The sequence below is a fragment of the Dipodomys spectabilis genome, unplaced genomic scaffold, assembly GCF_019054845.1.
Source record: "Dipodomys spectabilis isolate Male_0828 unplaced genomic scaffold, ASM1905484v1 ptg000002l, whole genome shotgun sequence".
Taxonomy (NCBI): Eukaryota; Metazoa; Chordata; class Mammalia; order Rodentia; family Heteromyidae; genus Dipodomys; species Dipodomys spectabilis.
Genome location: NW_024870679.1, coordinates 14582713 through 14707900, shown reverse-complemented (window position 1 = coordinate 14707900; position 125188 = coordinate 14582713). Strand labels below are relative to the sequence as shown.

Genomic DNA, 125188 nt, shown 5'->3' with positions numbered 1-125188 from the left:
TTCTTCTTCTTCTTCTTCTTCTTCTTCTTCTTCTTCTTCTTCTTCTTCTTCTTCTTCTTCTTCTTCTTCTTCTTCTTCTTCTTCTTCTTCTTCGACTTCTTTCTTTCTTTCTCTCTTTCTTTCTTGGCAATACTGAGATTTGAACTCAAGTCCTTGCCCTTGTCAGTCAAGACGCTCTACCACTTGAACCATGCCCCCAGCCCCTGAACCTAACTCAGTAAAAATTTTGAAATAATTCCCTGTAGGAATTACAGGGCCAAAGTTTGATTGGGCTTGAAGACATCTGCTCATGTGACTGTAGGCAGATTGTTTACCTGCCCTTGTCAAATAAGAATACTTGCCTCATGTGGTTGTATGAGATTCAAGTGATAAAATATTTCTAAGTGTGTGTTCCCAAGCTGAAATTGCACTTGTTTATTATCACTCGCCCTCAATTATTTTAACATATTTTTATTGTAAAGATACTGTACAGAGAGGTTATAGTTACAAGTAAGGTAATGAGTATATTCCCTGTGGAGCATTGCTACTCCCTCCTTCACTTTTCCCCTACCATCTCTCCCCACCCCACCTCCCCAACTCCTCTTTCGCCCTTCAAGTTGTAAAGTTTGTTTTTTAACATAGTGTCTTGTACATCTCATTGTATCTTTGTTTCAGCATTTTGTTATTTTCCTTCCCCTCTCCAAATTAGAAAAATGTATATACAAGATTCAGGGCACCGGAATCAAATACAGTGAAAACAAGGGTTATACCAAGGGGGAAGAACATACAAAAGAAAAAATAATCACATAGTACATTAAAAACAACAGCGACAAAGATAAAACCTCTTGTGTCCCTATCTTTGGGTTCATTTCACTTAGCATCATCTTATATGGTCATACGTACATAGCTTTTGCCCTTTTCTGCTTGTCTGGTAAGATTATCCTAGACATATACTAGTTATTGAAAATAAGGGAAACCATGGAACCTATGTTTCTTTGGGTCTGGCTTACTTCACTTAATATAGTTTTTTCCAACTCTTTCCATTTCCTAACAAATGGGACGGTGTTATTCTTTCTGATGGAGGCATAGAATTCCATTGTGTATATATACCACATTTTCTTGATCCATTCATCTACTGAGGGGCATCTGGGTTGGTTCCATATCGTAGCTACAGTGAATAATGCTGTGATAAACATAATTGTGCTAGTAGCTTTAGTATGGCCTTGTTTGTGATCGTTTGGGTAAATGCTCAGAAGTAGGATTGCTGGTTATAGGAGAGCTCTATGTGGAGTCTTTTTTTTTTTTTTTTTTTGCTTATGTGGTGCTGAGGAATGGAACCCAGGGCCTCATGCATGCAAGGCAAGCACTCTACCACTGAGCCAACTTCCCAGTCCCTATGTGAGTGGGTGGGGGGGTCTTTCGAGGAACCTCCATATGTTTTTCCAGAGTGTTTGAACAAGTTTACCCTCAGCAACAATGCAATAGGGTTCCCTTTTGGCCACATCCCCTCCAGCATCTGTTATTAGATTTCTTGATTATAGCCATGCTAACTGGTCACCCTCCATTGTTTGTTTATCTTGCATTCCTATTTATGCTTACCACATGGCTGAGAAGATAGACCAGTACCATTATGTCCAGCTCTTATTGGTCAAGATGGGGGTTTTGAGAACTTTTTGTCTGGGCTAGCCTTGAACTGTAATTCTTCTGATCTCTGTCTTTCATGTAGAATTGCAGGCCTGAGTACACACATCTAGATATATTACATCTTGTGTTGGGGGTGGGGAAGGGTGAGTGTGTAGTGCTAGTGCCAGGACATGAATTAGGGCCTTGCACTCTTGCTCAGCTTTTTCAACTTTCCTCCTCAGAGCTGGCAATCTACCACTTGAATCACACCTGTAGTCCAATAGTTTGCTGGTAATATTGGAGATGGAGTTTTGAAGATGTTTTTGCTTAAGCTGACTTTAAACCTGGATTCTCCAGGTCTCAGCCTTCTGAGTAGCTGAGATTAAAGGCATGAGCCACTGGATCCTATATTGCTACAAAACATCTTAACTCCATTGGACAGTAATTTGATACTTGTTCCTTGCTGGTTCCTATCTGAGTTGTGAGTATGAGCTGTGTTATGACTTGGATCTGAGATGTGTTCCATAGGCTCATGTGTTGAAGTTTGGGGTCCCTAATCCCACCCCACCCCCTGGCTAATGGGAAATGGTAAACTTCTCAGGGTCAGGCCTAGGGAGAGGAAGTCAGGTCCCTGGGGACATGCCTTGAAGGGGACATTAGGACTTTGAATCCTTCCCCTCTCAATTTTACTTCCTGACCCCCATGAAGCAAATATCTCTATTCTACCGTGCTCTGTACCACGGCTGCAATGCACTAGATCACCACAGACCCATAGACCGGCTGATGATGATGCTGATGAAGCCATGAGCCCCAAGAAAGCTTTCCTCCATCAAAGTTGATTGTCTTAGGTGCATTGTCACAGTGGCAAAAAACTGATGAACAAGCCGACTTAGGATTTCTGAGTTTGTTTCAGAATGACTGCTGTGTCATTCATGTAACCATCCACAATCTGGTTAATATATAACAAGAATTTCTTGGCTCAGAGGTAGATCAGAACTACCATTGCCATCTGCCACCAACGCAGAAAGGATGAACCAAGGTTGGCACACATTGATCTTAATAGTTTATAATTTCATCTAATTCATGTGCTCATTCAATAGCTGTTGAGTGTCTCCCGTGTCAGGTTCTGACCTGTTTCTTTAGTGAAGGCCTGATATAACAGCATGCCAAATGAGACCAAAAAAATATTTTGTTCTATCATATAAAAGTGTGACCTGGGGCTGGGAAGGTGGCTCAGTGGTAGAGCGCTTGCCTTGCATGCATGAGGTCCTGGGTTTGACTCCTCAACACCATATAAGCAGAAAAAACTGGAAGTGGCGCTGTGGTTCAAGTGGTAGTAGAAGGCTAGCCTTGCTCAAAAAGGCCCAGCAAGAGCCATGAGTTCAAAAGCCAGGACTGGTGTGTGTGGGCATGTATGTACACACGTGCGCATGCACACACACACACACAAGAGTAAAACCAGAAGTTATACTTACTGTCTCTGCCCCTATTGTGTTGGCTGCATCCTAGCAAATGCTTACAGTTCGAAGCGAGGGAAGTTTTCGAATGCATCTGTTGGTTGAGGGCCATGAGATCAACCAAAACTCTTCTCAAAGGACAGGTGACAATGACCAGTCTCAAAACCAGCACAGTGCTCAGCGCCAGTGGCTCATGCCTGTAATCTTAGCTACTCAGGAGGCTGAGATCTGAGGATCAAGGCTCAAAGCCAGCCTGGGCAGGAAAGTCCCTGAGACTCTTATCTCCAAAACTGGAAGTGGCACCGTAGCTCCAGCGGTATAGCACTTGCCTTGAGCTGAAGAGCTAAGAGATAGCGCCCAGGCCCAGAGTTCAAGCCCCACAACCGACACAAAACAAAACAAAACAAAAAACCAGCACAGCTGGACAGTGGGGAGTGAGGAAGACATAGAGGCTTGGAGAATAAAGACACAGAAACTTGAGGCTCCCAGGAGACCAGAACAGCAATTTAGACCCTTGATGGCCAGTTCTTGGGTTCAGTTCTTGGGATGCAGAAGTCTCCCCCCCCTTCCCTCCCCCTTGAATAGCTGCTGGCTATAGAAGAGGCAGCAGAGTGTCCTGCCCTTTGACACCAAAGACCATTAGACAGGCGCCCAGGTAATTCAAGGAAAACAAAGGCTATGCTTGACTGTTTTATTCCTGACCCCAGAATTCAGGCAATGCCCATGTGCAGCAGATAACTGAGATGTTTCAATGAGATGCTTCTTGTTGCAGCTGGATGCAGTTAATCATCTGTCTCCATCATTCTTGCCTGTTAAGCAATGTAGGCGTCCCAATTGGCTCCAAAAAAAAAAATTAGGATGAATAGAGTCATGAGGCAACTGGGGAATCAGAAGAGGAAAATCATAACAGTTGTGGTATAGCCCTTCTCTGGATCTGTCAGCACTGTAAGGGAGGGGCTCCAGCAGCCACAATGCAGAGACCCACCCGATCATGCAAATCAGAAGGGCTGGAGGAGCTCAGGGCGTGCCTCCCTTGTAGAGCAAAGGCTTGCAGGTCTGAAAGTTAAAGACTAGGGCAACCAAATGAAAATGCTCTAGTCCAGATGTGCAAAAAGAGGCTTACATACAAGTTTTTTTTTTTCCCCAAGCTGGAAAAAAATGATTTAGTAAAATTATTTTCACTAAACTTTTTTTTTTTTTTTTTGCTGGTCCTGGGGCTTGAACTCAGGACCTGGGCACTGTCCCTGAGCTTCTTTTCCTCAAAGCTAGTGCTCTACCACTTTAAGCCATGGCGCCACTTCTGCCAGCTTTTTCTGAGTAGTTAATTGGAGTTAAACCGTGATTCTCAGATCTCAGTCTCCTGAATGGCTAGGATTACAGGCCTGAGCCTCAGGAGTCTGGCTTCACTAAACTTTTTGAGAACTCAGAGTCTGGGCTTTCTTCCTGAGCTTTTATACTCAAGGCTAGCATGCTACCACTTGAGCCGCAGCTCCACTCCCAGCATTTGCAGTGATTCATTGGAAATAGAAGTTTCTTGGACTTTTCTGCCCCTGCTAGCTTCAAATCACGATCCTCAGATTTCAGTCTCTCTTTATTTTTTTTGGGGGGGGGTCCAGTCGTGGGGCCTGAACTCTGGGCCTGGGCACTGTCCCTCAGCTCTTCAGCTCAAGGCTAGCACTCTACCACTTGAGCCACAGCGCCACTTCTGGCTTTTTTCTTTTTTGCTTATGTGGTGCTGAGGAATCGAACCCAGGGCCTCATGCATGCAAGGCAAGTGCTCTACCACTAAGCCACCTTACAAGCCCTGATTTCAGTCTCTTGAGTATCTAGGATTATAGATATGAGCCACTGGTGCCTGGCTTCAGATTCGTTTTTTTATTGTGAAATTAAGCCTACTGTCACAAGAGGCATAAAAGTTGCATGAATACCTTAAAAGTTATTAAAGCGAAGAGTTATGTGAATCTGCCTCCTAGGTAAGAATCAGAACATCATAGTAAATATACTCATTACCTTGTTCATGTAACTGTAACCCCTCTATACACTATTTTTACAATAAAAAAACTACAGCACTGGAAAGCTGCTCCTCACAGGAGACCAAACGTTCTTGACGTGGATTCTTTGAAGATCTCTCTCTCTCTCTCTCTCTCTCTCTCTCTCTAGTTATTCTGTGTCTGACACTGAAAAAATGAATATTTCACACATGGAAAAAGTATGCAGAAACTTTTAAAAGATAATCTTATATTTCAAAATCTCTGATAGGAGGTAATTCTTTAGAGAAGTCTGAATTTGGGTCTGTTCAGCAAAAGTGTTCAGAAAAGGGAGGGTACACCATCTGAAATAAGAACTTCAAAGCTAGGTGTGGGTGGCTCAAGCCTGTAATCCTAACTACTCAAGAGGCAGAGATCTGAGGATCAAGGTTCAAAGCCAGTCCAGGCAAGAAAGCCCGTGAGACTCTTATCTCCAATAAACTACCAAAAAGCCACAAGTGGAGCTGTGGCTCAAGTGGTATAGTGCTAGCTTTAAGCCAAAGAAGCTCAACGACTGTGCCCACGCCCTGAGTTCAAGCCCCAGAATGGCACAAAAAAACAAAACAAAACTTTAGGAATGAAGTTTTCTGACCAAAAAAAAAAAAAAAAACAGATTCTGTATCCTCTTTACTAAGTTACTATTTAACAGATCAGATATAGTTGTTCTAAGTCCGTTATTGATGGCGGGTCAGATAAGAAATGTTGGCATCCAAAGACCATAAAGCAAGTGACAAGGGTGTTACTGAATGTTGTAATGTTTCTCACTGATATGGCTTGGCATAGTTCCAATTCTGCTCATTTGATGGCATTTATACTCCTGATGCGTGCTTGCTCTCTCTTTCTCTCTCTCTTTCTCCCCACAACCTCTTTTTTGAGATAGGTTCTCAAAATTTGACCCCTTAAACTCTTGATCCTCTTGACTCAGCCTCCTGAGTGTTGGGATTATCAGCATGCACCACTACACCAGGCCCCTGACTTCTCAATAAAACAAAATTTTTGAGTATAACTTCCTATGGATATGGGGTTTTTCTTTGTCCATCCCCTAGTGTGATTGAGAATGGAGCTGACCATCCATCAAGGGGGCACAGCATAAGTGAGATCTATGATGTGTTTAGAAGCAGGGGTCCATGGAATCTTGGTATATGCTAAGAGAGGGGCCTAGATGTTCCAGATTGTGTGGCAATCTGACTGGGAATGCAATGAAGATCAAGGGAAGGAGAAGAAGCTCTTGTTTCTCTATAGCCCGACCCTTCCTCATGCCATTTATACTATGTGTGTGTATCAGTTAACTATTGCTGTGTAACAAACCACCCCCAAATCTTAGTGGCTTAACCCAACAACGGACTACTTCTTGTGATTCTTTGATTTGCTGAGGAAATTCTTAGGGAGCTCCTACCCTGTCCCCCACCTCCCTGCCCATCCTCCTAGCCTCCCCTTCCCCCCCCCACCCCACTTAGTACTGTGCCTGAGGGCCACTGAGTCATTGGGCTGGAAGGAAAAAGGGCTTTACACACATAGAGCTGTGAGCCGATAGTGACTCTTGTCTGAAGGACTTCACATTTCATAGCTTCTGTGTTTGTCTCAGGGAAGCTAAATTTTCAGAATTTTTATTTAATTTCATTTATTCATTTATTTGCTGGGGCTTGAACTCAGGGCTTTCCGCTGTCACCTAGCTTTTTCACTCAAGGCTGGCACTCTGTACTTGTGTTACAGCTCCACTTCCAGTTTTTTGGTGGTTAATTGAAGGTGAGCGTCTCGTGGACTTTCCTGCCTGGGCTGGCTTTGAACCACCATCCTCAGATCTCAGTCTCCTGAGTAACTAGGGTGACAGGTGTGAGCCACTGGCACCCAGCCATTTTCAGGATTTTTAGAGCTAATTGTTAAAAACCACTGGCAACTTGAAATCAGCCAGGATGGGAATATTAACTCCACAAAAATTGTCAAATGCTGCAAAATTAAGTCTCTTTTTTCTGGAGTGCTGGTTTTACCAGCATATCACTTTATGCATCTGTGTATGCTCTGTGGATGGTCCTGCGTGGTGTGAGCACTCGACGTGCTTGTAAACTTGAATCTTCAGTTAAGCCGCAGAGCTGCAAACAGTGCTAGCAGCTTATTGTTCAAAATGTCCCAAGCATTGTAAAAAGAGAAGACTAGCTTCAAGATAGCTGAGTTTCTATGTAGAACACACTGAGATCACCACACACACACACACACACACACACACACACACACACACACACACACACACACACACACACACACACACACACACACACACACACACACACACACACACACACACACCCACATATTTTAAGCAGCATCAGCAGCTTTGTTAAGCTGTTAGGGTGTTTGGATTGGGAGTTTCTGACTCTGACATAAATATGTAATTACATACTTACATCTTGAAGTATAAAAGGAGCAATCAAGTTTCCCACAGGCAGTAAGTCGCCCATAAAGCTGCAAGTGATGTTGTGACTGGGAGAGAGAGAGAGGGAGAGAGAGGGAGAGAGGGAGGGGGGGGAGATGAGACAGTTCAGGAAATGCCTCCTGGATCTCTATTGCTGTTTTTCCTGCGTTGTCTGTGCTCAGGGTATTTTCCCATGTGCCTTACTGTGACTGTGTCTCTACACATTTCTCTCTCTTCTGGCATTGATTAGAGTGGCTCGTTTGTCTCTTTTCTGTGAATTTGTTTGGGTTTTCCTGAGACCTTTGTCTGGGGAAACAGATGTAGGAGGAGCCAGGCAGGAGAGTGACTTTTGCTGCCTGTCTGGCTCTGATTCTCAGCTAAGCCCTTCTCCAGGGCCCTGACATGCCATTGTAAGTATCTTGGCCCTGACTTGAGGTTTCCAGAGTTGTCTGCATTCAGTGAACGACTAATTAGATCCTTGGGACTTCCTTCGTTGACCTTCTGTTCCAGGTATCTTTCTCGGCTTCTTCGACAGCTTCTTTTTGCCTCCTTAATATTTGGATGAGGAAAAAAAAATCAGTGAACAATAAAAGCAAAGTAAAGAAATATATTTTATCCTCTTGGAGTTGTATTGCAAAATTCACTCTCTGCTGGCTTTCTTCCCCCTCTCCCTATGGATAAATGTCTTGAGGTCTGTCTGACCTTTGGCTCCTTGTCTTCTCTCACTGGCTGGCCCTGGGTGATTTAAAGCTCAACTACTGAAACTGATGACAGCAGCAATGCAGGATGAGGTCATGTGTTTATCTCTCCACTTGGTGCCTGTATGAGATGCCCCAAAGGCCCTGATCCTATCACTGCTTATCACTATCCATCAGTACTTACCACGTCCCTAACCTCTATTACGGGGGCAGGCATTTTAGAAGGTTCCCGCACTTTCCAACACATCCTGTCTGTCACTCAACCTGTTCCAGCCCCCCATCGAATGTCTTCCTACCACCCCCAAATCCTCTGGTTGTCTCTTAGGGCCCATCCAACTGCCCTCAGCTGGCCAGGGGGGACCCAGCATGGCCTCGCTGCTGTCTTCCAGGTGACACTGGGTGCTAGTTGTTTGCTAGAGAATCTCAGTTCTCCAGGCGGCCACTGGTCCTCCAGTAGGCCAGGCTGGCTTCCTTGCCTTTGTCCCAGGGCAACCTTCCAAACAAGCAAAGGTGGAAGTTGCCAGGCCTGTTAAGCTTAAGTTTCACAACTCTTAGGTCACATCTGTTGTGTCTTGTTTTGTCAAACCCCGTCACAAGGTCAGCACACATTTTAGGGCATGGAAAAATGGACTCCAGTTCCCAGAGGAGAATCAGCGAGGTCCTATTGCAAACAAATGTACAGAGGGAGACAGGAGAAATTTGTAGCCACTAAACAAACTACCTGGTTGCCAAGTTAAGGCCTCTGGAATTGGTCTTATGTTGAGATTTGTCACCAGATGACCTGTGGTTTAGGATGATAACTCTGGTAGTTTGTGCAGAATGAGTTAGAAAGGCAGGAAGCTCAGTGAGGAGCTGGGCATTGTTCATACGGTAGAGATGTGGGATTCAAGTGGAAGAATGAATGCGTGTTTCCTACACGTTCAGTACTAGATCCTGTGATGTAGGGAATGTGATTAGCTGTTAGTCAAGCATCATCTGGTCAAGACACAGATACTCTAATGTTTGTCTAGCTAAGGAGAAACTAAAAATCTTTGGGGGAAAAATAAAAAGCAAATCCACCCCCCCCCCCGCAAAGTAAATCATCTATAGTGAAGTGTACTCTTTTCTTGGCTTGCTATCATACTCTCTTGTTCTGCCAGGTGCTGGTGACTCATACCTGCAATCTTGGCTAGGCAGAAGGCAGAGATCTGAAGATCCAGGTTCAAAGCAAGGCCAGGGAGGAAAGTCTGTGAGATTCTTATCTCCAAGTAGCCACCAAAAAGCTGATCGTGGAGATGTGGCTCAAGTGGTAGAGCTCCAGCCTTGAGTGAAAAAATGAAAGGATAGAACCCAGGCTCAAAGAGCAACACCAAAACCAACCAACGGCTTATCCTCAAGGTGGACCCGTTTTACGGTGTTTCAGCCAGGGCTGAATATATTTAGGGCTCTCTCTATAAATATACCTAGCTTCCCACTCAAAGGCACAGAGCTCAGCCCTGCCCAGAGTCATCTATTTCTCTGGCCTTCAAATGTGGTTCTGGGGTTAGGTTGATGGAAGCCTGTTTGATATACATTAGCTCCAGGCCTTCATTATAGGCCCTACTGAGAAATTTTTTTTGCTGGAATTGCCAAGCTGTGTAAATGTATAGTTGGAGGAGTCAGTATTCTTCTGTTCATTGTGTACAAAAAGACAGAGCCACACACACAGGCTGAGAGATGGAAAGACCAAACACTGGAATGATAGATACATTTCTTTTTGGCTCCTGGATCTGGCCAGGTCTCAAGCAGAGGCAGCCCAGATTTCCTCGTACGTAAACTAAGGACTTCCCTTTTCTGCTTAAGCTACATAAAGTTGGATTTCTTACACAGGGCAACTAAGAAAGTCCTGAATAACAAACACAGAAACAAGCACAAGGTTGTACAATCAGGGTCCTGAAGACCCCTGCCTCTTCCTTCTGTGGAATCCCCTTCCAACCATCCTGCACATTCTACTATTCTTCCAAACCAATACTTTGTCATGCAAAAAAAAAAAAAATCCCCAAATGACTTCTGTTACTTATATACTATTTTAATTCAGTTCAAACGTGATCCAGATTCTTTATTTTTCCTTTTTTTAAACTAATATTTTCCTAGGATTCCCTCTGCTCACATTGATTGTTGACTGTACCTCAAAACTACTTTCTTGGGCTGGGAAGGTGGCTCAGTGGTAGAGCACTTGCCTTGCATGCTCGAGGCCCTGGGTTCGATTCCTCAGCACCACATAAGAAAAAAAGCCGGAAGTGGTGCTGTGGCTCAAGTGATAGAGAACTAGCCTTGAGCTGAAGAGCTGAGGGACAGTGCCCAGGCCCAGAATTCAGGCCCCACGACTGGACCCAAAAAACAAACAAACAAACAAACAAAAACTACTTTCTCAGTCCTGTCTTTGTTTTCTTATTCATTGCTCGTATTTGCCTACTTTGGAAAGTCCTCATTTTTCCTCCCCCCACTGATATCCTCTCAGCATTTAACATTCCAATTCAAGCATGCTTCTTTCAAAAATGTATTCTCTGAACATTAACAACCTGTGAGATCTTTGTCTTCTAAACACTCATCAAAACTACTGACTCCCTGCTCTTTTTTGGGGGGAGGTGGGGACAATGACATCCCTTCCTTTATTTCCCCCACTGTAAATAGGTTTATTTATTGTGATTAAATAATTACATAATTTCCCAAATTTCACAGTATTGTGGGATAGTGATGCTTAGTTAAAGTTACAAACACATTCTAACTTTCCTGGGGCAAATTGTCTACTGTGGTCTATAACATTTATGAGTTCTATGAGCTTGGCAGTACAGTTATTTCTTCCACATTGGGTGATATGTACATTTCTTTTGTTTTGCATAGCATCAGCTGTTCCCTCTTTCCTACTTGTTCCCTCCCTCCCATCGCTGCCATTGAGTTGCTTAGTTCATTTTGATCAATGTCCAGTGCAGTTGATGGGTTCCGCTGTTGTATGTTTTTCACTGATTCCCTAGTTCTGTGTTGTTCTCCTGGTTTCCCTCTGGTGTGTGTGTGCATGCGCACACACACATGTATATATATGTTTATATACACACACACATATATATATATTAGAATTGGAAGCCATTCGTTATTAGCATTAAGACCCCAAGTACCTCCACCCACTCCAGTCTACCCTGTCTCCCCATCTGCCTGTTCCACCCCATCCCCCTGCCACTGCCCCACAACCTACTGGGCTTCAGGGAAAGAAAACCATAATTTCCCCATGTGTCAAGGATCACAGAGGGGCAGCACTGTGGGGGAGCTGTGGAGACCTTGCAGCATGGGAGAGGCGCTCACCTGTCTCACAGGTCCTGAGGAGGAGGATGGCGGCAGGTAGAAGGGTTGTGGCGTGGTCTCCGAAGCCCACAGTATACTCAACCCTGCTCTTTTCATATACAGATACACTGTCCTATGTTGGCATTTAGTCTTTTCCTTTGTGTTACTCTTGTTTATCTTGTCATCTTTTTCCTTCTTTAGGAGTGCGGGCTAAGACAGGATTTTGCCCAAACTGGCCTCGGTTCCCTACATGCTGGCAGGCAGGTGCCACCATGGTTGTTTTCCTTGTTAAATTTTAAAGCTGTGAAAATTTAAAGATGATAAGTAAGTCACAGAAAGGTGTTGTCTATTTTCTGCTGCTCTAATAGACTACCACACATTGAATAACTTACAAAATTTAGCTGTGTGTAGTGGCTCACTCCTGTCATCTTACTCAGGAGGCTGTGGTAGAAGGGGTTGCAAGCAAGTTGGAACTCTGCCTGGGAAAAAATTAAGAGAACTGAAGTTCAAGAAAGTCCTGGAAAAAATGGGTTCTTGAGATGCCATTTCAATCAATAAAAAAAGCTAAGCATGGTAGTGCGTACCTGTCAACCCAACCGAAGTAGGAAGTGTAAATAGGAAGATTGTGATCCAGGCTAAACTAGGCATATAAATGCAAGATCCTATTTCAAACAACAAAACAAAACAAAAAGGGAGAAGGTCTTGGCTCAAATGGCAGAATGCCTACCTAGTAAGAGTGAGGCCCTTGAGTTCAAATCCCAGTACCATCAAAAATAAAAAGGGTTGAGGGGTAGCTTAGTGGTAGAATTTTTGGTCTATCTTGTGCAAGGCCCTGAGTTCAACACACACACACACACACACACACACACACACACACACACATACACACACCTCTGAGGCTGAGGCTGAGAAATCCAAGGGCAAGGCACTGACACCTGGACAGACCCACTGGCATTAACTCATTCATGGAGGCAGAGCCTCCTGACCCAATCACTTCCCATCAAGCCCTAAGTCTGATCCCACTGTTGCACGGGGATGAAGCTTTCCACATGAACTTTGGGGACATAGTCGAACCACGTTCAAACTCAGAAAGTTGACAACAGGTGTTTTGTCCCGTCAGATGGAAACAACTGGCATTGGGAGTTTTGTCAATGAAAACGCAGAAGGAATTACATCAAGATTTCTTTAAAAATATGTAACATAAGGAAATGAGGGTTTACAAAGAACACTGTGCTAGCTATCAAATTCTCACTGCCTTTTCTGTAGTGGGAAGTGATTGGTGCCCAACCAAGACCCACAGCCCAGGTCATTCTGCTCAATGGACTGGAAGACATTCTCTGAGCAGAAGCCATGAGGGTCACACCTGGGCCGGAATACTGAGCTCACAGCCGTTTCTTCGCTCTCACTGGTCTTTCTGCTGCTGACACAGGGACTCTGAGTAAGCATCTGGAGGGTGAAGGATGATCCTTCTCTCTGCCTTACCACAAGGAAGCTGTCCCTTAGGAAGAAACATTGGCATTGGCCTGCTCCCCAAGAGAGGCAAAGTTGATTGTGTTCAGCAATGGGGAAGATGGTTTGTTACAATAGTGTGTTAGTTGAAGACACAGGCCAGTAGTAGGATGTGTGTGTGTGTGTGTATGTGTGTGTGTGTGTGTGTGTGTGTGTGAGAGAGAGAGAGACAGAGAGAGAGAGAGACAGAGACAGAGACAGAGAGAGAGAGAGGCTTCCATTCTTTCCAGATACTCAAAAGATGAGGTGAAGCCATCCATCCTTCACATACAAGGTAATTTGCTTTACTCGTGGATTGAAACATTAATCTCATCCCAAAGTACCCTCACAGAAATATCCAGAGAAATGGTCTGGCTGCATGGTTCAGCCAAATTGAAATATAAAATTAGCCATCCCAAGCATCCAGTACTTCCTCAAACTACACCAAGAAGTCACGACATGAATGACTACCCCATGCAGAAACAGGACATACCTCGTTCCCATCTTCATTTGGAGGCCATTCTTACCCCAGGTAAAGAAAAACACTTATTTTCAAGGTATGCGAAAGCATCCTACTTTCTATAAAGACATAAGGGATTTCTTGCAAGAGCATCATAGAACACAACAGTCACAGCACTGGTGTCCTTTGTGTCTGTGTGGGAAGCAGAGCACCATTGGTCATGCCTGTCAGCCTAGCTCCTCAGATCTGAGGGTTGGAGTTCAAAGTCAGCCTAGGCAGAGAAATTGCATTGTGTGTGTGCAAGTATGTGTATGCGATATGTGTGATGTGTATGCCTGTGGTGTGCAAGTGTGTACATAATAGGTGTGGTGTGTGTAGTGTGTGTGTGTGTGTGTGTTAAAGAACAGCAGACTCCCATGTTGACCCTGTGTTCTTCCTGGACTTGGTTTCCTGGGAGCATCTGACACTGTTTGGGATCGGTAGGAAGGGTTAGATGGTAGGTCTCTGCTCTTAAAGGCTACTCTTCCTCTCCTGTGAGCTGGAATGGATTCTACAGCAACTCGAGAGAGAGAGGGCCTGGGATACAGAAAGAGAAACAAGATCTCCCCTGTGAGTCAGGATGAGGGCAGCCAGCAACCCCGCAATGGAAGGCCTTTGCCTTCATGGAAGCCCTCCCTTGTTCTGGAAGATCAGAGCAGGCATGACCGGGGAGGAAGCCAGAGAGCCTGACCCGCAGAGCACCTCAGTAACAGGCCAGGGCTCTGGCCTTCCTGGCTCTCTGGAAGCCACCCAGGGGCACAGGGAGGCTGGGCACATGTAACCAGAACTCCCAGAGGGGGCAGGTCCCGCAGCAAGAGACACAAAACACAGCTGCCCGCTCCCCCACCCCATCTGCCCTCCCAACTTGTTCTTGAAACTCAGCAGCGATTAGAACCATGAACCTGAACCAAATGCTCTTTGTTTGGCTATGTGGGATCTTGAACCCTGGCTCTCAGCCCCTCAGACTCCTCCATGCCTGGAAGAGAAGGGATGGTAGCATGGTGGAGGGGAAGGGCGGGGGGCAAATGTGTTTCTTCTTAGCCTCACCACTGCAGGCAGCTCTGAATCTATGGGTCAGTTGGAAGAGTTCATACTGACGCTGAGTGTTCTAACATCCAAACTGAGCAGCTGCTGGCTATTACTTTTCTTTTCTTTCCTTCTCTCTGGCTAATCCTCAGAGGTTGGCATGGGGAGATCAGAGGATGCAGAGGTGAAAGAAATGATCAGAAAAGCTCGCCTAGGAACCCCCAGAGTCAAGAGTGGAGCAGGGTTCAAACCTGCTCTCCTAGCTTACCAAAGCTACTTTATTCCACTACCTCATACGGATAGGGAGGTAAATCAAGTCATACTTTAACTGCTGGAAGTTTGCTGTGTAAAGAAATACGGGGAATCCTTTCACTTAGTAAGTACTAGTCTGTAAACTCAATGTAAATCCAGATGTTTCACACACACACACACACACACACTTTTGTTGTTGTTGTTGTTGTTTGTTGGGCATGGGGCTTGAACTCTGGGACTAGGTTCTGTCCCTCAGCTCTTCAGCTCAAGGCTAACACTCTACCACTTGAGCCACAGCACCACTTCCGGTTTTCTGAGTGGTTTATTGGAGATAAGTGTCTCATGGACTTTTCCTGCCCCAGCTGGCTTTGAACTGTGATCCTCAGATCTCAGCCTCCTGAGTAGCTAGGATTACAGGCGTGAGCCACCAGTGCCTGGCCACACATATACGTCTGGGCATGCTAAGGGTGAGCTGCCATCTTCTTATTTGGGAAAGCAAAGGAGTTTTAAGGGGAATAGCAGAGGCCTGCCCATTCTTTTGTTTGATGTTTATTGGTACCCTTCTGTAGGGTGCTAAGGTGTTAGTGGCCCAGCCCCTCTCCCCTCCCTCACCCATCTCTTTCTCTCCATGTCCCTCCCTTTCTCTCCCTGCCCTCATGGAACCCATAGCTTTTTTTCTACCCCTTAACATTCTCACTTAGGCAAACGGCCACGTCCATGTTGTTTGTGACAGCCAGCAGTCTAAATACTCCACTATAAATTTCTTATCATTTATCACAGTAATGAAGCTCATTACAAAATGAAAAAAAAACACTTTAAGAATATAATAAGTTGGGTGCAGGTGGCTCATGCCTGTAATCCTAGCTATGCAGGAGACTGAGATCTGAGGATCGCAGTTCAAAGACAGGCTGGGCAGGAAAGTCTGTGAGACTCTTATCTCCAATAAACCAATCAGAAAAGAGCTGGAAGTGGTGATATGGTTCCTTGAGTTCAAGCCCCAGGACTATATATATATATATATATATATATATATATATATATATATATATACATAGAGAGAGAGAGAGAGAGAGAGAGAGAGAGAGAGAGAGAGAGAGAGAGAGAATGGAATGTTAGTTTCAGGTGTTGACAGCCTCAAAGAAACCATCACAATTACATTTGACAACTGGACACTTAAAACTCTTCCTGGATAGGACAGGCCGGCTTCTGCCTCCCAGGACCTTGCTAAACTGGCAGCTCCTGACTGCAGGCTCAAAGAGACACAGCTCTGCCCACATGTCACAAAACTCTGGGTGTAGTGCGGGAGAAAGGCTTTTTCCCCCCTCTTCTGTGCTAATGTATCTCCTTGAAAAAGCACCAAAGAGGTTTAAAATTAGGATTGTTCTAGAAAATCCAGAGTAGGGCTGGGAAGGTGGCTCAGTGGTAGAGTGCTTGCCTTGCATGCCTGAGGCCCTGGGTTCGATTCCTCAGCACCACATAAGAAAAAAGCCGGAAGTGGCGCTGTGGCTCAAGTGGTAGAGCGCTAGCCTTGAGCTGAAGAGCTGAGGGACAGCGCCCAGGCCCAGAGTTCAGGCCCCACAACCGGACCCAAAAAAAAAAAAAAAGAAAGAAAGAAAATCCAGAGTAGATAGGCAGCAGATGTACACAAGGAAGCAGGATGCTTACAAAGCGTCCTCCCCTCCCCCTCCCTTCCTCTCCTCTCCCCTCCCTTCTTCTCCCCTCCCCTCCCCTCCCCTCCCTTCCTTCTTCCCCCTCTCTCTCTGTCTCTGTGTCTCTAAGTAGATTCTATTTTGCTTTCCCTTTCTGCCATTTGGATTCCTCCAACCAGGCTCCTAGGCTGCCTGGAAAACCCCCACCAACATTGCCCTCAGGCCATGTAGCAGTGTGTCTCCAGGCTCTCAGGAGCCCTTGGGAAAGGAGCACAAAGAGTGACCTGGACAGACATCACTAAATTCTTCCTTCCTTCCTTCCTTTCTCTCTCTCTTTCTTTCTCTCTTTCTTTCTTTCTTCCTTTCTTTCTTTCTGGTCCAGTTGTGGGGCCTGAACTCTGGGCCTGGGCGCTGTCCCTCAGCTCTTCAGCTCAAGGCTAGCGCTCTACCACTTGAGCCACAGTGCCACTTCTGGCTTTTTTCTTTTTGCTTATGTGGTGCTGAGGAATCAAATCCAGGGCCTCATGCATGCAAGGCAAGCGCTCTACCACTGAGCCACCTTCCCAGCCCACTAAATACTTTCTGAAAATAGTCTGTTGCAAAAGAGTGGCAAAGATTTTATGGGGGTTACAAAGAAAGGCATGTAAGTTAATAAAGCCTTTTAACTGTGTGTTTTGTGTGTGTTCCAGTGTGCTTTACATCTATTAATTCACTTCATCTTCAAAACAACCCTATAAAGAAGTTACAGCTACAGCCCCAGCGAGGCAGACAGCTGAGGCATGGAGCTGAGCCGTTTTCCCTAGGCGGGAGAAGAACAGATGGGAGCCTGGGCTGCTCAGGCTCAGCTTCCAGGTGACAAACAACCTCACAGTAGCCTCCTGGGTGTCAGAGGAACTTGATGCTTCACTGTGCTGCAGATTCTTAAGTTGTGTGTCTTTTTTTTTTCCTCCAAAGAGTTCAACAAAACAAATGGGAACTCTTCTGTACAACTACTTAAAGATAATAAAAAATAGGGCTAGGAAGGTAGCTCAATGGTAGAGTGCTTGCTGGGTTCAATTCCTTAGCACCACATAAGCAGAAAAAAAAAACCGGAAGTGGTGTTGTGGCTCAAGTGGTAGAACGCTAGCCTTGAGTGAAGAGCTGTGGGAGAGCACCCAGGCTCAGAGTTCAGGCCCTACCACCGACCAAAAAAAAAAAAAAGATAATAAAAATATATGTAAAAACAAGAATTCAGCCCGGTGCTATTGCCTGTAATCTAAGCTACACAGGAGGTTGAGATCTGAGGATTATGGTTCGGCCTGGATAGGCAAGTCCAGGAGATTCTTATCTCCAATGAACCACTGGGGGGGAAAAGGTTGGAAGTGGAGCCATGGCTCAAGTGGTAGAGCCCGGAACACAAAAGGTAAAGGACAGCACCTAGGTCCAGAGTTCAAATCCCATCACCAGCAAAAAAAATAAAAATAAAAATAAAACAAGCAAGCAGGTATCCTCCAGGATTGTCCTGAAGAGAAAATGTGTGTGTAGCATCTACTGGATTAACAAAACACTTGTGTCACACCAAGATGAGACAGCTCTGTGAGGCCACTAACTCCCACAGACAAACCCCGTAGTATCATGCATTGTCTCTTTGAGACAGCCTAATGCAAGCTAATGAAAGCCAATGGGAAGCCAGTTGTTTGGGTTTGCTCTGTCTTAGCACTTCAGTTCCCAGGTCAGGGGGGGCTAGATGGAAGAAAAGAGGCCTCTGTTTGTAGAAACCACAGAAGTCCTTGGAATCCCAGATCACCAACAAGCTCACCCTGTTCTTTGTGATGAAGTTGTGACAATTTCTTTTCCCCCAGGCTAGCCTCAACCTGCAATCCTCCTGCCTCCCAAGTAGCTGGTAGACAAAAGCTACTGTACCTAGCCCTGTACTTCTTCCCTTTGCTATTGTACCACAAGGCAAGTATGACTTTAAATAAAGAAAATGATTTGAATGAAGTTAATTTTTTTAAGTTGACTTAAAAAACGAAAGGCCAGAAGCATGAGAAGCACAATGACTAAAGTTTAACCTCAGCTTTACATTTGTTCTGGGTATCATTTAGTCATCGGTAGACAGTATCTTTTTGGCTCTCCTGATAGTGAGACTGTTATCTGAGATTTGTTACCTGAGATGCAGGAATTATTATAAGTGTGTTCTAACTGTGCATTCCTTAACAGCGTTGCATGACAATTTGCACGTTCATTGTTCGTTCGTTCTTTCTTCCTTTTCTTTCTTTTTTCTTTCTTTCCTTTTCTTTCCTTCCTTCCTTCCTTCCTTTCTTTCCTTCTTTCTTTTCCTTTTTTGTTAGTTGTGGGGCTTGAACTCAGCCTGAGTGCTGTCCCTCAGCTCTTCAGCTCAAGGCGAGCGCTCTACCACTTGAGCCACAGCGCCATTTCCGGTTTTCTGGTGGTTTATTGGAGATAGGAGTCTCACGGTCTCTCCTGCCCGGGCTGGCTTTGAACCGCGATCCTCAGATCTCAGCTTCCTGAGTAGCTAGGATTACAGGCGTGAGCCACCAGCGCCCAGCATGTTCTTACTTTAGTGCTTCAGAAAAGAGGGAATGGAAAGCAGGCCTGGAAGTTCAGACAAACATCTGAGCTTTAGTGGTCAGAGAGTGTGTCATCTAGAAGACGGACATGGCTTTGGTCTTTCATCTTCACTCTCAACTCCAGATCTTCACATCTCAGTTATTACCTTCCCTTGCTGGGCCTCAGAGGAGAGGAAAGGATCGAACTGAATCTATGCTTCTTTTGCGCAGTCAGCATGTTTGTACTTTGGCCGAGTGCTGCTAAGATGGTTCTGTCTTTTTTTCCACCCCACAATGGTTTATTTGCTGTCTCAGACTGATATGCAAATGATCACCATCTGACCTTCTCTTTATGTCAGTCTGACCACTAAGCCTATGTCATCACGTCGCCTAATTTATAACAGAACCCATGTTTGCTGTGTTGGCTCCTCTAGTTAAAATAGGTCTAGTAATTTACAGTCACCCACAAAAGAAATTCACTAAGTAACACTAAATAATATCTAAGAGACTCCTGAGAGAAATAAAACAGTTCAAGGCAAATTTCTGTTGAAAAAAAAAACAACCACTCTCATTTTCTGAAACAAATCAGCATTATTCTTTCTCTTCTCAGTTTTTTACCTTTTGTTGCTCTCAGAGTTTTAAGAACACATACAGGCACACATATACACACATTCATAAATGAACATATATACAGCACACACCTATGCAGCATACATACACATGTGAGCATACATATAATATACAACCATATCCAGTGCACTTGTATATTCATGCTCATAGGCATACATACAAACATATAACAGTATACACACATGCCCACACATTTGCACGCACATATGCACACAAATATACACAGGCATGTGCGCACACATACATATAGGTATACACATGTATACACATTTCATTTTTTGGAGGAGAGGTATGATTGAATAGGAAAAGAAGGAAAAGAGATGTTTGTTTTCCAATAAATTTCAAGCCTCTGATTGAAAGAAAAGATGCTTTCTGGAAAATGCACAGAGGTACATAATTCTTCACAACTGCATTTCCCTGGACTCCAGTTAAGAACCCCTGGCTTAGAAGTGTATATGGGTGGGTGTGGGTGTTAAAATGCTAAACATTTACTGACTAAAACTAGAGAGCTAATAGCTGGAAGTCAGACCCTTAGTATTCCAGAACCAATTCCTATCTACAACATAGCAAGTGGATGAAAACAAAACTTGTGAAATGTTTAGTAAAAGAACTCTGGGTTTCAGACGATCATACCTTCTCAAGAACTGTAGAGGAAAAAGCAAGGAAATCCTTCCATTGTATAACCGACACTGCCTGCACCACACAACGCAATACACTGCATTGTTCTTACTTCTGTACATTCAGCACCCACGAGAGCCAGTTTCGTGAGGGGCCCTCGGGTTATGGCCAGGGTGTGGACACCCCTCTAAAATGCTCTTAGTAACAGAAAAAACGAGACTCCCATGAAACACTGACAAAACGGAATGAGAGTTGTTCGGCTGATTCTGAGTGAGAATGTGCACATACCCCATAGAAATCACCGATATGTATAAGAATTTTAATGAAGATTGGTCAATCTGGATCACTTCATACAAGGCTGATAGGAGGGATGTGTGGGTCGCCCTAAAGGTGTGTGGCCACTTAGGTGTTGTTTTTAGGACAGAGTCACTTAGGACAGAACCATCCTTGTTCTTCATGAATCTTAATTCTCACTAATCTGCAGAGAAAAGCAATCTTCTTTGAAAGATTTTGTAGAAAACAGACAGGAGGTGATAAGTGAGCGAGAAAACGGGGGGAGGATTGTGGAGGGGCTCAATGAAGCCCACCACTCTAAAAGATGAGGAGGCTGAATTGCTTCTCAAACCAGCATCAGGAACAGAGCTTTTGTCTTTGAAGAAAGGCCACCTTGTTACTCAACGAATGTTCAGCAAAAGAGATGAATGATTTCACATTAGAACCAAATCTTTCCTGTCATACTGTTGGCTCTCTGTTCACTGTTTTTTGGGTCCTAGACACACACGTGAGTGGGGAACTCATCTCACTGCTGCACCATTTTCTCCAGTGGGCTTCCGTCCTGTTTCCACCAGTATGGGGGGAGCTGGCACCAGGGAAAGCTACAGGAAATTGATGAAAGGAGGGGGGTGGAGAGGAACTGCCAAGGAGCTGGGAGACTCACACCAAAGGGCATGTTCAAAAGGCCTCTGGAGAGGAGGAAAGGCGGGCTCTTCTGCATTGCATTCCTCATTCCTTGGCTCTGTCTTCAGCTCACAGTGATTTCTCTTTCCAGGCACCACTCATTAAGTAAGTGTATATGTCTTTGTATTATCTTTTGATTCATATGCCTCTGCTTCCTCAACTAATCGCTTTATCACTGTGTGTGTGTGTGTGTGTGTGTGTGTGTGTGTGTGCGTATGTGTATGTGTGTGTGGGGGGGGGAGTGGGTGTATGCTGGTACCTGGGCTTGAATTCAGGGCCTGGGTGTGTTTGCATTCAAGGCTGGCACTGGATTGAGCCACAGCTCTACTTCTGGCTTTTTTTTGAGTGGTTAACTGAGATAAGAGTCTCACAGACTTTCCTGCTTGGGAGGGCTTTGAACCTTCTCAGATCTCAGCCTCCTGAGTAGCTGGGATTATAGGTGTGAGCCACCACACTCGGATTAATCTCCTTTTAATAGCAGAAGCTAAGTCAGCTCTACCTTGGCCTGCCATTTGCTTGCTGTTCCTCTCTCTTCTTTTGGCTTCTGTTGGTAATCTCTCCCCGACTCCACGGGCCATTGATATTGATGGGTAATAAATTACAAACCCTGATGCCAATACTGTAATTTGGCTCATGGGACAGAGAGAGAGAGAGAAGGAGAAAGAGAGAGAGAGAGGTTCTTGGAGTTGCTGAGTTGGGAGGATGCAAGTCTGGTCTAGTAACAAGATTTGCTTGTCAATATAGAGTCTGCACTTGCACACAGAATGAAGGACCCACCAGACCAAAACTGAATGATATAAACTCCTTCCTTTATAGGCATTTATATTATCTTAACCTTAGGAAGTCAGTAAGGGCAGGAAAGTCTGTGAGACTCTTATCTCCAGTTAACCAGGAAAAAAAAGCCAGAAGTAGAGCTCTGGCTCAAGTGGTAGAGAACCAGCCTTGAATGGAGAGGATTGGGGATAATGCTCAGGCCCTGAATTCAAGCCCCAGGACCAGCACAAAAAAATGAATAAACTTTATGCTTTACTTCCAGGCATCAATTTTAATATTTTATTTCAGACCTATTTAAACTTTATGTAGATGGTTTGTTAGATGGTGCTGATAACACACATTTTTTTTTTTTTTTGGTCACTAAAAACTGTAGTAGCCAGGTGGTGGTCACTCATGAATATAATCCTAGCTTCTTGGGAGGCTGAGAACAGGAGGATTGTGTTTCAAGACCATTCTGGCAGAAAAGTTCACAAGACTCCATCTCAAGAGCTTGGCATGGTGACATGTACCTGCCATTTCAGCTACATGGCAAACTGAGATCAGTAGGATTATGGTTCTAGGTCAGCTTGGGCAGAAAAATCCTTGAGACTCCATCTAGCAGAAGAAGCTGGGTGTGGTGGTGTGAGATTGCATCTCAGCAGAGGATCCTGGGCAGAAAGCAAGATCCTAGCTCAAAAACAAAGCAGCATAAAAATGGCTGGAGATACAGCTCAGCAGCAGAATGTCTGCTTAGTAAACATCAAGGCCTTAGTTCAAATCTGAAAAATGTACTTAATGTCATATTAAAGGTTATTTATTGGGGCTGGGAAGGTGGCTCAGTGGTAGAGCACTTGCCTTGCATGCATGAGGCCCTGGGCTCGATTCCTTAGCACCACATAAGCAAAAAGAAAAAAGCTGGAAGTGGCGCTGTGGCTCAAGTGGTAGAGCGCTAGCCTTGAGCTGAAGAGCTGAGGGACAGCACCCAAGCCCAGAGTTCAGGCCCCATGACTGGACCCCCCCCAAAAAAATATTTATTGCAGTGTTGGGGATTGAACCCAGGGCCTTATACATGCTAGGCAGGTGCTCTACTACTGAACTATATCACCAGCCCTTTACATTTTTTTTTTGAGACATAGCCTCCCAGTCTGACCTAGAACTTGTGATTTTCATGCCTTAGTCTTCTAAGTGGCTGGGATTATAGGTACGACTTTTGTATTGTAGGAATTTTTCTATATCATTAAATGTTCTTGGCAGGTGCTGGTGACTCACAACTGCAATGTTAGCTACTCAGGAAGTTGAGATCTGAGGATTGCTGTTCCAAGCCAGCCCAAGCAAAAAGTCCAAGAGACTCTTATTTCCGATAATTTACTCAGAGAAGTGGCTCTGTGGGTCAAGTGGTAGAGTGCTAGCCTTCAGCAAAAGAACTCAGGGACAGTGTCCAAGCTCTGAGTTCAAGCACTATGACTCACACACACACATACACATGTACTTTTTCCTACTTTTTTACATAATTTTAGAGGAGTTTCATTGTTGTATTTTCATACATGCATATGAAGTACTAGGTTGTATTCACTCCCTCTATGAGATCCCTTATTAAAACAATTTCAACTGGGTTTCTATTTCCATGTAAACAAAGTACTCTGACCACATTCAAGGCCATTCATTCTTTCCTTTCAGCCCTCCCTTGTTCCTGCTGGTAGCCCTTTCTAAACAGAACCCATTTTACATTCCTGCTGTTCATTTTTAAGGTTAAGAATGCACACTGTCTGGTTTATTTTCCTTAACATAATGATCTCTAATTCTATTCATTTTCATTCTTCTTTATGGATGAATAATACATACAAGGGAAAAAGGAACTATATATATAATTTTTCTTCATTCATTGGCTCATGGGCACCCAGGCAATGCCATATTTGGCTATTGTGAAAAGTGCTGCTATAAACATGGATGCACAGGTCTCGACATCCTTCAGAGGTATGCCATGGAGCAGTAATAGTAGGATCTTAGGGTATTTCTATTTTCGTGGATGCTTTTGAGGAATCTCCACATGGACTTCCATAGTGGCTACATTAATTTATAGTTCATTTTCTCTCACATCTTCATCATTACTGTGGTTTGTTTCTTAAAGAGAACCATTCTGGCTTGGGTGAGATGCAATCTTTTTTTTTTTAACCATTTTTAAAAAATTTAATTCTATTGTCAAGGTGAAGTAGAGGGTAAGGTAGTGAGTACATTTCTTGTCCAACTCCCTCATTTTCTCTTGCTTTCCCTTCCCCCCCTAATCTTCCTCACGCAATCTTTTTTTAAAAATTTTTTATTGTGCCGGGCGCTGGTGGCTCACGCCTGTAATCCTAGCTACTCAGGAGGCTGAGATCTGAGGATTGCGGTTCAAAGCCAGCCCGGGCAGGAGAGACCGTGAGACTCCTATCTCCAATAAACCACCAGAAAACCGGAAGTGGTGCTGTAGCTCAAGTGGTAGAGTACTCACCTTGAGCTGAAGAACTGAGGGACAGCGCCCAGGCCCAGAGTTCAAGCCCCACGACCGACAAAAAAAAAATTATTGTAAAGATACTATACAGAGGGTTACAGTTACATGAGCGAGGTAATGAGTACACTTCCTATTGAGCATTGTTACCCCCTCCATTGTTTTCCCCCTACTATCCCTTCCCTCCCTACCTTCCCCAAAGGTAGTTCTTTTTTTTTTTAATTGTGATTAAGTGATTACATAATTTCCCAAATTTCACAGTATTGTGGAATAATGATGCTCATTTAAAGTCACAAGTTCATTCTAACTTTCCTGGAGCAAATTGTCTATCACAGTCTATAACATATAACGGTGTACACATATACACCATACATGTGATCAGCAGCATGGGGATATTTAGTAGTGGTTCGACCAGACCTCATGCAATCTTAATGATGATTTTTCAGTTCCTTAATGGCTGAGGATGCTGACTGTATCATCATCATCATCATCATCATCATCATCATCATCATCATCGTCATCATCATTATTTTGAGACATCGTGTTGATGTTTGCCTGGGCTGGTCTGAAACTCTTTTGCTCAAGTGGTCCTCCTTGCTGAGTCTCCAGAATAACTGGGATTACAAGTACATACCATAGCACCTGGCTAAGAATATGATGTGTGTGTGTGTGTGTGTGTGTGTGTATGCTGCTGGGGATTAAACTCAGGGCCTCACATATGCTAGGCAGTGTCATTGAACTATACTCTCCAGTCCCCCCAAACAGGATTTTTAATGGTTGCATGATTATATGGATATACAACAATTTATTAAATATCTGGCAAATTAGATTGTTTCCATTTCTTCTATTATAATGATTTGTAAAACATCTTTGTGTATAATCTTATTTTCAAGATTACTCTTCTTCTTTATCTGTTTGTTCATCTACAAGAATTATAATTATTATTCTTAAGAATAATAAGAAGAATTATTCTTAAGGGCATTTCCTAAGGGCATCATGAAGACTGAATTAATATTTATAAGATTAATATCTTATAATGAATGTGCATATCTATGAGACTTATTTAGTGTTTTGGCACTAAATCATGTTGGCTGCTATTATTATTACTAACCTTAGTTATTAGTGGTTAGGATCCAAAACATAACTAAATTGACTACTTGGTATTAAGTACATCCAATTATGCCTTCTACAAATTTTATAATATTTTTGTAGCTTTCCCCCCCCCCCCACAATTTGCTTTTTAAAAATTACCTGTACTTTTGCCAGGTGTTTCCTTTTGAATAGTAATTGAGTAGTTGAGACTATGTTTGTCTGGATTTTATTTGGGGCCTCAGGATGTGCTTGGAGTAAAGGCGGAGATCTTAGTATAGCAGAAGCAATTTCCTGGTTTTAAAGTTTAAAGGAAATAAACAAAGACGTACTGATTTGACTAGCCAAACACTTGTGCACCCAAGTTACAATCTAGTGAAGTGACCTTCTTGCTAGTCTCTGGTTGGCCTAGCAGCGGTAGGTCAGAAGTTCAGAACAAGTGAAATCCCAGGATTAACTGTCCTTCTCTTTTGGATCAAATACTTTTCTGATGAATCAGCTTCCCATGGTAATTGTTTCTGGACCAGGGTGCCATCACTGCTGTGGGCCACAATTTCCACTGGCACCAATAAGATCACACGGAATAGAAAAGCAACTGTTGATGGAAGACAGCTTTCCAGGATGCACTCAGGGACCTTCAGATTCTGCGGACTGTGTTGTGGGGGCCTAGGAAGGAAGGGTACGGGTACGGGACCATAAGAATGAGTCTCAGCTCTGGCTTAGCCACCAGCCGGCTGTGCCACCTGAGGCAAATCACATTCTTTTCCAATTGTGGCTTTCTAAGACTAGGTCTCCCTCCCTTTGATGTCCACCTGGCTGCATCCTGCAGTTCCTAGATCCTCCCACATCCTTCTTCACTGCCAAAAAAGTTTGGCTATCTCTCAGCCCCAGGCCTGACTCAGCTGAACCTGATGAGACAAAGAGACTCACTGAGGTAGGGAGAGTTCGGCAGTCCTGGTCTGCCAGAGTTTGGCCTAGAAAAAGGGGGGTGGCAGGGCTGGAGGCATGGCTCAAGTGGTAGAGTATTTGCAGAGCAACTGTGAGGCCTTGAGTTCAAATCCCAGTACCACCATAAAAACAAAGAAAGAAGAAAAAAGGAGTTGCCACATCCATTCCACACCCCCTCCCCCAACCAGGGAAAGACTTGGTAAATGAGCATCTCCAATGTGTAGGGCCTCAGTTGCCTGTCTAGGTCTATAGAGTACTCACGGTAGCTGGCCTGCTGCTGGCTGTTAGTAAATGATGGAGACTGTCACTGTCACTGTGGTGGCAAAGGACTGCCAGGATAATCCTTTATGTTAAGCGATGAGAAGATTAAAACACTGAAAAGTGAAAGCTCCACATGATTAAGCCCCGTTCATGCTTATAATTCCAGCACTTGGGAGGCATAAGCAGGAGGATTGAAATTTGAGGTGAGCCCGGGCAACACTGTAAAATTCTGTGCTAAAAATTCCAAGGATTGGCAGAGGAGTTCCATGGTAGAGCACATGCCTGGCATGCACAAGGCCCTAACCCCCTGTGTGAGGAGGCAGGGAATGGGGGAAAGGAAGTTAACCATGATTAAACATATCCACAGGTGACGAAGCCAAGTAACTGCACACAGGGCTTCCCTTGCCCAGTGGCCTTTCCCAGGCAGCCTGTCTTGCAGAAGAAGCCCATGGGCCAGCCTCATTTCTAATCTTCATGGCCAACAGAGGTGACCTGAGTTATCACAGTCTTTGGCTCAGGGTTAAGGGGGTGTGACCTTGGAGAAAGGGTGCCTTCAGAAGGAGTCAGAGACTTTGAGCCTCTGGTAAAGGTCTTTGCAAGGTGATGTGGGAACACAGCAAATATTTACTCAGCAATGAACAGCACTGCCCTCAGGCACAGAAAGGGTAAGGCAACTTTTCCTATGAGGTAGCAGTGTATTAAACGGCCTACAAATCAAGTTAGAAAAACAGATCCAGGTTCAGGAAATCAATTTGCAGACAGAATTTTTTTCTTTCCCATGGAAGACAAATAATTAAGTGGCATTTCTTGGTCTCATCTTAAAGCCCAGTTTTAGCTTAACTATCATGAATAAACCCATTCATGGGCTTTTGTTTTTGTGGTCCTAAGCCTTGAGCTCAGGGCCTGGGTGCTGTCCCTGAGCTTTTTGGGCTCAAGACTAGTGCTGTGCCATTTGAGCCATAGTTGTACTTCTAGCATTTTGGTGGTTAATTGGAGATAAAAGAGTCTCACGGACTTTCCTGCCTAGATCCTCAGATCTCATCTTGAGTATCAGCTAGGATTACAGGCATGAGCCATGGAGGTGGACTTTTTAAAGGAACTTATCATTATAGAAAGGCCTCACACATATACAAAAAGTAGAGATTCTGGAGGGTTTGTACAGTGACCATTCCTGGTGCACACACTGTGCATCCAGGTGCCATGATTGCCTGGTTAGTCCTGGTTTACCTGTGACTTCTTCCTCCCTCTCCTGGCAATGGATTTGTGAGCCTGTCATCCATAACTCCTTAGCTGGCTGCAAGATTTCCATGAGAACATCTCAGGGTCTCTCTCTGTCTGACTGTGTTAGATTCAGCTGATTTCTGCACCCTCCATGGACCACAGCACAGGCCCCTTTAGATGCCTCTCGCGGTTTTAGGTCTACATAATTCAGGGAACTGTTTGAAAATTGAACCTCTTTTAATTTGCCTGCCAGACTGGAACTGAATAAGGGAACGTTTTGGATAGTTTTCTTTATTCCTTGCTGAATTTCTGCCAGCTCTGAATATGGTATGTCCATAAAAGTCTTGTTTTTCTTTTGCCTTTTCTTTGAAGAATTAAACTTCTTTTTCCTTTTCTTCTTGGCGACAAGAGGCTGTCATTCCAGAATCTCCCCTCCCTCCCGCTGCGGCTTGACATTTCTTCAGTCTGGTTCTTGTGCTTTCTGAGATTTACACAATGGTCATCTATGTGGGAGCCCAGAAATGTGGACAGTGGCCTGACTCCAAGTCACAGAAAGATGACTGTTATTTCACTCACTAGAGCTAACCTGAAAATGTAAAGTTCCCTTTATCGTCATTACATTTGAAATCATTCTTCCATGAAACCAGGAGAACTAGGAGGGAGTTTAAAAAAAAAAAAAAAAAAAGGACGACAAGTTAAACAGAAAAAGGATTTGACACTTCCCTGCCAGAATCGTCGTTGTAGTCCGTATTTTCAGAATGGCTGGGGATCTAAGGGCTTGTCTTCAGCAGTGGTTGCCTGCTCCGCATTCCTGCTGCAAATCGTCATCCGCATGACACATGACTTCTGGTTAAATGCTTAAGTTTATTAGAGTGGAAACCAATTCTCAGTTATACAGGAAAGGAAAAAAGATTAGGAAGCGAGTCCAACCATTTGCTTATTCATCTGTATACGGTTAAAACACTTAAAGGAATCTACTAGTTCCTGTTTCCTCATTACATGCAGGCCAAGAAGCAAAACGAAAAAGAACAACAAAAAACAACCCAAACCCCAAATGGAACATACACTCTTCCCTATTCGTGGTATGGAAATCTATCTTCCATTAGCTATGGGGGTAAGAAATTGCTTCCTTTTCTAATAGCAAACCAATGTAACCAAACTTTGAAGAAACTGGCTTCCTTGGAAAGGTTCTTTTTCTAATTATGTATTGCTCTGCAACCTAACTCCATGCTGGCAAGCAACTACCATTTAAGCATGCCTGTCAGTGGGCCCTGCAGATCAGCAGTGTACGGAGAGGGCTTTTCTTGGCTTGTGGCATCTGTGCCTCTGCGGGGAAGACTTAAAGGCTGGGAGTGATATGGTGTCAGAGCTGGAATCATCTGAAGCCTTCTGCACTCATGCCTAGCAACTGAGGTGACTCAGCCCGCAGCAAGATGCAACTGAGCAATTATACATGGCTTTTCCAAGGTGGCTTGAGTTTCTCCTTGGATGCTGATGGGATTCTGAGACAGGCATACCTTCAGAGAACAAGTATGACAAGAAACAGTCAGAATGTCATGCTGGCTGTATTCCAGTGGACAGGCAAACTCAGATTCAGGCTGAGTTAGTTCTGATGGGAGGCAGAAGAATCAAGCTCCTCCTTGGCATGGAGAAAGAGCCAGGCAGTGAGTGCAGAAGAGCATGTGGAAACTAACTGTGGAAAAAAAAAAAAAGGACAGTTCACCTCAGCCGTGTTGGCTTAGAGAGGCGGGAGGGCCTTTGCCAGCGTGTGGCCCTTCTTCACTGAGGGAGTGCAGGGTTCTTTCATGCTCAGTGGTAATCTCTGATGCATGAGTGTTTGTCTGCAGAGGTATTAAGAGAAGAGGCAGCTCAAACTAGGCGTGGGGAGACGAGGAAAGCTGGCAAGAAGAAGTAGCTGGACAAATATATCAGGTAGCCCTCTTCAGTTCTCAGCTAAAATGTTCCAGTTTCATAGACTTTCCCTGGAACCTCTGTCCAGAATACCCTGTACCCCCACTTCATCATGGCACCCACCTATTTCCTTTCTCACCTTTTACTTTAAAAACCTAATGGAGTTGTTAAGAGTAAGTAGAGCAGCAGCCAAGCATGGGGCCCCTAGCTCAATCCCCAGCGAAACACAAAGTGGGTGGGGAAGGAAAATCTGGCTAGGGCTAAAGTATCTTGGGTTAAATCGTGGTTCTGTTAATTCCTTCCTTCCCTCCCTCTCTCCCAGTTTTTCCCTCCAGTCTTCACTCACAAGTTGTATAGTTCATTTTCAATATAGTGATTAACTTTTATTTTTGAGACATAATCTAGGTATGTAGCCCAGACTGGCCCCAAATTCTAGACCATCCTGCTGTAGCCTCTAAAGGACTGGCATTACATATGTGTGCCACCAAGCTTGCATATGCTTCTGTGCCTTAGCTCCTTTAAAAAAATGTGCTACTGAAACAAGGAAATTTTGTTGAGTCATGGTTAGGGATTTGGCAGAGTAGTTGCCTACCATGCAACAAGATCATGGGTTCAATTCTCAACACTCAAGAAAAACAAATACATCAGTTGTGACTACAGGACTAAAAAGGGTAAAAATGTAGATATTGACTGGGTCAATGGTAGAATCAACAGATGAATTAGGACAAGGGAGATGAACAGCAAAGGTAATCCCAAAGAGAAGAGGCAGCAGAGGCAAGGGAAAATTCTGGTGACATGAAAAATGAAGCAGGGCTGGGAATGTGGCTTAGTGGTGGCCTAGCATGCATGATGCCCTGGGTTCAATTCCTCAGTACCACATACACAGAAAAAGCCAGAAGTGGTGCTGTGGTTCAAGTGTTAAGAGTGCTAGCCTGGAGCAAAAAAAGCTTAGGGACAGTGAGTGCCCAGGCCCTGAGTTCAAACCCCAGGACTGGAAAAAAAAATCCCTAATGGTGTCTTTTAAGCTGCTTTCATAAGTGGAAGCTGGGGTCATCAACTTTATAGCTGAGACTTCTCACTGAACAGTTGAAAACTGCACACACTCCTTGTGCTGTGAGTGTCAGGTCACTCTTCGTTCCAGGCTAAGCTTCCTGCCATGCCTTGGGGCACCCTATTTGAAACAGTTGGCCCTGGGGACCCGACAAGCTGCTGAACCTTTGAAGACAGTGAGCTGCAGATTCAAGTCTTCCAGGGAAGCAGGTGTGGGCAGATGTGTGCTTGCTGCCTCTCATTTGTGGGCTGATTCAGCGAGTATTTCATAAAAATGATGCATTCCTAGTAAGAGACACTGGAAAAGATTACAAGCCAGCTACTGACCTTCCGTGTGAGTGGGCACTAGAGGGCTGGCTCCTGAATGATACAGAAGGTTTGACGCCAGACCAGGCAGGAAAGTCTGTGAGACCCTGCTCTCCGTTAACCAGCAAAAAGGTAGAAGTCTGGGACATAATGAATTATACAGAAGTCTAGGCATTCACACATAGTGAGACTAATAGGAGGACACTCTTAGGGGAGGAAGACAAAGGCATATTGCCTCTGATCATATAAAATAATATTTATTGAAATGAACTCTGGGAAATGGAAACAAGGTGCAAGTGAAAGAGTGACTCAAGTTGCAGAACACTATCCCTGCATAAGAGAAAGAAAAAGTCAAGTAAGAAGGCAAGGCTCTGAATTCAAGCACCAGTACCAGCATACACACACACACGAATGAATGAATGTGTGAATAATTGATCCTGGAGAAACCAGGACCCTCCAACAATCTCAAAGCAGACCCCTCTGGTTCCATGACCTCCAGGACTGAGATCAGTGAGCATCAGCACTGGCACTAGTGGGCAGAGCATGAGTCCAGACAGAATCATGGGTGACCATGCCTCTTTTAAGTAAATCAAATCCCTTTATTAATCATTCCTCATTCTTATTCCATTTATATCACAGTTCTACAACAAAAGATTCAGAGGAATAATATATAAATTGACATAAGCAAAGATCTCTCTCTCTCTCTCTCTGCTTAAGGAACAAAGGAGCAGTGTAGAGATTCTTGTGCTGTAGTAGCCAGAACAAGCTACATAACTGGTTGAGGGGTTGAAGTATGAGTTCCTGCTCAAGAACTAAATTACTAAGAGGGTTGGGGGTAGAGCTCAGTGGCAGAGTGCTCATTTATCATGTGCAAGAATCTGGGTTCTAGTTCCAGCACTGTAGAACAACAACAACAAAAACTGACCAGCAATCAAAATTACCAAGAAATTCCAAAGGGACAGCCAAGTGTTGAGTCAAGTTCAGAGGCGTACCTCAGTGTGTCACCCTTTGTGACCCACATCCCACTGTGACTGCCCCCCTCTCCCACCTCACAAGCCAGACTACTGGACCTTAAATCTGGCTTTGAAAATGTGTTAAGTGGGGGATGGGAAGGTGGCTCAGTGGTAGAGTGCTTGCCTTGCATGCATGAGGCCCTGGGTTCGATTCTTCAGCACCACATAAGCAGAAAAAGCTGGCAGTGGCGCTGTGGCTGAAGTGGTAGAGCATCAGCTTTGAGCTGAAGAGCTGAGGGACAGCGCCCAGGCCCAGAGTTCAGGCCCCACAACCAAAAAAAAAAAAAAAAAGAAAAGAAAGGAAGTGTTAAGTCATGTGATTCTGGACATGTGATTCTCATCAAGTTCTCTGGTTTGAAAAGTGTCTAGAATATCTCGCATAAAGCAAACATTAGATAAATGTATAGTAAATATATATACTACAGCAAGCCTAATAAGTATCTTAACCTACCAGAGATGACTATTGGTCAAGGCATCATGAATTTATGAACATTTTTTTTGATGTTTTAAAAAACCTGGGTTCCTGATAAATAGAATTATGTTTTTATTACAATGACAGTGGTCACCTATTGTGGGTTCTGGGGCTTGAACTCTGGGCCTGAGTGCTGTCCATGAGTTTCTTTTGTTCAAGGTGGGTGCTCTACCATTTGAGCCACAGGGTCATGTCTGGCTTTTAGAGCAGTTTACTGGAGATAAGAGTCTCAAGGAGTTTCTTGCCTGGGCTGGCAATCCTCAGATCTCAGCTTCCTGAGTAGCTAGGATTACAGGTGTGAGCCATCAGCACTGGGCCTTTTAATTTATTTTTAACAATTAAATGAGGTATTTTGAGAGATAGTCTGGCTTGAGGCCAACAAGTCATAAAACAAGATTGCAGAATGAAAGAAGATACTCGTCCACGGTCAAGGGCTGGGAAGCCTGTGGAGTGCAAGCTGTCATGATGCCAGCTTCACACAACTGCTTCCTTCATGTAGAAGCGCTCAGCAGGGACATCACTGACTCCACACAGGAAATAAAGCTGTTGCATCAGAACAAAAAAGGAAGAAATAACCTTTCTTTTAATGATTCAGAATACTGTTTTAAAAAGCAAAAGTCATAGGATAGGAAATGCTGCTTTTTATTTCATACACACACACACACACACACACACACACACACACACACGAGCGTGCGCGTGCACACACACACACACATTTTTCTATTTCATATAGACTTTCTATTAGGTTGAGAAAAAAGTACTAAATTTGTAAGAAAACCTGCAGGTAGTGTTTCATATTTTAACCTAGGAAGAAATTTGGTGTATGGAGGCATAAATATTTGATATGAACTGTTTATTAATACTTTAATAATTCTATGAGAGGACTCCCTCCCTCTCTCTTTCCCTCCCTCTTCTTTCTTCCTTCCTTCTTTCCTTCCTTCCTTCCTTCCTTCCTTTCTCTCTCTCTTTCTTAAACAGGGATTTGCTACATAATACAGATTGTTCTAGAGCCTGCACTCTTCCTGCTTCAGCTGCCCTTGTGTTGGGATTACAGGTGTGTGCTATAACTCTGGCATCTCAGTTTCTCTAGCGAGATATTTGTACATTATTTAACTATGATCATCCATAATTCTTAAGACTTTCAGAAGTCTTGATCAGTGTTCTAAGTCAATATTGTTACTGCAAAATTCTAAAGAAGTTAAATTGCCATTGGTCAAATAATTCGTCCAAGGTACACAGATTTGGGATACTTCTCCTTAAGAGCTGGCCACTGAACAATGAAGTAATCCGAGAGATGGAACAGAATCTTTCCGGACAGAGATAATGTTTCCACTCGGCAGATGCTCTCAACGTAGACAATGATCACCTTCTTTATTCCAAGGATCCCAAGGAAGAGGGCAGATACACAGATAGGAACACATGTTCCTGGTCCGTTACACAACACCTTTTAAAAAAAATTAAAGGTTAAATTACAATACAGAAGATTAATCAAAATGAGGCATCTTGCATTAAGACCTCCTGCACTTTAAGAGATTTGTGTATTAGTCCAGTAAGTCTTTCTTGGTGAAGAACCTGGATGTAGCAGGCAGAGCACGTGGAAGCCAATGCTCATGGAAACCATGTAAGCATTTTGCCTTGGCTCTCCTGGTCACCAGCTCCGGGACTGGGAACCAATTCTGAACTTCTAACATCTAGCCCAGAGCCTGGGGCTCACAGACACATGTGGTTCTTCTCTGTAAATCTTATCTGTCTCCAAATATACTGAAACAGACCATAGTAATTAAGATTCATTCTGTTTTCTTTCTTCTACTAATGTACTTTGGAGTTAGGAGAAAATGTCCTAGATGGCTATCTTATAGGATATTTTTGTGAGATATACTTTTCAGGGTGACAACCACATGAATGAGATTTTTTTTGGGGGTCCGGTCGTGGGGCCTGAACTCTGGGCCTGGGCGCTGTCCCTCAGCTCTTCAGCTCAAGGCTAGCACTCTACCACTTGAGCCACAGCGCCACTTCCAGCTTTTTTTCTTTTTGCTTATGTAGTGCTGAGGAATCGAACCCAGGGCCTCATGCTTGCAAGGCAAGCGCTCTACCACTGAGCCACCTTCCCAGCCCAAGATTTTTCTCAATTCTCATTAAACCCTCAAGAGGGGTTAATCTGTGCTTGAAAGCCAGCCAACTTTTAATGCTTTTGAAAGTATGCTAATTTTTTCCCTTTGATTTTTTTTTTATTGTGAAAATACTGTACAGAGGGGTTACAATTACATGGGCAAGATAATGAGTACATTTCTTATCAAGCATTGTACCCTCCTCCTTTGTTTCCCCTTCCCATCCCTTCCCATCCTCTCCCTGGCCCCCCACCCAATCCTCCCTGCTTCCCCCCTCCCTCCCCACCAAAGTTGTAAAGTTCGTTTTCGACATAACAACTTGTACATCTCATTGTTGCAATGGGTCCATCTGTATCCCTATTTAAACGATTTGTTTTTCCCTTCCCCTCCACAAATTATACCGACATCAAATACAGTGAAAGGAGGGGTTATACTGTGGGGGAGTGACATACAAAGCAACAAAGAAATAATCTTATAAATGTGTTAGAAAAAAACATTTGAATACATATCTTAGGGTTCATTTCCCTAACATCACCTTATCTGACCTTTTCTGCTTGACTCAGACATATACTAGATATTGCAAATAAGGGAAACCATGGGACCTATGTTTCTTTGGGCCTGGCTTAGTTCACTTAATATAATTTTTTCCCAGTCTTTCCATTTCTTAACAAATGGGGCAATGTCATTCTTTCTGATGGAGGCATAGAATTCCATTGTGTATATATACCACATTTTCTTGATCCATTCATCTACTGAGGGGCATCTAGGTTGGTTCCATATCTTAGCTATAGTAAATAGTGCTGCAATAAACATAGTCGTGCTGGTAGCTTTAGTGTGGTCTTGTTTGTAAACATTTGGGTAAATGCCCAAAAGTGGGATTGCTGGGTCATAGGGGAGCTCTATGTGGAGTCTTTTGAGGAACCTTCATACTACTTTCCAAAGTGGTTGAACAAGTTTGAAAGTGTGCTAATTTTTATAGAAAGCTACTAATTAAAAACAATTTAATTGACTAACCCAACAAGAGAAACAAAAAATTCAATCCACAGAATGACTGCAAAGAATGTTTGTATATCTGAAGAAAATGAGAAGATGCTTACTTTACAGAATTTGTTGATAATCTATTGTTATTTTTAGAGGAAAAAGAATTTTACCCAGTATCTTAATCATATGCTCATAGTGACCAAATTAATGATACCTAACAAAGCGTTTTACTCCTAAAACCTTAAAATTGGAGGTATCTGGGTCTATGCCAATTGACATGATCTACAATGTCACATGACCTTTCAAGGCCATGAGCACAAGACTCTAATAGTGGGATGCACCTCCCATTACACTGTTTAACCACTTCAGCAATGCAGGGAGTCCCCTAGACAGACAGACAGACACTCCTGCTTCCTCATGGCCTGTGGTCAGAGTTGAAAAGCTTTGCTAAAAGTGGTCTGGTTTGGATTGATTATGCCCCTCCTGAGGAGTGACCATTTGGAAAGCTTTGGGAAGAGAGTGGGTAACATAACCTGTTGTTGTTGTTTGGGGGGGGGGGGGGGGAGAGGGAGTAATCTTCTGTCCATTTTCCTGAAGCTCTTTATTTTTTTGGGTCTGGTCATGGGGCCTGGGCGTTGTCCCTCAGCTCTTCAGCTCAAGGCTAGCGCTCTACCATTTGAGCCACAGCACCACTTCCGGCTTTTTTCTTTTTTGCTTATGTGGTGCTGAGGAATCGAACCCAGGGCCTCAGGCATGCAAGGCAAGCGCTCTACCACTGAGCCACTTTCCCAGCCCTTTCCTGAAGCTCTTTACCTAAAATTTAAATAATTTCTCTTGAGTGACCATCTGCTATACTGCTCTCCAGACTCTTAACTTGTTCCTTTATTTATTTTCTTTGGTGCCAGTACTGGAGCTTGCACTTAGGGGCTGGGCACTGTCACTTAGGTTTTTTCTGCTGAAAGCTGGCGCTCTAACACTGGAGCCACACCTTCACTTGAGGCTTTTTGTTGGTTAATCTATAGATAAATCCTTAGACCTCAGACTCTTGAGTAGCTAGGATTACAGCTGTGATCACCGGTGCCTGGCTGCTGTTTTTTTGCTCATAGCCGGTACTCTCCCACTTAAGTCATACCCCTACTTCTGATGATTGGCTGGTTAACTAGAGATAAGAGTGTCTAGGATTTATCTGCCCAGGCTGGCATCAAATCACTATGCTCGGAACTCAGCCTTCTGAATAGCTAGGATTACAGGCATGAGTCACTGGCGCCCAGGTTCTACTAGATACCTGCCTGTAATCCCTGCATTGTGGAGGCTAAGGGAGGAGGATTACAACTTTAAGACCAGCCTGAGCTACAGAGTGAGACCTTGTCTCAAAGCAAGCAAACAAACTCTCCAACCTGTCTAAATAGACCCCCAAGGCAATATAATAGAAAGAACAAGGGGCTAAGCAGCAGAGCTAAGCGCCTGTGGACTAGCTCTGTTATTCTGGGCAGCAGCAGTGACATTCACCACCTCAGCTCTCTCCATCATTACTAATAACTTGCCATAGCAAAGCACTGGGCTGAACATTTCACATATATCCCGTTTTAATTAATTCTCATAGCAACCATTATTACATAGTTTTTTGTGTGTGGTACTGGGGTATGAAATCAAGCCTATACTTGCCTAGCAAGCACTGTGAGCTATATCCCTTGTCTTTTTACTATTCGTTTTTCTCCTGCTAACTTTGCCCAAACACTGCCCTCCAATCATGATCTTCCTACCTCTGCTTCCCAAGTACTAGGGCCACAGGTCTGCACTAACCCTGGTTGTATTGCTTTTGAGATAGGATCTCCCTATCTTTTGCCCAGTTTGGCCTGTATTCACATTCTAAATTAATTATCATCACACTTAGCCTAAATTTTATTTCTTATTTGCAGATGAAGAAAATGTGCTACAGAGACACTATGGTAGTTGTTCAGTCCTATTTAGTAGGTGAAAGAGTCATTTTGTTTCAGGTCACTTTTTCTTCTGTGGCTAAATTATCCTATCTAAAATCAGGGACACTGGACTAAAGGATATTCTAGGTCAGCCAGGATTCTATGATTCTGTGATCCTGTGACTTGAATTTGCCTCATATTACAAACTTGTCTCAGGATTTAGAATGCTTTTTTTTTTTTGGTCGTGGGGCTTGAACTCTGGGCCTGAGCGCTGTCCCTCAGCAATTCAGCTCAAGGCTGGCACACTACCACTTGAGCTACAGCGCCACTTCCAGTTTTCTGGTGGTTTATTGGAGATAAGAATTTCACAGACTTTCCTGCTAGGGCTGGCTTTGAACCGCAATCCTCAGATTTCAGCCTCCTGAGTAGCTAGGATTACAGGTGTGAGCCACTGGCGCCCGGCTAGGACTTAGAATTCTAAAACCGCTAAGAATGTATGGCAACGCTGATGTGTTGGACTGTGGTTGTGCAAATGTATTTAAGCTGTGGGCCAGTCCTATGCAACCCGTGCATTGACATGTGTATCTAGCTGACAAGCACTGTATTTAGTACCTCTTAAGCCCTGGACTATTTGTGTTGCTTTTCTCAATCTTCTTTTCAATTATACAGGACAAAATACAATAATAGCTAAAAGAAGGTAAGGAGGTCTTGCTGGACCTTGAATGTCACAAAATGATTTTCACATTTTGTTGCTCATTTCAACATCTGGTGGACCCTCTATAGACAAATTATTTATATATTTTTCTTTTGGTGTTTTGAGGCAAGGTCTCGTTAGGTACCCTAGGTTAGCTTGGAACTTACTATGAAGTTCAGCATGGCCTCAAACTTGTGATTCTCATGCCCCAGCCTGCTGAATGTTGAGATTACAAGGGTGTGTCACATACCTGGTTCTAAATTATTTCTACATTATAGAGATGACTGCCTATGATTGGGTATTGGTAGGAGATGCACTAAAAACCTGACACAGATTAGAAATAGAGTTTAACTTAAAGGAATTTTGTTTGTATATTTGTTGCATATATTCATGTTTTGAGGCACCTTAATACAAAAGTCCATGTACAAGAAAAATCATAAAATCATAATTAAGTGGAAACAGATAGGTACCAGTGGCTCACACCTATAATCCTGAGATGGGAAGGATTGTAGTTCAAGGCCAGCCTAGGCAGACTGGCAAGCAGTCTGGGCAGACACCCAATAGGTGGGGGCCATGGTATACACCTGTCATCCTAGCTACATGGGAGACTGGTCAAACACAAAAGGACTAGGAGATGACCATTTCAATAAAAGAAGATGGGTATGGCGGCACACACCTGGTATCTCAACTACAATGGAGGTGTAAAAAGCAAGACCCTATTTCAAAGTGAAGAGAGCAAAAGAGGATGGAAGACATGGTGGAGGGTCAACCTAACAAGCATGTGTCCTGATTTCAAACTCCAGCACTGCCCCAACATATGCAAGGGCCTAGGCAACCCTCAGCACCAGGGAGGAAAAAGACTTAGAAAAAGAAAAGGCAAACAAATCTCAAGAAAAATCACTTAATTAAGCACAGTTTTGTTTCTAGCAGCCTAGACATTTTCTTTAGTGTGGATTATGGATATTTCATTATTCAAAGCATACCAAAGAGATTTATTCCAAGGACTGAACAACAACAATAAAAAATACCCACTGAGACAGCCTGCATAAAGTAGATGTTAAGTAATATAATGGTTAGAGCTGTCTTTTTACAAAAAAAGTCTATATTTCTGTAATGAATGTGGGGTCATGCCATCTCTCCTCCTCACTACTGGAAGCTCTTTGTGGGCAGAGGCTACTCTTAGGCTGATCTATACTCTTCATGTGGAACAGAGCAGGCTGCAAGGAAAGGATGGAGCAAGAAGATAAGGGAAGAGTCTTCCTTGTTTAGCCTGTGTGGAACCAAATGTTTCTATTGGACAGATTGGCCATTTGTAACTCTTATATATACATTGTTGTTTTTTCCTCCTCATCAAACCATGATCCTCAGATCTAGCCTCCTGACTAGTTAGGATTAAGGGCATGAACCACCAGTGTCTGACTCTTGACTCTTTCTTCTCTCTCTCTCTCTTTCTCTCTCTCTTTTTGCCAGTCCTTGGGCTTGAACTCAGGGCCTGGGCTCTGTCCTTGAGCCTCTTTGTGTTCAAGGCTAGTGCTCTACCACTTAAACCACAGTGTCACTTCCGGCTTTTTCTGTGTAGTTTCTTGGAGATAAGAGTCTCACCAAGTTTGCTGCCTGGGTAGCTTCAAACTGCGATCCTCAGATCTCAGCCTCCTGAATAGCAGGATTACAGGCTTGAGCTACTGGCGCCCCAACTTTCTCCTTCTTTTTAAAAACTATACCACATCTGTTCACCTTTTTCTCAGGGAAACCACTGCACCCCTTGCTTTCAATTTAAGTAGAGCTGACTCCACATCTGGCTATAAGAAGACTTACGACTGAGCAGTCTGAGCAATCAGAGCATGGAATTCCCATGGTGAAAAGCACTGGCTCAGGGAAGAGTACATAATTCAGGCAGAAACCACAAGTTTTAGTGGGCTGTCTGCTGGAGCTGCTGAGAGAATGGTGCCTCTCCTACTGTTCTGGAAGCCTTAAGATGCATGGACCTGGCACTGCCGACATCTACTTTACTACCAAGTGGAGAGCTTGAGAACAAAGCCATTGTAGAACACAGCAGAGCAAAACAGGGCAATAAGGACACCAGGTTCTGAAGCAGCACGGAAGTTCCAGCTTCGCCTGAAAAAAAACCAGATCTCTTCCTAGCCGTGCCAGGTACATGAGAAAATGAACATATTCTATTTTTGTGTAAGCCAGTTTGAAATACGATTTCTGTCACTGGCAATAAAAGGCATACTAAATGACACAATCCTTTATTGTGCCTAACTCCTCAACCAGCCGCGGACAATCTGAAGCGTCCACCAGCAGGTGTTCAATATGTCTGCTGGATGCATGGCCAAATCAATAAATAAAGTTCTCCAAGAGCAGAAAGCCCATGAAATGGACTAAAAATAATGTAAGTTATGGGTCTAGAAACTGGAAAGGGGCCAGGGCTACTTTAAGTATGAAGTCATGGGGTTAGATGAGGCATATCAAGAATCAAGAACAATTCGAACATGTTTATTGTTCTGTAGATTTGGGTCATTGCAGGTCAAGTCCCACTGGCTGAAATAACACTGGTATGTATGAAAAGATGTGTTTATCTTCTGTAGTCTGAACTTAACTGCTAACCCAGCAGGAGCACCTCCCCTCCTCCTCAAAGAACTTGGGGTCTCAGATTGGTTATAGGGCAGAGATCATGTAGTTGGGGGTGATCTAAGACAGAACATGTGGCTGTGAGCCATGTGGAGTCCAGCTAAGGCTTCAGTCTTGGGGCTAGAAAGAAGCAGAGTCCAATGTTGTATCACAGGCCTGAAAAATCAGTCTCCTGCTATTGGATGTGGAGGCTACAAAGAGTCCAGAAAGCACAGAACAGAGCTTCAGGGAAGTTTTCTCATGTTCTATGAGCCATGAGCCATAGATAAAGAGCCAGAGAACTAGAATCCATGGTCAAAAATTTGAGCTGACCCAAACAAGCAGGCTAGACAAAGGTCACAGGTGTTAGCAGATTTAATGGTTCTGCTTACAGGATACTGGCTATACCATGCAGAAAGGCTAAGGGGGAATTAGAAGGGGAATGAACAGTGTAAAAAGAAGCAAAACTAAACAAAGCACTTTAAGAATGGCTCAAGAAATAAGAGGAAAGCCACAAAGTCCCTTGTCTAGCTTCTAAAGTGTGAAAAAACAAAAAAGATGAGTGTGCATCTTGCAGCCAGCAAAGCTACCAAGATAGAGAAAGAGAAGAGATCTTTAGATTTGGCCTCTGATCTGAGGATTCCATTACTTTCAGTAATGGCTACTTGCGTGTCATGAGGTTAAAATACAGGGCAGGGAAGAAGGAGCTGAGGTGGACTTAACAGAAAGAAGCCAATAGGCAATATGTGAATATGAAGATGAGTGGAAACAAAGTGAGGCAGAGAGAAGAACTGACCATAGCCACTAAAATCTTCATCTGCTTCAGTCCATCAGAAAGGATGATGAAGGCTAATAAGAATGAAGAAGATGAGGGCAACAAAGGAGAGTCAGGGAAGAACAGATCCCATTAGAGCAGCGGCAGGATTTCCTTAGGCAGGGCCTTCAAACGCTGGGCTGTGAGCACAGGAAGAGTCAGGGTGAAACATGGGTCAGAATTACTGGCAGAACAAATCTGGTGACCATTCCAGGGTATGGAAAAAATAGGCAATACAGGTCACATCCAAGACAAGAGGAAGGCAAGAGCAGTGGGCCAAAAGCCTCCAAAAACTGAACAGAGAAGCATCTGACAGTCATCAGGGAGTGAAGAAGAAAATGCAGTTGCAGGGCAGGTGTCTCTGCCGTGCGGGGGACAGGAATCTGGGCTGAGGCTGAGGAAGGGTGGGACTCCCTGTCAGCAATCAGTGGAGGTGGACAGCAGGAAGGAAAAGGATGTGTGGCAGATGGGGTGACGCACGTGTTTGGCTTAGGTTATGGTACGCTTCATTTCTTCCTTTTTGTGTACATGTAATCATCTGAGTAGTGATAAACAGAAACATCTAACTATCAAGACCAACATGGGTCAAATAAATCCTAAGCAACCGAATCACTCCTTACGAACTTCAAAGTCTCCTATGATCCCACTGCTAGGAGAATTTTCTGAGTCTGTCATCACTGGGTACACAGCATTCTGAGGTCTGCTTTCCCATTTATCACACAGATTCTGTCCTGCGTTTTTGTGATGGAGTGAGCTCATGCCACAGCCTAGCTAGACAATTTTATTTTTATGTTGGAAATCACATTTACTGATTTCTACCAAACTGACTTCAAAAATGGCATGAAGCTGACAGCAAGAAAGGGAGGTGGAGGTGATAGTTTTAGGTTAACATTAACCAACCAGAGAAAATATACCACCTCTCAACAACTTTTCTATTTCTCTTTATCTAGACGCACACCTTTCATCTTCTAAGCCATTTTAAAAGGTAAGAAAGTTACAAACTGGGTTGTGGGGTTTTTGTTTTGTTTTTTGATGCCAGTACTGGGTTTTGAACTCAGGGCCTTGCGGTCTTGCTTAGCTTTTTTGCTCCAGGCTGGCTGGTGCTCTATCACTATGAGCTATACCTCCACTTCTAGCTTTTTGTTGGTTAATTGGAGATAAAGAGTCTTTCAGGCCGGCTTCAAACCACGATCCTCAGATATCAGCTTTCTGAGTAACTGGGATTACAGAGGTGAGCCACCAGTGCCTAGCTCAAAGTAGTTTTTGTCTAGACTAATACACTAATTATTTTAAGAATAATGAATTTATTGTTGGCTCCTCAAATAGAAGTTACTTGAGTTTTCCTTGTACACAACTTAAAAAAAAAGTTCACAACTTAAAAAGAAATCCTCCTCAATTAGTTCTCTGAAGAGATTCCATGTCGATGGCCCCATTCCTCTGAGGTCATGCATGCATACAGTCTACGGAGAAGCTGCATAAGAGCCAGAGGAGAGGAGGAGATCCTGCCATTTGTGGCACTGTAGATAGAACTGGAGAGTGTCAGATTAAGTGAGTTAAGTCAGGCACAGAAAGACAAACACCTTCTGTTCTCACCTGTGTGTAGAAGCTAAATAAAGTTGATGACATAAAAGCAGAGAGCAGAACAGAGGCCCTTAGAGGCTTCTCTAAGGGGAGAGGGAGAGGCTGGGTAATGAGCACCAAAACACAGTGGAGGGAAGAAGCAGTTCTAATGGTACACAGCACAGAAGAATTACAGGCTACAATAATTATGTGTTTCAAAATAACTTGAGCAGGAGTGTGAAGGCTCCCAGTACTGAAAAATGATAATAATAATAATTTCACATTTTTAAATGTGTTTTGAATTACCTTATACTCCACAAATGAATAAAAAAATGTTATCTGATTTTTTAAAATTTATTTCTTTAAAGAAGATGAACAGCATGGTGTTCAGGGACCAGGGCTTTGCAATCATGCTGACCAGGGTTGGCTGCTCTATGGCAAGTGACCCAGCAAAACTTATTTATCCATCCATGCTTCAGTTTCTCCAATCATGGATCCATTCTTTCAAGAAACAATTTATTGAGCACGGACAATGTGCCAGGTACTGTTCTTGGGTTCAGGGATGCATAGCTTAATGAAGTTTATACTCCAGTAGCTCAACAACAAAACAAAGCAAAAGACAGGCATATGAATATACAATACGCAGCAAGACAAGTGGACTGAGTTCCTGAGGGCCAATAAAAGGGTTTGGGTTGGGGCTGGAAAGGAGAGAGCTGGAGATGTGATATTATCAAGCAGAGATGCTGAACTGTATCTCGGAGCTTTGAGCTTCTTGTAGTAATAATGTTAACAAAGATGCAGATTTAAAACAAAGATGGGATTGGCTCTATGGTTTTTAGGAGGGATGTGGTCAATCTGAACCTATTTTCATCTTGATTCTGTAATAGTAAAGGTAAGGAATGTTAGAATGGAAATAGCAAGCCAGTCAGAACCAAATATAACAATCCAATCAGAACCAAACATATAAGATTGGATCTGCTACACAGTGCTGTTGTATAGATTAAGTAAAATAGGTAAAGTATTTAACACAGTGCCTGGTCCATGACAAAATGTCATTGCAGGTGGCTTACACCAGTAATCCTAGTTTCTCAAGAGGCTGAGAGCTGAGGATCACAGTTTGAAGTTAGCCGGAGCAGGAAAGTCTGTGATACTCCTATCTCCAATTAACCCCTGAAAAACAGAAGTGGTGCTGTGGCTCAGAGTGGTAGAGGGCTAGCCGTGATCAAAAAGAGCTCAGGAGAAAACGAGGGAAGGAGTGAAAATGTTCAAAATAAATGTACTCAATACCTGATTTATGTAACTGTAATCCCTCTGTACATCATCTTTACAATTATTATTTTTTTAAGGCTCAGTGACAGTGCCCAGGTCCTGAGTTCAAGCCCCAGGACCAACAAACTAAATACAAAAGTGGCTATAATACTCTACCACAAAGTACAATAGTATATAGTGGAATTGAGTGTTGTGTGGAATAAAGGCTGAAGGCAGAACATAAAGAGAGATTAAATGCACTGTGCTGATCTTCTCCTCAAGGTCTGTCAACTCTGTTGCAGGCACAGCTTTGATCTGGCATGATTTATCCCTACCTTCCAAGGATACCTAATTAGAGTAATCTAACTATCTCTTTCAGTCAATTTATCATCCAGTCTACTCTAAGTGACATTCATATTTTAAATAATGATAAAAAGCACCTGATTGCTAGCAAGGCACTTTCTGGATTTCTACAGGTGGTAAATTACTGCAGGATTTCAGAGCTTTTCCTCTGAATCTGCAGTGCTCTTGTAATGTATTTCTTAGTTTACAGCCAAATGGCCTTGAAAGTTCACGGCCAGAATATGGTGAGCAAGCCAGATGACATGATAAACAAGCCTGATCTTGCTCGTTTCAAAATAAGAATTGGCAATATTTGCTCTTGCATAGGGAATGAGACTTCCCAATGTATTTGTGACCATCCTAACTTGAGGGTTTGGATTAGGGTAAAGGGGTAGAAGGAAACAGGTGCCAGATATTATCTGGCTCTAATGTCTCTTCCACAATGCAGGGATAGTTAACTTGTGGGGTGTTTTTTTTGTTTTTAAACAGGGTCTCTTTATTAGCTCAGACTAGCCTCAAATTCATGATCTTCCTGCCTCAGCTATCCAAAGTTTTGAAATAACAACCATGTACCACTATGCTTGGCTTCAGCTGTGATTTTGGTATATACTGGAGACACACACCAGACCTAAGACTGCACAGTTTCGATATGCTAGTGACTGTTTCCACAGCTGTAGTACAGAGTAGGCCACAGTGCTCAGTTATCAGTGCTTATATGAAGCTGGTGTTTCATGTTCCCACCATCATTAAAAAAAAGTACACACTGGCTGGGAAGGTGGCTCAGTGGTAGAGTGCCCAGACCCAGAGTTCAGGCCCCATGACACACATAAACTAAAAACTTTAAAAATCTGTTTGTCAGAATGGCCAGGCTGAGCCTGCTTAGCAGTGTCACTAAAGGCCATCACCAAGCTGAGTCATTGTTTTTTCAACCTTTCTAGTTGCTTCTACTTTCATTTGAGGAAAGTCAATCTTTTAGTTTTCCTGTTTCCTGGACCAAATGGTCAAGGTGACTGTTTTGTGCCCACTGGTGTTCTTTTGGTTTTCTTTGTATTTTCATTGTTTTCACCAAGGTCTCTGAAGCTTAGGAATGTGGTATTTTTTCCTTTTGTTTTCCCATGCCTATACTCTGTATCATGCATAGCTCTCCGAAGCATGGATAGCTAAAGTCAGAAGTGACCTAGAGCAATCATTCAGTTAAATCTCCTTTCAGATTAATATTTACTGGGCACCCACTACTTGATACTTAGATCTCAGCATCCTGAGCAGCTAGGATTACAGGCATGAGCCACAAGTGCCTGATTTGGGCAACTATTTTATAGCATAAAAAAGTTTAAGAATTTTTTATAGAGAAATTATCTAATTTCTTAATTCTGCACCAAAAGGATATGGAAGAAGAATATTTGTCTGTGAGATTCTGGGGTGTGTGCGTGTGTGTATGTGTGTGTGTGTGTGTGTGTGTGTGTGTGAGAGAGAGAGAGAGAGAGAGAGACAGACAGACAGACAGACAGAGATAGAGACAGAGAGAGACAGAGACACAGAAAGAGACACAGACAGACAGAGACAGAGAGATAATGCTTATAATACTTACAGACCATGAAGCAGAGGTAAGAAGACAAGACAGAATCTCACAAACTTGGATGCATTAAGCCACTGTACTCTTGGTAAGGTTAAAAAACACAGCACTTGGGCTGGGAAGATGGCTCAGCGGTAGAGTGCTTGCCTTGTATGCATGAGGCCCTGGGTTTGATTCCTCAGCACCACATAAGCAGAAAAAAAAAAGCCGGAAGTGGCGCTGTGGCTCAAGTGGTAGAGCGCTAGCCTTGAGCTGAAGAGCTGAGGGACAGCGCCCAGGCCCAGAGTTCAGGCCCCACAACCGGACCCAAAAAAACAAAACAAAAACAAAACAAAAACAAAAAAAAAACACAGCACTTTGGAGCCATGAATAGCACTGAGGGCTCAGAAGAACATGTGCTTTACTCTACACATTCAAGGTCTCAAAGATTATGCTCTTTTGATTGTCCACATGTTTTCCAACAGTAAGAGGGAGGTGGCAGGAAACAAGGCACCATATTCCCTTCCACTCAAGGTCACCTTCTATGGGATCCCATCCTGTGTCATCTCTACTAAAAAGCATGTGGGAATAGTTTACTGCTCATACAACCTGAGAGTTGGGGAGGTGACAGGTTCATAAGCAAGGGCTCAGTTCTGGGGTTCAGTCTGTCAGCAGCATGAGAGTAAAGCCTCTGCCTGAGCAGTCTTAAGGGCAGGGGCAGCAGATTTTAAACCAGCAAGTAATCTGGGAAGCATCTGGCCTCATCAAAAGCTAAAATGTGTTCAGGAAGCCATTGGTAGGCACTGTGGTAAGAATACTAAAATGGTAGCTTTCCTAATTCAAATGTATGTCCATCCTGCTCTACCTCCATTTCTTGAAATAAGAGTGTCTGCTGGATTGCAAGCAACAGGGAGTATGTGAGGTACAGCAAGTTCAAGGAAGACGTTGGTGGAAGTGTGTACTTAGGAGCTGCGCTGCCTAGGAGTGAGGACTGGCTCCCTCACTTCCTACCTGTGTGACCTTGGGCTCGTTAGCTCACCTGTCCATGTCTCTGATCATCTGTAAAAGGAGGATCAGAGTGGCAGCTCTCTCATGGTGAGGACTAAGGGAAAGTCTGCAAAGCCCTTAGATCAGAGCATGTCCTTGCTGCTGTTACTCCCAGTCTCTGGGCTTAGGGCAGCTTCACAAATACCAAAAGATAGATCTGAGAGCTGAGGGGGAAGAGACTCTTTGTGGCATATGTATAGCTGATGTTCTTTCAAGCTCCACAGTGGCTCTTTGACTGAATTCGCTTCCTCCCCCCAGGCCCCCACCCCAGCCCGCTGAGGGCACTGCTGGGCTACGGTCCAGGGCAGTGGGTTCTCAGGTTCTCTTTTAAGAGCCTTTTAATGGAAAAAGAGATGGGAAGGAAAAAAAAAATAAACCCCTACTTTGTGTGGCCCAGCTAATAGGGCAAATAATGGACACCAAGTTATTTACCAGTAGAACTTCTCAGGGTGAGATTTAGAATAAGATTCCATTAAAGACTGTAGGCAGTCCATTCTGGGGTATAAAAAGGAATTTTCTTCGCCAAGATGAAATGGCACTTCCTGAGTCTGACAGCACGTTTCCAGGGAGAGTTAAGTGGCACACAGCTCCAATGCTACAGTTCCATTGTTGCCAGGGACTCTGCCTCCACTGGCTGTCCCGCCTTTGGCCTGTCCTGCTGGCCCACCACGGTGTGGAGCTTCGAAACAGAGCTGCTGGGACTGGAAACAAAGCCAGGCCCGCTTTGATGGAGGGAAATATTGGCAGTGGGGCAGCCTGAAAGGGGACGGAGACAAGGGACTCACAAGTGCCACCGACCAAACTTCAAATTCCATGCTAATTAGAAGCAAGTGTGGTAAAAACAAAACAAAACAAAAAAAAAAAAAAACCCAGGCTGTAATTCTAATAACTAGTGCCAGCCCATCTCTTTGAGTTGTCTCATCTCCAGGTCTTCTCTGAGAAATTTCATGCAGGAATTCAGTGGCCACCTCCCAAGGGGAAGGGCACTGGGGCTGGGTGCTACATCTCAGGGATGGGGGTTTGGTTCCTATCTTGTCCACTGAGTCATCAAACTATGGGCCAAGTCAATTTTCTTTCTTATGCTCCAGTTGTATTTTTCAAAGTGGCAATAAAAATGGCAGGTAACTACCTCACAGAGTTGCTGTGAGGAGGGAGTGAGTTAATATTCACAAGGGCCTCGCATTTTTCTCAGCTGGAGAAGACATACTGACAGGGCATTCACGCCCTAGAAATGTGGCATTGCGTGGACCCCTTTCACGTGCTTTGCATCAAACAGGTGCACACAAGTTTCAAGGGGGAACCTTAAGAAACTTAGATGTCTAAAGGTGCTGGCCAATTTAGTATCATCATACCTCAGAAAACAGTTACATGCAAGTTTTTAAAAAACAATAGTTTATAGCTGGGAAGGTGCCTTAGTGGTAGAGTGCTTGCCTAGCATGCATGAAGCCCTGGGTTTGCTTCCTCAGTACCACATACACATTAAAAGCCAGAAGTAGTGCTGTGGTTCAGGTAGTAGAGTGCTAGCCATGAGCAAAAGAAGCTCAGGAACAGTGCCCAGGCTCTGAATTCAAGCCCCAGGATTGGCAAAAAACAAAAACAAAAACAGTTTTAGGCTGGGAGTTGTAATCCTATCTACTCAGGAGGCTGAGATTTGAGAGATTATGCTCCAAAGCTAGCCGAGGCAATAATCTGTGAGACTCTTTTCTCCAATTAACCACCCAAAAGCCCAAAGTTGAGGTATGGCTCAAGTGGAAGACTACTAGCCTTGAGAAAAAAAAAAAAAAATCAGGTGCAACACCCAGGCCCCTGAATTCAAGTCTCAGGATTAACAAAAAATAAAATGAAACCAAGTTTTATTCTCTGTTCTCTAACCACCTCCTCCCCCCCTCCCCCTCCCCCTCCTATGGTAGCTACCTCTCTTCTCACCTGGCTCCCCAATCTTCCTCCAGCTTTCCCAGCTTTATCCCCTTCTGCTTCCTTCTCCCCAGCTTTACCTCGCCACACAACTTTCCCACAAATGAAATCTTGTCTCCACCAATCTTTCTGCAGCTTCTTTCTGCCTACACAGAAGGCCCAAGCACCCTGTGCTACAAGTCTTTCCTAAACTCATTCCTATCCTTTTGCTTCTTCTTATAGTTTCAAGGCTCACCAGAGTTATGTCCTGTGCGATGGTGGCATTGTGTACCCCTTATTCCAGTTCCTTTAACAACAATACATGTGTGGAATCAAGAAATATATTCTCAGATAATAATATATGTGGGAGGCCATGTATTATTGTCCCTTGCTGACCATTCAGGTACAGCCAGTTTTGTAGTTCTAAAGTAGACTTAATTGTTCCAAATGCTTTCTTTGTGCAAATTAATGAGTTTTGGCACATGTAAGCCAGGATTAGCAAAGATTTGGCCAGTTTGAATTAATTCAACCCATGCTTACTGGAAATCAAAAGCTCTAGGAGCAGTATTCCCATATCAAAACAAAACAAAACAAAACAAGATGAAACAAGTCAAAATGAAACAAAGCAAAGCAGGAGTAAGGCAGGAGGGAAGTAAAGGAACTGGGGTTAGAAAGAGAAGAAAAAGAGACAACAAAGATGTGCCAGGCCTACAGAAGGGCGATCCTAGGCCAGGCCGGTCCTAATCAAAGAGAGAAGTGCAAACTCAGGGTTTTTGGAAAGCGCCTTGTTTCAGGGAGTCTTGGCCATGTTACAAGGTAGCTATGAATGGCACATATTTTCTCTTATAGGTGGAAGCTAGATCTAAAATATAACTGGACAAAGTAACCTATGAAGGACTCTGGGCATTCACACACACAGAGACTAAAAAGGATACCAATAGGGGAGGAACCCAAAGGTGTAACTTCTCTGAACATTTAAAACATTATTCCTTGAAACAAACTCCAGGAAATGGGATTTTTGTTGGTGTTGGTGGTCATTTTTGCTTTTTTGGGGGGGATAACAGAAAGGGAGGGAGGAAGGGTGAACAAATACAATCATGTTATTCTATTCAGTATTACACTATGTGGAAAGTGAACTGTGTAACTTGTGGGCAGGGAGGGAGGGAGAACCTGGGGGAAAGGAAAGCAAAGCAAAAAAAGAAATGTAGTCATTACTCGACTTATGAAATGGTAACCTCTTTACACTACACTTTAAAAATAAAAATTATATTTAAAAAAGAGCTGGCTGTGATTATCTGTATTTTATGGCTGACAGAATACACAAGTAATATTTACTTTGCTTACTATGGTAAGAGAGAGAATGTCCAGACACCAAAGGGAAAAAGAAGGGTCTCGCCGGCTTTTCATTGTCTTTCCCCAGGGAAGAGGGGCTAGACTGACAGTGAGTTTAGAACAGAGGATGCTCAGCCAGCAGCCTCTAGGAGCTTCTTCACTTTGTGCAATTCAGCTTGCTACACCCTGTGACTGCATACAGACAGCCCCTGATCTCACTGAGGACAGAAGCTCATAAACCTATGGGGCTGTGCGTGCAAGCTACATCCTCCAGTTCCACATTTTTCAATTGATAAAACTAGTAACCTAATTCTGGCATCCTTCTTTCCTTCTTTCCTTCCTTCCTTCCTTCTTCCCTCCCTCCCTCTGTCCCTCCTTCTCTGTCTCTTTTATCTCTCTCTTTACCACCCCTTCTCTACCTTTTGCAGTGCCAAGGATAGAAGCAAGGACTTTGGTTCATGCTAAGAAAGCTCTCTACCTCTGAGCTAAAAGTCCAGCCCAGTATCTTACTTCTGAATTCCTTGTGAATGTAAGAGGGGAAGACAGAAGAATTCAACCTTGGTCAATTATACAAAAAGCTAAAAATTAAACAGATGTTAATTATTCAATTAGTTGAATAATTAACATCTGTTAAGCAGCCAGGTATGGTAGCTCGGGCCTGTAATCTTAATTGATTCCAAAGGTAGAGACAGGGAGGATTGTAGTTCAAGGCAAGCCAAAGCAAAAATTTATGGAGAGTCCATCCTAACCAATAAGCCAGGCATAGTGCTTCACACTTGTAATTACCACATACTGAGAGGCAAACATAGGAAGATTGAAGTCCAATGTTGGCCTGGAACAAAAATATAAGAAAAACTAACTAAAACCAAAAAGGACCAGAGATGTGGTTCAAGCGATAGAGTGCTGTTTTTTTTTAAAAAAAAGGTAATAAAAATGAATCTGTTAATTTCAAATTTGTTAATTTGTCCAAGGTTACACAGCTAGTAAGTAACACAGTAAGGACTTCAACGGCGGTGTGAAGGAAAGCTTGTGGTTTTCTAAAATTCTATTCCAGGACTTAGAATGCTGTTCAATTTCTAGACTTCAATTCAGCAGCCAGGAGATGGGACAAAGAACAAGAGGGAATAATTACTTGCTGTGCATGGGTGGTTCACGCCTGTAATCTCAGCACTCTGAAGGCTGAGGCAGGAGGACTGTGAATTTGAGACTAGCCTAGGCTAAATAGTGAGACCTCAAGTAAACCAAACCAAACAACAATAACAACAAAAGATGCAAGGCGAGAGCTGGGCCTGTATCAACGCAGCCTGCAGAAAATAAAAAGATACCCCCGACGGAAACAGTTTGGGGAGTCAGATGACTAGAGTCCTCCAGAGTAATGACAGTGTCTACCCCTCGTCCCCCATCGTGTCACAGAATGGGGGGGGGGAGACGTGGGGGGGGGAGGAAGCTAGAGGCAGCCAGCCCTAACTGAGCTAGTGGAGTTGCTTTTAAAGGAGATCTGGCAGAACTCAGGCTTGGTTGTCCACAAGTACCACATAAAAGCTGGGTTGTCTGCCATGCCCGTGTTTAAAGGCCGGGCTTATCCTTTTTCCCCCCTCTGTGGAGAGGCACACAAAGAATTCTCTGACCCATTGCACCCACTGAAAATGAGTGAACACCACAACAATGCTTGCTGGAGTGACATTCATAGCTGAAAACGGTGAAATCAGAGCAAATCTCCCAGTACAGGAAGATTAGATGTCAGGCTTTACACATTTAGCAGAGAACTAACTATGGAAGTATCAAAAATTTAGGACTCAGTTTTATATTTCAAATAGCACTTAAGACATACAAAAGAAAGGCTACTTTTAAGCAGGGAAACAATTGAGACAGGCTGGGTAAGAGTACATATTTTCAGCCAAAAGCTACTGCAGTGTTAGTGCAACATACCAGCGGTGCTCATGATGGTCCCAGCCCCAGGTGGAGTGGGAAGGCCACATTTCCCCCATGCTGCACACTTTAGAAGGTATAAATCAAGATCCCAAACACAGATCCTTCCAGGCACAGGATTTCCCACAATGAGCATGGACTTTAAAGGCCCAAGGGTTTTATTTTACATTATTGTTTTAGATGAATGCCTTTAAAAGGACCAAATAAATTACAGGAGAAAGTAGATCACTTCCTCGTCCCTCCCCTCCCCCAACCTTTGAAGCATGTTTTCCATGGATTAATTTACTTCTGTTAAATGTTTGACAAAACTGGCTAGGCTGTCCAATGATAACATCCATTATTATGATTAGATATAAAATCCCTGAATTACACAGTATTGGCAGGCCTTGTACCATCCCAATTAATGTTTAATGTGATGGGCTAGACAGATACAAAAAGCTAATGATGCTGCTTAACATTGCAAGCTTTGCTCTAAATACCATAGAAGCATTGTATTTAATCCTTAATATTGTGTGTGTGTGTGTGTGTGTGTGTGTGTGTGTGTGTGTGTGTGTACACATGTGCATGTGCCAGTCCTGGGGCTTGGACTCAGGGCCTGGGCGCTTTTTTTTGCTTCTTTTGCTCAAGGCCAGACCTCTACCAATTAAGCCACAGCTTCACTTCTGGCTCTTTGGGAGGTTTTTGTTTGTTTGTTTGTTTGTTTTAATGGGGTTATGAGTCTCAGGGACTTTCCTGCACGGGTTGGTTTGGAATTGAGATCCTCAGATCTCAGCCTGCTAAGTGGCTAGGATTACAGGCATAAGCCACCAGTGCCTGGCAATCTTCAATATCTTTATGGGGTGGTTACTACTACCTCCATTTTACAGATAAGAAAACTGGGATTCAAGGGGTTAAGGACTTTGCCCAAGATCACACAACTACTAAATTAGGTGAGATTTAAACTCTGGCCATTGACTCCTAAAGACTTGAGTATTTAACTCTGTGTGTATTAGAGACCACAGGCCTACAAAGAAATAAAGATGATTGAAAGAAATGCCACAAAACAAATAAGAGATACACTGAGCCTAGTCTAGGAAGATGTCACAGAAGAAGAGACACTGAGAGTCAAGTCTGGAAACATGCAGCAGTATTTTTAGGTAAAAAGGTAAAAGTTACTAAAGTTTTCAGGGCTTGCCATGTCCATGTCTATTTTCAGAGGCTGGTGTGGGCTTTGAAGGAAGAAGTCTGGAAACAGGGAAATAGGACAATTAGGACAGCCCAGGGGAAGATGGAAAGAGAGGAGAAAGCAGGAAAATGGAGGAGGCAGCATCAGGGAAGATTTATTTCTGAGCCAGAAGCAAAATGGACTGGTGACCTACTAGATGTACATGGTGAGGAAGATGGACCCAGGTGTGCGGGCTTTTTACATCACTGTCCAGTTTAAGACTGGGAATTATGGAGGTAAACACACTGAGAGCAGGGATAGGAAATAGGAAGATACCTTGGTTCACTTTTGGAGAACTCTGTGAATTATATAAGGGACATCTGGACAATGCTTCCTACTGTACTTCTCTGCTTATACCCAGTCTTCTACCAAGTGCTAAGGCAATTAAAAGAGGAACAAACCTGGGTCCCTCCTTCCTGGCAATCATATATCAATACTTGGGACTGCCTAACCCTATGAAGCACTGTTGTACATCCCACTTGACTTTCAAGTGTCCACTGGGTATCCAGGGGGTGATAATCATTGCAAAACTGTCTGAATCTAAAACTCAATTCTGTTTCACACAGAACGACAAGTATTTTGGGGGAGGCACGTCTTAAACATACATTGAATTGTCCTCAGTAGAGCCTCCACAGAAAATGGGAAAGATTACACTTTGTTTTCTTTGGGACTTCATCAAGAGCTGTCTAGTGTTTGATGTATTCATGGGCAGCAAAGATACTCAGTTTTTTGAGTTATCAAACACAATGAACTTAGATCAGCCTGAACTATAGTTGTGCTACTCATGGTGATTCTATATTCGGAATCTACTTATTTGATTATGTCTTTCTGTGTTGTCATTCTTAGGCATTTATAGACTATCAAAGAAAGATATAATTTGAGCCATGTGCCAGTGGCTCACACCTATAATTCTAGCTATTGAGCAGGTTGAGATCTGGAAATCATAGTTGCAGGCTAGTCCAGAGAGATAAATCCAGGAGATTCTTATCTCCAAATAACCAGCAAAATGTTGAAAGTAGAGGTGGAGCTCAATGGTATAGCACCATCCATTGTGAGCAAAAAGGCCAGCAAGAGTGTCAGGTCCTGAGTTCAACCCCTAATACTAGTTTTAAAAACGTGTGTGTGTGTGTGTGTGTGTGTGTGTGTGTGTGTGTGTGTATATCTCACACTATATCTCCTCTGTACATCACCTTTATAATAACAATAAAAAGGATAAAAACAGCCATTTATACACACATATATGTATATACTTTGATTACAATTCATTTTGCTTTTGTCTTTTCCTCTTTATTACAATTAAAGTATTATGCTGAATTCCTGGAATTGTGTACCAAGGCAGGCTACATAAGCTATGAATTTCATCCACGATGGGAAATTGTGTTGTAAAAGGGATATATTAGGTTGCAAAGAGTTTGAGAGACAAAAGTAAATACAAAAGGAACTAAAGGAACTAAATGCAAAGCAACCCAATGAAAGAACTTTAGAAAGGTTAAAGAGTACAAAGGGGAGTTATGAAGCCTCACAAGGTTATTAACAAGGAAGAAAGGTTACTCACCAAGGGAAATCATGAAAGATCCCTAAAGGAAGTATGATGTGAACACAGGCTGGCTGATACCCTTCTTACATACTTCCAGAAAGGCAACTCATTACCTGCCTCCAAGGGTGCCTAGAGTACTGAGTTCTTGTAGACGCTCTTGTTGTATCTCCCCACAAAGGCCTTCTTTTAGGATGCTCCACTGGGAAGAGCATGATGTGTCTCTAAACTTTGGGGGTACCTCTTCCAGATTCTGAACACTGTGGCTCTGAAATACCTTCTGGCTAATATTCTCTCTCTCTCTCTCTCTCTCTGGCTAAATCTCCCTAGTTCCTCCAACTGTTTCTCATATAGCATGGTTTCATATTCCCTTGCCATCTGGGTCGTCTTCCTCTGAACATGCTCCAATTTGTCAATGGCCTTTAAAAGTGTGGTGTCCAGAACCAAATGTGGTTTCCAGAGTAGAAATATATAACTGTACTTCCTAATAATCTCCCCTTAGACAGATCACTATGGAGGAAGTGCCAGGTGGGAATCTAACTTAATAATCATTGTATCTCAATACCAAAAAATTTCCTTCCTTGTTGAAGCAAATTCTATTTTAATTTTCAATGCAATGAAACTGCTGATCTCAACAAGTATTTTTTCTCCTTTTTTTGTTGTGAGAGTTAAATGAAAAGAAAAAAATGTGGGTCTGGCTAACAAATACTAACAATTATTTTTATTTGCCGATAGCATCTGTCTGCCAGCCTCCTACTGTCATTTCCTGTTTGAGACATTTTTCTCTTCATAGACTCCGGTCCTGCCCATTTCCCAAGTCAATCTAACTAAGTTATTAGTCAGTTACCGCCCTTCCCAGGGGCTTGGTCTATAAAACACAATGGGTATCTCACACTTAAGCTGGGATTTGGTATGTGTGTGGAAAGCCCCTATGTTCCTGTGTATCTAGTGAACCTCAGGTTTGGCTCCAAAAGGCATAATAATTTCATAAACGCTCACCTCATGTCCTTGCAGTTCAGGAGGAGAAAATGGATTAACAACAGACTCCCTCACAATAACTGTATCCTACCAAGAAGTAAGAACAAATCTCTTTACTTGGTTATACAGTTACCATCTCTGTATGTAAAATAATTGATTAATACTCTTCAAAAGTAAAAGAGGTATGAAAGACAAATAAAGATGACAGAACTGTGGAGATTTAAAGAGATTAGGGAGACCCGATAATAAAATGCAATGAAACTGCCCCTGGAACAGAAAAAAAGGACCATGGTGATGAAACTGGTAAAACCTGCATAAAGTCTATAATTTAGTCAATAGTATTGTCAGCATTGATAGCTTTGGTAAAGCAAGAGCATGGTTATATAAGGTGTTAACCAGAGTAGAAGCCAGGTGTAAGGTATACAGGAATCCTCTACTATTTGCAAATTCTGTGTACATTTAAAATGGTTTCAAAATGAAAAGTTGAAAAATAATTACAGTGCCTAGGCTTTAATAGGTACCTGAAATTATTAAGCCAAATAATTAGAAATATTAATAGTAAGTCTGAATTTATTAAATTTGAATATGACGAATTTATGAGTGTGAGTCTTGAATGAGCCTCTAGCATACACAGATGAGAAAACTTTTGTTTTCTAACTAATGGGCTACTAATACTTCTAATAACCGATTGTCTCCTCTATTCCCACAGTCATACTGGAGGTATATTTCTCCTCTCTACATGTATTCTTCTGGTGCTTCCAACTTCACCTTCTAGAACTAACTTTACATAGAAAGGGTCTTCCTAACATTTACATCTTCTTGAATAATTGTCCTCTTCAAATGTTTCCATATTAATGTTTCTAGTTCAGATTGCTCTCTGAGTTCTGACAGTACATCCAGTGGCCTACTGGATATCCCTACTTCTGAAATCAACCAAAGCCTGATTCACCTACCCAAGTGAGAAACACAGGATCTCTTTGTCTTAAATAGGACAATCTTTACTCTTAGCTCCCAAACAGTATCTTGGTCTACACTGAAGTATTGAATGCAATATATCTATGCACTAGATATAAAGTTGCAATTAAATTATCTTTATCATCGATAGTCACAAAACTATTATCTCTTAATGAGTAAAATATAACATCTCCTTTCAGCCTAAAGAGTTACAAAATGGTTGTAGAAATTGTTTATAGGTTAATATGGGATTTTTGATGGAACAAATGCTCTTTTTGACTTAAAAGAGAATGAATCTGTTATATACTGAATTTCTGTTAACTATGTGGCTACTCATTTGTGTATTAGGGATTTAGAAAACACCACAAAAATGGGTTTGTTCTTTTTCCACTCTTGAATTCGACAAAGAAAAGGGAGTTCTTCTACACTGGAAGGGGAAAAAAATATCAGAATATCATCCCATATTTAGTAAAAAGTTTTACAAGATAAAATTCCAAGTCTAACAGGGCCTAGCAAGAAGCAAAAACAAGCAGATTTCTTCCATATGTAAACAAAGATGTTGATAAAAGTCTGAGGGATTGTTTTGATCCTATATTTAGAATACTGTGTGCTGATTGAGTCACAGGATGATCAGAGAGTCAATTCAGAAAGAATAAGCTGGAGACCAAGAGATTCACATCAACAGCGTAAAGAAACCTGAAGATTATTATGACTTCTTGCTGGAGTCTGAATATTTGTGGTGTTCAGTGGCCCGCCTTCTGTGGCAAGGACAAAGCCCTATTTCTGAGGATTAATATGGAGACTGAGAATTTTGAGCCTAGGGCCGAAGGCCTGCTCTGCCACAGAACTGCTTCTCTGCCATGTGGTTTGCTGTGGGCTAAGAGTGAGAGTTCGATGCCAGCTCTGCGAATTGTTAGATTTCTGCAGCTTCCTCTCTCCTACAGGGTGTGGTTTACTGTAGGACAGGGTCTAAAGGTGATGAGATCAGCAGGCAGAGTGCCAGGTTCCCTCGGCGATCCCTTGCAGTGCCCAGCTCAGTGTTGTTTGCTTCCCCCACTCCCTGATGGGTTGGAGGTTGACCACTCCTGGGTGCAACAGATTACAGTGTGAGTTAGGGCATTCAAAATAAAGACCATCCATGATAAGCCTAAACTAAGCACGGCCACTAAACCAGTGCTGCAAATATGCAAAGAAGGGATGCTTCTAAAGTGAGGGCAGCCATGACACTGCCAACACACCCCTGACCTGCCCAGCTTGCAGCCTGCAAACAGCAGCAGCGGGAACAAGCTCCCAGAGAGAAGCCTCAATTATTTGTCTTTTTTTTTTTTTTTGGTCAGTCCTGGGACTTGAACTCTGGGCTGGAGCAGTGTGCCTCAGCTCTTCAGCTCAAGGCTAGCACTCTACCACTTGAGCCACTTCCAGTTTTCTAGTGTTTATTGGAGATAAGAGTCTCATGGACTTTTCCTGCCCGGGCTGGCTTTGAACTGCGATCCTCAGATCTCAGCCTCCTGAGTAGCTAGGATTACAGGTGTGAGCCACCTGTGCCCAGCTTTGTCATTTTGAACTTTAAGTTTATTACACTTTTAAAATATATTTTAATATTGTTTATTTTATTTAATTTCTAATGTCTTTTTTTTTCTTCCAGAGCTGGGGCTGACCTCTTGGCCTGGACAAGGTCAAGGCTAGCAATGTATCACATGAGCCACAGTGCCACTTCCATCTTTTACTGTGATTAATTGGAGATAAGTGCCTCACAGGCTTCCTGCCAGGGCTGGCTTCAAATAGTGATCCTCTGATCTCAGCCTCCTGAGTAGCTAGGATTACAGGTGTGAGGCACCAGCACCCAGCTTCTAATGTCATTTTTATTTTTATTTTTATTTATTTATTTATTTTTTGGGTCTGGTTGTAGGGCCTGAACTCTGGGCCTGGGCACTGTCTCTCAGCTCTTCAGCTCAAGGCTAGCGCTCTACCACTTGAGCCACAGCGCCACTTCCGGCTTTTTTCTTTTTTGCTTATGTGGTGCTGAGGAATCGAACCCAGGGCCTCAGACATGCAAGGCCAAAGCTCTACCACTGAGCCACCTTCCCAGCCCCCTAATGTCATTTTTATTCCTCTTATTACCTTTAATTTCATTTATGTATTTTATTTTGCAATTTGATTTTTTTCTCTTCTTCTTTGCTTCTTCCTCACATTGTTCTCCTTTAAAAATTTAACTTGCCTCTTTCTTTTTCCATTCCCCTGCTTCTTTTATTTCATTCAGTGTCATTTTTATCTTTAATTAGCTTATTCTATATTATTCCTCTTTCTTCCTCTCTCTTTTTTCTTGCATTTTTTTTTTTTTTTTTTTTTGTCGGTCATGGGGCTTGAACTCTGGGCCTGGGCGCTGTCCCTCAGCTCTTGAGCTCAAGGCTAGTGCTCTACCACTTGAGCCACAGCGCCACTTCCTCTCTCTTTTTTCTTTCTGGAGATGTTTGAATTCAGGGCTTTGTGCTTCCTAAGCTGTCACTCTACCACTGGAGCCATGCTTCTAGCCAAGCTTTTTAGAGATGAAACCTAGCAAACTTCACCTCAGCTGGCTTTGAATTGCTATCCTTTAGATCTCAATCTCCTGAACAGCTAGAATTACAGGTATAAGCTACCAGTGCCTGACTTTTTACAGATTTTTTCCCCCCTAAGGTAACTGGTGATTTAATGGTTGGCTTTTATTGGTTTTAATTGTTTTTATACATTTGGTTGGCTCTATCTGGTATTGTTGCCATTATGGTCATCTGTTTTCCCCACTGGAGACTGAACTCTCAAGAGAAAGCTGCTTAGTAAGAAGATTCATGGCTGGGCGCTGGTGGCTCATGCCTGTAATCCTAGCTACTCGGGAGGCTGAGAACTGAGGATCTCAGTTCAAAGCCAGACCAGGCAGAAAAGTCCGTGAGACTCTTATCTCTAATAAACCACTCGAAAACTGGAAGTGGCGCTGTGGCTCAAGTAGTAGAGCACTTGCCTTGAGCTGAAGAGTGCAGGGATAGCCCCACGACTGACAAAAAAAAAAAAAAAAAAGATTCATGAATAAAAGTTTAACAGAATAAAATGTAGAAACACAATATAAAAAAGCAAGACCATATGAGTCCTCCAAAAGTTCACAACCCAACGATAACTGAATCTAAAGATGCTGAAATGATTGGAATGTCAAAGAATTAGAAAGTCTAATTTAAAAAAAAATTAAAAAATGAAATAAAGAAGTCACCCCCCTATCCCTGGATCAAAAAGTCAATTTAAGAGCTTGATGACAAAGTGAATAACTTCAATGAGAATTCAGTAAAGTGAGTGACAGAGATTCTGGAAAAATAAACCAACAAACACACACCAAAACCCAAATGGAAATCTTGGAAATGAAAAAGAAAAAACAAAAACAAAACCTCATTGGAGAAGCATCACCAACAGATAGACCATCAGGAAGAAGAAAGGGTATTAGGGATAAATACAAGGTTGAGAATTAGTAAATGCAAGTAGCAGTGGAAGTAAAAATATGACTAAAACACCTAAGAACTCTGAGATAGAATTAAGAGACCAAATCTCAAACCTATAAATCTATCATATAGAAAAGGGAACCAAGATACAGACAAAAGGCATGTAAGGGAATGGACATACAAGTATGAGTCCTTTAGAACCTCAAATAGACATGATCAGAAAATAACCTCTCCATATCATATTGCAGTTGAAATACCAAGAGAATAAAACAACAATAAAGATAGGAAGGAAGGAAGGAAGAAAGGAAGGAAGGAAGGAAGGAAGGAGGGAGGGAGGGAAGGAGGGAGGGAAGGACGGAGGGAGAGAGAAAGGGAAGGAAGGAGGCAGGGAGAGAGGGAGGAAAGAGAACTGTTAAGATATTTATAAAGGCACATATATCAGAATAACAGCAGATCTCTCAGGAGAAAGTCTAAAGGCCAGGAGGAAAAGGACTGATGTATTTCAGGTCTTGAAGCAAAATAAAAACCAACAGAGACTACTACAACCAGCAAAGTTATTCTTGAAGGTGGACTGAGAGCTGGTTTGGAGGTCCTAGCAGGGGAGTATAGATACTTGTATACCCTTGACCAAAGAATGATCCTCTTCTATCAGAGATGGCTGTCCTCTTTGAGCAAGCATGTAACTTCAGGAGGGAAGCAAATGGAATGGTGAGGGAGGAAGAGGACACATGCCTAGCCCAGCCATATCAGCTGAATGAACCCTGGCAATTATTGGTGTGACAGATGTCACAGCCACATTATCCTCACATCTAAGACCTTCCATGAGAAAGCCTACACTGAAGTGCTTCATGAGCTCTAAGCCAGCATTGTACAAGATACTTAAAGGAAACCTGCAGATAGAAAAAAGAAGACATAAGTACACAAGCATGAGTGCTTAGGAAAGAAAAAGAATCTCATTAGGAGAATAAAATAAAACAGGGAACAACCATTATTAGCTCAATAAACCAGCAGCCTTCTAAGATGAGGAAAGGAGAAGTTAGTACATAACCCCCAATCATAAAACTAGATATAAATCAATGGTTTTAACTTTCCAATGAAGAGAGTCAACACTGAATGAAATGAAAAACAAGACTCAAATGTTTGTTGTCCAGAAGGAACTCACTTTATTGGCACGCACAGTGAGCACACACAGACTGATAGTGAAAGTATGGACTATGATATTCTAGTAAAGAGAATCTGAGAGCAAGCAAGAGTATCTATTCTCACAATAGACAAAGCAAATTTTAAGCCAGTGGTTTTAAGCCAGCAAATTAGTCAGTGGTGGCAGAAGGAGACCTGAGTCATAAGACTTTGTTATGGATTCTCATCCTTTTCAATCTAAAGACAACTTCACATAGTTTTGAACTTGCATGACACTCAGAACAGGGGAGACAGTGAGAAGGGGGTCACTAAAGTGATCCACCAAGGGGCTCCTAAACTCCGCTCACCTCTCAGTGGGATCCAGGCAGGATCTGAGGATGTTATCTAAGGAGGAGACATTTAATTCAGAGACAAGGGGGTGCAGTGCTGTGGCATGAAAGGGAGGCTGGGACCAGGCACTGCTTAACTCTGTGTGTCCTAGTTCTGTATGATTCCATTACTAGTCGAAGACCTTTCTAGACACCCAACACATTGCTAAGCTCCTTAGGGGATGAAAATAAGCCCAGAAGACTTGGTTAGGAGGCCTTCACTCTGAGGAGAGAAAAAAATTAAAATTTTATGTTAAAATGTAAAAAAAATAATAATAATTTTTTATTTTTTTATTTAGAATTTTAACTGTAAATTAATTGTAATTCTCTCTCCTCAGAGGGAAAAAAATAACAACTCAAATGATGGGAGAACAATTAATTGTGAAACTCTAAGTTCAAAGAGAGTTCATAGGAGAGGTTGGGATGGCATAATGTCTCAGAGGAAACCTCAAGAAATCAAGGAACTCAACTGTGGAACGAGCACTGTGAATCAGCCCTTCAAGAGGAGGAAGTTCAGAGGATGCCCCTGAAAGATGGTCCAGTAGGAGAGAGGTGGGATTCATGACATATGGCTTTTGGAAGGGCCAAAGTCTGTGAGGAAAACATAACAAGAGGGCCCCAAAAGAAAAACAGAGAAGCAAATAATCCTTGGTTGTTTTCACGCCCCAAGCAGCTCACTGTGGCATGAAAATCAGCGTAAAAACAGCCAGACACAACCAAACTGGGCACTGTAGGAACATTCCTGCGTCCAAGTCAAAATGTTTATTAACTCCTTGATAGCCTCTTCATTTTCATGGGTGGTGGGGTAGGGAGGAGACCCAGGAACCCACCAAGACAGCTCCTTCTCAGCACATGTTCACACACTACTCTTATGATTCCTGTTCTATACATGAGGAAAGGGAAGTTTGTGGAGATTAAATAGTTTACCTGAATTTATCTAAATATCAATATGGCAGACCTACCTAATTTCAAACCATGGTGCAATGACTCATTTGTAGCGTGGTCTAGATCTGAGCCTGGAGCTGTGAATGAGGACAATTAAGTTTCTGTCCCTTCTTTGCTACTGGATCTAGGTCTCTGAACAAGCTACTCCCCTTCTCTTAGTTCTATTATTTAAACTTTAAAAACAGGATAGGGTATTAAATTATAGCAAAGATATCATATGAATATGTGTGGGATTCAAAGGATACAAATGAATTCCCCATCAGGAAATGGCTTATTATAACTACTTCAGTAAGAACAGAAGAGCAATATAAAGCTATATACTGATTTTTATGTGTAGAAATCCACCAAGATACAAATAATCAGACAAAGACTAACTATTATGCCACAGCTACTGTGGCAGCTCCAGGGCTTTACGGAAGAGGGGCTCCATGATAGCAGGTCTGTGTTCCAATTATACAATAAACTGACTGCCTTCACTTACATGTAATATAGCATAACATCTATGAGGCCTCAGAGAAAGGACTGAAGCTGGACCAAACCCTGGCTCAGGAAGGGAATGAAATAAGCAAGAGATAAAAGATAAGGAGAGAAGAAGACAGAGCAAATGAGGGAGGGGGGGGCGGGGGTCAGAATCGCAGATAGAGCAGTTACTGCTAGCTTTCACTGAAATCTGTCCTCAAGTCACCAGCCCTTCTAATTTTGCAAAAGGAGCCAGGGATATGGATTATTGTTTAATGTGAAATAACTTACCAATCAGATAAAACATGCCTAAGGATCATCAGTTTGTTTCAGAGAGATGGTTGATTAAAAAAAGATGGAGGGAGGCTGGTTCAGTGCTAGACTTAGAAATTAAAAAAAAAAAAAAAAAAGTTCACTCAAGGAAACAAGGAAAGGCACAGAGGAAGCTTGTCCATTTCCCATTTGAATAAAGTTCACCCATATCCCAAATGCTCTTGTACATCTAACTCCCATGACACTTACGGTTTTTTAAATTATCTAACATGCTGCTTATAGTCAAACAGCAAGAAAACCCTTAAAAATACCCAGTTATGCCCCCTGGTGAATTGAGGAGCCCAGTAAGGAGAAAAACAACAGCAATTAAGCAAAACAAAACAAGACAATAGCAGCAACAAATCTTGAAAAAAAAAAAAAAAAAACAGAAACAGAGTTAGTGTGCTAGCAAGAACAAAAGCAGGAGAACTGGTGATTAAAATTAAGTTTATGTTCCAGAATCCTAAGACACAAAGAAATCTCACAACAGAGGCAGCTGGAAAGGGGTCCTGGTACAAGGCCACATCCCATGACTGTTGGGAAGAAAGGAAGCACCCGTGAGAGGAGAAACGCAGGTATTTCAATGGGAGGACAGAGGTGCAAGTGGGGAGAGGAAGAAACACAAAGCACAGTGCAAATAGGAAAAGAGGGGACCACTAAGCGTGGGGCAGGACCGGGAGACACCCAAAGGACCTGAGGAGGTGTGTGAGAGAAGTGCTTCTTAGTAAACCAGGAGGAACCCAGAATGACTGAAGAGCTAGGCTACCATCAGCACCCTAGCAAACATTTTTCAAAAATGTATAGTATCTAAGAAATGGTGAGACAAAGGGCAAAGGGGGAACGGATGCAACAGTGACACTCATAAGACAATATGTTGGAAATGATCTATGCAACTCTGGAAGGGGGGCTGAGGGAGGGAGGGAAAGGGGGAGAAAAATGAGGGAAGGGGTAACAAGTTAGACAAGAAATCACTGCCTTACTTATGTAACTTTAACCCCTCTGTACATCACCTTGGCAGTAAAATTTTTAAAAATAAGTAAATAAAAGAAAATAACATGAAAAAAATGTATAGTGTCTAAGGTATGATGATGAACAAGGAGCTTTTCATTTTGGCAGGAAGCAAACGCCAGTTATTGGTTCTGAATGGCTTGCAGGGATGACCTTCCTAGAAAAGGATGTGCCCCTTCTTCTGTACCTACTTATGCCCTTTTGATAAGGAGAGGCCATGCTCAGAGAGGAGAACAAACCAGTTTCAAGCCACCAGCCCTTGACAGAGCCATGAACAATTGCCAATTCTCCTGATTCTGTACCACAACTAAGTGTAATGGATATAAACCAGAGGAAGACATAGATTGGGAAATGTAAGAAAAAGGTGAGACAGATTCTAAGGTATTCTTGAAAAAACATATATAAGGAATATCCTTCTAGGACCTGAAGACTGGAACTTTGTCTTACATAAGCTTCACATGACTCTCACACAGAGAGGAAGGAAATTTACCCTTTCCTGCTCCCAGTCCTAAACTGCCCCTAGCCCTTCCCATCCCAATTCTGTTCTCCTATTGGATGATCCACAAAGACTTTCTTGCTTCCCGTGTACACTGAAGAACATGGCTCCTTGGGAAATTGAAAGCTGGCTTGAGAATAATAAATCAGCAACAGACCAGGCACAGCCTCTCCCAGCAAGACTTTTCTACACAACGCTGTATTGTGTAAGCAAATCTTTTGAAAATAGCATCTGGAGCTTTTAAAGATGTGGACACAACTGATTTGAGTACAAGGCACCTGTCTTTAGAGAAAAGTGATTATTTAGCCCACAAAAGCAAACTGAGCCCTGTTTGCACAAACTGTCATCTGTAAACATTTGAAAAAAAAACTGCTTGGGTCAAAGATTTGTGTAAAGGGCTTAACTGTGAATTCAGGAAGATCAAGAATGCAAAGCAGCATTTTGTTAATAAGTGGAATTTGCTGCCCTTTGCAATTCTACAGCTGATTCCACTGCAGGATTTCATTCCTCACAGCAGAATACGGAAATTTTGACATCCTAACCATGAAACTTATAAATCTCCTATTCACATATCTGAAAGGAATGACCAGTCACAACCTGTTCTTTCTGTAATTCAAACATCTTACCACTGGGGAACTTGTTGCTATTTTTAAGAGTGTGTAATATCAGTTCAGGCTTCCTAATCTGTTTCTAATCTGACCTTTTATGGCCTTCTGAACAATAATGTGAACATATCATTTTCTATAAACCGCAACAATGTTTGAAATGTGTAAAGTGTTTACAGAGTTCTCAGTAAGTCTGTGGTAAATGCAGCTTCCTTATCCCTGAGTGGACGATCTATTTGAAGACTACTTCTATAATCATTTGCCATGCATCTTAGAGAAAATAAGTTTTGCTTTGAACTCGAGGCGTTGTTCTCACCAGGCAGGTACTCTACCATTTGCGCTGCACCTGCAGCCTCAGTCTATCCTTTTGACTATGTGGAAAAGGCACCATGGAAAGTGAGAAACGGCGTGGCCTACATATGCTACAAAATGCTGTGCTGGTATAAGTGGAATGTCAAAATGCATCCTAACTGGCAGAGCAATCAGTTTTCTAGAGCTGATTTAACGTCATATGTTTTATGCTGGGAATAAATGTTTACTTTGCCAGCAAGAGTAAATGCTAACCTTAAGGGAAAAAAAGGATACATTTACCCAATGACTAGGGGGTAAACATGGCAAGAAAACAAAGAATTAGGAAGAAAACCAGGCAATGGGTACTCATGCCTGTAATCCAAGTTGCTCAAGGGACGGAGATCTGGAGGAGAGCAAAGGAAAGTCTGAGAGATTCTATCTTCAATTAACCAGCAAAAATCAGACTGGAGGAGTGGTACAGTACCCAGCTATGAGCAGAAAAAGTCAAAAGAGAACTCAAGGCCCCGAGTCAAACCCTAGAGCATGTACATGCACAAATTAAGTTTCAGGTCTTACATTAAGGTCCTTGGTCTATTCTAATTGATTTTTTTTTTACAAGGTAATAGATCAGGAACTTGTTTCAGTGTTCTACGTGTGGATATTCTGTTCTTCTAGCACCATTTGAAGAGGCTGTCTTTTCTGCAATGCATGTTTTAGCATCTTCACTGAGAGTCAGGTACTTGTAGCTATGTGAGTCCATTTCTGGGTCCTTTATTTTATTCCTTGGTCTCAGTGTCTGTTTTGGTGCCTGCTGGTTTTGTAACTATTTGCCATTCCTTTTTGATTATTCAGACCAAGAGAATGCTTAACATTTCCCAAATGTGTTATACATGGAAATCCTTAGTTGAATTCCAGGGATAAATTCAGAGGAAGCAAACGTCAATCAAGAACCAGTTATACAATTTCAATTTCTTCTACTCCACCGTAGGCTGTAACCAGACCTCAAATTTTGAAGGCACTGCTGACTTCTCCCTTCCTGTTCCCCTCTCACCCAACTTCTCTCTCATTACCAGAGGACCGCAGACACGCTTGCACAGGTGCCAGGGTGGCCACAAGGAGCAACACAACTGGCCATTCCTGAAGGGGTTCACTCCCTATATTCAAACCTACAACATCTCCAAACAATTGGCCACTTCCAAACAATTCTACTTACAAAGTCTCCAGACCTTTAGCAATCCTACTCAGCTTGGGCTGTAGTGTTCTCCCTAAGCTCTTCCAGTTCCATACGCAACTGTTTCCACTTTTTGTGTCTTGTCTTTTGTCAGATTAAAAGCGGACTTGAAAAAGCAAAAGCATCCATTCATTGATTTTTCAGATGCTATACAAAGATGGCTACTGGGCGGGGTGGGGGGGAGGGGGAGTTGGAAAGCATGGTTCAAATGGTAAAACAATTGTCTAGCAAGCTAAAGACTCTAAGTTCAAACCCCAGTACTACCAAAGCTTTTCTTTTTTAAATTTTTAATTAAAATCCAAAATTTTAATTAATTGAATTAATTTCTAACTTTTAATTTTAAAACAGATTATAAATAGGCATTGAAAGTATACAAAGCTGGACTGGCTCTAGGAACTACTTATGCTTCCAAGGTCACTGTGAAGATTTCCTTCCTCTTTATTCCACCCTGTGTTTCCAGGAAGCCCCAGCACCTCCGGGCACCCTGTCCACAAGGCCAGGTCTCTCCACATCCATGGTCTCTGTGGCTGCACATCAGCCCTTTCTCTGCAGATAGCTCTGCCTCCTCCCATGCCACCCCTTCCTAATGTTCTCTTCACTGCGTTCCTTTTCCTTCCACTTTCATTTCTGTTTTTCTGCTGTAGCTACACTGCTGACCCTCAGAGAACAACCTGCTTTCACCTTGAAAGAAGAGGCCACACCAGGCCCACACCTGACGTGCCTGGTGGTCTGGATCAGGAACAGCTGAGCCAGTGACGCAAGCAAAGCTCAACAAGAGAGCAAAAATGGTAGGCGAAGCCACGCTGGCTTCTGCAGGGAGGGAAAAATGTGTAATGTTTGTCAAGTGGAAAAAGGAATCAAAGTAGGAAAAGAAAATCTTCCTTCAGGCTTCTGAGAGTCCCTTAACAGAGAACATGATCAAAACAGTTCAAGGACATTTCTGATAATACATCATCTGATTTTGGCACTGATTTTGTTCTCTCAATGTGATTTTTCTCTCTCAATGGGAAGCAGAAGCCAGTTAGAGTAAATACCTCATCTGTGGGCACAAGTAGCCACAGGTTGTTGCCCACCCAGCATCGCAGTGGCACAGCTGGTAGTTTGTCCATGGAGTTGAGAAAAGCAGTATGTCAGTCACAAGAAACCTGATAGTGGACAGGCTTTTCACATCAAATCACTTCTTACTCTGACCATCGTTAGACTGGCTAAGTGCGTGTAAAGTTGGGAGCTGGTACTTCTGTATCTGGCAATTGCTTATCGTATAAAGCATAGGTGAAAAGAATCAGGCTGGGAAAGAGAAATGTGGGCAGTATCTTAATGTTTTACAGTGGACTGAGCAACACAGAAACTGTGGCTCCCAAGTATGATTTCATTCATCTTGGAAAACATGCAGCAGTTACACACGGTGTGGTCTAATTGTTTCTCACTGGGCTTGGCTTGAAATCTTATTCTCACTGAACTTCATTTCTAGATAGGCATCTTGAGATAGCAGATCGTTTCTTTGTCTAGCTAAATTTCCTTTGAACTATATTATAAAGGTTTTCTTAATCACCCCCAAATATAATACCAGATGAAGGTTGTGTTACAAATAGAATCAAATCAACAAAGGAAAAAACAAAGTTTCTCTTAAGTGTTCTGGCACATGGACAAAAAGTTAATCAACGCTTTATAATGTGTCAAACACATGTTAATTAGTAAGTCAATCAAAATTTTATATGCTATTCAAACAGATAATCTTGGTACTACCTAGTTTGTGGTTCACCACAGAAAAGATTCCATTAGAAAAAGTTACACTATCCTATTAAGAACAATAACCTGCTATCTAATGTTGTCAGCTCACTTACTGCTATGAACTTAGACATTTCTTTGCTCAAGCTGGGTATGGAATGGGAAAAAATGTGCAAGTAAAACAAGAGCCTTCTTTCATATGAAGTATGAGTAGAGATGTTAAAAGTACATCTACCTCGGGGAAGGGAGGGAGGGAGGGGATGGTAGGGGGAAAACAATGGAGGGGGTAACAATGTTCAAGAGGAAGTGTACTCATTACCTCACTCATGTAACTGTAACCCTCTGTATAGTAGCTTTACAATAAAATAAAATTAAAAAAATAAAAAAAAATAAAAAAAAAAAGTACATCTAAACTTGCCATGGTGAATCAAATCAGCCTCAGGCAAAGAGGCAGCCTATTAGACAGGAAAGGCCTATTTATTTCCAATTTGTTATATATTGGATATCTAAAATTTATTTTTTTACTCAATTAGATACTAAATTAGGTTTCTCTTTTTTCTTTCTATTTTTTTTTAAATTCAGGGTTCTTTCTTCAAATGTTTCATTTAACAACAGCCAAGTTGGAATGAAGCCAGTGATAAAACTCTTGAAAACTTTGGAAACAGCTCCTGGGTTTTCAGATTCTTAAGAAAAGCTCAAGGAGAGTACCAATTTAGGGAGTGGGTGTTTTTGTTTGTGTCATGACTCACATCATCCAGCATTCATTCATTTCTTTTTAAGTCATTCTACAAATATGTGGAAACCCTTTTCTAGGAAAGGACTATGGGAAACCCCCAAATACTTGGACCTTACCCTCAAGAAGTTTACAGATTTCCCCTCCTCCCACACAGGCAGACCTCTTCACCTGGCAAATTGAACTTTCTCATCTTGTCCCTAAAACAAACTAATTTCTCTTCCAGGAGGTGTTTCTCAGAGAATGAGATTATCAGGCTAACTTAAACACTCCTACTTAAGGCAGGCGCCTGTGTAATCCTAGCTATTCAGGAGGCAAAGAACTAAGGATTGAGGTTCAAAGTCTGTCAGAGGAGACAAATCCACAAGACTCTTATCTCCAATTAACCAGAAAAAAGAGGAGTGGCTCAAGTGATAGAGCATCAGCCAAGAGCAAAAAAGCTGGCCAAGTGTTAAGTGCTTATGACATTCTGCCTGCTGCATACCATACTTGGTAAGAGTCTTATTCCATACTTGGTAAGAGTCTTAGGCTGAAGGTGTGGCTCAGATGGTAGAGTGCCTGTCCACTAAGCATAATGTCTGAATTCAAGCCCTAGTACTGCCTGTGCCCCTGAAAACATCTTGATAAAACTGCAAAGCCTACCGGAAACAAGTAAAGGAATGATGATTCTCTGGCTGACCACAGGTGAATAGGCATATAAGTGGGCTAAAGATACCGCTCTGTTGGTTTATCAACATAGAACAAAGAAGAGAAAGGGGGAAGTTTTGAGTTCAAGTGAATGGCTAGAAAAGAAGGCCAACTTCTCAGCTCTTCAGCAACATGCTCTTAAAATGATAGATTTTAACGTACCTTTTGAAAAGCTTAGTACATTACCTGGTACACTATTAAGTGATAACTGCTTAATGAAATAATAAATCTTATCATTACTGAAAGGCCCAAAGGAGAGTTGGCGTCCCTTTCCTTGGAGATGGTCTTACATACCAAATCTGGCTTTATCCGGAAAACCATGGGAAAGGAGAACCAAATGGCCCACATGGTGGTGAGCACTGTGGACAGCCAGGACTGCTGGACCTCACGGCTTCTTGGAATTTGGTGGATGTGGTATTCAGTGTACTGGAAGGAGACAAGAGACAACTGGGTCATCAGTACTGAAGTTAAACGTGGATGACATTTGTAGAAATGACTTTTGTAGGAAATGCTTTCTTCTTTTTATTTTCCTGCTAATCACTTAAGAGTTGTGAAGCCTATTTCATGCTTTATCATTGGGTGATGACATCATGACAGGAAAGTTTCTAAATGCAATGTTTAAAAAGAGTTATGTTTGACACTAAGGAGAAATTTTCTACCCACTCTGTTATAGGTAAAGAGCTGAACACAATGATACATTAAAAAGAGGGCTTGCTGGATACTGGTGGCTCACACCTATAATCCTAGCTCCTCAGGAAGCTGAGGATCACAGTTTGAAGCTATTCCTGGCTGGAAAGTCTAACGCCAGAAGTGGCTGTGGCTCAAGTGGTAGAGTGTTAGTCTTGAGCAAAAAGATGCTCAAGAACAGCTCCCAGGCTCTGAGTTCAAGCCTCAGGACTGGCACACACACATGCACCCAAAGAGTTCTTGCAAACTGATATATAAGACAACCTGGTATCAAGACAGGCAAAGACAGAAGGTAATTTCAACCACAAGAGCAACAAGTGACCTGCAAACATTTGAAATTATGGCTAACAGTGAAGCACTAAAGAAAACCACTGCACCTGCCTGACTGACAGTGACAGTGCATACCTGGTGCTATTCAAGGGGCAATCTATAGATCACCTGGATCTTTAGATGACCTGAGCAAATGCATTAGTCCAAAGTTTGAGGACGGCAATTTGGAAGTACTTGTCAGAATTTGTTTTACTTTATTTGTTTGCTTTTTATTTTATTTTCTGGTGTGGGAGATCTAATCCAGAGCCCCATGACCCTAGCCCACCTATCACAATGTTAGATGTACCCACTTTTGATCCAGTATTTCTCTTTCTGAAAATATATGCCGCAGGTTTTTGTCTCTCTGTTTATGTGTGCGGAAACTAAAGCAGCAAATCTCCAGTAGGAGATTTACAATAAAATATAAATATGTTGATAAAATATAAATATGTTGATGACTCTATCTATCTATCTATCTATCTATCTATCTATCTATCTATCTATCTATCTATGTGAACTTCTATAGAATATACCACATTGAGTGAATCCTACAAGTTGTCAGTATGTTTAATATGATCTAGTGCCTTTTAACAAAACAGTCATACAATTTACACGCATATTTGTATACACATACATTCATTAGTATTTTACGTGGAGAAAATATAGAACTATATTCTATACATTATCAAAATTATGTTATAGGAAATTTCCATTTTTCCAGGTCATATATATCTGTCTGAAATTCAAAAATGTCTTATTACTTTTATAATCAGAGAAAGCAACATATTTTCCTTGAATCAAAGCTCCAAGGATATTGATTATATACTGCTGTGTAACAACCCCCTAACTTAGCAGCTTAAAACTGATTCCAGGAATCTAGGAGTGGCTTGGCTGGGTTAATTTGGCTTGGGGTATCTCATGAACTTGAAACCAAGTTGTTGTCTGGGGCTGCAAGCCACTGAAGGTTTAAGCAGTGAGGAGAATATATGTCCAAGGTGACTTAGAATGTCTGTCAATTTTGTGCTTGCTATTGGCTGGCTGTCAGCTGCTAGCCACATGAAACTTACTACAAGACTGCTTGAGTGTTCTCATGATACCACAGTTAGCTTCCAAAATGTATGTTCTAAGGGAGGGCAAGGCAGAAACCAAAGTGTCTTTTCTGTCCAAACCTCAGAAGTCACACACTTTGCCACTTCAGAAAAAATCCTATTGCGTACACAGGTTAACCTTATTATAAATGGAAGGGAGCACACAGAAGCATGAATAGCAGGAGGAGAGAATCATTGAGGGTTTTCTTAGAGCCTGGCTACCACACAGTTAGGTCAGAGGGTGAACAACTTAAGTCCTTCTCCTTTGGCATTGAGGAACAATTATACGCTCCTTGTAAAAAGAATAGAAATCCCCTTTCTCAGCTATGTATTCAGTTTGTGTTCAGAACAAGGTGTTCGCAGGCATCTCTTAACACTGGAAGAGGGGCTGAGCGCCATTCTTAGTTAGAACTGGAGGCAGAGGGACTGCATGCGACCACTGCCTCCCCAGAGAATGACACGACACACAGTGGAGAATGGGAGTTTGGGGCTCAGTGTGTTTCCACTTTTATCAGTCATCTATGAAGTAAAATTATTTTCCCTTGGCTGGGAAGGCGGCTCAGTGGTAGAGTGCTTGCCTAGCATGCATGAAGCCCTGGGTTCGATTTGTCAGTACCACATTAACAGAAAAGCTGAAGTGGCACTGTGGCTCAAGTGGTAGGGTGCTAGCCTTGAGCAAAAGCAGCTCAGGGACAGTGCCCAGGCCCTGAGTACAAGCCCCAGGATTGAAAAGGGGAAAAAAAAAAAGAAAGAAAGAAAGAAAAGACAAGACAAGGGGCTGGGAAGGTGGCTCAGTGGTAGAGCGCTTGCCTTGCATGCATGAGGCCTTGGGTTTGATTTCTCAGCACCACATAAGCAGAAAAAGCCGGAAGTAGTGCTGTGGCTCAAGTGGTGGAGTGCTAGCCTTGAGCTGAAGAGCTGAGGGACAACACCCGGCCCAGAGTTTAAGCCCCAGGGACTGACCAAGAAAAAAAAAAGACAAAAGATAATCTTTTTTAAAAAAAGTATTTTTCCTTTCAAAGGCTTCAGGTATTAAACATTAACTACAAACTGATACTAGTTTTCGAACTATAGCTCACACATGGAGAAATAACCAATCAGAGGGAAACTTGTGTGTTTGCTTATTACTGGAGTTACTAACTGAAAACCAAGTGACATGCCAAGTAGTACTACCGAACCGCATATTACTGTCAGAAGTGTGTGGTAAACATATGTCATAGATTATAGGGTATCCTCCTCTGGAGTTTGGAGAAGTAATCAAATATATGAATATTTCTGCCGTGAAATATGAATAGTCACAGGAAGTGAGATTAAAAAGAGACTATAAGCATCAAACATGTTCATAGTAGCTTTGGGTATTATGTATGTTTATGAAATTGGAGGTTTTTGGTCCTCTAGTATTTCACATAAGGGACTGTGGATTCATATTACAAAACATTTGAATCCAATAAGTTATCATGTCACTGTGATTAGTATGATTTTTTAAATTACCTCATAGGAAGCCGGGCACCAGTGGCCTGTAATCCTAGCTATGCAGGATCTGAGCATTGCAGTTTGAAGCCAGCCCAGGCAAGAAAGTCCATGAGACTCTTATCTCCGATAAACTACTCAGAAAAAAAAATCAGAAGGGTTGGCCTCTACTTGGCTCAAGTAGTTGAGTGCTAGTCTTGAGCAAAGAAGCTCAGGGAAAGTGCACAGTCCCAGAGTTCAAGCCCCAGGAATGGAAAAAACAAACTAACAAATACCCAATAAGGTATGATTATAAAATTTTGATGGTGTTACTTTCAACACCCAAAACTTTGTGGCTACTAACCTTCATGGCCTGATCTCAGTATCTTTAAAAGCAAAAGAAGCTGTCATGTTGTTTTAATTTTTTTTAAAGCTGTACGCATGTAATTAAAAAAAAAAAGCAGCAAACAATGTTTCTGGATTACATAGGAACAGGACCCTAAGAGAATGAAGGGAGAGTCAGTTTCACTCTTGTTACTCTTCTTACTTCCCCCAAGGAAGAAAATGTCCGTACTTGTTACTAAGACTGGAGCAGAGGCAGCACTCCTACACTGAATTCTGTTATCGTTTATTCTGTAATGGAATCACCAAAGCCATCTTTTCCTAAAGTAGATGCACTCATTTTCCTGCTTAAAACTTTACAACTGGAATGAGGTCTAAATTGCTTACAATTGCTCCCATGTTCTCATTTGATTTGATGCTGGTTTAATTCTCTACATTCTCCTTGCTCAATTAATGGAGTCACACTTCTCTTGTTTAAATGTGTCAAACGCATGCCTTCCTGGGGTCTTTTCAGTTCATCCTAACTAGCTTCAGTCTCACAGCTTTTTTCTTCCTAAAATTAGCCTCATTTGAATATTATATTCTCAGAGATGGTTCTTCCCCTCATACATGGACACCCTTTACACTTTGTAATTTATTGTCTTTTTTTTCTCTCTCTCTCTCTTCTCATGGCGCTTGAACTCAGGGTCTGGGCACTATCCCTGAGCTCTTTTGCTCAAGGCTAGTGCTCTACCACTTTAAGTCACAGCAAGAGTCTCATGGGGACTTTTCTGCCCAGGCTGGCTTTGAACTGCAGTCCTTAGATCTCAGTCTCTGGAGTAGCTAGAATTACAGGCATGAGCTATCAGCATAATTTATCGTCTTAGTGGCAATTATCGGCACCTCAAACTAACGTGTTCATTTATGTGTATATTTGATTTTCTGCCGCTTTCCCTAAAATGCAGCTTCATGAGACAGGAAGATTTTGTTTTGCTTACTATTAAAGAACATTAGTGGTGATGGCACTTCCTACATCGTGAGTATGTAGTAAATGTTTACCATAGAGATAAATGTTTATTGTTACAGTTTCTAGAATTCCAAACTGTGATATCTTTACTTGGGATGTTGATAGACACAATGCTGGTTTTGAAAATGTCCTCATATTATTGTGGGGCTTTATGAGACCAACTGACCCAATCTCCTTGTTTCACCCGTAAGGAATGTGGGCTTTTGTCAGGTGACAGACAGTGCCAGGACCTGGGCCAGGTCCCCCAGATGTCCTAAAATATAATGACTCACCCTTCTGGGGTTTCTGTGCCTCACTGCTGAGACACAGATCTTCCCTAATACCCACAGAGCTCTACCAGCTTCTATGGCATCTACTTTGCCTCTTATTTTTCCAACACACAGCCAACCACTGATCCTGACACATTTCCTTTTCTCATTTTGTTTTTAAACTCATCTCCTTTATATACTTCTAACCTCAAACCCACAAAGCTTGCTGTGAGTTACCCTGGCTCTGTCTCCTCTTGTCTCTCCGTCCTGCACTGTAGTTCTGGCTTACCATCCATTGCTGATACCATGAAGTTTCCCACCGCCCCTCACTCTTCTTTTGTAAACACAGGACCAGCCTGGCACCAGTGGCTCACACCTATAATCCTAGCTACTCAGGAGGCTGAGATCTGAGGATCCACACTGGGCAGGAAAGTCTGTGAGACTCTCATCTACAACTAACCACCAGAAAACTAGGAGTGGTGCTGTGACTCAAAGTGGTAGAGCACTAGCCTTGAGCAAAAAAAGCTCAAGGACAGAGCCTAGGCCCTAAGTTCAAGCCCTATGACTGACCAAAAAAAAAAAGAGGACTTTGGGAAAGTTCTGCTATTTTGGTTTTGCTCTTGCTTGGGTTACATACTCCTAGAAAGGATAAATTTAGTTGAGGCCTTTCTTTCTGTGAACTTTAATGTGTTTATGATGAATATGTATATAATGTGTCATATGACCTTCTTTTTCACAATTAGCCAAAGAAGTAAGACTCCTCTCTCTCCATCATATAGAAAAACAACCTAATAAAACTTTCTATCTAGCTAGTGAGTTTTCTAATTAAGGAGAGGAAGTGCCCACATCTTAGTCTGTGTACCCGTAGGGCCTCCCAATGGCTCCTGTACCTACTTGACTGATGTACAACCAAATATTCAGTGGCAAGAAAAGTAGAATGCTGAAGAGTAAAAAAATAAAGTGCAGAATGTTCCCCCCCTCCAGGCTTCTAGTTTGTTTGAAATTACATGAAACATTGAGTTAAATACTGATAGAACAGGACAACCTAGACCTTTCAAAGAAGTTCCAGAATTACATCATGGCTAAAAACCACAAACATATCTGGCTTCAGATTGGGGAAAACTAAATAGAAGTTTATAGTGATTTAGAGGGAAATAATTCCACCAAAGAATCCAGATGGCATCATAAACCACAACAGAGCAGATGAAGTGGTCTGTGAAGTCATTTTTTGCTCTTGCCACATACTGAAACATACAAAACACTTATTATTTAGTGAATGTCACACTATTACAGAATCTTGGAAAGAAGACAAAAGCTAAAATGGTAAGATTTCATTCGTCCAAATATGGTTTCAGCTTTCTTTGAGAACATTTAAAAATAATGCTATGTGTATGTACATAATGGTTTAACCAGTCATTCTGAAATTTAGATGACCACAATGTGCAACACACACACACACACACACACACACACACACACACACACACACACACTTCTGCACACAGTTCCTTCAAATACTTGGTAGAAGCTTTGTGTAGTGGCAGAAGTGTAGCCAATGAGGTCTATCTGAGGCGCGATTATTGCTAATTCAAAACTTTTCTCAAACACTTGGAAGATTTTCTTGAGTTCATGGGAAATGAGGAGGAAGTAATGTGGAAGCTTCACCTCTCAATCCCGCAAGCCGTCAGAGCCCCACACGTCTGAGTGTGGGAGCTATGCTCCAGACAGAGTCCTGCTGGCCACCCGCTGTCTGTCACCTTTAGTAGGCCCATCTCCGCAGACCTGTCTCCCACTGCGAAGCAAGCAGGCATGGATCTGATCAGGGACCCTCAACGGGCTACCAGGACCCCACAGCTGTCCCTCAAGGATGAACTGTCGAAAGCCAACAAGGCTGCCGCTGCAGTGCTCCCCTTTGGCTTGAAAGCCACTCCCCACTTCATCTTGAGAGGTCTCTTCTTGCCTGCTGGAAGGCTTTAGGAAATGAATGCATAGTTTGCTGGGGAAATAAATAATGAAGAGATTCTGGCATGAAGAATTTTAAGCTCTCTTTATGGATATTTGTTGTCTTCTTTGTCTTTGTTGATCTTTTTTTTGCCAGCCCTGGGGCTTGGACTCAGGGCCTAGGCATTGTCCCTGAGGTTCTTTTGTTCCAGGCTGGCACTCTACCACTTGAGGCACAGCACCACTCCTGACAAGGGACTGGACCTCTGCACTCAGTTTCCCTTTTACTTTTACTTGCCATCCTCAGTGCCTCAGTCAATCCTGACTGAAACAGGAAGTACATTGCTAGGCCCAGCCTTGCCACTTATGGGACATGACTTCTGACTGTCTCCACGGGGCTCAGTTGGACTGGCTTTCTTCTAAACTGTATGTATCTTTACTTTTAACTACAATCAAATATAGTTCAGGCTCATTAGAATGAGGAAAAATGTGTGTGGGGTGTGGGAGTGTGTGTATGTGTGTAATACACTCTTACAAGAGAAGTATATTAAGCCAGGAGTTGTAACATAGTTTACAAATTGAAATCCTTCAATCACAGTTGTGTATTTTACAACGATTTCTTTTAAAATCGTTTGAGAACTGCTGGATACCATATGCATGAAATTTAGAAGTCTCTGGAAGTTGAGCCCAGGCCTGGTCCACTGAATGCAGTAGCACCCCACCTTGTGGAAGGGGCAGGCAATGATAAGTGGGAGCAAGGTAGGGCATTTTAGAGGTGCTAGTGATAAACTGTGACTGCTTCAGATACAAACCAAACATGCAAAATCAAAAACCAACAACAACAACAAAATCTCTGCCCTATTGAAATAACTAAAATTCCTCTGCTTCCAAGGCACAAGCACAAAGTACAAAATACAAGGCTTGAAACATTGATGCTTTTGGTAGGTACTCAGGTTACTTTTGTAGTAAATAATTCATATCAGTAAATAATTACCCCTATTAGGGCTTCCTTGTTCTAAGTGCCACCTTCCCACTGTGACACATTTTTTTACACTTTCTACAAGTGTGGGTTATCTTCTTTCTACAGTTAGCTTTGAAATTGTAGTTGACTTGTCTTGCTGTGGTTACAGTTTAACTGAGCTGAGGGTTGTTCTTTTCATTTAAAGGCCATGTTCTTGTTCTGGGACATGTTTTTCCTGGGACATTAGTTGGTTTTGTTTAGAACTTCCTTTTATTCTCTTGCTCTTTATGGATGGTAGGATTTAATATTCAGTCTGATTGTCTAACTTTGTTTTCTACTTTATTCTTATGCTTTATAGCAGAGGTCTTTAATAGCCTTCTAATTATTCATAGACTTATTTTTTAAATTCCTACAATCAAAATTTTAATCGCTCACTCTGATACTGAGTTGTTGTTTTTTAAAATCTCATTCTTAGGGGTATAATATCCTTTCATTTCTCTGAACAAACTGTATTCTTTTTCAAGCTTCTGCCTAGCCTCTGATTTCTTTTCTCACAGTTCCTTTCACTGATGAATAGTGTTAGTTTCATTTATGTCACTGGCATTCCTCTCTGCTGGTTCAAACCAGTGATTTTCAAGAAGAAGAGGAGGAAAAGACTCCTCCCACTCCACTTAGCCAGGCCTGCAGATACTTCAGGTTGCCATGACGGGTAAGGCGGTGGGCTCCTGCGATGGCATCTGATGGGTGCAAGCCAGGGCTGTTGCTAAGCATCCTACAATACACAGAACATTCCCCCAAACCAAGATCTCCATGAGCCAAATGTCAATCCGACTTGAGAATGAGAGATCTGGTTCGTATTAAGGAATGATGCATTTGGGTCATGTTAGGAGGCCCGCGTGCTGCATCGGGTTTACTGAAGAGTTAAAAAGAGAAAAACAAAAAGGATCCAAGTGTTAGAATTTACAGTTAGTTCTGTTCTTTTAGGCAAATCAATTTCGTCAAATGTAACCTTCAGTTTCTAGTGTGGAGGACAGAAATGTAGCATTCTGGGAAGGATCCAGAAAGGGGAGCTGGGTGGAAAGTGCTGGCCCTCCGAGGAAGCCTTCCCCCTTGTTTTCTAGGGCTGTAGCTTACCTCCTCCCTGTTCTTGCTTACTGCTCACAAAAGCCCAAAACTACTCAGTTCTACTTTCATGGGTTTACAGAGCTGTGTTAGATAGAGTGTGGGTGTTTAACGGCTCTACAGGCAGATGGGCCCAGCTCTCCTTGCTGTCCAGGCTTCTGGGAGCCTAACACCTTCATTATCGGTTACTCACTGCTACTGACCACTGGTGCCTTTTATTCACCCCAAGGTCTCCAGGATTCATGGCCTTTCCTCTCCAATTGCATCCAAAACTTCCTTTCGTCACTTCTGTTCTTCATTTAAAAAGTGCAGTTTTGCATACGGAAGTGTGCTATCACTATCCACTTTTGAAGGAAGATTTTTACTTTTGGGGTGGCAAAGCTTCCGGGGAGCTGTCCCACCCAAGGAGCATCTTAAGTAAACGGACCAGCATGCAACCTACCTGGTGAAGAAAAGTCTTTATTTCATTTTAATTCTTAAGGTGGTGGAACTCAAACCCAGGGCTTGTGTCTGATAGGCTGGCACTCTACCACTGACTTGTATCCCCAGACCTTAAAGGAAGGTTTCTAGTGAAAACTTTCTCCACATAAAATACAACTGCAAAGTCATAGAAAACTTGTTCTAATTTGAGAGAGCGAAATCATCCCTAACAATGATACAAAAAAAAAAAAGAGGACAAAGCCTCTGCACATCTGCCTCCGTCTCCAGATTCATCGGTAACGTGCAATTCCTCCTTAAACTCAGCCCCTGGACACCCTTCACCGTGGAGGAGTGTGGCTCAATGTTACGAGCTGTGCTGCCCCCTGGTGGTCCAATGGGGGAATAACATCAACAGGGACTGGGAGAGTACAGAGGGAAAGTATGGTAATAAAAGCTCAACACATTGAGGGATTTCACAGGGCCAGGTTTGAGGTCTGAAAGAGCTCTGGAGAGGGCAAGTGAGAAGGAGAAGAAGACGAAAGGGGAGAAGAAGAGAGAAAGGGGAGGGGATGGGATCAAGTATACAGGACTTAAAGAATTGCCGATCAGTGCAAGGAACCTTGGGAAGCCCCCGACCCTGGCAGAGATTGCCGACCAGCCTGAATTAGGACGAAACACTCCGAAGATGCAGACAAGATTCTGGCTTACATACTTCTCCAGTCAGTAGAGATACAGCAATTCCTTGTTTGAAATTGCCCAGACCAAATACTTTGGCTCTTCTCTTCAAATCCCATAGCCAGTCTGCAAAAACTTTGGTAACTCTACTTAAAAATATCCAGCTAGGTATGTGTGGTAACAATTCATGCCTATAATTCTAGCTACTCAAGATGCTGAGATCTGAGAATCACAGTTCAAAACCAACCCAGGCAGGAAAGTCTGTCAGACTCTTATCTCCACGTCCCCAGCAAGAAGCCAGTACTAGATGTGTGACTTAATGAGTGCTAGCTATAAGCTAAAAAAGATGAACGAAAGCACAAGGTCCTCAGTTCACACACCAGTACCAACACACACACACACACACACACACACACACACACACACACACACACACACACACACACACACACACGTGTCCATAATCCAATTGTTTCCCCTACTCCTCCCTTTACAGGTAAAGCCACACTTATTTCTACTTGGGTTGCTGCCAAAAATTTGGGAAAGTTGTTAGTCTTTATCTGTTTTTAAGTATCAAGAATATACATGTGTATACATTGCATTCTATATAATATCTCTTGTTTAAAAAAATCTCACCATTACTTTACATTACCATCACTTCACTGGGAAAGATCCTTTCCAGTATTTTATATAGGTGCCTTTTTTTTCCCATCACTTTTTTCTACTAGTTACTGCTAGCATAGAAGAAAGCTATTGTTTTGTATATTCAGCTTGGACCTAACATATTTCTAAACTTCTATTATTTGTTAACCTCTTTTTCTAGATATGATGACTCGTTCCTTCCTTTTTAATATTTATACCTCTTATTTCACCTTAGGTGAATGGTCAAAGAAAAAAAATACCTAATGGCACAGGGTTTTATTTTGGTTCTGATTTGGGAGATAAAGAATGCTTCTAGGACTGGGAAGGTGTCTTAGTGGTAGAGTACTTGCCTTGCATGCATGAAGCCCTGGGTTCAATTCCTCAGTACCACACACACAAAAAAAGCCAGAAGTGGTGCTGTGGCTCAAATGGTAGCCTTGAGCAAAAGCAGTTCAGGGATTTTGCCCAGGTGCAGAGTTCAAGCCCCAGGACTGGCAAAAAAAAAAAAAAAACAAAACAAAAAAGGAATGCTTCTAATGGATACTGGCTTCTGGCTTTAAATACACTTTTCCACATCAAGCAAAATATGGGCAGCTCTGGTTCTGCAGGTGGTGTAGAGCTTCAGGGGCTGTGTAAGATCTCCATACAATGGGATTTCCCATATGGCAGTTTAAGCAAATTACTAAAACAATATGAACAGAGGGCATGGGTTTCATTTAGAGGCTCAAACTACATGAATGTGGAGACCTGTGACTTTGGATTCTACCACATATATTTGTACTCTTGTATAAATATGTACAAGAAACACAGAAATTCAATTAATAATCTGCCAGAATGCTAAAGGAGGAAAAATTTAATGTTAGCAGGTTATTTAGCTTGGGTTTCTTTGTTGTTCTTTTTTCCCCCTCATCAAAGGAACATCCACATACTTATTGTAGAAAACTTGGAATAGTTGAAGAATGTATATGAATACAAAAATATTTACTGCCTGCCAGTCATTGGTGGCTCATGCCTGTGATCCTAGCTACTCGGGAGGCTGAGATCTGATGATCAGATTAGACATGTGAAGCCAGCCTGGGCAGGAAAAAATGTAAGACTACCAAAAAGCTGGAAATGGAACTATGGTTCAAGTGGTAGAGTGCTAGCCTCCATTACAAAAGCTCAAAGACAGTATCTAGGCCCTGAGTTCAAGCCCCAGGATCAGCGCACGCACGTGTGCGCGCACACACACACATACACACACAAAGTAAGTAAAACAAAAATACTAAGGGCAATCATTTCCAAGTACAAGGAGACCTACAATGTAGCAACATGGAAAGCAAGCACAGAAAAAAGGTTGCTGGAACTCCAGCTGGTACCAGGGTTGCCTCTAGAGTAGGTTACGCCCCAACTTTTTACTTCCTATCCTTCTTTATCACCCAATGCTTTCATCTAAGAAACAAACAAAGGAATAAAATTGAGGAGGAAAAACATTCCAGAGTTACTTCTGACTGAAATATCCACTGAGTGGATACTCTGTACAGGCTCAACATTCAACATATTTTTAATGACCAGACAACTTTTCCTGAGAAAACACTAAAAAGCGATTTGTAGAGTAGTGGAAAATCCAATAATCATCTGACCTGAAAGTAAAGAAGTTGGCTATAATTTTTGGCCTTTCAAATTCGTTTTGGGGAACTTCTACTATTGTTTTATACATGAAAAGAGTTCAATCTATAATCTTCACATGTAAATCTAGAGTTACTGAGTTTTTATTCGTCAGCCACGTGATACAAAGAGTCGCCTGACAGCCTGACAGAGGGCACAGGGGTAATATTGGTGTGCATGGAGGCAGTGGAAACAAGGCTCTAATTCAGAAGCAAAACAAAGGGATGAACCAAAGCTCGCTGTGAAATGCTCCTTCCAGGGACGGATGAGCTCCACTGACACCTCCGCCAAGAGGACCAACCTCCTCCAGAAAGCTGCTTTGAGTCACCGCTTGCTACCTTTCACCCCGCCCTAGTAACTGGCTTTACTTGGAAAGGTTACCATCCAATTTTGGCTGGAAAATAGTACTTTTCACCACTCCTTATGTTGGAACTAATCTCAGCGGAAGCTGCATTTTACTTCAGGAGGATTTTTCAAGGTATATATTTTCATATAAGCAATTTCACAGTCAAACGCCCTTCACTCTTTTAATCTCGATTGTCATTAGTCAAGGGAAGCCAGTTTTTCATGAAAAGATAGTTCAATTACTCAGAGGAGCATAGATGGAATAGAAGAGTTTTAAAAATATATACCAGGAATAATCACTGATGTTTAAATTTTCAAATATATAATTTCCATATGTATGTATACAGAAGAATAATATAATCCACAAATGTATAATAAAATATAATATATATTTATATAATGCAATATAGTATAATGTAATATATATTCATATATCCTATTATTACATATAATACAATTATATTATATATAATTATATATTATGCAATGTATTACATAGATATTTTATATATTCCTCTATACCAAAGGGGTAAATTGACATATTTTGTAAAAACTAGCAAACATTTAGATATCTATTAAGTAATTTCGCTCTAGGTCATAGTGAGTTGTTGGAGGCAAATGAGAGAAAATTCTTGTTGCTTGGGTGACTGAGTGGCAGACAGTGGTGATGTGCCTCTCCTAGTTTCAGGGAAGTCTTCATGCTCCTGGAAGGGCAAGCCTGGGTCAGCTGGCTTCACCAGCACACCTGTGAACCCATTCACAGTTCCTTAGTGCCTGCAGTGAGATGGATGAGACTGGCAGAGTGCCAACGCTTTACGATGGTGCACATTTTCTGGTTCACTTAAGAAGCCTGGAAAGGGCTGGGACATAGCTCAGGGGCAAAGTGCTTGCCTAGCAAGTGCAACGTCGTGGGTTCAATCCCCAGTACCATAAGAGACAAAGGGGGGGGAGGAGGAGGAGGAGGAGGAGGAGGAGGAGGCAGCAGCAGCCTGAAAAAGTTCATCTATAAAGAGATAGTTCATCACCTCCAAAGGAAGAAAAGAAGTGAGGAAACTTTGAGTAGCCAGGAGTGGTACAGAACAGACACACAGACTGTACCTCAAAATTCTGATTTTAATTAGAACTCAAATTTGACTCTGCTTCTGATATAATGGCAATAGATGCTAACTAAAAATTTTCCTTCTATAAACCAATTATGGTGCTGTAAGAAACAGCAAAATATTATTTTCTCTGCACAGAGAAAGGGAAATGCCTACTTGCCAGAAAGAAGAAAGTGCGAAGGGAGCAGAGGCCTGTGACAATGAGGTTTGTGGAAGAAGGGTGAGTTACGCCAGAGGCCTAGGGATGCTGCAGTGCCTCCCAAGGGGCCTTATAAAGGAGACACAAACTTTCCCCAGTGCCAGCTCCCATGTATCTGGATGTGACAGCCCCCTGCAGCCTCGTTCTTGGTTTTCTGCTTGCTCCTGGGGAATTGAATCCTGTTTCTTGTTTTAAGGAAAATCATCTATACACAGGATGATTCCAAAATTTATATTCCAGACTGGACCCCTTTCCTGAATTTCAGACTCAGGAGGCTGAGATCCGAGGATCATCGTTTGAAGCCAGCCTGGGTGGGAAAGTCCGTGAGACTCTTATCCCCAATAACCCACCCCAAAAGCCAGAATTGGAGCTATGTCTCAACTAGTAGAGTGCTAGCTTTGACCAAAAAAGCTCAGGGACAGTGCCCAGGCCCTGAGTTCAAGCCCCAAGACTGAAACAAAACCGAAAACAACAACAACAAAAGAAATCTCAATTAAGCAAACAAAAGACAACAAAAGAGGGGGGACAACTCAGAGAAAAAAAGTATAGTGAGTAGAAAGGTTGAAATTAATATATTAGCAATCAGAACAAATGGACATGTGTCAAATAAAGCAGTTAAAAGACATTTGTTTTCTGTTTTTAAAATTATGCTATATACCATTTATAAAAGACATACTATGACACATACAAGGTAAAAAATAAACAAACAGAAAAAGATATACCATGCAAACATGAGTCAGAAAGAAGGTGGCATTTTGCCAATATCAGACAAAACAGTTTTAGGTATTTATATACTCTCAGTAATTAATAGATCAAGCAATCAAATAGTTAATAAGAACATAAAAGATGATTTGTTTATGAGCATCAAACAATCGTTACCATGAAGACAGGAGGATTGTGGTTTAAGGCTACCTTAGGCAAAGTTTATAAGATCTTATCTCAAAAGAAAAGAAAAAGCTGGACGTGGTGGTTGATGCCTATAATCCTAGCTATTTGGGAGGTAAAGATAGAATTGTGGTCAGAGACCAGCATGGGCAAAAGCTTAAAATTCTATCAAAAATAAACTACAGCATAAAAGGGCAGGGACTGCTAGATGCTAGTGGCTCTCATACCTCTAATCTTAGCTACTCAGGAGACTGAGATCTGAAGATCGCAGTTTGAAGCCAGCCTGGGCAGGAAAGTTTGTGAGACTCTTATCTCCAATAAACTACGCAAAAAAAAAGTCAGAAGTGGCACTGTGGCTCAAATGGTAAAGTGCTTGCCTTGAGCAAGCACTTTGTCCTAGGGCACTTGTCCCTGAGCAGGAACAGTGCCCAGGCCCAGAGTTCAAGCCCCAGGATCAGGAAAAAAAAAAGGTACGTGGGGGAGGGGAGAGAGGTATGGATCAAGTAGTTGAGTGCTTGCTTAGTAAGCATGAAGCCCTGAGTTCTATCCCCAATACTTCTCATCCCCCGATAAAATAATCTTGTATTAAACAGTAGAAAATAACTTCCTTTTTGAACACATAAGATTTACCTCAAACAAATTAAATCCCAGGTCACAGAAAAAGCCTTAGTATATAGTACAAACAAACTTCTCCTGTCATAAGAATACATTCTCTGCCCATAAAATGAGATTCGAATTTGACAAAAAAAAAATTTGAGGGCTGGGAAGGTGGCTCAGTGGTAGAGTGCTTGCCTTGCATGCATGAGGCCCTGGGTTCGACTCCTCAGCACCACATAAGCAAAAAGAAAAAAGCGGGAAGTGGCGCTGTGGCTCAAGTGGTAGAGCGCTAGCCTTGAGCTGAAGAGCTGAGGGACAGCGCCCAGGCCCAGAGTTCAGGCCCCACGAACGGACCCAAAAAAAAAAAAACAAAACTGACTACATGTTACTTATGAAAGACACATCAGAGAGAAAAATATAGCCACCTGAAAGGATGAAGAACAAAAAGTTATAAGTAAGAAAAGCCAAGCTAAAAAGCCAAATACTATGTGTTTGTAGATGGTAGACCTAAAGAATATATATATGTATATATATACATTGTATATTTGCCATATACAAATGTATACATATACATACAACATGTTTCTAACTATGGGACTTTTAGGGGGATAAAAAGGAAAGAAGAGGAAAAAAGAGTGATGAAGGGTGAATAATTTTGAAATGCCTGGTAAGTATACACGGAAATGACATGCAGGATCTCACTGGAAGCTGCGGATCAATAGGGCATGGGGAAATGAGGACACAGAGAACAGCAGAGGAGAGTATGCATGGTGAAATCTCTGGGCACAATTAAGACACAATTTTAAAAAAGAGTGACAGGAATGTAAAACAGGCTCTGCTGCAGGAAGGGTGACTGGAGGGTAAATGAGGAGTAATGAGGCTAAAGTGCTTTAAAACTGCAAATATGAAAACAGAAAGATGAAACTGTTGAAATTGTTTTAGAAGGGAGAAGAGGGAAAGGCAGGGAGATAGAGCGAATGAGTTTGGGTACATTGTATGCAGGTATGGAAATGCCACAATGAAACCCATTCCTGGATAACTGATATGTTAATACACATCTTTTTCTTTAAAAAAAAAAAGATACACATATTAATACAGAAAAATATAGTTTAAGAAAAAGTTTTTTTTGGGGGGGGTCCGGTCGTGGGGCCTGAACTCTGGGCCTGGGTGCTGTCCCTCAGCTCTTCAGCTCAAGGCTAGCACTCTACCACTTGAGCCACAGCGCCACTTCTGGCTTTTTTCTTTTTGCTTATGTGGAGCTGAGGAATTGAATCCAGGGCCTCAGGCATGCAACGCAAGCGCTCTACCACTGAGCCACCTTCCCAGCCCAAGAAAAAGTATTTTAAGGACAAATATGAAATACTGTAATAACAAAAAGTTCAATTGGCCAGTAGGCTATAACAATTCTAGAGTTGAATATATCTAATAAAATAGTCTTAGACTACACAAATAATAAAATAAGCACAGAAAGAAATTATACATCTCACTACAGAGGGAAATTTCAATATATTTCTTTTCCTTTTTTTTTTCTATTGGTCATGGGTCTAGGCCTGGGCGCTGTCCCTGAGCTCTTCAGCTCCAGGCTAGCGTTCTACCACTTGAGTCACAGCACCACTTCATTTTTCTAGTGGTTTATTAGAGATTAGAGTTTCACAGATGTTCCTGATTGGGCTGGCTTTGAGCTGTGATCCTCAGATCTCAGCCCCCTGAGTAGCTAGGATTACAGGCATGAACCACCAGTACTTGGCATCAACATTATTTCTTGTAGTAACAGATATGTGAAGCACATGAGAACAATAGTAAGGTCACACAGATTTGAACGCTATCAGTAGTAAGCGTCATCTGATCATCATGATTAATGAATTCAATAATTGGAAAATACATCTTTTTCTTAAGGACACACGGAACAATTGGGCATGAGCAATACAATAAGCAAATTTCAAAGCCATGAAGATTTCAACAAGTTTTGGTTCTGGTTTTGGTTTTTCCTGTGTCAGTGCTAGTTCCACCTACAGTATGGTTGGTGGCTGTCATGGCAGGGCCAAGCTTCCAGGATGTCATGCAGACAAAGGCCAGTAGGTGGACCCTCCTCTTCAGCAGGGCTCTGTGGGGATGGCAAAGTATCTACTTGCTTCCTTCTCTTTCATTATGGCTCTGTCCCTCAACACACACACACACACACACACACACACACACACACACACACACACACACACACACACACACACACACACACACACACACACACACACTGATAAACAATCCTGTCCAAGACAAAGGGATGCAGACCATGTTTACACTAACATCCTCAACAGCTCTCTCTTGCATCTCTGTCCCTATCAGATTCATATGTAGGGACTCTCTCAAGAATGGGGCAGTTTGTCTTTCTCTAAAAGTGGTTTCATTGCCCTCAGAGGAGATTAGCTGACAGGGAAGGATTTCAAGCCAGATGCCAAGGCCACACTGATTGTGGCACCACTTTTGTGATTAAAAAATATAATGGGGGGCTGGGAAGGTGGCTCAGTGGTACAGTGCTTTTGCTTTGCATGCATGAGCCCCTGGGTTCAATTCCTCAGCACCACATAAGCAGAAAAAGCTGGAAGTGGTGCTGTGGCTCAAATGGTAGTGCACTAGCCTCTAGCCTTGAACTGAAGAGCTGAGGGACAGCGTCCAGGCCCCATGACCGATAAAATAAGTTATATATATATATATATATATATATATAGGCACTGGAAAAATCCAAAATTGTTGGCTTTCTTTTCAATGTGAATGAAACCCTAATAGATTCTAAAATATAATCCACAGCATATGACATTTTTTTTTTTTAAAGGGTGTTAGCGACTCATGCTTGTAATCCTAGCTACATAGGAGGCTAAAATTTGAAGATTGGAGGTAGGAAAGTCTGAGATTCTTTTTTGCAATTAACCACTAGAAAGCTGGAAGTGGAGCTATGACTCAAAGTGGCAAAGCATAAAAAAAGGTCAGGGACAGCACCCAAACCCAGAGATTAAGCCCATAACCACCACGGACGACGACGACGACGACGACCACGACGACGATGACGACGACGACGACGACGACGACGACGACGACGACAATGACGACGGGCACAGATACCCAGAGAAAACAAACAAGTCCCGTAAACATGCCTTCCCCAGGCAAACTTATCAATCCAGAGCCGTCCCCTCTTGGGCCTCCTTTAGAGGCTTGCACGCTAAAGGCTGGTACAACTAGGCTACCCTCTCCCATTCCCTCCAGCCTACACTGGGAGCACCTCCTGTGGCTAGGGTATCAGGAAGACATTTGTGGGCCTTTCCAGACCTGGCCTGAGCCACTGACGACGATGACGACTACGACGACGACGACAACAACAACAACAACAACATCAACAAAACTTTCAAGTATTACATTAAACCATGAGTCAGCAAATTCTATGCACATGCTAAATTAAAGCAACCTCCAAACTGAATGTAACTTCAGAAAAAATAAATGAGTAAAACCAAACATACCTATTCCTTAGGTTGAAAGTAACAGTAAGAACTTTGTGATTATTTTAACCTTTATGTGTTTTATTTATTTATTTTGTGCCGGTCTTAGGGCTTGAAGTGAGGGCCAAATGCTGTCTCTGGGCTTTTGTGCTCAAGTCTAATGCTCTATATTTGAGCCACAACTCCACTTTTAGCTTTTTGGTGCTTAATTGAAGATACAAGAGTCACAGACTTTCCTTCTCAGGCTGGTTTCAAACCGCACAACCCTCAGACCTTAGCCTCTTGAATAGCTAGGATTACAACGCATGAGCCACTGGTGCCAGACTCTGTGGATTTCTTTTATAAAACAAAACAAAAGGGACTTATTTGTTAAATATTTGGGTGTTTCATCAGGTACAGCACTTTATGGATTTTCAAGTAGCCTATACCACTGGTAAATTATAATACTTTTACATTCTTCTTATGGGAGTAAAATCATCAGTTTTCTCCAAATTCTCAGGTATACTCTAAAATAAGATTTGAAATACTTACCAAAATGAATTCTAGGAAATGGAAAAGCAAACAAATATAAAATAAGATGGACATGTATAGTCCACAATGCTGTGGATGAAAATTACCAGGGCATTCTTTTTTCACTGAGGTTTTTGAATTGGAAAAGAAATAAATGAGGCAGAGTGATTAGGCAGGAGAAGCAGAGGATTTGCATAAACCCAGGCAGAGTACACATTTTTGACAGGACCCTGGAGTTATTTGCATGTGTGAGCCTCAATTTTCTCATTTGTGAAGGGAGGATACTATTATTGGCCTTACAATGGCTGAAACAGATAATGATTAGCAAACTCATAAGCCTAGTCTCCTTTCAAGTTTGTGGTTATGTGTCTATGTAGACTTTTCTGAAACAGGCCTGTGAACTTTCTTGCATTGGGTTGAACAGTGTCCTTTCAAAATTTACATCTGTCTGTCTGTCTGTCTGTCTATCTATCTAGAAAATATGAATAGGACATCATTTGGAAATAGGGTCTTTTTTTTTGGGGGGGGGGGTCTGGTCGTGGGGCCTGAACTCTAGGCCTAGGCGCTGTCCCTCAGCTCTTCAGCTCAAGGCTAGAGCTCTACCACTTGAGCCACAGCGCCACTTCCAGCTTTTTTCATTTTTGCTTTATGTGGTGCTGAGGAATTGAACCCAGGGCCTCATGCATACAAGGGAAGCGCTCTACCACTGAGCCACCTTCCCAGCCCATGTATATATATTTTAAGGGCTGATAATAGCATGTAGATTTATGTTCCACTCTCGTGGATATGTCTTTTTTAAAAACAGATTTTAGTAGTATGTTAGTTAGAGATTATGGTTACAAATAAGATTCGAACAGGTGTTTTAAAAAATGTGTCTGGAGGGTGGCCATGGTGAAATGAAGGAGTGGAAAAAGAGATCCATTAGAAGATCTCAATTTCTAAACAAGAGAAGACAGACCAAGCCAGGAACAAGCCAGATGAGCAGGGCATTCAGAGCCACTGAAGGCAGCTCTACCATCTGGCTTGTCTTTTTCTTCCTATGTGTCATCTTCATACCTCTATCTAGAGCCCACCTCTACGTATCAGGAGAAAATATGACTGCCAGTTCTACCCCAAATTTATCTTTTACAGAGCTCATTTCTGAAGAAAGACCAACTCCATTTTCTGGGTCTCAAGAGCAAACAGCCCAGTGGTAGACTCTGATAGACCTAGTCTACCATAGATGTCCACTCCTGAACTACCCCTTACATCCCTGTGGCCAGATAGTTGCCAGAAGAAGAGATAGAAGGTGACAGTATATAGAATGAACAGGTCTAATGTCCCTATTCAACAAAGAAGTGGTTTCACTTTAAAAAAAACAACACAAAACTACAAATTCTGAATAAAAAACTAAAATGAAGAGTATGAAGGGGTAGAGAATTACAAATTAAGAAGTTATAGATAAATCAAATATAAATACATTGATAAAGAACTTCTGAACCAAAAAGTATATCATTTTATCTATATGACTATAAATAAAAAATTGAGTGACAAAGTATTTTCTCTACCAGAAGAAAAGTTATTGTAAACAAAAGATTAAGCAGCCATTTTTAATTTGGAGATTTACTCTGAAGAAAACTCTTTGGCAGTAAAGAAATATAATTCATTACTAGTAAACATTTGATTGCCTGCCATGACATTATTTTCAGAGACAATTAAGTCAACATAAAACTTGTATCACGGAAATAATCACTTACCATGGTACTAGATTCTCTTTCAGCACGATCAAATTCAAAAGACTTAATTTTACTGGCACTCATTTTATCAGTATCAGCAATGATATAATGTCTAGGCGAGTAAGCATTGGACAAGCTTCCAACTAGCCTCAGGATCTCCATGGTATGCCCACCTGAAAATGAAAGTAAGGCTAAGATTAAGAAACCCACAATCGACATTATCTATTTGGTCACACTGTACCAATGTCATATTCTGGGTGGGAGCACTGCTGTAACAACGTATTTCTCAAAATATACAAGAATGTTTGGAAAACAATAATCTATGCCCTTATATAAATATATTTATATGAGAGAAATCATTAATGAATAAAAATAAAATTGGCACTAACAGTGGGCACTGGGGAAGGAACACAGAAGTATAAGACACACTTCTTGTAATCAGAAAGACTGTGGGAAAGCACAACATACTTATAAATATAAAGAGAATGCAAGTCAGCAAAAAAACCAAAACGGGGACACAAACAATTGACTGTGAAAAAAATGAACGCCCCTGTAAAGGCTGAAATCACTTGGAAAGTTAAGATAACGGACAGATAGGCAAAAGGCCAGGGGACAGGGGCAAAGATCCTTATAACATGAAATGGCTAGATCTGAGATATGCTTGTGGGGCAATGAGAATGCTGGACAGAAGGGTAAAGGTGAAGTGAAGTCGGGCAAGTAGGATAAAGACAGTCACCAAAGCTTCTGTATAGAGAAGTAAGGTAAGGAAGGCATGCTCACTGACTCATGAGACTTGGCTGTTCCTAGGGACAGTTGCTCATCACTGTGGTAATCTTAACAAGCCACAGGTGCTTAAATATTTACCAATTTCACTAATCAAGTACAACCTCTTATTTATTTATTTGTTTCTTCACTCATTTATTTTTAGTGAGGGCTAGTACTAGGGCTTAAACAGGCCTTGAGTTCTCACTTGGCTTTTTCATGCACAGCTGCTGCTCTAACACTTGAACCCTGCCTCCATTTCCAGCTGTAATTAGAAATGAGAGTCTCCCAGATTTGGCTGCCCAAGTTCACTCTGAACTTGGATCAGATCTCAGCCTGCAGCTAGGATTATAGGTGTATACTACTAGTGGCTGACCAATCTCTAAAGTTTTAATACTTTAATTTCAAAATCAACTAATCACTTCCCCAGTATTTATAGGGCATTGCATCCAAGAACCCTAAGGAAATAAAAATCTGAAAGACTCTACTTATCCAGGAGGCTGAGATCCCAAAGACAAGTGGGTCGAAGTCAGACCAGGCAGAAAAGCCCTTAGACTCTATCTCTTAAATAACTAGCAAAAAGCAGAACTTGACGTGTGATTCAAATGGTACAAAGCAAACAAAAGCTAAAAGCCAATAATGTAATTATACACAGTCATTTTCAGGGAAACAAGCTCATAGAGACAACGACATGTGTTTTCTCTCATATGCAGAAGTTAGATCTAAAAATACAACGGACACAGTAAATTATATAGGACTCTTCCTATACATTTTAAATCATCTCTAGATGACCCAAGACATCTAGTACAATGTAAATGTTATTATGCTGTATTGTTCAGGGAATAATCACAAGAAATAAGGTCTGCATATGTTTAATATAGATGCAAGTTTTCTTCAAGTATTTTGGATCTGTGGTTGGCACAAGGAAGAGAGGGCCAAGTGTAAATTCATAGGGTTTCTTTCACCCAAACACCACCAACAACAAGAAAAGAACATTTACCACAAAACATTCATTTCACTTTATAAGTTCTGTGCTTCAGCCAGGTAGGTGTCTTCAACATTCTCTCCATTATCTTATTGTTACATCCTCTACATCTTTGGTTAGGCTGTTTACCTACTTAGAAAAGTTTCCTTTCACCTAATTGCTTTTGTTCTAAGAATGGGCTTTTAGTAACAATATATGAACACAAAGGCAGATAAACAAGCTATGTACTTCCTCAATACCTTTTTTTAAAAATAGTGGAACAGAGAAAATGTCTTTCTAGCTTGGGCTGGGAAGGTGGCTCAGTGGTAGAGTGGTAGAGTGCTTGCCTCACATGCATGAGGCACTGGATTCGATTCCCTAGCACCACATAAACAAAAAAGGCCGGAAGTGGCACCGTGGCTCAAGTGGTAGAGCATTAGCCTTGAGCTGAAGAGCTCAGGGATAGTGCCCAGGCCTAGAGTTCAAGCCCCATGCCTAACCAAAAATTAAAAAAAAAAAAAATTCTTTCTAGATTCTAGAGGGAATTACATATAGAAAGAAATGTGACACCAGGCTAAGGGTATATAATTCAGTGGTACAGTGATTGCCTACCTAGCATGAAGCCTTGGATTCAATTCCCACGTAGTACCAGAGGGGAAAAATACAGGCAAGAAATAATAGGCACATATTGTGATACAATTAACTAATAAAAAGGAAAGAAATATATCATAGATTTAGTATATTTCAGGAATCTGAATCACACATTCACTTCATGACTTTCACCCATCTTGACTGGGACATGAAATTTACACATTTGATCTTACTCATTTCAGAATCTTTATTTTTAGCCTTGAAAAAGTGGTGTGGTTTGTTAAGGAGGTACTTGTTTTCACAGCTAGAATAATTAACGATAAAACTTAAAAGCCACCTTTTCCAGTGCAATGGAAACTTCATTATTCCTGCTTCAATAGCCTTTAGTCTTTCTTTTTTAAAAAAATGAAACCCTCACTGAATACATTCATTGAAAATTTAACTTGTTACAGAATGAAGTCTTAAAATCATGGACTCTTTTACTACTGAGTTTATTCTGCTCTTTTTTTTTTTCCCCCTCTAACCAGTACTGGGCTTGAACCCAGGGATTTGCTTTTTATTTAGTTTTTTCATGCAAAGCTGATGATCTACCACTTGAGCCACCCCTCCACTTCCAGCTAACAGCTGGAAGATAACTGGAGATAAAAGTCTCCAGGACTTACTGCTTTGAATGGAGATCTTCTAATCTCTGTGTGAGCCACCATTGCCTGGCCTATTTTGCTCGTTTAAAAGATACATTTTGGGGGGGTGGGGGGGAGTGGATAAAATCCTCTAGGTTGTACTTTAAAACACAGCCAGTATCCAATCCCTTCTTAGCTATCGTCCTGCTCCAAACCACTATCCCCTCTTCCATATAATATGAACATAGGTTCTGGATGTTAATTCCCTATCCCTACGTCTCCTTCAGCCTATGCTCAACAACAAATCATCCACTGTGATCCTATTTTAAAAAGCTGTCAAATTACACGCCTCTGTTTAAAACTCTCAAACGGCTTTGCAAATCATATGGAATAAAAGGTATCTTGCCGGGTGCTCACTGCCTACAATCCTAGGTACTCAAGAGGCTGAGATTAGCTGGGTGCCGGTGGCTCACGCCTGTAATCCTACCTACTCAGGAGGCTGAGATCTGAGGATCACAGCTCAAAGCCACCCGGGGGGAAGGAAAGTCTGTGAGACTCTTATCTCTAATAAGCCACTCAGAAAACCAGAGTGGCACTGTGGCTCAAGTGGCAGAGAGCTAGCCTTGAGCGCAGGGACAGTGCTTAGGCCCAGAGTTCAAGCCCCACAACCAACAAAAAAAAGGGGGTGGGGGAAGGCTGAGATCTGAGGATTACAGTTCAAAGCCAACCCAGGCAGAAAAAACCCGTGAGACATCTCCAATTAACTACTAAAAAAAAGCTGGAAGTGGAGCTGTGGCTCAAGTGGTAGAGTACTACTAGCTTTGAGCAAAAAAGCTCAGACAGTGAGTTCAAGCCCCAGGACCCACACACAAAAGGTTTCTTATTACCTGTTTACTTCTTGGACCTCACCTCCTGCTTCCCCTTATTCATTCTTCCCATCACTCTGCTTTCTTGCTGTTGATAATCTGCCCCATCCTAGGAAGCTTTGTCTGGTACTTCTTTTAAAATGTAATCCTTAAACCAGGTGCCAGTAGGAGGCTGAGATGTGAGGCTCTTGAATTGATTCCAGCCTGCACAGGCAAGTCCAGAAAAAAGCTGGAAGTGGAGCTATTGCTCCAGTGGAGAAGCTAACCTTGAGTTAAAAAAGCTCAGGGGCAGAGCTTAGACCCTGAGTTCAAGCCCCAGGATCAACCCAATAAATAAATAAATAAAATGTAATACTCCCCATGTGATAGTAGTTATCAATATAGAACTTGCAATGTGCTCTATTTATTTTGCTTTTTATATTCCCCTATCCTTACCCACTTGAGATGGAAGGCACCATAAGACCAGGGATTTTGGTTAATTTTGTTACTACTGTAATCTCAGGGTCTAGAAAACAGGAGCCCCATCTTGTGTTTAGTGAATGAGAGTTAGATATCAAATACAAAATTTACCTAAGGAACACATATTGTGTATCAGAGAAAAATAATTTTGAAAATTATCTCTGATCAACTAATAATCTTTTATGGTACCTAAAGATTAAGTATTTTAGTTCTAAGATAAACATTGAAAAAGCCTTCTTCCACCTCTACAATTGTGAGTATAGGCTTTTTTGAGTACAGACTATTTTTTAGAAGTGTTTATTTAATTATAGGTAATTTTATGACTTGAGTGACTCCTTAATGCCCTTGACCCTAAATGATCTGAATGAGGGAGAGCATGCTTGAACTCTCTGTATTAATTTTGGTTTCTAGTTCAACAAATCTAGTGTTATCAAGTGAACAGCTGTTGTTCAAGTAAAAACCACGGATATCAACTGTTAGCTTTTCCATAGGGAAAGTTCAGATAAATGGTGATTTTTCTGAAGAATGCATAGCCATAGTACAGATATGTTTCTTACACAATGTAAGTTTTAGGTCATCTCTCACAGTGGCAAGTACCCATTTTGTTTGGTCTTCCTGTTAGGTTTTCTATATTTTCTGTTTCACTCACTGCTGTATCTTTGAACCTTTCATGGTGCTGGGTACAGAGTGGGCTCTTCATAAGTAGTACTATTCAATTTTGTTATTTAGAGGGCTTCCTTCAATGCCTGATAGCTGCTCCAGATTAAAGTATGTCAGGCAACAGTGGATTATATTTGAAGATAAGTTTATCACACTTGGTTACAGTAGAAATATTATTCTACCTGAATAAAATCACCTGGCATTTCCAAATGAACACACTCTGTGTGTATGCGTGTAGTCATTTGCTGCATAATGATGCTTCCTCCCATCAGTAATGAATGGCATGTATGGCAGTGATCTCATGAAATTGCAGGGACATAACTATTCATACTAGCCAGTGACATCACAGACATCATAACATAGCAGCACAAGGCAATGCTCGCAAGTGTGTGGCGATTCTGGTATACACAAACTGGCTGTGCTGTCCACCACATATATAAATGTATAGCACATACAATTATGTCCAGTTCACCTGGTGAACGATAATGAGCAAGTGTACAACTGGTGTATCTATTTATATATCTATATACCTGTTATTTTGGAATGTACTCCTACTTAAAAAACAAAACCAGCTTACTATAAAACATGCCCTGCTGTGGAGGCGGCAGCCTTGTATGTCTTGTGTTTCTGTGTCTCTAGACTGCATCATTTTCTGCTGTGTTTGATTTAATCTTGTGTTGATGGTTCACCTGATCCTACACTAAGCGTACCTGTCACATGGCCTGGGGATACTATGTATAGGACACAGGTTAGGCTCAGGTAAGGACACCGACGTTACAACAAGGACTCCTTTCCCCAAAGAAGCTAGCGCACCTGTCAAGACGATCAAAACCCTAACACCTAAGTGCTTTCAGAGTGGGTGGATTTAGATGGCTGACTTGGAGGCTTGGCTCATACCCGGGCCCCAAGTATGTACTGCTCTAAGGCCTGTGGATTCCGCCCTCGTCCTCGCCCGTTTCGCGTAGGAGTCGGTGCGACGGTCCACGTGGCCTCCTCTACCCAGCAGTCTCTGTGTCTCCTCAAACTTCCAGTTTAGGAAAACGCCTCGATTAGTATTGCACGGCGGCCATGATGGGGCAGCGGCATGCTAGCATCAAAAGGCGTCGGAACGCGCTCGGCTCGCTAATTATCTGTTGTGAAGTTACACGCTGCCGAGAAGCTTAATTACAGACAAGAGTGAATCATTCAAGCCGTCTCCGTAGCGTCAGCACGCCGCCATCTTCCCAGGGTGGGCCCACCACTTCCGGTGACGGGGAGAAACTACAAGTCCCAGCGTGCCGCGCGGCGCGAAGCGCTGAGAAGAACCGAGGAAAGCGTCGCGGTGGATTGTGGAGCTTGTAGTGACCGGCCCCAACTCCACGTCGCCGCCTTGAGACTTACCAGACCCAGCCACTACCAAGAGACTGAAACACTCCCGGGGAATAACCTCCTTGGTCCGAAGCACTATCCATAGTCGCAGGCCGAGGACGACCGCCACAGCTCCTATCGCGACGGCGAGAATAAGCATACCATGCGAAGAAAGGGCGCATGCGCACTGCCCCTGGCGCCGGCAAAGTGCGAGACTTACGGGAGCCGGGGGGACTCAAACGCCGAGCGCGGCGCTTCCAGGTGGGCGGGGCTTACCAGAGATGGGCGGGGTTGTGGGCGGGAGAGGAAAAGGCGGGCTTTGCGGGCAGTCGGGCCTTCTTCCCTACCGGATTTTAAGGCGCTTGTCGCCTGGAACCTAAGCCGAGACATCCTAGACGTCTGCTGATGAGGTCAGGCCGTCTGTGGGTCCGAAAGGCTCTGAAGTTATCTCGTTAGGAGTTCCAGCTCTACTGACTTTTGGCTGAGGCTAACAGATTACGTCAGTCCTTCCTTCTGTCCAAACGGATCATCTGAAATTCTCCCTCCTTCCTTCCTTTTCACCTTCCCTTCCTCGTTCCTATTCCTCCTAGTCCTCTCTTCCTCTCATCTTCCCTCAGATCTTCTTCCTCTTCCTCCTTCTCTCTCTCTCTCCCTCCCAGCCTTCTTTCCCATCCCATTCTTTCTGTCCAATTCCTTTTCCTTCACTTCTCTCAAAGGACATGTTGCTGTTGCTTAACAGACACAACTGAAGGTTTTGCCAGTCACATTTCATTCCTACTCTTTCTGAACACTTCTGTTTTTTAGTTTTCTAGGTAATTTCACAGATCTCAAGCAGGTGATCACCTGGAGTTATACCACGTTCCCTAGAGAAATGGAAGTTCCCCGAAACAGAGTAGCTACTAAGTTAATTTTACCCCAAAACATTCTCAGTTTGTTCCCCATGTCCTCAGCCAAAGTCACCACCCCCTCCAGTCCTAGTGATACTTGTGTTGTGGGGTGTGTGTGTGTGTGTGTGTGTGTGTTGCCAGTCACGGGGCTTGAACTCAAGGCCTGGGCCCTGTCCCTGAATTTCTTTTGCTCAAGGCTAGCACTCTACCACTTGAGATACAGCACCACTTCCAGCCTTTTCTGTTTATATGGAATCAAACTGGGGCTTCATGCATGCTAGGCAAGCACTCTACCATTGAGCCACATTCCCAGCCTATACTTGGTTTTATATCTACTTTCATACTGCGGTTAAAGAAGCCCCTTGACTCCAAATGTGATTTTCCTTTAAATTTCCATATACTTGTAGGTTACACAGTACAGGTTAATAGGTGAGTAGGCTAATTTTCCCAAGTGGAATAGTGTCTGATCTAGAATTAGAAACCAGTAGTCCTAACCCCTGCACTGTAAGAGCACCACATCATGCACCCCTTAGCTAAACTCAGCTTGATTGATGGTCATCTTTGTGCAGACTCTCAGAATGGAAAAACTGATTGTATAAGCTGATCTCAGGGGCTACCCTTGAAATTCTGATTCAGAAGCTGTCTGGTACACTCTGAAAGGAGGGAGAGAGGGGGGGGTAAGTTTGACAGGAAATTGTATGTATGAATGGGAATTCACAAAACTCTACTCCTTGTACAGCATTCTATCTATCTATATATATAATATGCTAGAAAAATATTTAAACTGTCTACTGGGTGAGCTGAATCCTGGGCTATATCAAAATGTGCAGATAATCAAGGGATCAGGAGGTTAAAGTGAATTAATCAAGAACGTTAAGTCTGAGCCAGAAGAAGCAACAACTGAAATTTCTTAGAAAGTGCACACACTGACAACACAGATAACAGATTCTACAAGAAAGAAGTTGGCAACCATATGAGTGTGGTTCAAATTAATCATGAACAAAGCTTGCCCAGGAGGTCATTATTTTTTAATCTATTTCCTAAAATTTCTATGGTAAACATCTATTTTTTCATTCATATTGTTAAAATTTTCTTTGTGTGTTTGGGGGGAGTAGGTACTGGTTAGATGGTGTCATTTGATACAAATAAATGGGACTAGAGGAGAAAGAAACCTTTGTGGGTAGGGAAGAGAAGAGGATGAAAATGAAATGTTCTGTTTTGCAGTTTGGTTGGAATAACCTGTTAAACATGCAAGTTGTTATATCAAATAAGCAGTTATATGTAGAGATCTGAAGCTTAGGTCATATTTAGAGGTACAAATTTAGAATTCATTAGCATATGGATGGTATTAAAAGCCCAGGGTTGGGTAAGATCTTCTAAGGTGGTAGGTCATTCCTGTCCAATAGAACTTTCTGTGTTGATGGAAGTGTTTTGTACCTGTGGTGTACCCCCTCCACATCTTCCTAATGAAATATACCTAGTAATACTGAGAAACTGAACTTTCTTTTAATATTTTACCTCATTATGTACATATATATCCATATATATATATATTTTTTTTTTTGAGACAGAGTTTTGCTGTATCCCCTGAGGCTTATCCTTCTACCTCAGCCTCTGAAGTGCTGGGGTGGTGAGAGTTTGCTACCACAACCAGCTCCATTATCCTAAATCTAAAAAAGATTGTGTACCTAGTGTCTGCTGTATGAGACAGCACAGTTAAAGAAGAGTTTGGAGGGCTGGGAAGGTGGCTCAGTGGTAGAGCGCTTACCTTGCATGCCTGAGGCCCTGGGTTCGACTCCTCAGCACCACATAAGCAAAAAGAAAATGCCGGAAGTGGTGCTGTGGCTCAAGTGGTAGAGCGCTAGCCTTGAGCTGAAGAGCTGAGGGACAGCCCCCAGGCCCAGAATTCAGGCCCCACAACCGGACCCAAAAAAAAAAAAAAAAAAGAAGAGTTTGGAGTTGCTTACACAGTCTAGCAGAGGGGATGGAGGAAGACAACTCGAGGAAATGAGAAAAAATCAGGAAAGAATAGTATCGGAAAAGTGGAGAAAGGAAAACAACTTGAGAAGGAAAGTTCAGCCAGCTGTGTCACATGCTGCTCATAGGTAGGGTCAGGGGACTCTGGGACAAATCAGTCTCTGAGCATGTAAACAAGAGTAGTGTTCCTCGGGATGACATGCTGGAAATCAGACAGGAATGAGCAAAAAAGGGAATTGGAGATAAAGAAAAGCAGAAGCATCTCGAGACAGTGTTTCATGTTTTTCTTTTATGGGAAATAGGTATATGAGGTGGTGATAGAAGGGAATTTGGAACCATTTGTGGAACCATTTGATGTTTGATTTTGCTTTTTTTCCCCCCTCAAACTGCTGAGTATTGAACCTAGGGCCTTGGAATACAAGGCGCGTGTTCCCACACTGAACTCCACTCCCAGCCCCAGGAAATGTATTTTTTTAAGTTAAATTCGTTAAATAAAAGAATATTTGCTGATACAGCAGAGGAATGTTGACACAGGATGCAGGGAAAGGTTTGAAGCTGATGAAGAATGGGGCTTGGTCTGATGGGGGTTTTTCCCATGAACTATGGAGAGAAGGCTCGGGATGACTGTGCATGCCCGCAGTGAACAGGGATGTGGGCAGGCTATTTATTTGAGTTCAGATCTACTAGTGCTATTTTTCATCAGACACTAGGCAAGGCACTGAGGGTCCAGTGGTAAAGTGATAACAGTTAACACCTAAGCAGTGACTTAACAATAAGCTTGACTACGTACAGCAGGACCCAGACCTCTTGGCAGGGGTCTCCTAGAGAAAAGCCACCCATCTCATGGACTGGACTGCTAGAGATTCTGGCAGGTCTCTTTCTGCCAGAGTTCAACCATCAATCCTAATGAAGGTAGAGAAGTATGGACAAAGAAGACTGAAGCTTTCCTGTAAGAACCCCAGAGACCACTTTGATTAGCATTATGCTTGTCCATGACAAGGTAGGATAACTCCCGGAGCACTCAGTCCAGGTTAGCTACAGAGTTGGGGCCATTACTAATGGCTATATACCTTACCGTTAAGTTAGGGGACAGGAATTGTCCTAGTAATATATATATATATATGCCTTAGTTATAGGCAAGAATTTTTCTTGTCAAATATACAAGTCTCTATTAGTGCCCCTCCTCTCCTGAGTAGATTCTTTAGATGGTAAGCCTTGAAACAAAAGCAGGTATTTATGACTTCTATTAATTAGCATTCAACATGTGCTTGTTCTATGCCAAGCCCCAAAACGTGAATTGACTATGTTTTGAGATAGACTCTATGTGATTCTCATTTTAAAAATGAGGACACTGAGGTATAGAAATGTCATACAGAAAGTGGTCAAATCAGGATTTGGTCATAATCAATCTGATTCTGTGGTCTACCCCTTTATCATCAATAGTATCATTAAAACTAATTGTTGCCGGGCACTGGTAGCTCACGCCTGTAATCCTAGCTACTCAGGAGGCTGAAATTGAGGATGGCAGTTCAAAGCCAGCCCGGGCAGGAACGTCTGTGAGACTTTTATCTCCAATAAACCACCCAAAATCCAGAAGTGGCACTGTGCTCAAGTGGTAGAGCGCTAGCTTTGAGCTGAAGAGCTGAGGGACAGGACCTAGTCCAGAGTTAAAGCCCCCATAACCGACAAAAACAAAAAACAACAACAAAAAATCAAATTGTTGTATATTAATACCAGCTACTGTACTGTATATTAAAGAAAGTTAGAAAGGGCAGTATTATTTTCTATTCCTGACTTTCCATTTATAAAATTAAATAGGAAAAAGATTTTTAAATGTTTTTTCTTAAACATTCCAGTAAAGAATTGCATTACCTTTTTTATAGCTTTTTTTTTTCCAAGTGGACTGAAAAAGGGTTACCACATATGTATGTATTTATATTTATTTTTAATTTTTTTTTTTTTTTTGCCAGTCCTGGGCTTGAACTTAGGACCTGGGCTCTGTCCCTGAGCTTCTTTTTGCTCAAGGCTAGCACTCTACCACTTGAGCCACAGCACCACATCCAGCTTTTTCTGTTTATGTGGTACTGAGGAATTGAACCCAGGGCTTCATGCATGCTAGGCAAGCACTCTACCACTAAGCCAAATTCCAAGCCTCTATACTGTATTTATATAAAGTCTTTGACATGTACAGATGGCTCACACCTGTAATTCTAGCTACTCAGGAGGCTGAGATCTGAGGACCATGGTTTAAAGTCAGCCAGGCAGGAAAGTCCCTGATACTCTTATCTCCAATTAACTACAAGAAAGCTAAAAGTAGTGCTGTGACTCAAAGAGGTAAAGCACTATCTTTGAGCAAAAGAGCTCTGATACAGCGCCCAGGCCCTGAGTTCAAATTCCAGGAGGAGAACCAACAACACTAACAAAAAAAAGAAAACAACATGATTTATTTTCTCTTTCTCACTTTATGTCCATTTATCTTACATACATTTATACACAGATATTTAGAAGCCCCTTGTTCTAACCCTGTATACTCAATAATGCCTTCTTAATTCAAAATTTATTAAAATCTTACTTAACAAGACATTTCCAGACTATTGTGGGATATCTACTGCATTGCATTCTTTTTTTAATTGCCATAATAGTATTAGCAGTAATTTTTCAAATTTACCAGAATAATACAGTAAAAATATATTTCTGCACTGACCGTTACTTATCTCTTTTTTTTGTTTTGTTTTTTTGTTTTGGGTCCAGTTGTGGGCCTGAACTCTGGGCCTGGGTGCTGTCCCTCAGCTCTTCAGCTCAAGGCTAGAGCGCTCTACCACTTGAGCCACAGCGCCACTTCCAGCTTTTTTTTTCCTGCTTATGTGGTGCTGAGGAATCAAACCCAGGGCCTCATGCATGCAGGCAAGTGCTCTACCACTGAGCCAACTTCCCAGCCCAACCATTGCTTATCTTTACAGACTTCTCTCTCTGTCTCTCTGTCTCTCTGTCTTTGTCTGTCTGTGTGTGTGTCCACTCCCCACCCCCACCCCCGCCTCTGTTACTGGGATTTGAACTTAGGTTTAACACTTGTTGACCTGAGCCACATGTCTAGCCCTGCTTTTCACTGGTTATTTTTTAGGATAGAGTCCTCGTTTTCACCCTAAGCCTGAGCTGTGATCCACCTACTTTTAGGCTTTCCAGTGTAGCTGGTTTGACAAGTATGTGTCACCCAGCTTCCAGAGGAAAGCTTCCCTCAGGGGAGATGGACTCTGTCAGACTTTTCTGCCCAGGCTGGCCTAGATCTGTGATCCTCCCAATCTCAGCCTCCCTCTCATGTTGTTTAGGATGACAGGTGCATGCCACCCTACCCAATGATGGGATGACAAGGCATTTTGTGAACTCTTCTGCCTTGGCTGGCCTAGAACCATAATCCTCCCATTCTCAGGCTTCCAAGTAAGTAAAATTACAGGACTGAGACACCAGCGCTGAACTTGAGGGGTTTTTTTGTTGTTGTTGTTGTTGTTTTAATCATACCAATACTCTCTTGTTCACAAACCTTCTACCTGGAACCTCCTTGCCTATGCTTTTTTCTGTCTTTCTAGAATTCCTTTCTGCCACCATAGAACTTATTTTCCCTTGGTGGAAACATACAAATTCTGTCTTCATTTTAATTTGTCATTCCTTAAATATATATGCATATATAAGCTTGTCAAACCTTCTTTGAAATCCATATACATAATAATGTGTCTACACTTAGGCAGTATGTACATACCTTCTCAGCTACCTTTCACAACCAGCCTATGAGCTTAAGTACCATGATTATTTCCATTTAGTGACTTTATCATGCTAAATCTCTGATCTTAGTACTTTGATTTACTTCCTGTGCACATGTTGTGGCCATCTAGCGGCTTCAGAATATAGTAATAGTTGGAGAGAGTGCTTAATACAGAAAGCATTCTACTGATAGGACAGGATAAGAAAAATGAAAGTTGCAGGTGTACTACTTAAAGGTCAGTGGCCTTTTCCCTTGAAAGTCTTTTGTAAGTCATCAGTGAAAGTACTTCCCAATATGCAGAGACTTGCTATTTTCTAAATTTAACTTTGTTTCTCCTCAGCATCTCTGTGAAATCTCAGCATTTTATGTCCTGTTTCTCATTCATCCACATTAGGTACCCTATTCACTGTGGTCTTCTTAATTTATTACAAAACAGATTTGTTAATTGAGTGACATTTTGTTTTCATTATCAATCTCAGGTGAGTGTTAGCTGTTTCATAAAGTTAATGTTCCTTTCTTCTCCATACTAGCATTAAGTGAGGTTTTTAAAAAATTATGTTTGTATTAGGGAACTTAAACCATTTATAGAAATGGATCTGCAAAAGTCTTAACTTAGAAACATTTGATTAATACTTGATAATGGGCCTGTGGAATAACTATGTCTGAACTTAACATTTAGAAGAGTCCATCAATTATGTCCTCTCTTCCATCTCGAACCACTGACATTTACTGTGTCTTTACTCTTAACCTATAAACTGGCTCAAGTCTTTCCCATTAAAAAATAAAAGCAAAATCAATAAAACCCTACCTCCATCTGTTCTGACTCAGCATAACGCCTTTAAATTACACATCCCAACCACATTAAAATGGCACTGAAATCTTTAACCATGCCTTTTGTCCTTTGCTGGACTGCTTTTCCACTCCCAGGTCTATTTTTTATGCAGTTTGACTGTCACAGATCTGAAACCTTCCACTGAGCACAAGGTGAGGATTCAGATGTTAGAAGTAGTCATTGCAAACCATGGTTTTACAGCAACTTTTTGATTTTTTTCTTTATGTTTTCTTATCTATTTATTGCTTACTGGTTTTTTTTTTGAGACAGAGTCCCCTGATATAGCTCAGACTGGCCTAGAACGCTCCATCTTTCTGCCTCAGAGCCTCCCAAGTGCTGGGATTATAGGCATGAACCATCACATCTAGCCCTTTAATGTTCTTCCTCAAGGGGATGACAAAAAACTGCCCAAGCAAGGGGCTTTCCCAACGTAGGCCCCTCAAGGAAGACATTTCCTTAACATCTCTGATGTCTCCTGCCCAGCTTTGCTTCCTCCTCCCCCAAATCTCTCAATGTGGCAACCATATTTCCCACCTGACAAATATTCAATCGCTTCCCACCCAAGGAGGATTCATTCTTTGGTTTATTCTTCCATATCATAAGGCCTCAGATATCATCTGAATGAGAATTTGAAGATAATGGGAAAAAGTTCTGTAGATAAGGTAAAAGATAAATCTTCCCCTAGTTGGTCATTCTGCTCAATGCAACAGAAGTCACCCAGAATGTAAGCACATGTTACAATAAGAAACATCCAACTTGTTACGCAGCACCACCTGCTCCTTTCTCTATGAAATAATTTTTTTTCTTCAGGGAATTTTTGGCTCATATCAGAACAAGATTCTGGCTTTTACTTGCACATTTACTTCCAACTTTAATCAGAATGTGCTGACTTTGCATTCTCTTTCCCTTTTGTTTGTCTGTTATCTCTTGAACCATACCACCAATCCTTTATACTTCCCTTATTCTCCAAATAGAGCTTTCTTTTTGCTGAGGTCAGTCTGGACCACAATCCTATTTATGCTTCCCATGTAGCTCAGATGACAGGCTCCCGTCATTACACTGGCCTTTCATTGGGTAAAATGAACCTTTTCCCTGGCTGGCCTTGAACTGGGATTCTCCTGATCTCAGCTCCCAAGTCTAGGATGGCAGGCATGGGCCACTACTCCTGGCTAATTATATCATCTTTGATGGAAGTTTTGACCATAAACAATACTGAAAATTTTATGTTTTACTTATTGCCAATTCATATTTCTTCCACTCAGACTTATTCATATATTTTGTTCTCCCTCAACTGATATTCTAGTGGGGTGAGCTTTTCCCACACTGCAGCTATCACTCAGGTATTACTGGTACTTGCTTATTTCCATACCCAGCCTGGAGCCCTTTGACTCTCCAGGTAATATGCTATCCAAAAATGGAGGAATGTTTTCTGGAGGCTGTGGGATCTTATTCAACCATCACATCTAAATATTGAAGTTTGGATAAACTTCAACAATCTAGGAATATTATATTCATCTAGCTTTTGAAGATGCACTTTATACATAGGCAGGGAAGGTAGAACTATGAGTCACTCTAGCCTCTAGGACTGGCTACACTAACTACCTTATTTCTTATCTTGAGAGCCTGTGTTTTTTTTAAAAAAGACTAGTCTATGTTTGCTGTTTCATTTTTTCCCTTGTTTAATTGTACTTCAACTCATTGAAATCTAGTTTCTGCCATAATTATTGGAAGCTCAGGAGTTTCAGGTTCAAAAGCACTTTTACATATACACAAATATATATATATATATATATGTCATAAATATATATAATATATGATATATAATCTTAGGTAATTAAGATTATATAAATATACTAGCTGTTCAGGAGGCTAACATATGAAGGATCAAGATTTAAAGTCAACTCACAATATCAGACTTCAAATTATACTATAGACCCATAATACAAAAACAAGATGGTACTGGCAAACATACCAGGCCCAAAGGCAAGGGCACACACTATTAATCCACATACCCATAGCCAATTGATGTTTCAACAGAGGAGCAAAGAATATATATTGGAGAAAAGATAATCTCTTCAGCAAATTGTGCGTGAAGAACTGGATATCCAAATACAGAAGACTGAAATTGGACCCCTAACTCTCAACTGTACTAATACCAATTCAAAATAAATCAAAGACCTTTATGTAAGGCCTGAAACTTTGACACTTTTATGGGAAAGAATAGGGAAAACAGCTGAACAAATACAATTGAAGATTGACAAATGAGATTGCATGAAGCTATAAAGCTTCTGCACAGCAAAAGAAGTAGTTACTAGACTAAAAATATAGTCTACAGAATCAGAAAATTTTCTGCCACCTGTACCTCCGACAATGGACTAATGAATATACAGAGAGCTTAAAAATTGAAAGCCTAAATCATCAATAATCCAATTAATAAATTGGCTAAGTACCTAGATACTTTGGAAGAGAAATAAAAGTGACCAATAAATGCATAAAGAAATACTCAAGATCTCTCTCCATAAAGGAAATACAAATCAAAACTACACTGGGATTCCATCTCAGTCACCAGAATGGCCATAATCAAGATGACAATATGTGCTGACAAGAATACAGAGAAAAAGAACCCATATTACACTAATGGTGAGAATGTAAATTAATGCAACCATTATGGAAGTCAATATGAAGATTTCTCAAAAATTTTAAATACAATGACCTTATAATCTATCAATACCACTCGGGGATTTATCTGAAGAACGGGACAAAATAGATATACCTGCCCACCTGTTCATTGAAGCACTATTTACAATTGCCACTTTATGGAAACAACCCAGATGCCCTATAACCTTTGAATCATTTTTGTAAATGTGACGTGTATTTGTGTGTGCAGGCATACACACACATATATACATGTATATAATAGAATTTTATTTAGCCATCTAAAAGAATCAAGTTGTGTTATTTGTCTGGAAATGGTTGAATCTAGCAAACATCATCTTGAGTGAAGTAAGCCAGGCTTAGAAGAACAAAGGCACATACCATCTTTTATATGTGGATATTAGACCTAAAATATAAACATTTGTAGAGTCATGTGTATATATATATATATATATATATATATATATGATCAAACTGACTAAACTATGGTATATGCAAGAGTGATATTACAATTTGTAACCCATTTGAACAATGAACATGCAGTCAGACAGAAAGAATCATAGGAAGTTGAAGCATATCTTGCCAGGGAAGAGGTGTCAGTGAAGTCAGGAAAGATGAATGGAGAGAGGAAAGAAGGGTAAATGTCATATTACTCAATGTACCTTTGTGAAACAGAATAAGGAAACATGATAAACTTGTATGGGAATGTAGAGGTGAGAGGTAGAGAAAGGATGGAGGGGGGTGATTGATGAAGGTGCATTGTGTACAAAAATAGACATGTCAAAATGAAACTTCCTTGTGCAATTAATAGAAGACAAACACATACATATTAACCAGAAAAAAACAAGCTGGATACATGGCTGGAGAGAGAGAGTTCTTGTTTTCATTCTCTTATAAAACTCCTGTCATCTGATGACACCATGGCTAGAAACCATGGTGAAAGGCTAAAGAGAGAAAGATGCCCTCTTGACATTTGATACCACAGCCAACAGGACTGACACCCTACATGTGAATTATGGCCCTTAGTTTCATAAGTATTAAAGAATGTCAAGATAGCAACAGCAAAGCAAGCATAAGCATTTGCATCGATTGGTCTCCACGTACTAGTTTTGACTGCTTGGGAAACCATCTTGTATCATCAAGCACCATGAAGCTGCCAGATAACTGTCAGCACATGAATGAATCCAGGGGAAAGTGTGAAGAACCTGCCCGGCAAAGTACAATCCAATACTTAGCCATAGAATTTTTCACTGGTAAACGAATGCTTGAAGCCATGAAGTTTTCCAATAGCTTCATACACAGCATAAAATAACAAAGATATATTCCCCCCCAAGATATTTAAAATCTGAATCACTTAACTTCTGTATGCTTTCAACCCCATCGTATGAGTGCTAGAGATTGTTTTTAAGTTCTCGCCTTCCATATACATTCTCTTTGAACTAGAAATAGTAGTTGTGGAGTCAGAATGCATGGATTTAAATTCTAACTCTTTTATTACTAATGGAGAGACTGATTGGGGAAAATGTTTTATTTGGTTTCATGTTTGACACAAGACCTTACTTCATAGCTGAGGCTGGCTTTGTACTCAAAATTCTCCTGTCTCAGCCTCTTTAGTGTTAGAAGTGTGTATTGTGGAGAACATTATTTTACCTCTTTGTGCTTGTGTGTTCTCATCTTTAAAATAGAAGTAACCTTGTCTTTTTTTTTTTAATTTGGGTAGATGAAATTCAGATAAGGTGATCTAGGTACAAGCACTAAGCTAATTATCATGTTACTGTTACAATTATCTTGGATTCAACAACACTGACCATGAAACTCCAGATAAAACTTGTAGTGGAGACTTCTGGGATTGTGGAGGGACAGTTTTCAGAGGCAGAAAGCCGTTAGGGTCCTAGAGAACTTTAATGTAATACGAGGTCAGACTTTTTTCCCTCACCTATCAGCTTTGCCAAGTGTTGTTTCTTTGGAAAGTATGTCTTAGTTTTGTTAATTATAAAGCAGAAACAATAAAAAAAGTCTCTTGTCATGCAGATTAAGTCTTAAAGACCTGACACATAGAGCATGCCAATTACATGATATTTAATGCACATGTAGGTTAGAAAAGCAAGTCAAGGTCACTTTGAGATGGAAAATTACCGAGGATAACTTTGTCTTGGTGACTGGATCAGGAAGCCTTGCAGATGTCATTTTCCTAAGCCTCTGTAAAAGAAACTCCAAGAGTGAGCAGGAAGTATTAGAGCTGCAGACTTAAGGTTAGAGGAAAATACTCAAACAATCACAGTTCATTTCCTACCACCTTAGCCTTTGACAATCCCCATCTTCAGGTTGGTTCTTGTTTGCCTTTTCTTCCTTTCTTCTTTTTTTATAACTCCGAAGTCAAGAATTCACATTCATTAATTATTTCTTGAACACTCGGGAATACAAGAGTGAATGACAGGTCAATTTCTGTTCTCACAGAGCTTCTGACTAATAGATTTGGCCCATAACACCAGCTATCTCACTGCTGAAAGCCCGGGGAAGGGGATTGGATGGACATGGGAAAAGAATTATGGACAAGGTGAGATTTGGGATATGGATGAGTAGACAGTTGGGATAGAGATGGTGGTGGGTATAGCTAGTGTGAGACGGGAATTTTCTAAACCCCTCTAAAACAGCATATATAAATGGGCAGAAGGAAGAAAAAAACCTAGAAACTTGGAGAATTAAAATAAGCCAACATCGATGAACAATTGCATTAGGAGCCAAAAGTGGCCATGGACTCTGTTTACGCAGTTAAGGAATTTGTACTTGATCCGAAGGGCAATGGGAAGCCATTTAAGGGTTTAAACACAGGAGTGAGGTTTAGAAATAACACTGACTACAAGGTGAAAAACAGAATTATTGTGACAGAACATTTGCCATCTTTTTTTCCAATAAAGTTTTTATTTTATTTTTTTATTTTTTGGGGGGTCCGGTCGTGGGGCCTGAACTCTGGGCCTGGGTGCTGTCCCTCAGCTCTTCAGCTCAAGGCTAGCACTCTACCACTTGAGCCACAGCATCACTTCTGGCTTTTTTTTTATGTGGTGCTGAGGAATCGAACCCAGGGCCTTGAGCATGCAAGGCAAGTGCTCTACCACTGAGCCACCTTCCCAGCCTCCAATAAAGTTTTTATTGGAGCACACCAGTTAGCTATTCATTTGGTATTATTTAAAATAGCTGCTAGGAAAAAAAAAATAAAAAAAAAAATAAAATAGCTGTTAGGAGACCTTAAGGATAGAGTTGAATAACTGACCAGCTGGCTTACAGAGACTGATCTTTGTACTATCTGTCCTTAAAAGAAAAAAATGGCCAGATGCCAGTGGCACAATGCCTGTAATCCTAGCTACTCAAGAGGCTGAGATCTGAGGATCATGATTCAAAGCCAGCCAGGACAGGAAAGTCCGTGAGACTCTTATCTCCAATTAACCACCAGAAGCAGTGTTGTGGCTCAAGTGGTAGAGCGATAGCCTTGAGCTGAAGAGCTGAGGGACAGCGTCCAGGCCTAGAGCTCAGGTCCCACGACTGACACACACAAAAAAAGTTGGTTGATCCCAAGAGACAGTTGGAATAATCTGGTATACAACAGTGGTAGTTAACTTAAGGGAAAGCACAGGAAAAACTGGAAAGACAGATTGTGGAAAGGGTATGATAGACTATCTCACTCTATCTCACTGTACTGATTTAACAGTGCAGCTTTTCCCCACTCTCTGGTTTCTTTTCTTTTCTTTTCTTTTTTGGGGGGGGGGTGTCGTGGGTCTTGAACTTTGTCCCTCAGCATTTCAGCTTAAGGCAAGCACTCTACCACTTGAGCCACAGTGCCACTTCCAGTTTTCTGGTGGTCAATTGGAGATTAAGAGTCTTGTGGACTTTACTGCTTTGAACCACCACCATCAGATCTCAGCCTCCTGAGTAGCTAGGATTACGGGTGTGAGCCTCGGGTGCCCGGCTCTACTCTCTTCTTTTAACCTCCACTTTGGCTCACACATGGGGGAGATGGTAGAAAGATTATTGAAGATTTGTGAACAAATAAGAGGGGTTAAAGAAATACAAGTAGCTTAGAATATTATACATCTCAAGAAGTGTTTGAGACATACTCTGAAGTTAGTTACTCTATTTTCCTGTCTCTCTTCTTTTATCACTAACTATATCCATATTACCAAATTAATTTCTAAGGTAGAAGAGTCCTACTTTTGTTATTCATATCTTCCAAATCTCCATTATCTGGACCATTATGTACACTGACTCATCAGGATGTTTCTTCTGACAAGAATTCTAGCATTTGGCAGCATTTAGCTAGTAAGGCATCTTGGAACAAGGGTAGCATACTGAGGGTAGGAGTATCTAGAATAGGAAGAAGTCTAAGATGAAGGTAATCTAAACAGGTAAGCCAAGATTGCTCACAGTTGTAATGTAAATAAGGTGTAAGCATGAGGTTATAAATCAAAGAGAAGGATTGGAAGTGAAAAAAATCAACCAAAAAAATTGCTTGTAGCCTCAACTCCAAATGAAAGGAAGTGTGTGTGTGTGTGTGTGTGTGTGTGTGTGTGTGTGTGTGTAATCACTTAATGCAATGTTAGATACATAATAGGGGTACAAGACATAAATCCTTAACCTCATGTCATTCCTGAAACCTGGTTATCTTTGTGGTCTTGAGGCTTCACTGTTGTGATACAAACCAATCTATTGTGCCTGCACAAATCAAGCAGCACTGGTTTTATTTTCCAACAACCTAAGCAACAGCATGTTGGTAAATGTATTGAATTTATCTGTACCTCAAGCCCACCTCAATTAGGACTCAACGTATTTGTGTCACAACAATGTTACCAGTGAACAAAATGTGACCATCATCATCTATGAAGTGTCTACTAGAACTGACATATAGTATCAGATGCTGGCCTGGGTTCTTGGACTTCATCTTCATGATACCTTATTATTACATTTCTTTTTACAGATGAAGAGGCTCTGGCTCAAAGAGCTCTTTTCTAAAGCCACCATAAGTGGCAGTTTCTGTGACATCAAACCTCCTCGGTCACATTAGCTCTTGCTGCCTTATAGCAAGTGGCCCTGACTCCTATTTCTAAACCTTTGACCTCCTCATCCCCTTGCTTAAGATCCCTCATTATCTGCTCATCTCCTCAGAGCAGAAGCTACATAATTCAATATGGTATAATTTAGTTTTCATAATCCCAGCCTACTTTAGAAACCTTTACTACTTTAGTAGCCTTCTGCTACTGCTTCTACAAGTGCACACTGAGTTTCAGTACGTATGTCTCCCGGAATTGTGCTGGGCTCTTCCGTGTTCTCATGGTTTGGCATGGTTCTCCCTCCTTCTTCCTTTCTCCCTCCCTCCCTTCCTTCCTCCCTCCCTGTGTCCCTCCCTTCCTGTCTCCTTCCTCCCTCCCTCTTTTTTCTTCCTTCCTTTCCTTTTCCTTTCCTTTAGTTCTTCCCTCCCTCCCTCATTCCCTCCCTCCCTCTCTCTCTCCCTTTCTGTCTTTCTATCTTTCTTTCTTTCTTCCTCTCCTCTTTCATCATAGGGCTTGGGTGTTGTCCCTGAGCTCTTTCACTTTGACTTTCCTGTGTGGGCTGGCTTTGAACCACAATCCAGATCTCAGCCTCTTGACTAGCTGGGATTACACGCGTGAAACACCTGCACCTAACTGGTTCTCCCTCTTACTAGAGTATTATTCCTTCTCATCTGCCTGGACGTAAGACCAGAGACTCAAGTTCTACCAGTCTCTGAGATTGCCTAAATCTCTCAGGGTCTGGATCATATTGGAAAAAGGGAAATTTTTCCTCAGTCTGGAAACAATTTATCTGGAATACATTGGTATCATTACCCCATTTACTATACTTTCTTGGAAAAGTTGCTTAGCTTCTTCAAGCCTCAGGGGGTTTTGATTTTTCTTCATAAAATAGGGTAATAATGGTGCTTTTAAACAGTGCTGACAATTAATACTTGGGATAAACTATTATTATAGAGCCCTTATGCAATTAAATTAGTCAGCAACATTATTGTAGCATGATCATTGTTAGGACACTGTGCTTCCTTTGTGATTTCCTGGTCAACCTTTTGAGATTCTGTTCAAACTAGCCCTTGTAATCCTTTTCTAGTTTTATACATGGCTAGCTTTTTTGTTTTCAGTTGTACTGTCATACTTCTGATTTTACTAATTATATCCCATGTAAATATTTATCTAAGTAAGCTCTCATCTCTTCTAGTGCAGACATGTTGTGGACATGGACTACTTTATTATCAACCTAAACCTGGTATAAATTAGTAGTGTGTATATATATATATATATATATATATATATATATATACTGGTTGCTAGAATGGGTATATTTGTTAATAAACAGGGACAAACCAGACACTAATGGCTCATGCCTATAATTCTAGCAATGCAAGAGGCTGAGATCTGAGGATCAAGGTTCAGAGCCAGCCCAGACAGGAAAGTCCATGAGACTCTTATTTCCAGTTAACCACCAGAAAAACAGGAAGTGTTACTATGGATCTAAATGGTAGAATGCTAGACTTGAGCAAAAAAATAAAAGTTCAGGGACAGTGCCCATGCCCTGAGTCCAAGCCCCACAACCACCACCAACAAAAATACCCCAAGGGACAAGTCTCAAGTAACATGTACTGAATAATAGTATTACTACAATATTACTACTAATAGGTAACATTTTGAGTATAATTCACTTTACACTTTCCATACTACTCCATCTTAATTCTCACAATAACCCTATTAAGGTATTATTCTCATAATTTTTTTCACAATTATGAAATATTACTATTATCACTCAAACTTATATAACTAGTAAGAAATACAAAAATTATTTTGGTGTTTCAATAGAAAGCTCTGTTTCACAGAAGATAATTTCCACATCATCTGATTCCTGCCTTTGATCATCTTTAAATCATTTATACTGCAGCTTAAGTGTGTCTTTTTCAAATTTTCTTTAAATAAAAACAGGTTCTAAAGCCTGCCTTGGTTTCTCACTGAATGAATTAAAGAAAACAGGCAACTTTTTTGTCTTTTCTGTCTGCATCACAGTCATGATGTTTAAGTTTTTGTGAAACTATCTCTTTTGTTATTATTGGTTTTAATTTTTTTGTACCAGTACTGAAGTTTGAACTCAGGGCCTCATATTTTTACTTAATGTTAAAAGTATCTCTCTCTCTCTCTCTTTGTGCCAGTCCTGGGGCTTGAACTCAGGGCCTAGGTGCTGTCCCTAAGCTTTTGTACTCAAGGCTAGTGCTCTGCTACTTGGACCACAGCTCCATTTTCATCTTTTTGGTGATTAATTGGAGATGTGAGTCTCAAGGGCTCTGTTGCCCAGGCTTACTTTCAACTCAGATCTCAGATCTCACTCTCTCGAGTAGCTAGGATTATAGGTCTGAGCCACCAGCACACAGCAAAAATTATCACTTAACAGATCACCTAGAATTGAATTCTGCTATGACAGACTCAGAGCTCATTTCTTCAATGCTCATTTCTTCCTCCCCAACAACACTGTATGCTTTGCTGGAGAGTCTGTTCTTAAAGTAGAGAGAGAGAGAGAGGCTTCCCAGATCAGAGTCTCTTGAGACAGACTCTGATCTGGGTGGCCTTTACTTTTGTGTTTTTAACAAGACTAGTATTCTTTTACAGGTGGTCTGGAAAACACCTAACTACTGTTATACTGCTTTCTTAGTAGAAAAAATAAAATGCTTGTAGAAGATAATTTGTGCACTTGTTCAAACTCTCAAAGGAGAGAATAGACAAATTCCAGTAGGAGAGAAGAGACAAATTCCATTAGGAGGAATGATTCTGTGTTTCACACAGAATCAATATGGGCCTTAAGAAAAAAAGATATGACAAGGAAAGATTTGAGGAAAAGACATTCTGTTTTAAGGACAGAATGAGCAAAGGCCTGGGGTGGAATATAGATTTATTTTTATTTTATTTATTTATTTATTTTTTTGTTGGTCGTGGGGCTTGAACTCTGGGCCTGGGCACTGTCCCTCAGCTCTTCAGCTCAAAGCGAGCACTCTACCACTTGAGCTACAGCGCCACTTCCGGTTTTTCTGGTGGTTTATTGGAGATAGGAGTCTCACGGTCTCTCCTGCCCGGGCTGGCTTTGAACCGCGATCCTCAGATCTCAGCCTCCTGAGTAGCTAGGATTACAGGCGTGAGCCACCAGCGCCTGGCTTTTATTTTATTTTTTGAATGGCTACTGGTTAGATTTGGCTAGACTGAGTAGATTATAAAGGATGACACTGAAGAGGTGTGTCTGAGTTAGAATGGAGGACTTTTATGCCTGAACTGGTTTATAGGTAATAAAGAGCAGTGGAAAGCTTTTGTCTCAACACAAAAGAATAAGAAAATAACCACTGGATACTTTGGCTCATGCCTGTAATTCTAGCTACTGAATTCTGAGGATCAAGGTTCCCAGCCAGCCTGGGCAGACAAGTCTGAGAGATTCTTATCTCCAACTAGCCAGTAAAAAGCCTAAAGTGGAGATGTGGCTCAAGTGGCACAGTACTAGCCTTAAGCAATAAAGCTACCACCGGCACAAAAAATTTAAAAACCAACTAAAAAGGAAAATGACCAATAACAGATCACAAGAATTCTAAAGAGGTCTGAAGTTGGAGAGAGAGAGAGGCAATTTATAAATGACAAGGAAGCCAGGCACTGGTGGCTCATACCTGTAATCCTAGCTACTCAGGAGGCTGAGATCTGAGGCTCACAGTTGAAAGCCAGTCTGGACAGGAAAGTCTGTGAAACTCTTATCTCAGATTAACTCCCAGAAAACCAGAAGTGGCACTGTAGCTCAAAGTGGTAGAATACTAGCCTTGAGCATAAAGAGTTTAGGGACAGCAATACCCAGGCCTTGAGTTCTAGCCCCATGACTGACAAAAAAAAAAGAAAGAAAGAAAAAGAAAGATGTGAGATCCTACAGATTTGAAATGTCTTCTATAATTAATAAATATTTATTGATGGTTTAAGGAAAATTATTTTGGTATGATACCAGGGAGAACTCAGAGGTAAAGACTGTAATGAGTGAAAAGGAAAGAGTCTGGGAGATAAAATAGTTTTCTAAGTAGGACTTGCTTGAATATAGAGTGTGAAGGGGGAGGGAAGACTTGGGAGGGGAGGGAAATGAGGTTTCTGAATTGGTGATGACTCCATAAATGGAGTAAGGAATACAGAAGATTTTTATTAAACTGTAATTAAAATTATTATCGTTATATATATTTTATTGCATTTGAAAAACTTGAGAAAGCATGGTGAGATCCCAGAGCTCTAGAAAGAGTTTAGATAGCAATTATATAAGTAGAGTTGGTATCCAGTACAGCGTAGTAACATGAGGAAACAGGACAAATTAAGGCATGGCTGAGGTAGGGTTAACATTGAATAAAGACATTACCTAGAAATGAATGGAACAAAAGGTTAATTGAGAAATATAGAGATGAGTATCAACGTATAAGAGTGTATATGTTCTGAGAAGCATTACAGACTGTACTAGGACAATGTCAGGCCCAAGGAAAAGCCCAAGGGATAGAGCATTGTAGCAAAGGTGATGGGTAAGGTTGAAGAATGTTTCTTTTGAAGAATTGCTTGTTGGGAGTGTTTACTCAGAAGAACTCAGAAGAACAGTGAAACTCTTAAGGGGTTGAGCAACAACAACAACTATGGAAATACTTAAAGATATCTTCCTGTAGCTGTTGCGTTCTGAGGTAAAATAATGAAGTAATGTGGTGATGTTGTTGAGCTGTGTGTGTGTGTGTGTGTGTGTGTGTGTGTGTGTGTGTGTGTGTGTGTGTGTGTGTGTGTGTGTGTGTGTGTGCCATTAGTAGGGCTTGTACTGAGAACCTAGGCACTGTTTCTTAGCTTTTTCACTCAAGACTTAGCATTCTACCACTTGAGATACAGCCATTTCTAGCCTTTTGGAGGTTAATTGGAGATAAGAGTCTCACAGACTTTCCTGCCCAGGCTGGCTTAGAACTGTGATCTTCAGATCTCAGCTTCCTGAGTAGCTAGGATTATAGACGTGAGCCACTGGCGCCAGGCTGATTCTTTGCATTTCTGTTTATTTCCATACAGTAAATTTAGGTGATCATCAAAATACTTGAAGATAACTTCCTATAGACATTAAATTCTGAGTTAAGGTAATGAAGTAGTGTGGGGATGGTGATGAATTGCTTCTTTGTATTTTTATTTATGTCCACACAGTCAAAGTATGATTGGTCATTACTATTAAAATGGTCACAACAAAAACAAAGACCAAAATAATAATAAAAAAACACATTTCATGTATTTAGGAGACGTGGTTTTGAACTTCAACTCTATTTGATTGTCCATCCTTTCTGCCCAAATCAATAGGACAAATGTTGAATCTAGATAGTTGGTGTTTTCAGCTATCTGTCATAGTTAATATTTTCTAAGTTGACTCATCCTGCTCTTACAATGCACATTTTTATTGAAAGAATCAATCATTTGGATTAAAACAAAAAGTAAATTGAAATTGAATTCCTTTCATTTTTAAAAATTCTCTAGGGGGCTATTTTCCCTTTCTGTCTTAGTGAAATAATGTGTGCAAATAAAAGTCTAAAAAGCCAAATTCTGGTAGTTATGAAAATAACACAGCCTGGCAATGCTGGCAAACACCTGTAATCCTAGCTACTCAGGAGGCCGAGATCTGAGGATTGCAATTCAAAGCCAGCCTGAGACGTCTGGGTAAGATTCTTTTTTTGGGGGCGGGGGGGTCCGGTTGTGGGGTCTGAACTCTAGGTCTGGGCGCTGTCCCTCAGCTCTTCAGCTCAAGGCTAGTGCTCTACCACTTGAGCCATAGCACCACTTCCGGCTTTTTTTTTCTGCTTATGTGGTGCTGAGGAATCGAACCCAGGGCCTCATGCATGCAAGGCAAGCACTCTACCACTGAGCCACCTTCTCAGCCCTGGGTAAGATTCTTAATCTCTAATTAATCACCAAATATCCAGAATTAGAGCTGTGGCTTAAGTGGTAGAGCTCCTGCCTTGAGTGAAAAAGCTAAGGGACAATGCCAGGTCTGGAGTTCAAGCCCCAGGATTGGTGTGTGCACACAAAAATATCATCTAGGACAGGACTTCATGTATGTAAAACCAGAAGGAAGTTTCTTTGGAAGATATTCAAGATGAATGACAAATAGCCCCATAGATCACTTAATTTCCTCTTTAATGGAGAGTGGATTTTCTTACTTGGTCTTTTGACTAAGGAAGGTGGAATATGGATGAATATATGACTTTGTTAATTTCTAAATTTTGAAAATATTTACTTATCAATGGTGGTCATAGATGCTAATGGGAAGGGTTGTTGTGAGAACTGGGTACTAGAACATAGGGGACTAAGTTGGAAGTAGTTGCTCTAATGCACACACCATTTGTCTACTGTGGATTAGGAAGTAGTCAAGGGGAACTTCAGGTCTTTGTGATGATTTGACCAGTCTGGTAGCCAAATGGAGAGTTAGAATCAAAGCATAGAAAGTGGAGGTGTGGTTTAAGTGTTAGAGTGCTAGCCTTGGGCAAAACAGCCAAGTGAGATTGTGAGGCCACAAGCCCCAGTAAAGGAAATGCCTTTCCCCCTACTCCAAAAAAAAAAAAAAAAAAAAAAAATCACTGTAGATAACATTCTATCTGAAAACTGTTTTATTGATAGAAGTTGGACTTTTAAAGACCTCAAGTTCAACTTGTAAATATTTGGATATAAAATGGGTTTTAATTTTGATCAAAAAATTAATTACTATGCTAACATCTATTTTATATGCTTGTGAAATTCCTTATCCTGGTGGTGTTTTTTCATAAACAATACTGTAGTTTCTAATATGTTATATTTTATAGAGAGTATTAATAAATAAAAGTGTTTTAGTCAAGTGGTTCATGGCTGTAATCCTCCAGATTAAAATGGAGGATTAAGGTTTGAGGACAGCCATGGGAAAAAGTTCTCAAGTCCATTTCCAAAAGTAGCCAGCACAAAGCAGGGCTAGAAGTGTGGCTGAAGTGGCAGAGTGCCAGCCCTAAGCAAGCAAGCTGAATGAAAGTGAGACCCTTGGATCAAGCCCTGATATCAACTCCTCTCCCCTCAAAAAAAAAAAAGTTTCCTGTATTACAGAATCCATTTCTTCAATAAACTTTTGGCTATTAAACATTATGTTAGCATTTGGGGATACTATACATTTGTTAAAAGAATATATTGATGAAGAAGACGTTGAATTCTAACCATCTTTCAAAAATAATTTAATAATGATACTGGAGTTTGAACTAAAAATCTTACACTCACTAGGCAGTTGCTTTACCACATAGGTCATGCAGGTATGGATGAAAAGATACCTGGAAATATATTTAACAAACTGATCTAAAAGTGATGAGTAATATCAATTTTAATGAATTTATAAATTTTTTCAAAATCTATGAAAAATAAAGTTAGATATAAAAAGATTAAGTTGAAAATAGTCATTAAAATAAGTTAGAAATTTATAAATTTAGGCCTATTGTTCTTCCCACTTCTTATTTTGCATCCTTTTTTGTTATTGTTTACTTGCTTCCTAGTACAAAAATAAGATTCCATTGTTTAAATATTATATTATGACCACAGGTGTTTGTCATTTATTCATTGCAAAATAACATGATAATAATAACACAACAAAATAATAACACAATAATAACACAAGATATAAGCTATAAGGCAATGGTGTATATCTGCAGCCCTAGGAATTGGGAGGCTAAATCAAGAAGATTGCTTAGGAAGTGGCACTGTGGCTCAAGTGGTAGAGCAGATGCCTTGAGCTGAAAAACACAGGGACAGCGCCCAAGCCCAGAGTTCAAGCCCCATGACCAACCAAAAAAAAAAAAAAAAGAAGATTGCTTAGATCTGGGAGTTCAAAGCCACGCTGGGAAATGCAGCAAGGGAAAAAAAAAAAAAAGCTTTGGCAAACAAATCCATCATAAAATTTTGCTTTTCCCATCATGGGGCTTGAATTCAGGGCCTGGGTGCTGTCCCTGAGCTTATTCGCTCAAGGCTTATTCACTCAAAGCTTAGCTCTCTACCACTCTGAGCTACAGTTCCACTTCCGGTTTTCTGGTGGTTAATTGGAGATAAGAAAGTCTTTCCTGCCCAGGCTGGCTTTGAACTGCTATCCTTAGATCTCAGTCTCCTCATTATCTAGGATTATAGGTATGAGACCCGGTGCCTGGCTGTTCTTTTGTTTTCTATTTTGATGTGGAGAAAACTACAGAAGATGAGAGATGTCGGTAAATTTTAGAATTCAGAAATTAAATAAAGTAGTGGCAGCTAGCCTGGCAAAGTAGAAGAAGGACTAATATAAGTATTTGGAAGAGACTTAGCACTGGGAAATTCTGTACTGTGGAAGGCAGGGGTTAGGCCCCAGAGTGAAGGATTATCCTAAATTTAACTCGAAGCTTTGGGGTCTTTGCATCCTTTTGTCTCCTCATCCAGCCAGTATACCCCAGTGCATCCCACTCTAATGGTACTACAATCAAAGCCATCCCTCTGTGAAGTCACTTCCTGTGGAGTTCTCAGTCTTGGCGTGATTGACATTTGGAATGGGGTATTAGTGGGAGGTTGTTTTGGGCATTGTAAGATGTTTAGCAAAAGTCCTGACCTCTGCTTATTAGATGACAGTGTATCCCCTGAGTTCCTGTCATGACAACCCTAAATTCCTCCAGCTGTTGACACATGGCCCCTGTGGAATTAATCAGATGCATCAACTCTCTCTGACTTGGCTCAGACAAAAGAAAGAAGCAGACATGTTCAATAGACTAACGCTTGAGAATAATATAGATGTTCTAAAACCCTAAAGAATTCACAAAGTGAATTGTAAAAAAAATGGAAGAAAAGAAATTAGCAGAGAAATAAAGGGAAAAATTATAGATAAGATTAAAAGGATCCCTTATACTAAAAGAAAGATACAAAGAAAGAAAGAAAGATACATCATTGTGGAATTTCAGACTTCCAGACTTCCAGGGACAATGAGAAGATACTAGAAACAAAAACAAGTGAGACACAAAGGTGATCAGAAATCAGCAGACATTTCACCAGCAACACTGGGAGTAAAACAATGGAAGAATGTTTTTTACAAGGTTGGCGGAAACTCAATGTCAACGTCTTTGAACTATTAATCAGGAATAAAAATATTTTCAGACGTAAAAGTACTCTAGTATTTATTCCTAAGTACTCCCTCTGAGTAAGCTACTTTGTCTTTAAAAAAAATAGGAGTAAACTAAAAAGTCCATGTTTAGGCATTGGAAGATATTGATGGGAATTTGATATGTTGAAGAAAGAATGGGTAAAGGTTAGATACAGGGCTTTTTTTTCTTTTCAATGGAAGAATCAATTAGAGTCTGAAGAGGGATAAAAAAAAATGTTATCATAGCATGTTATTTGGTTCAGCAATGCATTCTGTTTATATTGTCAGGATGATGTAAGCCCTCACTGTTGTTTGTTTTGGTATATCTAATTGAGAGCAAGGGTGGGGCAATATAGTGCTAATGGTAGCATGAGATAGGTCCTTCATACTCTGATAAGATGTCAGTACGCAGTGTCTGAGAAACGGTAGAAACATTGGCATAAGGAAATGAGGAACACTCATCAGGATTATTAGGAACGTGGAGTGGAGACAGACGGAGGCTGGTAGGACTTGTGCATGGCTTTTGTTTTAAGCTTTTAAGAACCATTTGAGTTTTCACTTACTTATATTGATTTTATGAAACATAAAAATGCAACTGGGCCCTGGTGGCTCATACATGTAACCTAGGTACTCAGGAGGTTGAGATATGAGGATCCTGGTTCAAAGACAGCCCAGGCAGCAAAGTCTGTGAGACTGTCATCTCCAAATAACCACCAAAAAGTTGGAAGCAGAGTTGTGGCCCAAGTGGTAGCCTTGACCTAAAAGAAAACAAAAAAACAAAATACCTCAGGGACAGCACACAGACCCTGAATTCAAGCACCAGGATTGGCACACACACACACACACACACACACACACACACACACACACACACACACGTACACACACGCACACACACACACACACAAAAGTAAAAATGTCAACAAAAGCAGCACACATACATGGGGGGGGGGGAATCACATAAAGTAGGCACTCCCCTAAAACACAAAACATGTCCAGAATTTCAGAGATGTTGTTTAATATCTTGAATTATTTTTTTTCCTGAAACTTACAAAATTATTCTCTCTCCTTCCTTCCTTCTTTCCCTTCCTCTCTCCCTCCTTCCCTTTCTCTCTCCTCTTTTGCTGTCTCTTGATAAGGTCTTACTAAGCAGCCCAGGCTGCTCCATACCTATGATCATTCTGCCTCAACCCCTCAAGTGCTGGGATTACAAGTGTTTACTATTAGATTTGGCTTTTATAAAAAAAAATCTTGATACACTAAAATGGAACAGTGCAGGCAAAGTAATACCTGAAGTTGTTCACTATTTCTTTTAACTCAAATCTTTTTTTTTTCTTTATTTTTGCTGTGCTGATGGTGAACCCAGGCCCTTCCACATGCTAGGTAAGCACTATAACTTTTGAGCTATACTTCTATCCCTAATCAAAACCTTTCCAATCAAAATGTTTGCGTTGTTTGGGTTACATCTTTATAAACATCAGAAAAGTGGAATTTTTCCCACAATTGTTGGTGTTAATTTTCTTGATAATTTAGAAAGAAGCAGCTTGGATCTCAAGTTTTGAAAACAGTTGGGTCTGTTTCACACCTGTACTAAGTTACTCAGGAGACTAAGATTTGAGGATTGTGGTTCAAAGCCAACCTGGGCAGGAAAGTTCATGAGCTGCTTATCTCCAATTAACCAGCAAAAAGCTACAACTGTTCTACCATTTGAATCACAGCTCAACTGCTCTACTTGAGCTGTGGCTCAAGTGGTAGAGCATCAGCCTTTAGTGAAAAAGCTAAAGGGCATCATCTAGAGCCTGAGTTTAAATCTCATCACAGACATTAAAAACAAAAGGAGTTAAAGAATTTTGCAAAAGAAATTCATTAAGGAAAATTGATTTCAGACAAGTTTTTGTATTTGTTTTTTCTTTAAGTGAAGGCGAATACATTTACTTCTGTTCATAGAGGCCCAACGATAAGGAATCAAGTGAGCTGCAGAAAATAGTTATTTCTGGGGTTTTTACTCGGCCTGGTTTGTTACTGTTAGTGTTAAATAATTATACATATCGATGAAAGAATGATTCACGCTTATCAGGAGAGACCAAAGCAATGAACAGCCACCCTTGATAAACATGGGAGAGTATCTGTAAGACATGGTCTTGATATAGCAGCTGGAAATGACATTGTGAAATATGTCTTTTTGGACTGACCACACAGATCTCCACCTACAACCAACCTTCCCACTGATAGTAATAAAGCAGGTATGGAACAAATCAAGGTAGCTAGGTCCTGTGCACAGTGTGGTCAAAGTGCAGTGATGCCCTGCTACATTCTGATTCTGGGGAGAGAACACCAAATGGTGAACTTGAGGGAGGAGGAAGGCAGGTCCTGTGCAGACAAGTTTTTGTCTCTATAAGGTGGGGGGGGGGGGGAGG

At 41.6% G+C, this 125188-nt stretch overlaps 1 protein-coding gene and 1 pseudogene across 2 annotated transcripts; one reads left to right on the top strand and one right to left on the bottom strand.

The window, feature by feature from the left end:
* Positions 1-33380: 33380 nt before the first annotated feature.
* On the bottom strand, positions 33381-98702 carry Alg14 (ALG14 UDP-N-acetylglucosaminyltransferase subunit). Of its 2 annotated transcripts, XM_042679502.1 has the most exons (5): positions 98513-98702; positions 92240-92383; positions 82893-82898; positions 71129-71262; positions 33381-34115 (listed from the first exon to the last, which is right to left on the bottom strand). In XM_042679502.1, exons 1-5 carry the CDS (start codon positions 98637-98639, stop codon positions 33885-33887), a joined length of 642 nt encoding a protein of 213 aa, XP_042535436.1. In that variant the 5' UTR covers positions 98640-98702; the 3' UTR covers positions 33381-33884. The 2 variants fall into 2 exon arrangements, with proteins under 2 accessions (XP_042535436.1, XP_042535428.1); XM_042679494.1 differs by lacking the exon at positions 82893-82898 and having other exon boundaries at positions 71129-71260; positions 92232-92383.
* LOC122113079 lies at positions 77490-77603 on the top strand (annotated as a pseudogene).
* Positions 98703-125188: the final 26486 nt, after the last annotated feature.

Bases quoted from the DNA above. Each gene is read 5' to 3' on its own strand.
- Alg14 (XM_042679494.1), bottom strand. From the start codon at position 98,639: ATGCTTATTCTCGCCGTCGCGATAGGAGCTGTGGCGGTCGTCCTCGGC. The intron at 92,384-98,512 runs GTAAGTCTCAAG...TTTCATTTTCAG, and splicing joins CTTGGTAGTGGCTGGGTCTG to GTGGGCATACCATGGAGATC. The intron at 71,261-92,231 runs GTAAGTGATTAT...GTCTCCTTCCAG, and splicing joins AAAGAGAATCTAGTACCATG to TACACTGAATACCACATCCA.